At 46.6% G+C, this 143,232-nt stretch overlaps 9 protein-coding genes across 9 annotated transcripts in view; 7 read left to right on the plus strand and 2 right to left on the minus strand.

Annotated features, from left to right (window-relative positions):
- Positions 1-575, plus strand: part of LOC137809890 (uncharacterized) — a 1,212-nt gene extending 637 nt beyond the window's left edge. Inside the window, exon 1 of the mRNA XM_068610951.1 lies at positions 1-575. This exon is cut by the window's left edge and continues 637 nt beyond it. Coding sequence (XP_068467052.1) covers positions 1-575 — 575 coding nt within the window.
- Positions 576-656: 81 nt separating this feature from the next.
- On the plus strand, positions 657-3,991 carry LOC137809891 (uncharacterized). The gene is made up of 7 exons (XM_068610952.1): positions 657-746; positions 847-1,098; positions 1,278-1,673; positions 1,745-1,996; positions 2,176-2,427; positions 2,607-2,757; positions 3,747-3,991. The coding sequence occupies exons 1-7, from the start codon at positions 657-659 to the stop codon at positions 3,989-3,991; spliced, it is 1,638 nt and encodes a 545-aa protein (XP_068467053.1).
- Positions 3,992-16,137: 12,146 nt separating this feature from the next.
- LOC137809892 (uncharacterized) lies at positions 16,138-19,960 on the plus strand. The gene is made up of 8 exons (XM_068610953.1): positions 16,138-16,545; positions 16,784-16,797; positions 16,869-17,092; positions 17,146-17,408; positions 17,852-18,163; positions 18,218-19,358; positions 19,495-19,639; positions 19,711-19,960. The coding sequence occupies exons 1-8, from the start codon at positions 16,138-16,140 to the stop codon at positions 19,958-19,960; spliced, it is 2,757 nt and encodes a 918-aa protein (XP_068467054.1).
- A 1,393-nt stretch (positions 19,961-21,353) lies between these two features.
- Positions 21,354-24,255, plus strand: LOC137809893 (uncharacterized). Its single transcript, XM_068610954.1, has 9 exons — positions 21,354-21,582; positions 21,683-21,863; positions 22,028-22,187; positions 22,366-22,544; positions 22,591-23,131; positions 23,175-23,239; positions 23,311-23,728; positions 23,809-24,103; positions 24,158-24,255. The coding sequence occupies exons 1-9, from the start codon at positions 21,354-21,356 to the stop codon at positions 24,253-24,255; spliced, it is 2,166 nt and encodes a 721-aa protein (XP_068467055.1).
- LOC137809894 (uncharacterized) lies at positions 24,252-39,968 on the plus strand. Its single transcript, XM_068610955.1, has 7 exons — positions 24,252-24,498; positions 24,579-24,645; positions 24,687-24,866; positions 24,947-25,215; positions 25,286-25,501; positions 25,584-25,605; positions 39,647-39,968. The coding sequence occupies exons 1-7, from the start codon at positions 24,252-24,254 to the stop codon at positions 39,966-39,968; spliced, it is 1,323 nt and encodes a 440-aa protein (XP_068467056.1).
- Positions 39,969-40,360: 392 nt separating this feature from the next.
- On the plus strand, positions 40,361-41,183 carry LOC137809895 (nucleoporin NUP100/NSP100-like). Its single transcript, XM_068610956.1, has 3 exons — positions 40,361-40,607; positions 40,787-40,974; positions 41,082-41,183. The coding sequence occupies exons 1-3, from the start codon at positions 40,361-40,363 to the stop codon at positions 41,181-41,183; spliced, it is 537 nt and encodes a 178-aa protein (XP_068467057.1).
- A 479-nt stretch (positions 41,184-41,662) lies between these two features.
- On the plus strand, positions 41,663-43,773 carry LOC137809896 (uncharacterized). The gene is made up of 4 exons (XM_068610957.1): positions 41,663-42,304; positions 42,403-42,508; positions 42,666-42,784; positions 43,717-43,773. Exons 1-4 carry the CDS (start codon positions 41,663-41,665, stop codon positions 43,771-43,773), a joined length of 924 nt encoding a protein of 307 aa, XP_068467058.1.
- Positions 43,774-55,451: 11,678 nt separating this feature from the next.
- Positions 55,452-57,734, minus strand: LOC137809897 (uncharacterized). Its single transcript, XM_068610958.1, has 6 exons — positions 56,987-57,734; positions 56,638-56,885; positions 56,361-56,564; positions 55,769-55,861; positions 55,544-55,664; positions 55,452-55,462 (listed from the first exon to the last, which is right to left on the minus strand). The coding sequence occupies exons 1-6, from the start codon at positions 57,732-57,734 to the stop codon at positions 55,452-55,454; spliced, it is 1,425 nt and encodes a 474-aa protein (XP_068467059.1).
- A 1,778-nt stretch (positions 57,735-59,512) lies between these two features.
- LOC137809898 (uncharacterized) lies at positions 59,513-61,498 on the minus strand. Its single transcript, XM_068610959.1, has one exon. The coding sequence runs from the start codon at positions 61,496-61,498 to the stop codon at positions 59,513-59,515; it is 1,986 nt and encodes a 661-aa protein (XP_068467060.1).
- Positions 61,499-143,232: the final 81,734 nt, after the last annotated feature.

The raw sequence follows: 143,232 nt of genomic DNA on the forward strand, positions 1-143,232 counted from the left end.
ATAATACTAATGATACCATCAGTGTTATGAGTGGCAATAATACTGATGGTACCATTATTGTTATTGGTGGGAATTATACTGATGGAACCTTCAGTGTTATTGGTGGGAATAATACCGATGGGACCATTAGTGTTATTGGTGGGAATAATATTGATGCTACCATCAGTGTTATTGGTGGGAATAATACTGATGGAACCATCACTGTTAATGGTGGGAATAATACTGATGGAACCGTCACTGTTAATGGTGGGAATAATACTGATGGTACCATGAGTGTTATTTGTGGCAATAATACTGATGATATCATCAATGTTATTGGTGGGAATAATACTGATGGTATCATCAACGTTATTCGTGGCAATAATACGGATGGTACCATCGGTGTTATTGGTAGAAATAATACTGATGTAACCATCAATGTTAATGGTGGGAATAATACTGATGGTACCATCTGTTATATTGGTGGGAATAATACTGATGATAGCATGAGTGTTATTTATGGGAATAATACTTTTGGTACCATCAGTGTTATTGGTGGGAATAATACTAATGGTACTATCAGTGTTATTGGTTGAAATAATACTGATGGTACCATCAATGTTGTTCGTGGCAATAATACTAAGGGTTCCATCAGTGTTATGGGTGAAATAATACTGATGGTATCATTGCTATTGGTGGGAATTATACTGATGGAACCTTCAGTGTTATTGGTGGGAATAATACTGATGGAACCATTAGTGTTATTGGTGGGAATAATAGTTATGCAACCATCAGTGTTATTGGTGGGAATAATACTGATGGAACCATCAGTTTTAATGGTGGGAATAAATCTGATTCTACCAATAGTTTATTGGTGGCAGTAATACTGATGGCACCATCAGTGCTATTGGTGGCAGTAATACTGATGGCACCATCAGTGTTATTGGTGGCAAAAATACTGATGTTGCCATCAGTGTTATTGTTGGCAATAATACTGATGTTTCCATCAGTGTTATTGGTGGCAATAATACTGATGTTTCGATCAGTGTTATGGGTGGCAATAATACTGATGCTACCATCAGTGTTATTGGTGGGAATAATACTGATGGAATCTTCAGTGTTATTGGTGGGAATTATACTGATGGAACCATTAGTGTTATTGGTGGGAATAATAGTGATGATACCATCAGTGTTATTGGTGGGAATAATATTGATGGAACCATCACTGTTAATGGTGGGAATAGTACTGATGGAACCATCACTTTTAATGGTGGGAATAATACTGATGCTACCAATAGTTTATTGGTGGCAGTAATACTGATGGCACCATCAGTGCTATTGGTGGCAATAATACTGATGGCACCATCAGTATTATTGGTGGCAAAACTACTGATGTTGCCATCAGTGTTATTGGTGGTAATAATACTGATGTTTCCATCAGTGTTATTGGTGGAAATAATACTGATGTTTCCTTCAGTGTTATGGGTGGCAATAATACTGAGGGTACCATCAGTGTTATTGGTGGGAATAATACTGATGGAACCTTCAGTGTTATTGGTGGGAATCATACTGATGGTACCATCATTGCTATTGGTGGGAATTATACTGATGGAACCTTCAGTGTTATTGGTGGGAATAATACTGATGGAACCATTAGTGTTATTGGTGGGAATAATAGTGATGCAACCATCAGTGTTATTGGTGGGAATAATACTGATGGAACCATCAGTTTTAATGGTGGGAATAATACTGATGCTACCAATAGTTTATTGGTGGCAGTAATACTGATGGCACCATTAGTGCTATTGGTGGCAGTAATACTGATGGCACCATCAGTGTTATTGGTGGCAAAAATACTGATGTTGCCATCAGTGTTATTGGTGGCAATAATACTGATGTTTCCATCAGTGTTATTGGTGGCAATAATACTGATGTTTCGATCAGTGTTATGGGTGGCAATAATACTGATGCTACCATCAGTGTTATTGGTGGGAATAATACTGATGGAACCTTCAGTGTTATTGGTGGGAATTATACTGATGGAACCATTAGTGTTATTGGTGGGAATAATAGTGATGATACCATCAGTGTTATTGGTGGGAATAATATTGATGGAACCATCACTGTTAATGGTGGGAATAGTACTGATGGAACCATCACTTTTAATGGTGGGAATAATACTGATGCTACCAATAGTTTATTGGTGGCAGTAATACTGATGGCACCATCAGTGGTATTGGTGGCAGTAATACTGATGGCACCATCAGTATTATTGGTGGCAAAAATACTGATGTTGCCATCAGTGTTATTGGTGGTAATAATACTGATGTTTCCATCAGTGTTATTGGTGGAAATAATACTGATGTTTCCTTCAGTGTTATGGGTGGCAATAATACTGAGGGTACCATCAGTGTTATTGGTGGGAATAATACTGATGGAACCTTCAGTGTTATTGGTGGGAATCATACTGATGGAACCATTAGTGTTATTGGTGGGAATAATAGTGATGATACCATCAGTGTTATTGGTGGGAATAATACTGGTGGAACCATCACTGTTAATGGTGGGAATAATACTGATGGAACCATCACTTTTAATGGTGGGAATAATACTGATGCTACCATCAGTTTATTGGTGCTAGTAATACTGATGGCACCATCAGAGCTATTGGTGGCAGTAATACTGATGGCACCATCAGTGCTATTGGTGGAAATAATACTGATGGAACCATCAATGTTAATGGTGGGAATAATACTGATTGTACCATCAATGTTATTGGTGGGAATAATATTTATTGTGCCATTAGTGTTATTGGTGGGAATAATACTGATGGTACCATCAGTGTTATTTGTTGCAATAATACTGATGGTACCATCAGTGTTATTGGTGGCAATAATACTGATGTTACCATAAGTGTTATTGGTTGTAATAAAACTTATGGTACCATCAGTGTTATTGGCGGGAATAATACTGATGGTAGTCAATGTTATTGGTGGGAATAATACTGATGGTACCATCAGTGATGGAGGAGGGCCCAAGCTCACCACACGATGAAAGCCAAGCCTCCAAGACTAGACGGTCTAACCTATGATGAGGAGCGTCTAGACTAAAAAAGGAGCGTCTAGCCCATGAAGAGGAGCGTCTAGGCCATGATGAGGAGCGACTACATAAGGAGCGTCTAGGCCATGATGAGGAGCGACTACATAAGGAGCGTCTAGGCCATGATGAGGATTCCTTCTAGACCGTCTAGCTTCACATACACATGGGTCAAAGCTACGGTTTTGGGAAGAGAAGACCTTTGTAATTGTTACATAAAGGCCCATTAGGGGTGCTTAGTAATTATAGTAGTGTAGAAAGCATATTTGTGTGAACATTCTAGAAAGACCATGGAGGGGGGGTGAGCAGAAAAACTAGACACACCCCTCCCCATGTTCTCATTTGTGCACCCATGTGCTTCACATTTACATTTCATTTGGCTAGCATTAGGGTTGCATTATGGTCCTCCTTAGTCCATAAAAGGAGGAGCCTACACCTTGTATTTTCAAGTTTAATTGAGTAAGGTTATGCTGCCATTTTTGTGCACAAGCTGTACTTCTCCTAGAAATCTAGGCTCTAAACTTCAATCCTTTCACCTTCTCCCTTGAGCTGGCCGAACCACTCAAACACCATACTCATCATGCACCTACAAGGCCAACACAACTCCTAGGAGGGTCTTGATCATCTCACCCATTGCTTCCTCACCTTATTTTCTACTTTGATTCAAGAAGAACACATGAATAAAACTGATGTTATCCTTAGTGTTATTGGTGGAAATAAAACTGATTGTACCATCAGTGTTATTGGTGGCAATAATACTAATGGTACTATCAGTGTTATTGGTTGCAATAATACTGATGGTACCATCAATGTTGTTCGTGGCAATAAAACTAATAGTACGATAGGAGTTATTCGTGGCAATAATATTAATGCTACCATAACTGTTATTAGTGGCAATAATACTAATGGTACCTGATCCTGCCTGTTGACCGGAGCGCTGGAGAATGCCTCGTCAAAGGATCGACGTGCGCGCCGCTTCTCACCTCTGTTCCTCCTCTGGATCTATCTCAAGAACCTGCAAAGAAACAATACGGCGCCGCTGCGGCCGATCGCACTCCGACGCTCAAGTCAGTGACGGTATCACCAAATACTAAGAACTGGAACCGTGCAAATCTCTCTCACAAACAGCTCTGTCACTCGCAAGCGTAAAGTGTATGAACTGAACGTGCGTACCTTAGAAAATCTGTTAGGAACTCTTATATACCTGGTGGTTTTCTCTCTCCTGGCAGTTACAGACTTGGACACGTGGCTTGTATCCAACTGTACACGTGCCATCATCTGGAGGCTCCCTGACTTGGCGCTGCTTCTACTCTCATTTTGGCTAAGTTACCTATGCATGGTACTGCCCAGTGCATAGCTAACTCAGGAGTGCGATCTCTACTGAAACTGGCGAGGGAGGACCTTCATACACCTTCCCTGTGGTCTCGCCGGCCGCCTTCATAATCTGCTTCTCCTTTAACTTCGGCGATGTGCTTGTTCTTGGCGATCTCCGACTGCCTAGTCGCCTGAGTCTGCATCTGGCGACTTCGTCCCCAACCTGGCGATCGCCTATTCTGGCAAGCTGGAGATCGGAACACGCCAACTTAACTATCGGCGACTACACGTGCCTCCCGACTTCCTTCCCAACTGTCAACCCGGCGCCTTGTCAACACGCCTATACTGTAGCAGGATGCCACGTCATCGCACCCGACCACCAGGGCGGTACACAAGCCCCTCAGTCTTAAGCGAAGACTTGTCTAGCGAAAAGACTGAAAAAGCCTTCGTTAACACCGGTCTACGTGGCATGGGCGCAGAATTCCAAGCGATAGTACTTTCTGCTGCTCTGACGCTCCACCAAACCCTTCGCGCATCGTTCGACACGTGGCTCTCATCAACGGCTATCTTCATCTGTCGTTAGCGCTTCCCAAAACCGTTTCGAAAAACCCTTAAACCCCTTAGGCTCCTACTGTTCCATCACTTTCTTCACACTTGCATACGCTCTCATTTCCTTCTGCGAAAGCTCTCGACGTTCCTCGACGCTCTAGATCACCACCTCCCTTCAACATTCTCCCGATCATCGAAAGGTAACTACTTTCCTTCATCTGCTGGGTTTCCTTGCATTTTCACCGATTTGCATCATCCTGTAACTGTCTGGTGCATACGCTGTGGGCTGTTTTTCCATTTCTCCTTCTGCGTGACTTAGGGATTTGTCGATCGTCGCAACGAACTCACATTCGTTCGTCTTTCACCTTCCTTTCATGATCGAGTCAGCCTTTGTAACCCTCCTGATTATTTTTTCTTCCTCCTTCGTTTGCAGTTGCTATCATGACTCGCACGAAGATCACCCCGAACCCCCCTCCATCAGCGCGAAACCCTCCTTCACAAGCACACGACTCAACGCAAGTTCGTGGTGCTCCCTCTTCGCAGGCTGTGAGGCCTGCGTCTTCTCAAACCGCTCTGGCCCAGGCGACTCCACCAAACGCTGGAGGAGCCCCCCTCCCACTGCCAGATTTCAAGACGTTATACCCATGGGCTAACTCAACCCTCTTAAAGGAAACGTCGTCGGTGAACACCGCGGGAGCGGTTCTGCGATTGACCAATGGGGACGAGGCCCACCAATCGTTCCACAAGGAGCACGATGAGAGAATGATGGTGCTGCCTTGCCCCGCCAGTCTGCCAGTGTGCGCCGATGATAAAGTGAGCGCCGACGGGCCCTTCTGCTTCGTCTACACCACTTTCTTCAAGAAGGTTAAACTCAGGTTCCCTCTCACTCGATTTGAGAGGGAACTCTTAACCGAGCTCAATATCGCTGCCGCCCAGCTTCACCCCAACAGCTGGGCGTTTGTCCGAGCTTTCGAGATAACGTGCGCCCACCTGGGGTTACCCGCGTCAGTGGACGTGTTTTTATTTTTGTTCGAGGCCAAACACCCAGGAGATCGCCTGTGGGTCAGCCTGAATGCCATTGCTGGGAGGTCCATTTTCACCATCTTCCAGCAGTCGTACAAGGATTGGAAGGGGAAGTTCATTCAGGTTCGCGCAAATGACAAAGACACTTCCCTTCTCGACGGTTTCCCCTTGTACTGGGTGGACAAGGGGAAAAAGGAGTCCAAGAGCTGCTTCAGGAGGCCCAGAAGTCCTGATAGCATGAGAGCTTTGGACAGAGACCTTTGTCTCTTCTGGAAGAGGGTGGCAGATGCCCACATAACATTCTTGACCCCCACCCTGATTTCCTTCGAGTTCTTTGAGGACCAGTTGGAATTCCAAATAGGTTAGGACGCTACATCTTTGTCTTGACATTGCTTCTGATATTGTTTCTGGGCGTCTTGTGCGACACACACAAGACTTTGGTTTTATCTTTTCTGCATATGCCTGCTTTTGCTGTCTCATTGTCTTGTACACTTACCCCTTTCTCCTTTGAGCTAACTTATGCACTTTCATTTCATCCAGACACCATGTTGGGTAAGAACATGCTCGCCGACTTAAAGGCGCTCGCCCGCAACCACGGGTTGGCGACTGGCTCCCAGACGGTTCCCAACTCGGCGGTCGAGAAGGCCATCATCCAGGGGCGATCACCGCCTAAGGCGCCCACCCAACGAAAGAAACTGGTCCTTAAGAGGCCAAAGCGGAAAGCCCCCCAAGTTGTCCAAGAGGATGAGGAAGAGGACGACGAGGTCACAGAGGATGGCCTTGTAACGAAAAGGAAGAGGGTGGCACCATCTTCTCCACCTGCCCCGCCCCCTCTTCCAGCTTCAACACCACCATCAACACCCGCTCCTCCTCCCTCATCACCAGCACCACGAGCCCCTTCACCACCAGTCCAAGCGGTTCCATTGGCCACTGCGCCGCCTGCAACTGAGGCCCCAGAGCCAAACTTCTTGGAGGACCCCCCGAGCGCCTCTACACCACATATATCAGCAGGAGGGGGCCCTCCTTCCAACACTTCAGCTGCAGGAATCGCTCCAATCGGGGACGAGGTTGCTCACACCTCTCCAATCCTAATCACCGAGTCCCCGATCGCGTCGCCACGCCAAGAGGCAACCACTGAAAATATCGCTAAGGAAGGTGGCGACGAGAACCCTCAACAAGCCCCCCTGGCGCCTCTCCAAGCTGCAAATCTTTCCCTCGAGGTCACGAGGATGTGGGAACCTTTGACTGCTAAACTCAAAACCATCGCAGAAGACATCCCATCGATCATAACGAGAGCTGTGGAGAGCTCCACCAGGCGGCTACAGGATGATATCTACAACCTCAAGACCGAGAACAGCACAATGAAGGTTGAGGTGGAGAAGGTGGCCTTCAGCCTAACGCTCGCGGAAATGGAACATTCCCGAGTGGAGGATGCCCTAAACACCGAGCTTAGGCTTGCGCGCAAGGAAGCTGTTGACCTTCGCCGCAAAGTCCATGAACTTGCCCAAGAAAAAGTTGAACTTGAAAGCAGAATCGTGCCTCTACGTACCAAGGCGAGCGACCTGGAGGCTCAAATTCAAGCTAATGCCGATAAGGTACAAAGACTGGAGCAAAGGTCAATCGACCGCGAGAAGCTGCTTGGGCAAGTTGAAAAAGCAAGGGATGACGCCATGGCTGATCTCACCGAGGCGAACAAGGAAAAAGAGAAGATGGCTGCCGAGTTGACCCAAGCTCGAACAGAATCCAAGAAGGTTACTGACGACCTTCTCCATGCTCAAGAGACTAACAAACAACTCCAAAAACAGATTGAAGAGCAGGGGCAGCAGAACAAGGAGCTCAAGAAACAAGCTGAAGAGCTGGGACAGCAGAACGAGGAGCTCAAGAAACAGGTTGAAGAGCTTCAAGGACAATTTGAAGAACTTAAGCTAAATTCTGCTCAGATTCTGACTGCTGGATTCGAAGCCGCTCGGGAGCAATTTGCATGCCTATTCCCTGATCTTGACCTCAGCATGGTGTCATTAAACAATGAAGTAGTAGATGGAAAGGTCGTTCCCGCCGAAGGCTCAACCAATTCCACCCCATCTGCTTCTTTATAAATTCACCTGTATTTACCTTGTAAAAAACTCTTGCACATGTGTTTTGAACAGTTATTCATTTCAATAGCGAGACTTGGATATTTCTTCTGACTTCTTTTGAGCGCTTTACTTTCTTTGTATGTTTAACTCTGCTACGTTTAACTTAGCGATTTTGCAAACATGACCTTTGGCGTAACTGCTTCGAGCCGATTCAAACTTAAGCAATAATCGCTTTAAACAACTTGTACCCCTGAGGCACTAACCTGATCATAAGAAAAGTTCCAAGCAACGAACTGTGATTCAATCATCGGTTCAAACAACGTCCCCCTTGACCCGCTTTATCAAACAAGTCTTTCAACCTTCTCGCCGTGTTTGAACTTTTCGCGATCACCTAGACCTCTTGGTAACACCAGCTTTTCTTAGCCTCAGGCTTTGGCAGTCATTTCTTTATCTGAGGCAGAAATGCCCTTTGGGATCTTCCTTTACCTCCCTGAACTTCAGAGCTAGAGACTGGCTGGCTAGGCGTTCTCTTCGAACCTACCTTAGCCACCTTTCAAGCTTCTTCCACCCTCTTCGCCATACCTGAACTCGTTCAAGACGAGAAGGATTTTATCTTGCCTATATTCGCACACAAGCGAGAAGGTCTTTTAACTCGCCTGAACTCGCTCATCGGCGAGAAGGACTTTTACTCGCCTGAACTCGCTCATCGGCGAGAAGGACTTTAAACGGCCTTAACTCGCTCGACAGCGAGAAGGACTTTGTCTGGTGCCTCAACTTGCCCAGGGTGTACATCTCCTCCCCCCTGGATGCACTGAGGACCTTTTCTTTCTCACGCCTGCACTCGCTCGACGGCAAGGAGGTCTTTGATGGGCCTTAGTTCGCACAACGGCGATAAGGACTTTATCCGGTGCCTCAACTTGCCCAGGGCGTACATCTCCTCCCCCTGGATGCACTGAGGACCTTTCTCGCCTGCGCCCGCACGACGGCGAGGAGGTCTTTAACTTGCCTCTACGTTGCCCCGGGAGTTACATCTTCTCGCTCCCAGAATCACGGAGGACTTTTCCTCTTTCTCGCCTGCACTCGCTCGACGGCGAGGAGGTCTTTCATCTGGTGCCTCCGATCGCCGATAAATGATGAGGACTTAAAAACTTAACTGGTGCCTCTAATCGCCGAGAAACGATGAGGACTTTAAAAACTTAACTGATACCTCTAATCGCCGAAAAACGATGAGGACTTTAAAAACTTAACTGGTGCCTCTAATCGCCGAAAAACGATGAGGACTTTAAAACTTTAGAAAACACGCGACATATCTTTTCGTGCCTTAAATCATGTACGAATGACAAGGTCTTTCTTCGAAACTTTTGGAAATAACACATATGCAATCTGAAAACACCTTATACTTCGAAAACTCTTCTTTTATTGGGTGGCCTCATTAAAAACCCTCCTTAGGGAAAAAAGAGCGCCCCCTTGAAACTGTTTTAACAGAGACATTGTAATGTAATATTTGTGTTTGCCTTTACTTACAAAGCTCTTAGCTATAGTACAACTTCAGGTGTGTGGCGTTCCAGGTACGAGGGATCGCCCCCCCTTCCAGCGTCTCCAAGCGATAGGCTCCGTTCCCGAGTGCCTCGGTTATTCTGAACGGTCCAGTCCACTTGGGTGATAGCTTATTCTCCATCTCGTACTGGTGGGCCTTCCTCATCACCAGATTGCCTTCTCTAGACTGCCTTGGCATCACCTTTGAGTTGTACCTTCGCTCGACCCTTCTCTTCACCGCCTTAGCCTTCAGCCTTGCCTCCTCCCTGACTTCGTCCAGCAGATCCAGGTTCAGCCTTCTCTCTTCATTCGAGTCTTCCTCTACAAAGTTCTGGAATCTCGGCGAGCTCTCCTGAATCTCGACTGGAATCATGGCATCACACCCATAGACCAAGCTAAACGGGGTCTCATGGGTTCCTGACTGCTCGGTGGTGTGGTACGCCCAAACTATACGGGGTATCTCCTCAGCCCAACTTCCCTTGGCTTTCTCGAGCCTTCTCTTCAAACCTCTCAGCAACACCCGATTAGCTGATTCCACCTGGCCATTCGTCTGAGGGTGCTCGACGGATGCAAACACTTGCTGAATTCCAACCCCTTCACAAAGCTTCTTCAACAGGTGGCTTGCAAACTGAGTCCCATTATCTGATACCAGGCGCTTAGGCACTCCAAACCGGCACACAATGTTCTTCCATACGAAGCCTTCGATCTTGTGCGCGGTGATCTGGGCCACTGGTTCTGCTTCAATCCATTTGGTGAAGTACTCAATCGCCACTACCAAGTACTTCATCTGCCTGATCGCCAGTGGAAAAGGTCCTAGGATGTCGATCCCCCAAGTATGAAACGGCCAAGGGCTATAGATCGACTTCAACTCCTCGGGAGGTGCCTTATGCCAATCGGCGTGCTGCTCGCACTGTTTGCAGCATTGGGCATACTTCTTGCAATCTTCTCTCATGGATGGCCAATAGTAGCCTGCACGGAGAGTCCTCGCGGCCAGAGCTCGACCCCCGACGTGACTTCCACATATTCCTTCGTGGAGCTCTGCCATAATTCTCGTGCACTTCTCGCCGTGTATACATTCCAGGAGTGGGTGAGTGAACCCAAACCTGTACAGATCGCCATCAATCAGTGTATACTTGCTGGAATTTTTCTTTACCTTCCTAGCTTCTGTTGGATCTAGCGGGAGGAGGCCATCCGCCAGGCACCGCTTGTACTGTGTTATCCAAGTGTCTGGCTCATGGGTGGCGCAGACCTGCATCACGTCCACCTTCTCTCCTCGACAAGCTCTAACTCTCGGCGATCTCAGAGTTTCTTGCGTCAAAGACTTATGGCTTCTCGCTGCTCTCTCCGTCGACCTGCTTATCTGAAGGACCAGGTGATCTGCTACAAATGCCCTCGGCGTCTTCAAAGTTTCTTGAATCACTGTCCTCTGCCTACCCCCTTGCCTGAGCTGGCGAGCTTAGCAAGCAAGTCAGCTCGGGCATTCTGCTCTCGGGGCACATGCACTACTTCAAAAGAGACAAAGGAACTCTTCAATTCCCGCACATACGCCAAGTAAGCCGCCATTTGTGGATCTTTAGCCTGGAACTCGCCTGTTACTTGTCCTGTGACCAGCAGCGAGTCACTCTTAGCCATCAGCACCCTAGCTCCCATCTCCTTGGCCAGCAGAATCCCGGCGATCAGCGCCTCATACTCTGCTTGATTGTTGCTGGCTTTGAAGGCGAATCTCAACGATTGTTCGATCAGCACGCCGTTGGGTCCTTCCAATATTACTCCAGCACCGCTACCCTGCTGGTTCGATGATCCATCCACCGAGAGTACCCAACGGAAGTCATCTCCTTCCACCCGCATCGCCTCCGATGAGAGCTCGACTACGAAATCTGCAAAGACTTGCCCCTTGATCGGGCCTCGGGGCTCATATTTAATGTCAAATTCTGACAATTCGACTGCCCACTTCACCATTCTTCCTGCAACGTCAGGTTTCTTTAAGACCTTCTGGATGGGCAGGTCAGTCATCACCAGTATCGTGAAGCTGTGGAAGTAGTGGCGCAACCTCCTCGCCGAAAACACCACAGCCAGCGCAGCCTTCTCCAGGGCCTGATATCTCATTTCTGGGCCCTGCAACACCTTGCTCACAAAATAGATAGGCTTCTGAGCCTGATCTTGGTCCTGGGCGAGCACCGCACTCACCGCCCTCTCAGTCACAGCAAAATACAATCTGAGAGGGATTCCCGCCAGTGGTTTGCACAGAACCGGCGGGCTCGCCAGATATTCCTTCAGCTTGACGAAAGCTTCCTCGCATTCTTTCGTCCAAGCGAACCTGTTATTGCGCCGCAGACATTGGAAATAGGGATGTCCCTTTTCTCCGCTCGCTGACACGAAGCGAGATAGGGCTGCCATCCGACCTGTCAGCTGCTGGACCTCTTTCACTATAGCCGGGCTTCTCATTGCTAAGATGGCGGCACACTTGTCCGGATTGGCTTCTATTCCTCTTTCAGTCAAGAGGAAACCCAAAAATTTTCCAGCCTCCACGCCGAAAATGCATTTCTCCGGGTTGAGCTTCAACTTGAACCTGGCGATCGTCGTGAACAATTCTTCCAAGTCTGCAACGTGCTTGCTTTTCTCCTGCGAGGTCACGACCATGTCATCGACGTAAGCTTGCACGTTCCTTCCCAGCATTGGTGCAAGTACTCGGTCCATCAGCCTCTGGTACGTGGCCCCCGCATTCTTCAGCCCAAACGGCATCACCTTATAGCAGTAGCACGACCTCTCCGTCATGAAGGCTGTTTTTTCTTCATCCATGGGATGCATCTTGATCTGATTATAGCCCGAGAAGGCATCCAGGAAACTCAGCAGCTTGCACCCTGCAGCACTATCAACCAGGGCATCAATGCTTGGTAAAGGATACGAATCCTTTGGGCAAGCCTTATTCAGATCGGTGAAATCGACGCACATGCGCCATTTCCCGTTGCTCTTCTTCACCAGCACGACATTTGCCAACCACTCAGGGTACTGGACTTCCCTGATGTGGCCTGCAGCGAGGAGGTTCTGGGTCTCATCCTTGATCGCCTGCCTCCTCTCTTCATTAAATTTCCTCCTTCTTTGCCGCACCGGTCTCACCATGTTGTCCATCGCCAGATGATGGCACAAGAAGTCGGGATCGATTCCGGGCATGTCCGAAGCGGACCAGGCAAACGCGTCCAGATGCCGTTCAATCACCTTGGCGATCTGGTCCTGGAGATCGACCTCCAGAGATCTTCCGAGCTTGAAAACCTTCCCCCCGATCTCCTTCTCGAGCCACTGCTCGACGGGTTTGGGCCTGGATTCTCTGGCGGCCACCGCCTTGGCGATTCCCAGCTCCCTTGCCTCCTCCGGGCGATTCCGCGCCTCTTCTTCCTCCAGGCCAGCATTCCTCTCCCCCAGCTCAGCATCTACCATCTCTACGTCCCTTCCGGCGGCCTCCTCCATCACCGGCGGTCTGGGCTTCACACCGGGAGGTGGGGTGGTTGTAACATAGCTAACTGATCTTTTATTTTTCAGGCTATTTTCATAGCACTTTTTCGCTTCCTTCTGATCAGACTTTATCGTGATCACCACCCCTTCCATGGACGGCAGCTTCACCTTCATGTGCCGAGTCGATGGAATTGCGCCTATCCTGTTAAGAGTGGGCCTTCCCAGCAGGATGTTATATGTTGAAGGGGCGTTTACGATGAGGTACTTGATTTTCTCCGTCCTCGACCCAGCCTCATCGGTAAACGTGGTTCTCAGCTCAATGTACCCCCTGACCTCCACCTGGTCGCCAGCGAACCCATACAAGCACCCTCCATAGGGCCTTAGCTGGTCAAGGGGCAATTCCAACTGTGTGAAAGTCGGCCAGAACATCACGTCTGCCGAACTTCCTTGGTCCACCAGAACTCAGTGGACCTTCCTCCCCGCCGTGATCAACGAAATAACAATGGGATCGTTGTCATGAGGCACAACGTCCCGAAGATCCTGCTTGGTGAACGTAATGTCCACTTCGGGCGAGTGATCTTCAAACATGTCCACTGACATCACCGATCGCGCGTACTTTTTCCTCTGCGACGCGGTGCATCCACCACCTGAGAAACCCCCTGCAATGGTGTGGATCTCCCCATGGATAGGCATCTCGTGTTGCTGGGCTTCTCCACCTGCCGGCTGGGAACTCGACGCTCCTCCGGTCCTTCTGTCCAGCAGATAATCGTTTAGGAACCCGCTCTTAACCAGATCGTCGAGCTGGTATCCTAAAGACAAACACGAGTCTAGGTTGTGGCCAAAGCACTGGTGAAACTCGCACCAGACGTCCGGCTTCGACCCTAGCACCTTGTCGCCCACCTTCTTGGGCGCCTTCAACCTAGCAGATATGTTAGGGATAGCAATCAGGTCCGCTAGTCCCATGACGAATTTGTGCTTAGGTGGGCGATTGTATTCCCGGCGTGCTGGTTGTTGGCGTGCTGGCGGTTGGCGCGCTTGGCTTCTTCCCTTATTTCTCCTATCGTAAGGATAGCGAGTCCTTTGGTCCTTTCTGGCCGCCGCTGCCGTTTCCAGCACCCTCTGTGGCTGGATCCTGGTCTGGGCGCGTGGCCTGGCGGGAGCCACGCTGCCTCTCTTCTCGGCGACTTCACTCTCGTCGGCGATGTGGGCCACCGCAAGTCGCCTGACCTCAGCAAACGTCGCTGGATGAGCCCTGATCAAGGCCTCGCAGAATGGCCCTGGCTGCACGCCCTTCTTGAAGGCATAGACCAGCATTTCTTCATCCTTGGCCGGCGATCTGACCATCTGCGCTCCGAAGCGATTGAGGTAGTCTCTGAGGGACTCCCCATGGTACTGCCTTATATCAAACAGATCATAGGACACTCTGGGCGGTGCCTTGTTCACGATATACTGCTCGACAAAGATCTTCGAGAATTGTTGAAAATTAGTTATGTGGCCATTAGGCAGGCTCACAAACCACTCCATCGCCGTTCCCTGGAGCGTGCTCACGAACATCTTACAATAGACGGCGTCCGACCCTCCTGACAGCATCATCTGTGTGTGGAACGTGGTCAGATGAGCCTCTGGATCCTCCACGCCAGTAAAAACAGCTTTAACCGGGACCACGCTCGTGGGAATTGGCGTGTCGGTAATCGCCTGAATGAAAGGCATTGGGAAAACACGAGGCGGCGTCGACGGTGCCACCTCTTCAGCAGAAGAACGAACCTGCTGCTCCTGAAGAGCTCGACGTAGCTCCTCAGCTACCTTGCTGAGCTCCTCGTTCCTGGCGCGAGAGGCGACCAGGTCTTCATGTATCCTTGCCTGCTCGACGCGCGAGGCTTCTACAGTGGCCTGCAATGAGCGCATCATTTCTGCCATCTGCGCCATGGTCATGGCGGCGTCGCCTTCGGCTGCGACGGGAGCCACGGGACTGGAACGATTGCTTCTCATCTTTCTCATTAACTTCAGCGAACCACAGAAACACAGCAAACAACACTTCAAACACGAACGAATCAGCGATCGATCGGAGAAGATTCAAGAAACCGTGCAAGAATCCAAGAACACCGCAAACCTTCGCAGAAAACCACCAAAGAACTCGAACTTCCACCAGACGGATTGCGCGCAAGCAACAAAAAAACCTCACTCCACCGATTGAAAGACAAGCAAACGGTTTAAAACACAAACTTCACCGAACGAAACTCAAAGAAACCAAGAACGACGGTTGCACCAGCACACAACCGCGCAGAAAACCTCGAAAACCTCCACGAACTCACGCTGTGGATGGGAGCACGTTTTACACGGCCCCACGGTGGGCGCCTGATGATCCTGCCTGTTGACCGGAGCGCTGGAGAATGCCTCGTCAAAGGATCGACGTGCGCGCCGCTTCTCACCTCTGTTCCTCCTCTGGATCTATCTCAAGAACCTGCAAAGAAACAATACGGCGCCGCTGCGGCCGATCGCACTCCGACGCTCAAGTCAGTGACGGTATCACCAAATACTAAGAACTGGAACCGTGCAAATCTCTCTCACAAACAGCTCTGTCACTCGCAAGCGTAAAGTGTATGAACTGAACGTGCGTACCTTAGAAAATCTGTTAGGAACTCTTATATACCTGGTGGTTTTCTCTCTCCTGGCAGTTACAGACTTGGACACGTGGCTTGTATCCAACTGTACACGTGCCATCATCTGGAGGCTCCCTGACTTGGCGCTGCTTCTACTCTCATTTTGGCTAAGTTACCTATGCATGGTACTGCCCAGTGCATAGCTAACTCAGGAGTGCGATCTCTACTGAAACTGGCGAGGGAGGACCTTCATACACCTTCCCTGTGGTCTCGCCGGCCGCCTTCATAATCTGCTTCTCCTTTAACTTCGGCAATGTGCTTGTTCTTGGCGATCTCCGACTGCCTAGTCGCCTGAGTCTGCATCTGGCGACTTCGTCCCCAACCTGGCGATCGCCTATTCTGGCAAGCTGGAGATCGGAACACGCCAACTTAACTATCGGCGACTACACGTGCCTCTCGACTTCCTTCCCAACTGTCAACCCGGCGCCTTGTCAACACGCCTATACTGTAGCAGGATGCCACGTCATCGCACCCGACCACCAGGGCGGTACAGTACCTTCACTGTTATTCGTGGCAATAATATTGATGGTACCATCAGTGTTATTAGTGGCAATAATACTGTTGGAACCATCAGTATTAATGATGGGAATAATATTGAGGGTAACATCTGTGCTATTGGTTGGAATAATAATGATGGTACCATCAGTGTTATTTGTGGGAATAGTACTGATAGAACCATCAATGTTAAAGGTGAGAATAATACTGATGGTACCATTAGTGTTATTGGTGGCAATAATACTAATCATACCATCAATGTTAAGAGTGGCAATAATACTGATGGTACCATTATTGTTATTGGTGGGAATTATACTGATGGATTCTTCAGTGTTATTGGTGGGAATAATACTGATGGGACCATTAGTGTTATTGGTGGGAATAATATTGATGCTACCATCAGTGTTATTGGTGGGAATAATACTGATGGAACCATCACTGTTAATGGTGGGAATAATACTGATGGAACCATCACTGTTAATGGTGGGAATAATACTGATGGTACCATGAGTGTTATTTGTGGCAATAATACTGATGATATCATCAATGTTATTGGTGGGAATAATACTGATGGTATCATCAATGTTATTCGTGGCAATAATACAGATGGTACCATCAGTGTTATTGGTAGAAATAATACTGATGGAACCATCAGTGTTAATGGTTGGAATAATACTGATGGTACCATCAGTGTTAATGGTGGGAATAATACTGATGGTACCATCTGTTATATTGGTGGCAATAATACTGATGATAGCATGAGTGTTATTTATGAGAATAATACTTATGGTACCATCAGTGTTATTCGTGGGAATAATACTAATGGTACTATCAGTGTTATTGGTTGCAATAATACTGATGGTACCATCAATGTTGTTCGTGGCAATAATACTGAGGGTTCCATCAGTGTTATGGGTGAAATAGTACTGATGGTACCATCATTGCTATTGGTGGGAATTATACTGAAGGAACCTTCAGTGTTATTGCTGGGAATAATACTGATGGAACCATTAGTGTTATTGGTGGGAATAATAGTGATGCTACCATCAGTGTTATTGGTTGGAATAATACTGATGGAACCATCACTGTTAATGGTGGGAATAATACTGACAGAACCATCACTGTTAGTGGTGGGAATAATACTAATGGTACCATGAATGTTATTTGTTGCAATAATACTGATGATATCATCAATGTTATTGGTGGCAATAATACTGATGGTATAATCAATGTTATTGGTGGCAATAATACTGATGGTACCATCAGTGTTATTGGTAGAAATAATACTGATGGAACCATCAGTGTTAATGGTGGGAATAATGCTGATGGTAGCATCAGTGTTAATGGTGGGAATAATACTGATGGTACCATCTGTTATATTGGTGGCAATAATACTGATGGTAGCATGAGTGTTATTTGTGGGAATAATACTGATGGTACCATTAGTGTTATTGGTGGTAATAATACTGATGTACCATTAATGCTATTGGTGGGAATAATACTGATGGTACCATCTGAGTTATTGGTGGCAATTAAACTGATGGTACCATCAGTGTTATTAGTGGCAATAAAACTTATTGTACCATCAGTGTTATTTGTGGCAATAATACTGATGGTACGATTAGTGTTATTCATGGCAATAATACTGATGGTACCATCAATGTTAAAGGTTAGAATAAAACTGATGGTACCATTAGTGTTATTGGTGGCAATGATACTAATGATACCATCAGTGTTATTGCTGGCAATAATAGTAATGTTACCGTGAGTGTTATTGGTGGGAATAAGACAGATGGAACCATCAATGTAAATTATGGGAATAATACTAATAGTGACATCAATGTTATTGGTGGGAATAATAGTGATGGTACCATTAGTGTTATTGGTGGGAATAATACTGATGGAACCATTAGTTTTAATGGTGGCAATAACATGGATGGTACCATCAGTGTTATTGGTGGTAATAATACTGATGGTACCATCACTGTTAGTGATCAGAGTAATACTGATGGTAGCATGAGTGTTATTTGTGGGAATTAGAGGGATGGTACCATCAGTGCTATTGGTGGAAATAATACTGATGGCACCATCACTGTTAATGGTGGGAATAATACTGATGCTACAATCAGTGTTAATGGTGGCAATAATACTAATGGTACCTTGAGTGTTATTTGTGGGAATAATACTGATGGTACCATCAGTGTTATTGGTGGGAATAATACTAATGGAACCATCACTGTTATTGGTGGGAATAATACTGATGGTTCCATCAGTGTTAATTGTGGCAATTATACTGATGGTACCATGAGTGTTATGTGTGGCAATAATACTGATGGTACCATGAGTGTTATTGGTGGCAATAATACTGATTGTACCATCAGTGTTATTGCTGGCAATAATACTGATGGTACGATCAGTGTTATTCGTGGCAATAATACTAATGGTACGATAGGAGTTATTCGTGGCAATAATACTAATGCTACCATCACTGTTATTAGGGGCAATAATACTAATGGTACCTTCACTGTTATTCGTGGCAATAATACTGATGGTACCATCAGTGTTATTGGTGGGAATAATACTGTTGGAACCATCAGTATTAATGATGGGAATAATACTGAGGGTAACATCAGTGCTATTGGTTGGAATAATAGTGATGGTACCATCAGTGTTATTTGTGGGAATAGTACTGATAGAACCATCAATGTTAAAGGTGAGAATAATACTGATGGTACCATTAGTGTTATTGGTGGCAATAATACTAATGATACCATCAGTGTTATGGGTGGCAATAATACTGATGGTACCATCATTGTTATTGGTGGGAATTATACTGATGGAACCTTCAGTGTTATTTGCGGGAATAATACTGATGGGACCATTACTGTTATTGGTGGGAATAATATTGATGCTACCATCAGTGTTATGGGTGGGAATAATACTGATGGAACCATCACTGTTAATGGTGGGAATAATACTGATGGAACCATCACTGTTAATGGCGGAAATAATAATGATTGTACCATGAGTGTTATTTGTGGCAATAATACTGATGATATCATCAATGTTATTGGTGGCAATAATACTGATGGTATCATCAATGTTATTAGTGGCAATAATACTGATGGTACCATCAATGTTATTGGTAGAAATAATACTGATGGAACCATCAGTGTTAATGGTGGGAATAATACTGATGGTACCATCAGTGTTAATGGTGAGAATAATACTGATGGTACCATCTGTTATATTGGTGGCAATAATACTGGTGATAGCATGAGTGTTATTTATGGGAATAATACTTATGGTACCATCAGTGTTATTGGTGGGAATAATACTGATGGTACCATCAATGGTATTGGTGGGAATAATACTGATGGTACCATCAGAGTTATTGGTGGCAATTAAACTGATGGTACCATCAGTGTTATTGGTGGCAATAAAACTTATTGTACCATTACTGTTATTTGTGGCAATAATACTGATGGTACGATCAATGTTATTCTTGGCAATAATACTAATGGTACCAACAGTGTTATTGGTGGCAATAATACTAATGGTACCATCAATGCTATTGGTCGGAATAATACTAATGGAACCATCAGTGTTATTGGTGGGAATAATACTGATGGAACCATGAGTGTTATTGGTGGGAATAATAGTGATGATACCGTCAATGTTATTGGTGGGAATAATATTAATGGAATCATCAATGTTAATGGTGGGAATAATACTGATGGAACCATCATTGTTAATTGTGGGAATAATACTGATGGTATCTGATCCTGCCTGTTGACCAAGACGCTTAAGCTTTGCCTCGTCAAATCTAGATCGTCTTCTGCGTCGTGTTAGCATCCGTCCTTCGCTGCGATCCACCTCAAGAATCTGCTAAAGACAGAACGGCGGAAAATGGTTGCACTAGCACACAACCACACAGAAACTGCAGAAACCTCCAAGAACTCACGCTGTGAATGGGAAACAGGTTTTACACGGCTCCACGGTGGGCGCCTGATGATCCTGCCAGTTGACCAAGACGCTGGAGCCTTGCCTCGTCAAATCTAGATCGTCTTCTGCGTCGTGTTAGCATCCGTACTTCGGCGCGATCCACCTCAAGAATCTGCAAAAGACAGAACGGCGGAAAATGGTTGCACCAGCACACAACCACACAGAAACTGCAGAAACCTCCAAGAACTCACGCTGTGGATGGGAAACAGGTTTTACACGGCCCCACGGTGGGCGCCTGATGATCCTGCCTGTTGACCAAGACGCTGGAGCCTTGCCTCGTCAAATCTAGATCAACTTCTGCGCCGTGTTAGCCTCCGTCCTTCGCCGCGATCCACCTCAAGAACCTGCCAAAGACAGAACGGCGCCGCTGCGGCCGATGACGCTCCGACGCCTAAGTCAGCGACTGAACCACCAACTACTAAGAGAAAACTCAAGAACTCTAAGGAACCGTGCAAAATTCTCTCTCAGCGTACTCAAAACTCGCAAGCGTAAAGAAGTAAATCTAAACGTGCATACCTCAGAAGTTCGTTAGAATCTCTTATATACCTCCGCACTTTCTCTCTCCAGACAATTACACATCTGGACACGTGGCTTGTATCCAGCTGTACACGTGTCACCATCTGGAGCATCCTAGACTTGGGCGCCACTTCTTACTCTTCAGGTTTTTCGGCTAAGTTACTCATGCATGACACAACTTAGTGCATAACTGCCTTGGAGCGTGATCTCTTCTGAGTGGCGAGATCGGGTACCTTCGTATAAACCTTCCCTGTGGTCTCGCCGGCCGCCTTCACGATCTACTTTACTTGCTTCAACGTGTATGTTCAGGTAAGCTGTCTCTCGAGCTCACCAGCTGACCAGCTGGGAAATGACTATCTGCCTTCATCTTCGGTGATGTCCTTGTTTCGGCGATCTCTAATCACTTGGCCACCTGGGTTCATATCTGGCGACTTCATCTCAAACCCGGTGACCGCCGATTTATGTATGCTAAAGATCGGAGCACGCCAACTTAAGGACTGGCGACTACACGAGCCCCCCGACTTCCTTCCCTTCTGCAAGCCATGGGCCCTACCCAACACGCCTGCATAATAGCTCGCTGCCACGTCATCACTTCCGACTACCAGGACGGTACAGTACCATCGGTGTTATTGGTGGCAATAATATTAATGGTACCATGAGTGTTATTTGTTGCAATAATGTTGATGGTATCATTAGTGTTATTGGTAGCAATAATACTGATGGTAACATCAGTTTTATTGGTGGCGATAATACTGATGGTACCATCAGTGTTATTGGTGGGAATAAGACTGATAGTACAATCAGTGTTATGGGTGGCAATAATACTGATGGTACAATCAGTGTTATGGGTGGCAATAATACTGATGGTACAATCAGTGTTATTGGTGGGAATAGTACTGATGGAACCATCAGTGTTATTGGTGGGAATAATACTGATGGAACCTTTAGTGTTATTGGTGGTAATAATAGTGATGGTACCATTAGTGTTCTTGGTGGGAATAATAGTGATGGACCCATTAGTGTTATCGGTGGGAATAATACTGAGGGAACCATCACTGTTAATCCTAGGAATAATACTGAGTGTAACATCAGTGCTATTGGTGGGAATAATAGTGATGCTACCATCAGTGTTATTTGTGGGAATAATACTGATGGAACCATCAATGTTAAAGGTGAGAATAATACTGATGGTACCATTAGTCTTATTGGTGACAATAATACTACTGATACCATCAGTGTTAATGGTGGGAATAATACTGATGGTACCATCAGTGTTATTGGTGGGAAAAATACTGATGGAACCATCAATGTTATTGGTGGGAATAATAGTGATGGACCCATTAGTGTTATTGGTGGGAATAATACTGATGGAACCATCACTGTTAATCCTGGGTATAATACTGATGGAACCATCACTGTTAATTGTGGGAAAAATTCTGATGGTACCATCAATGTTATTGGTGGCAATAATACTGATGGTACCATGAGTGTTATTTGTGGCAATAATACTGATGGTATCATGAGTTTATTGGTGGCAATAAGACTGATGGTACCATCAGTGTTATTGGTGGGAATAATACTGATGGAACCATCAGTGTTAATTGTGGCAATAATACTGATGGTACCATCAGTGTTATTGGTGGCAATAATACTGACGGTGCCATCAGTGTACCATCAGTGTTATTGGTGGTAATATTACTGATGGTACTATCAGTGTTAAGGGTCAGAGTAATACTGATGGTAACATCATTGTTATTGGTGGCAATAATACTGATGGTACCATCAGTGTTATTGGTGGGAATAATACTGAAGGTACCATCAATGTTATTACTGGTAATAATACAAGGTACCATCAGTGCTATTGGTGGGAATAACATTCATGGTCCCATCAGTGCTATTGGTGACAATAATACTGATGGTACCATCAATTTTATTGGTGGGAATAATACTTATTGTAGGATCAGTGTTATGTGTGGGAATAATACTGATGGTACCATCAGAGTTATAGGTGGGAATAATACTGATTTTACCATCAGTGTTATTGGTGGCAATGAAACTGATGGTACGATCAGTGTTATTGGTGGCAATAATTTTGATGGTACCATCAATGTTATTAGTTGCAATAATACTGATTGTACCATCAGTGTTATTGGTGGTAATAATACTGATGGTACCATCAGTGTTATTCGTGGCAATAATACTAATGGTACCATCGGTGTTATTCGTGGCAATAATACTAATGCTACCATCACTGTTATTCGTGGCGATAATACTAATGGTACCTTCACTGTTATTCGTGGCAATAATACTGATGGTACCATCAGTGTTATTGGTGGGAATAATACTGATGGAACCATCAGTGTTAATGATGGGAATAATACTGAGTGTAACATTAGTGCTATTGGTGGGAATAATAGTGATGCTACCATCAGTGTTATTTGTGGGAATAATATTGATGGAACCATCAATGTTATAGGTGAGAATAATACTGATGGTACCAGTAATGTTATTGGTGGCAATAATACTAATGATACCATCAGTGTTAATGGTGGGAATAATACTGATGGTACCATCTTTGTTATTGGTGGGAATAATACTGATGGAACCATCAGTGTTATTGGTGGGAATAATAGTGATGGACCCATTAGTGTTATTGGTGGGAATAATACTGATGGAACCATCACTGTTAATCCTGGGAATAATACTGATGGAACCATCACTTTTAATTGTGGGAATAATTCTGATGGTACCATCAATGTTATTGGTGGCAATAATACTGATGGTACCATGAGTGTTATTTGTGGCAATAATACTGATGGTATCATCAGTGTTATTGGTGGCAATAAGACTGATGGTACCATCAGTGTTATTGGTGGGAAGAATACTCATGGAACCATCAGTGTTAATGGTGGCAATAATACTGATGGTACCATCAGTGTTATTGGTGGCAATAAAACTGATGGTACCATCAATGTTATTGATGGCAATAATACTGATGGTACCATCAGTGTACCTTCAGTGTTATTGGTGGTAATATTACTTATGGTACCATCAGTATTAAGGGTGAGAGTAATACTGATGGTAGCAACAGTGTTATTGGTGGGAATTAGACTGATGGTACAATCAGTGCTATTGGTGGAAATAATATTGATGGCACCATCACTATTAATGGTGGGAATAATATTGATGCTACCATTAGTGTTATTGGTGGCAATAATACTGATGGTATCACGAGTGTTATTTGTAGGAATAATACTGATGGTACACTCAGTGTTATTGGTGGGAATAATACTAATGCTACCATCAGTGTTATTGGTGGCAATAAAACCGATGGTACCATAAGTGCTATTTGTGGCAATAATACTGATGGTACTAACAGTGTTATTGGTGGCAATAATATTGATGGTACCATTAGTGTTATTGGTGGCAATAATACTGATGGTACCATCAGTGTTATAGGTGGCAATAATACTGATGGTACCACAGTGTTATTGGTGGGAATAATGCTGATGGAACCATCATTGTTATTGGTGGGAATAATATTGATGGAAACATGAGTGTTATTGGTGGGAATAATAGTAATGGTACCATCGGTGTTATTGGTGGGAATAATACTAATGGAACCACCACTATTAATGGTGGGAATAATACTGATGGAACCATCATTGTTAATGGTGGGAATAATACTGATGGAACCATCATTGTTAATGGTGGCAGTAATACTGATGGTACCATCAGTGTTATTGGTGGCAATAATACTGCTGGTACCATGAATGTTATTTGTGGCAATAATACTGATGGTATCATCAGTGTTATTGGTTGCAATAATACTGATGATACCATCAGTGTTATTGGTGGCATTAACTGATGGTACCATCAGTGTTATTGGTGGGAATAATAGTGATGGTAGTATTAGTATTATTGGTGGCAATAATACTGGTCGTACCGTGAGTGTTATTTGTGGGAATAATACTGAATGTACCATCAGTGTTATTGGTGGGCATAATACTGATGGTACCATCAGCGTTTTTGGTGGCAATAAAACTGATGGTACCCTCAATGTTATTGGTGGGAATAATACTGATGGAACCATCAGTGTTAATGGTGGGAATAATACTGATGGTACCGTCAGTGTTATTGGTGGGAATAATACTGATGGTCCATCTATGTTATTTGTTGGAATAATATTGACGGTACCATCAGTGTTATTGGTGGGAATAATACTGATGGTACCATCAATGTTATTAGTGGCAATAATACTGATGGTACCATCAATGTTATTGGTGGCAATAATACTGATGGTACCATCAATGTTATTGGTCAGAATAATACCGATGGAATCATCAGTATTAATGGTCGGAATAATACTGATGGTACCATCAGTTTTATTGGTGGCAATAATACAGATGGTACCATCAGTGTTATTGATGGCAATAATACTGATGGTACCATCTGTGTTATTCATGGCAATATAACTGATGGTTACATCATTGTTATTGGTGGGAATAATACTGATGGTACCATCAGTGTTATTGGTGGAAATAATACTGATGGTACCATGAATGTTATTTTTGGTAATAATACAAGGTACCATCAGTGTTATTGGTGGGAATAATACTGATGGTACCATTAGTGCTATTGGTGACAATAATACTGATGGTACCATCACTGTTATTGGTGGGAATAATACTAATGGTAACATAAGAGTTATTGGTGGGAATAATACTGATTTTACCATCATTGTTATTGGTGGCAATAAAACTGATGGTACCATCAGTGTTATTGGTGGCAATAAAACTGATGGTACCATCAGTGTTATTGGTGGCAATAACACTGATGGTACCATCAGTGTTATTGATGGCAATAATACTGATGGTACCATCAGTGTACCTTCAGTGTTATTGGTGGTAATATTACTGATGGTACCATCAGTTGTACGTGTTCGTGCGCTACCTCAACCGTCAGCTAGGGACACCTTCCCACTGGTTGCCTATGGATTCCTGCAAAAAAGAGGACAAAGAGGCGCCCTAGCGGCCGTGTGCACTCCGACGCTCAAGTCAGCCAGCAAGAAACACCAAAAAACTGTCCACCTACGTGTCTGAGCACCGCATGTGGCACTCTGAAGGTGGTAAAATAACTGTGTATATGTGTGTGTTGTCTCCTTCAGGCAAAAATATTCCCAGTCACTTGTACGTAACCTTGAAGCACGAGCAAGCAACTAGAGAGTTCTCTGGTAAGTTTGCCGAAAGTTCCAACCCTTTTTCCAACATTCCCCGCGCTATTTAAACTACCCAAGCATTTAAAGCGTCTTAAAGCGCTTTTAATCACAAACGTAACGCACTCATTAAAGCGCTTAATTAGAAAACGTAGCGCATTTAAGACGTTGAAACGCTCGGGAGCCATTATAGTACCTGAATGATAAAAAGGGAAACTGTATTGAATGACTTTTAATTACCTGGCACCTGACTGAAAGGTGTTTCTATTCTGGCATGGCTGTCGTACACGTGGAGGGCCTCACGACGCCATGACCCCATCCGGGGGCGCTCCTGCCCACCTGGGGACGTTTCTACGTGTGAGTCCTCCTGCTGGGAGTGCTACTGCGCTAGGGGTGACTTTTTGGGTGCCAACTCATGCCCCCAAGTATCTAGTCACTTACTTTGAGAGCGTATCTGCCTTCCTTTTGTACTCTGCACCCGGTTGCCCTGGGCGTGACTTTCCTCTTGAGTCGTATCTGCCCCACAGGCGTCTCTGGGGCGGCAGGAGCACTTCACGAGTCAGGCTGCCCTTCACTGGTACTATTACTATGGCCTTGAAGCCACCTTTTCCTTCTCTTTACTACTGCCCCGTGCTATTGGGACCTGAGGCCTTCCCACGGCGTCGCTCCCTCCATGGTCTTTCCTACCCATGGGTATCGGGGAACCACACCGCGATTGCCTTACTTTAGCGCTGTTTGATCTGGCGACACCTTGGTTGGGCGACGCATTTACTTAGGCGACGCCCTGCCTTGGCGACGCTTCCTCTTGGCGTCTCTCCAGCGAGGCGACGCCTTCACCTAGGCGACGCCTTCCCCTGGCGACGCCTTGCCTTGGCGACGCTTCCTCTTGGCGTCTCTACACCTAGGCGACGCCTTGCATTGACTTTGACCTTCCAGTCGTTGACTTTGACCTTGACTTAGTCAGCGCCCGGATACGGGACGGTACACAAGCCCCCAGTCTTAAGCCGAAGACTTGTCTTCAGCGCAAAGACTAAAGCCTCGCCCACGCCGTCCACGTGCCTTCCTGATGACGTGTCGTTTTCTGCTGACTCAGCAATTTTTTCGAATTACTGACGTGACACTTTCTGAACCAGAGGTATTCTTAATGGCTGATTGGACATCCCTGAAATGGGAAAAATGATGTCTTTTGAAGTTGCGCTTAATCGCGTGCCACGTGGTTCATCGTGCGGTCGTCTTCAAGAACCTCTTGCGCTCCCCTTGAGCGCTTAATCTTGCAACACGTGGCGTCATCACACGGTTATCCTTTGTTGCCCCTCGCGCTTCTTGTAACGTTTAAGTTACCAAACCCCTCGCTTGCCACTACTGTTACATCCACTTTCTCTGCCCTCTGTCACTGTTCATCTTCTCTAAATCCCTTCTCTTGCGACCCCTGTTCGTTCGTGTTTCCGCTCTCCACGCCCTTCAGCCCCTAAAGGTACGGTTTTTCTCTCCTTGATGATTCTCTTTACTGTATGAACTGCCTGGGACTGTCCATATTACCGCATTTTTCTGGATATTGTTTGTATGCTTCTTTATTCCTCTCGTTTCCCTTCGTTCTCTTGTGGGTAGGGCGCTCCTAGGGTTCTTCCATTTTTCCCTTTTCTTCTCCCCAACCCCTTTTCTCTGAACCCTTTCTTTCTCTTTTGATCTTCAGCATTGGCATTGATGGCGAAAACTAAGACCACCGCGCCTCCCCCGCTCCCTAAGTCTTATTATAAGGGCGAATATGACTGGGTCCCCGACGAACTTCTGGACGAATGTTCCCTCCTGAACTCTGTTGAGGACGTGGAGGCTCACAGGGGGGACCCTGCTCTCTATAACTTCAATGCTTTCCACAAAAATCACGACTCCCAAGTCCTGGTAAGCCGGGTGCGACCTGGGATGCCCGTTTGTGCGGACTCACGGGATACTGGGGGATGTCCTTTCTTCTTCCTCTATCAAATGGTTCTCAAGAGGGTGGGCCTGCGTCTGCCCCTCACTCCCTTCGAAAAAGAGCTACTGACAGAGATAAACACTGCTCCCGCCCAACTCCATCCCAACAGTTGGGCTTTCGTGAGGGGGTTCCAAATTCTCTGCGGCTATCTAGGTGTTCCCTCCTCTGTGGACGTTTTTCTTCATTTCTTCGAGGTAAAGAAGCAAGGGAAGAGCCTTTGGATGAGCTTTTCTGGCATCGCCGGGCGCATCATCCTTACGCTCTTCCAGAATTCGTTCAAAGGATGGAAGGGGAAATTCTTCAAGGTACGCGCGACTAAGCGCGATCCTACCATCCTAGAGGGCTTCCCCCTGTACTGGACAGACAAACCCATAACCATGAAGCCCTTGGCTCTGGACGAGCTTGCCCCGCCTGACCGGGATGTATGCAAAGCCTTGGCGGGACTGGGAATAGTCTTCGATACCGCCAAACTCATCGCGAACGAATTCAATGCCCATGGGCTTTCTACCTACTTCGGTATCTGCCCTTGGTGATTTATGATGCATTAGTTGTTGTGGTTATCTGCATATATTTGGCCATAGAATCTTCCTTCTGATTCATCTGAATCAAACTTATGCTACCATTTTTCGCTGTACAATGTTACTTGCATTTCACATCTCTTCATGTATTGTGAATTCGCATAACTGCTCTGGTACTAATCCTTGCTGTTTGGCCTGTCTTGATGTAGGATCGGTGATGGGCGCTTCCAAAAGAGTGATGTTGGCGAAAGCACTGAAGGAGGCTCGTGCCGCCAAGGCAGGCGCCTCCTCCAGCCCTGCTGCCAACCCGGTTCTCCCACCGGCTCTGTCACCGCCACCTCCAGTCACCGCTGAAGCTCCTTCTAGCCCATCTCCGACATCTCCACCTGGCTCCAAAGTGCTTCCAACTCCCAATTCTCCTCCGCCTATCGCCGCCGTTCCCCTAGCTGCGGCCTCGTCACCGGCTTTCACCCCCCTTGACAAAGGGAAAAGGGTTTTGGAGATTCTGTCAGATGATGAGGATTCGGAAGGGGTGGCACCCTTCAGAAGGAGAAAATCCGCGCGGGTTCCTCTTCTGGTAGAGACGTCGCCGCAGGGAGGGAACCCCTTTATGGACAACCCTCCAAGCGCAACCTCACTCCCTCCTATGATACTCCAAGAGGAAAGGGGCGAAGGCGCCGAATCTGCCCCGCCTCCGCCGCCGCCAGAAACCACTGCTTCCCCGGCTCCCGACGCTGCCGCTCCCGACTTCATCGCCATCCCTCCTCCAATCATGCATCTGATGAGGGGTTTTAGTGGTGGGACTATGCCAGAAGGTACCGACAGGAGGGAAGGCATGCCTTTCTACTTGGGGGCCTTCTTGGCGGTGGCTCTCGAATGGCGCTCCCAGGCCAGAAACGCGGTCTTGCAAGCTCAAACCCTCCAAGCCTTGGAAACAAAAGCATCTACCCTGGAAGAGGAAATGAGGACCCTGGGACGCCAGAACGAAGCCTATCAATCTTTTCTGAAACAAATACAAGAGTCCAAGGCAGAAACAGAGAGGCAACTGGCGGAGGCATTGGAGCTCCAGGCAGGCTTCTACACTCGGGAAGTTGCTCTTCAAGTGCAGGTAGCGGGTCTTCAGGAAGTGGTCAAAGCGGATGCAGAAACCCAAAAGGACCTGAAGGACCGTTGCTGCGAACAGGCTGCCAAGGTGGAGCGGATGGAGGAGGAAATGGCCACCCAGACCAAAGCTATGGACCTTCTCCGAGTTGACTACGACAAACTACGGGTCGAGGTTAGCCGGCTTCGCGTGGAAAACGAGGCTCTGGAGAAGCAGGTGACCTCTGGAGACGCCGCCATTGAGGAACTGGAGAAGGAGAAAAAGTCCCTTATCCAGGAGATGGCGGGTACCTTCGAGGAGGGGTTCCAAGAGGCCCTGACCCAGGCGTCCTGCGAGAATCCTGGCGTCAACCTTTCGAACTGCGACCCCACACACCACGTCGTCGACGGGAAGGTCGTGCCCATGGATTTGGATGACTGAACCGCTGCCTCTCATCCGCCGCCTTCCTCTTCAAGCTTAACTCTTTTATTCTTTACCTTCGTTTTTTTTTATTTTATTTGTCAAAACTTGTAATTCTTTGAACTATCCATACTCTTGTTACTGATTTGGGACGTTCGTATGGTTGCCTTTATTTCTTTGCCACATACGATTCTGCCTATGCGATCTTATTCTCATCTTTTCCCTTCACGCGCTTCACTTATTTTATCTGGGTTCTACCCATTTCTTTCACTTCGTTGGGCGGTTTGGTATGATCGGGAAAGGTTGCACGCCAACCCTCACGCCCATGGAGAGGCTCACTTAGTGACGCCGTATCGTCCACGGGACGTCTCTGATACTGAAAGGCCCTTTCTCTGATCCTTAACGCCCGGCGCCCACGCCTAAGGAGAGGCCTGCTAACAGCAACACTGTATCGTCCCCGGGTGTCTAAAACGCTGAGCGCTCTGGAGAGGGTCTGTTCCCTCCATGGTCTTTCCTTCCCATAGGTATCGGGGAACGCCCTGCCAGCGATTCGCTGGCGTTTGGCGATCTCATCTCCCTCCACAGTCTTTCCTACCTGTGGGTATCGGGGAGGTGACGCCTGTGACTAACTTTGCCTTTCTTTGATTTCTTCTCCCTCCACAGTCTTTCCTACCTGTGGGTATCGGGGAGGTGACGCCAGTTGGTATTTGGGTTGGCGACGCCCGCGACATCTCGCGCTGTCGTCGCCCTTTACGTCCTTCCTGGAAACGCCTCGGGCGTTACCTTTACTTCGACATTGACCTTAATTCTTGCCTTGGTCAACGCCTGATAACAGCGAAGAGCCCAAGGCTTTGTCTGTGCCATCCACGTGGCGCTCCTTGTATAGCTGATGGGACCTTCTGTCATTCGACTTGATCCACGTGGCGCTGCTTGTATGGTTGATGGGGTATCTAGTCATTCCATTTTCTGACTCCTGCTGTACCCCTGGCTCACTTTCGACGGCGCATCGTACCACTGGATATTCTGCTGATACGACGTTTTCTGATTTAAACCAGTGGTGCCAACGTCATCCTTTCATCTTCTGCCACGTGTATCAATCGTGCGGCGCATCCATTCACGTCGTTTGGCGCTCTAACCGCTTTATTTAACTCTTCAACCTCTGGAACTGTCTTCATCATTTTCTCACTCTTCATAACCTACTTGCGTTCTTTCTTCTTGCATCCTTCCTTCTTGCACCCTTTCTTCTTGCACCCTTTCTTCTCTGTCGAAGGGTTGTTCTAGTATTCGCTCCCCTCACTCAACTCTTGCATTTCTGGCAGTCCTAATCTTGTTAAAGAATGTCATCTCACGCTGCTTCTTCCAGAGTTCGTCCCAAAGACTTGTACCCTTGGGCTTCGAATGAACTTCTTGACGAGTGTTCATGCTTACTCTCTACCAGGGCCATACGGGAGCACAAAGGAGAGTCATGTTCCTATGACCACCGGGCCTTTGCGAGGAGGCATGATGACGACATCGCTGTGCTCCCTTGCGCTCTAGGGGAGCCAATATGTGGAGACGAACGGGCTAACGAAGGGGTCCCTTTCTTTTACTTTTACCAGGCGGTGTCAAGACCATCGGAGTGCGCTTACCCTTTTCTTGGTTTGAGAAGGAACTGCTGACAGAGATCAACGTGGCTCCGGCCCAGTTGTATCCCAACAGCTGGGCCTTTATCAAAGCCTTCGACATTCTCTTTGGGTTTCTGGGTTGTGCACCCTCGGTTGACCTCTTTCTTCATTTCTTTGAGGTGAAGAGGCAGAGACACAACCTCTGGGTAACTCTCAGTAATGTACCCGGGAGGGTTCTCTTCACACCCTTCCAGAGCTCGTTCACCGGGTGGAAAGGCCGATTCTTCAAGATCTGTCGTACTGACCTTGTCCCCGACGCTCTGGATGGGTTTCCGTTGTACTGGGTGAGAGAGGAAAAGGTCCTCAAAGCCAAACCCCTCAAGAATCTAGCTCCAAGTGATCAAATAGCTTGCCGGATTCTTGCTGAGGCGGGAGGTTTTGACTCTGCCACGGTGATCAGCCTGGAGTCTAACGCTGGGACTCTTGAGAAGTACATATGTAAGAACCGCTGCCTTAGAAACTTCGGCCTTCATTGCTTTCTAACTGTGTATGTCTTGCTTCATGGTGTCTCTGACACGTTAATCTCCCTTGGCGCAGGTTCGAAAATAAACCAAGAAAAAAGGGCACGACTTATTCGAGCTCTGCGGGCCGGAAAAGAGGCTTCGTCTTCCTCTAGCGATGACTCTGATGACCACTGAGGAATGGCTTGTTAGCATTTTTGTATGATTTGTAGCGTTTGCTCCGTTTGTCACTCCCATTGTATTGAACATTGCTTGTAACAACAACTTTCAATATCATACTTGATTTTTTGCAACGCCACTTTACTTTGCATGTGCCTCATATACTGCGCGCTCTCCTTTCGTCTCGTTCTGCCAACGATGCATGCCTTCACTTTGGGCGATGCCCTCTTTCTGGGCGACGCCATGACCTAGGCGACGCCTTCTTCCTTGGCGACACCATGGCCTAGGCGGCGCATCACATTACTTCTAACACGGAAAGATAAAGGCTGGAAACCAAGGCACTTCTTTTTCTCAACTGGGTTTTCCATTTATTAGGGTGACCTCATTAAAAAACCCCCGAAAGGGAAAAAGAGCGTCCCCTTCGACTAAATTGTTACATACTGCTTACATAAGTCAACTGAAATAAAATTTTAAGTTGGCTGCATTCCAACTGCGCGGGATAGGGCCTCCATCTAAAGTCTCCAGGTTGTACGAACCATTGCCCTTAGCCTCAGTAACTCTGAAGGGCCCGGTCCATTTGGGAGACAGCTTATTTTCCAACTCGTACGGGTGGGCTTTCCTCATCACTAGGTCGCCCACCTGAAACTGTCGCGGCTTTACCTTAGAGCTATATTGCCGCTCTACTCTTCTCTTCATCGCTTCAGCTCTTATATTCTAGCTTCTTCCCTGGCCTCTTCTAGCAGATCCAGGTTCACCCGCCTCTCTTCATTAGATTCCTCTACCACAAAGTTTTGAAAACGCGGTGAGCTTTCGTGTATTTCTACTGGAATCATCGCGTCCGACCCGTACACCAGACTGAAAGGCGTCTCCATAGTAGAGGATTGGGGCGTGGTGTGATATGCCCATATAATCCTTGGCACCTCTTCCGCCCACGCCCCTTTGGCCTTCTCTAACCTTCTTTTTAACCCCCTCAGAAGGACTCTGTTTGCTGACTCTACTTGTCCATTGGTCTGGGGGTGTTCAACCGACGCGAACACTTGTTTGATTCCCACTTCAGCACACAGATTTCTCAACTGCTGACTGGCAAACTGGGTCCCGTTGTCAGATATCAGGCGCCTGGGTACCCCAAAGCGACACACGATGTTTCTCCACACAAAATGCTGTACCTTATGCGCGGTGATTTGTGCCACAGGCTTCGCCTCTATCCACTTAGTGAAGTACTCTATGGTGACGATCAGATACTTCATCTGCCTGATTGCCAGTGGGAGAGGGCCCAGGATGTCAATTCCCCATGTGTGGAAAGGCCACGGGCTGTATATAGACCTTAACTCTTCTGGCGGCGCCTTGTGCCAGTCGGCGTGCTTTTGGCATTGCCTACACCGCTGGGCGTGCCATGCGTAATCCTCTTTCACTTTTGGCCAGAAAAAACCTGCGCGTATTACCTTGGAGGCTAAGGATCTTCCCCCTACATGGCTTCCGCAGATGCCTTCGTGTAGCTCCGCCATTATCCTGGTGCACTCATCGCCACTGACGCATGTTAGGATAGGGTGAGTGAAGCCGTGCCTGAACAGCACCCCATCCACCAAAGTATATCTGGCGGCATTTCTTTTGACTTTTTTGCCCTCTTCAGGGTCCACTGGAAGAGCCCCGTCCACCAGGTATCGTTTACAGGGCGTCATCCAGGTGTCTCCCTTGGACAAAACACAGACCTGCATCTGCTCCTCCTCAGGCACACCCGCGTATATGCTGATGCGGGGCGCCTTCTGCGTATCTTGGGTTAAAGAGGAATGGCTCCTCGGCCTTCCCCTTGATGTATAAATCTGGAGGACATCCACCCTGTTGTCTTCCACGAATCGACGCGGAGCTTTGAGAGTCTCTTGGATCACTGTCCTCTGTCTACCCCCCTTGCCTGAGCTGGCCAGCTTTGCAAGCAGGTCAGCTCTGGCATTTTGCTCCCTCGGGACATGTATCAGCTCAAGAGCGTTGAACGCCCCCTTCAATAACTGGACGTATCTAAGATACGCCGCCATTTATGGGTCCTTCGCCTTGAATTCACCCGACACCTGCCCCGTAATCAACTGAGAGTCGCTCTTCACCAGGAGGTTCTGTGCGCCCCTCTCCTTGGCCAAGAGCATTCCTGCTATCAGGGCTTCATACTCTGCCTGGTTGTTACTTGCCTTGAAGGCAAAACGCAAGGCCTGCTCGATCAGTATGCCGTCGGGTCCCTCCAACACTATTCCCGCACCGCTCCCTTGTTGGTTTGAAGAGCCATCAACCGAGAGCAGCCACTGCGAACTAGGTTCCACCTCTTGCTCACCTCCGGGCGAAAGTTCTGCTACAAAATCCGCGTACACCTGCCCTTTGATGGACCCTCTAGGCTCGTACTGGATGTCGAATTCTGACAGCTCCACTGCCCAGCGTACCATTCTTCCTGCCACATCGGGTTTCTGCAGCACTTTCTGTATGGGGAGATTGGTCATCACCACCACCGTAAAACTGTGGAAGTAATGACGGAGCCTCCTAGCAGAGAACACTACCGCCAGCGCCGCCTTTTCTAGTGCTTGGTACCTCGTCTCAGCCCCCTGTAAGGCCTTGCTCATGAAGTAGATGGGCTTCTGACTCTGGTCCTGCTCTTGGACCAACACAGAACTGATGGCCCGCTCCGTTACAGTAAAATACAAACGGAGGGGCACGCCCGTTACCGGCTTGCAGAGGACCGGTGGCGTCGCCAGGTACTCCTTCAGCTTAATGAAAGCCGCTTCGCACTCATCAGTCCATGCAAAGCGACTGTTTCTCTTGAGGCACTGGAAGTACGGGTGCCCCTTTTCTCCTCCAGCGGAAACAAACCTCGAGAGCGCCGCCATCTGCCCTGTCAACTGTTGCACCTCCTTTACCGATGTCGGACTCCGCATGGCGATAATAGCCGCACATTTGTCGGGGTTTGCCTCTATCCCCCTCTCGGTGAGCAAAAAACCCAAGAACTTACCGGCCTCTACCCCGAAAACACACTTTTCGGGGTTCAACTTGAGGCGGTATTTGGATATTGTGTTGAACAACTCCTCCAGGTCTGCCATGTGCTGCACCCTACTCTGCGACGCCACCACCATGTCGTCGACATAAGCGTACACATTCCTCCCAAGCATTGGCGCCAGGACCTTATCCATTAGCCTCTGGTACGTGGCGCCCGCATTTTTCAGCCCGAAGGGCATCACCTTATAACAGTAACTGCATGTCTCCGTCATGAATGCAGTCTTGCTCTCGTCTCTTGGGTGCATCTTGATTTGGTTGTACCCTGAGAAGGCGTCCAGGAAACTTAACACCTTGCTGCCGGACGCGCTGTCTACCAAGGCGTCGATGCTGGGCAACGGATAGGAATCCTTTGGGCACGCCTTGTTCAGGTCCGTGAAGTCAACGCACATTCTCCACTTTCCGTTCGCCTTTTTAACCAAAACGACATTGGCGAGCCACTCAGGGTACTGAATCTCCCTAATGTGGCCAGCACTCAGCAGCTTCTGCGTTTCGTCTTTCACCACCTGTTGTCGTTCCTCATTGAACATCCTCCTTCTCTGGCGCACGGGGCGGACCGTGGCGTCCATGCTGAGGTGGTGACACAGGAAATCAGGGTCGATGCCTGGCATATCCGAGGCGGACCATGCGAAGGCATCCAGGTGGCGCGAAATCACTTATGCCACCCCTTCCTGTTCTTCTGGGTTTAGCGAACTTCCTAACTTGAAAGCTTTGCCGCCAATCTCCCTTTCTATGGCGTTAGCTGCAGGCTGCTCCCTGCTATCCTCTTCGACGGGCGCCGCCTCTTCGATGGGCGCCGCCTCTTCTACGGGCGCCGCGTCGTCAGGGCCTTCCTCCATCGGCACATCTGCTTCGGGCATCGCCCTGTCTGCTATGGCCTCTTCAGGCGTCAGCCCAGCGGGCGTCGCCTCAATCATCGTCGCGTCCGCGCTCGGCGGACGTTCATACACCATGAATATGCCTCTCTTCGTCTTCAGGCTGTTTTCATAGCATTTCCTCGCCTCCTCCTGGTCTGACCTGATGACTATCACCCGGCCACTGAGGTCTGGTAGCTTCATCTTCATGTGACGGGTGGAGGACACTGCGCTCAGACGGTTTAACGCCGGTCTGCCCAACAAAATATTGTAGGCAGAATTAGCGTTCACGACGAGGTACCGGATGCTCTCGGTACGGGAGGCCTCTCCGTCTGTGAATGTAGTCCTCAACTCCAGGTACCCCCGGACTTCTACCTGGTTATCCCCAAACCCATACAAACATCCCGTATAGGGACTCAGCAGATCGGGGGACAACCGTAACTTATTAAAGGTCGACAGAAACATGACGTCTGCCGAGCTTCCTTGATCAACAAGCACTCTGTGGACCTTCCTTCTAGCTGTGACGACTGAGATGACAACGGGATCGTTGTCGTGGGGCACCACATCTCGGAGGTCTCTTCTTGTGAACACAATATCTGACTCCCAGGGCTCCCCCGAGAGCCTCTCCTCGATTGAATTCACCCCCCTCGCGTATTTCTTCCGTTGGGAGGCGGTGGGTCCTCCGCCGGAAAAACCTCCAGCAATGGTGTGGACCTCGCCAAGCACAGGCATCTCGTGTGCTGGCTCATCTGCCGGCGGCGGCAAGGTGGCGGTCGTTGCGGAATCTGCGACATAATCTTTCAAAAACCCAGTCCTCACCAGCTCATCTAGCTGGTAGCCCAACGACAGGCAATTATCAATTTGGTGCCTGAAAGCCTCGTGGAATTCGCACCAAGAGTCTTTACGGGGCCCTAACACCTTGTCGGTCTTCGCCGGTCGCCTCAGCCTCTCGGCTATGTTGGGTACGGCGATCAAATCCTTCAACTCAACCACGAAGTTGTACCTCGCCGGTCTTGCTGTTTCTCTGGCGGGGCGTTCGCCTCCTGCTGGGCCCCGGGGCTGGGGCTTTCTGACCTCGTAGGGGCGTCTCACCTCTGGCTTCTTTCTCCCCGTTGTGGTCTCATTGACTCTGACGGGTTGAACTCGTGCCGGTCCCCTCGGGCGTGAGGGCACGGCGCTGGTGCGCTTCACACATACCTCCCCTTCCGAAGCAATATGCTCTACTGCCTTGCGCCGTAATTCAGCGAAAGTCCTAGGGCGATTACGGATAATGGATTCTCCGAAGGGGCCGGGGCATACGCCTTTCACAAATGCGTGCACGATCATAGGCTCTTCTGTTGTGCCAACCTTCACGACCTGGGCCCCGAAGCGATTGATATACTCCTTCAGGGTCTCCCCCTGATATTGCTTCACGTCGACCAGGTCGTAGGAGACCGGCGGCGGGGCCTTGTTGGCTAAGTACTGTTCTCGGAATAACCGCGACAATTGGCGGAAGGATGTGATATGACCTTCTGGGAGGCTAATGAACCAATCCATAGCCATCCCGGTCAGGGTGCTCATGAAGAGCTTGCATTTGGCAGCATCAGAACCGCCTATCAGGACCATCTGCGTGTGAAATGCAGCCAGGTGCGTCTCTGGGTCCTCCATCCCGGTGAAGATCACCTTGGGTCCTGCGAACGTGTTCGGGATCGCTGCGTCTAGGATCTCCTGTGAGAAAGGAGTGGAAAACTCCCTTGGTTGGGAATGGTTCTCCGTCTCGTCCTGTCCAGGCCGCCTCCGATCGTTTCTCAGGCCCTGGCGCAACTCCTCATTCACACGGTGGAGCTCTTCGTTCCGCTCGTGCGAGGTATCGAGGTCTGCCTGCATGCGTTCTTGCTCCAGTTTCGAATCCGCCATGTCTTGCTGCAGCCCCCTCATTATCTCCAAGACCTGCTGCATGGATAGGTCTGCTGGGCTGCGCGCGTTGCTCTTCGTCTGGTGGGGGCCATTGTCGCTCCAAACTCCTTCAATGTTACTGTAACTTGATAAACCTTCTCGAACTTGTGATGGGACTGATGTTTTATATCGGCCCCACGGTGGGCGCCAAATGTTCCGTCCGGTTGACCGGGACGTCTTCGTGCGCTACCTCAACCGTCAGCTAGGGACACCTTCCCACTGGTTGCCTATGGATTCCTGCAAAAAAGAGGACAAAGAGGCGCCCTAGCGGCCGTGTGCACTCCGACGCTCAAGTCAGCCAGCAAGAAACACCAAAAAACTGTCCACCTACGTGTCTGAGCACCGCATGTGGCACTCTGAAGGTGGTAAAATAACTGTGTATATGTGTGTGTTGTCTCCTTCAGGCAAAAATATTCCCAGTCACTTGTACGTAACCTTGAAGCACGAGCAAGCAACTAGAGAGTTCTCTGGTAAGTTTACCGAAAGTTCCAACCCTTTTTCCAACATTCCCCGCGCTATTTAAACTACCCAAGCATTTAAAGCGTCTTAAAGCGCTTTTAATCACAAACGTAACGCACTCATTAAAGCGCTTAATTAGAAAACGTAGCGCATTTAAGACGTTGAAACGCTCGGGAGCCATTATAGTACCTGAATGATAAAAAGGGAAACTGTATTGAATGACTTTTAATTACCTGGCACCTGACTGAAAGGTGTTTCTATTCTGGCATGGCTGTCGTACACGTGGAGGGCCTCACGACGCCATGACCCCATTCGGGGGCGCTCCTGCCCACCTGGGGACGTTTCTACGTGTGAGTCCTCCTGCTGGGAGTGCTACTGCGCTAGGGGTGACTTTTTGGGTGCCAACTCATGCCCCCAAGTATCTAGTCACTTACTTTGAGAGCGTATCTGCCTTCCTTTTGTACTCTGCACCCGGTTGCCCTGGGCGTGACTTTCCTCTTGAGTCGTATCTGCCCCACAGGTGTCTCTGGGGCAGCAGGAGCACTTCACGAGTCAGGCTGCCCTTCACTGGTACTATTACTATGGCCTTGAAGCCACCTTTTCCTTCTCTTTACTACTGCCCCGTGCTATTGGGACCTGAGGCCTTCCCACGGCGTCGCTCCCTCCATGGTCTTTCCTACCCATGGGTATCGGTGAACCACACCGCGATTGCCTTACTTTAGCGCTGTTTGATCTGGCGACACCTTGGTTGGGCGACGCCTTTAATTAGGCGACGCCCTGTCTTGGCGACGCTTCCTCATGGCGTCTCTCCAGCGAGGCGACGCCTTCACCTAGGCGACGCCTTGCCTTGGCGACGCTTCCTCTTGGCGTCTCTACACCTAGGCGACACCTTGCGTTGACTTTGACCTTCCAGTCGTTGACTTTGACCTTGACTTAGTCAGCGCCCGGATACGGGACGGTACATCAGTATTAAGGGTGAGAGTAATACTGATGGTAGCATCAGTGTTATTGGTGGGAATTAGACTGATGCAACAATCAGTGCTATTGGTGGAAATAATATTGATGGCACCATCACTGTTAATGGTGGGAATAATATTGATGCTACCATTAGTGTTATTGGTGGCAATAATACTGATGGTACCATGAGTGTTATTTGTAGGAATAATACTGATGGTACACTCAGTGTTATTGGTGGGAATAATACTAATGGTACCATCAGTGTTATTGGTGGCAATAAAACCGATGATACCATAAATGCTATTGGTGGCAATAAAACTGATTCTACCATCAGTGTTATTGGTGGCAATAATACTGATGGTACTAACAGTGTTATTGGTGGCAATAATATTGATGGTACCATTAGTGTTATTGGTGGCAATAATACTGATGGTACCATCAGTGTTATGGGTGGCAATAATAGTGATGGTACCACAGTGTTATTGGTGGGAAAAATGCTGATGGAACCATCATTGTTATTGGTAGGAATAATATTGATGGAACCATGAGTGTTATTGGTGGGAATAATAGTGATGGTACCATCGGTGTTATTGGTGGGAATAATACTAATGGAACCACCACTATTAATGGTGGGAATAATACTGATGGAACCATCATTGTTAATGGTGGGAATAATACTGATGGAACCATCATTGTTAATGGTGGGAATAATACTGATGGTACCATCAGTGTTATTGGTGGCAATAATATTACTGGTACCATGAATGTTATTTGTGGCAATAATACTGATGGTATCATCAGTGTTATTCATTGCAATAATACTGATGATACCATCAGTGTTATTGGTGGCATTAATACTGATGGTACCATCAGTGTTATTAGTGGGAATAATAGTGATGGTAGCATCAGTATTATTGGTGGCAATAATACTGGTCGTACCATGAGTGTTATTTGTGGGAATAATACTGAATGTACCGTCAATGTTATTGGTGGGCATAATAATGATGGTACCATCAGCGTTTTTGGAGGCAATAAAACTGATGGTACCATCAATGTTATTGGTGGGAATAATACTGATGGAACCATCAGTCTTAATGGTGGGAATAATACTGATGGTACCATCAATATTATTGGTGGCATAAATACTGATGGTACCATCATTGTTATTGGTGGGAATGATACTGATGGTCCATCTATGTTATTTGTTGGAATAATATTGACGGTACCATCAGTGTTATTGGTCGGAATAATACTGATGGTACCATCAATGTTATTAGTGGCAATAATACTGATGGTACCATCTGTGTTATTCATGGCAATAACACTGATGGTAACATCATTGTTATTGGTGGGAATAATACTGAAGGTACCATCAGTGTTATTGGTGGAAATAATACTGATTGCACAATGAATGTTATTTTTGATATAATACAAGGTACCATCAGTGTTATTGGTGGGAATAATACTAATGGTACCATTAGTGCTATTGGTGACAATAATACTGATGGTACCATAACTGTTATTGGTGGGAATAATACTAATGGTACCATGAGAGTTATTGGTGGGAATAATACTGATTTTACCATCAGTGTTAATGGTGGCAATAAAACTGATGGTACCATAAGTGTTATTGGTGGCAATAATACTGATGGTACCATCAGTGTACCTTCAGTGTTATTGGTGGTAATATAACTGATGGTACCATCAGTATTAAGGGTGAGAGTAATACTGATGGTAGCATCAGTGTTATTGGTGGGAATTAGACTGATGGTACAATCAGTGCTATTGGTGGAAATAATATTGATGGCACCATCACTGTTAATGGTGGGAATAATATTGATAATACCATTAGTGTTATTGGTGGCAATAATACTGATGGTACCATGAGTGTTATTTGTAGGAATAATACTGATGGTACACTCAGTGTTATTGGTGGGAATAATACTAATGGTACCATTAGTGTTATTGGTGGCAATAAAACGGATGGTACCATAAGTGCTATTGGTGGCAATAAAACTGATTCTACCATCAGTGTTATTGGTGGCAATAATACTGATGGTACTAACAGTGTTATTGGTGGCAATAATATTGATGGTACCATTTGTGTTATTGGTGGCAATAATACTGATGGTACCATCAGTGTTATGGGTGGCAATAATAGTGATGGTACCACAGTGTTATTGGTGTGAATAATGCTGATGGAACCATCATTGTTATTGGTGGGAATAATATTGATCGAACCATGAGTGTTATTGGTGGGAATAATAGTGATGGTACCATCGGTGTTATTGGTGGGAATAATACTGATGGAACCATCATTGTTAATGGTGGGAATAAAACTGATGGAACCATCATTGTTAATAGTGGCAATAATACTGATGGTACCATCAGTGTTATTGGTGGCAATAATACTGCTGGTACCATGAATGTTATTTGTGGCAATAATACTGATGGTACCATCAGTGTTATTGGTTGCAATAATACTGATGATACCATCAGTGTTATTGGTGGCATTAAAACTGATGGTACCATCAGTGTTATTGGTGGGAATAATAGTGATGGTAGCATCAGTATTATTGGTGGCAATCATACTGGTCGTACCATGAGTGTTATTTGTGGGAATAATACTGAATGTACCATTAGTGTTATTGGTGGGGATAATACTGATGGTACCATCAGCGTTTTTGGTGGCAATAAAACTGATGGTACCATCAATGTTATTGGTGGGAATAATACTGATGGAACCATCAGTGTTAATGGTGGGAATAATACTGATGGTACCATCTGTATTATTGGTGGCATAAATACTGATGGTACCATCAGTGTTATTGGTGGGAATAATAGTGATGGTCCATCTATGTTATTTGTTGGAATAATATTGACGGTACCATCAGTGTTATTGGTGGGAATAATACTTATGGTACCATCAATGTTATTTGTGGCAATAATACTGATGGTACCATCAGTAATGTTATTGGTCAGAATAATACTGATGGAATCATCAGTATTAATGGTCGGAATAATACTGATGGTACCATCAGTTTTATTGGTGGCAATAATACAGATGGTACCATCAGTGTTATTGATGGCAATAATACTGATGGTACCATCTGTGTTATTCATGGCAATAATACTGATGGTAACATCATTGTTATTGGTGGGAATAAGACTGATGGTACCATCAGTGTTATTGGTGGAAATAATACTGATGGTACCATGAATGTTATTTTTGGTAATAATACAAGGTACCATCAGTGCTATTGGTGGGAATAATACTGATGGTACCATTAGTGCTATTGGTGACAATAATACTGATGGTACCATCACTGTTATTGGTGGGAATAATACTAATGGTACCATAAGAGTTATTGGTGGGAATAATACTTATTTTACCATCAGTGTTATTGGTGGCAATAAAACTGATGGTACCATCAGTGTTATTGGTGGCAATAATACTGATGGTACCATCAGTGCTAGTGGAATCACATCATGTGGTATCATGAGTTTAGGTGTGTTCTTGTTTTATTTTTGAGTTGTGTAGCACTTTAATTTCAAGAGCTCTTTAATTTCTTGCAATTTAAGTTTCTTTTTTAGGCTTATTTGAGTTTGCTTGCTGTTTTAGTTCTTTTGCCTATCATATGTTTGTGTATTTTCCTTTTTGAATCCTTACAAGTTTTGTCTTAGTCTTGTTTTTCCATAATTGTCATCACTTCTTGTAGTACTTTTATTGCTTTTGTTGTTTCTTGCTTTAGTGTCATATAATTTTTCTGAATTTGATCTTGATCCTTTGTGCATTTTCTGTTTTAGATTGAGTTCATACTTGTATTTTAGACCTATACAAGTTCCTATACATCATTTTCCATTATGTCTTTGCTAGTTCATAATTCTGTTTTTCATTCCTATTAGGATTCCTCTGTTTTCTGAAAACGTGCTTACTGTTTTTCCTTATTGCAATTTGATCCTGCCGGCAACTCGAACGCGGAGGAATCGCTTCGTAGAACTCTTTGCCCCGTCTACGCGACTGCGTCTTCTGCAGAATCACCCTCAGAACCTTCTCTTGGATCTCCAAACGTGACCTGCAAAACACACAGACGGCGCCTCTAGCGGCCGTTTGCACTCCGACGATCAAGTTAGTCCACAGAACCACCAAAGATGAGAAAACTAGCAGTGTGTGTGAAAAACTCTTGCTCTCTTTTTTCTCGTATCTCCTCATCTCCCCCTGATTCCCTCTTTTATGTCTCTCTCTCTGTTTCTGGGCATAACAGAATTCTGTTATGCTTTTCTGGCATGTGTTAGAACCCTGTTATGCTTTTCAGAGACAGTGTACCTGCAGAATCAGTAGTGAGAGCGTGAGAGTCTGTGCATGTCTGCACGTCTTTGCGCCTGTCTGTACCCTTAGTGGTACGGAGTGCACTTTTTGTCTGGACCGCACCCCTCTCAGATGATGACACGTGGAGGCCTGCAACTCACATCTAACCACACACGTGTCACTTACTGGAAGGGCTCTAGCGCTTCTCTTTGTGTGCCTAACGCCTTTGCGGAGTAACTTAGGATATTTCTCTCACCCGGGTAAACCGCATACTCTTAGGAGAACGTCAGCTGTGGCTGGTCTAGGCACACTCACCAAACGTTGCTCCCTGCGTATATAGCTTACCCTTCACGGTGCCACGCACGTAATAGGTTGAGGGAATCACCGATCACTGACTGGTTTACTAGTTCCCTCAGGCCACTCTCGTGCATGATTCCCTGAGATGTGCTCATGCGAGGTCTATGCGTAACGCTCTCGCTGGGAACCTCAGTCCCAGTTTAACTGCGTGTAACACGAGACCCCGATGACAATGCACCCGATGACTGATCAGTGCTTATTTGTTTCTCGCGTTCTGCCCCCAGGCGTTAGTCTGAGAACTAGTCTGTTGGTGGCCATTTGGCTGCTGACCACCGATCACCATTCTGGATGATCTGTCCCCTGACCTCTCTGCCGCCTGATCTGCCGATGGTCCCCTGGTTACTGACCCCGATCACCGCTCTTGGCGATCGCGTCCCTGGTCTCTCTGTCACCTGGTCCACGTATCACCCTACGAGTGGTCCATGTGGTTCTCTGCTGCTGACGTCATCTACGACCGATGACCGATCGGATCACAATTGATTTACTCACTGGAAAATTCTGAAATTCTGGATTTGTGATATTCAAAGTGTTAGAAAAGATTAGAAAAAAGAAGTACTAAAAAATTCAAAGTACACAAAAAATGATAAATAAAATACAAAAAGTGTACAATTCTGCCGAAAAAAATACGGTAATCTGGCAGCGATTTTGAAAAATTTATCTCAATTAATTGGCTTATTGTTTTTGCATAATTCTTGACATTCCTAAGAATGTCAAGAATCATTCTAATTGTGCTAGTGCAATCACATCATAAGGAAGCGGGCGTCAAAATCAAAGCAAGTAACGGGAGCACATGCTCATGCGCAGAGATCAAGGTACGCTCAGTATAAGTTAAAATCCGGGTGTTTAGTTCCTGAGCAGGGGTTAAGGGATTCCTTCGGGACGTCCCCTCCTCAGGTAGGAATAAGCTAGCCCCCGTGTCTGATGTTTAGACACCTCGTAAGGAAGTAGCGGGGGGGTTTCCTTCGAGCGTGGGCATCAGACAGTAAGAAGTTCGGAGCAGTGGAGAACCAGGTCACTTGGTGCAGATACACGCACATAAGGAGGGGCTCCATCCTTCGGGAAACCTCCTCCTTAGGCGTAATCACCAAAATCCCTGGTCATCTTTGTGTTTAGACACACCAGGGACGATACGACGATGTTTCCAACATGCCTCTCCCTGGGCGTGGGCGCCAAGAACACTGATCGCCTTGGTGTTATCAGACACTCCGGGAACGAAACGACGTCGTCTTCGGGCAGGCCTCTCCTCGGGCGTGGGCACCAAACACGCAGTTATAATGGGTTAAGTTTCCTTTGGCGTTTAGACACTCCGTGAACGATACGACGTTGTTGTAGTAGGCCTCTCCCCGGACGTGGGCACCAAAGGGTGATTTAGTCCCAAGTGTTTAGACATACTGAGGACGATACGACCTCGCGTTCAGCGAGTCTCTCCTCGAGTGTGGACACCCAGTACAGGAAAAGATAAGTCCTCCCTCGCCCTCGAGCGCTGGCGAGGGTATAGAAGGGCAATGAAAGAACAATTTGAAGAGGCAAAAGAAAATTGATCCTGCCGGTTGACCAGAACGCAAGAGTCTTGCCACGTCAAAGGTATCTTCCTCTGGATTGGCTTTGCACCACGCTAGCTTCCGTCCTTCACACCTCGATTCACCTAAAGAACCTGCAAAAGACAGAGTGGCGCCGCTGCGGCCGATCGCGCTCCGACGCTCAATCAGTGACGAAACCACCAAAACTCTAAGAGAGAAAAGCTAGAAACTCAAGGAACCGTACAAAAACTCTCTCAGCGTACTCAAGTATTCTCAAAGCATAAAGAAGTGTTCTAAACGCGCGTACCTCAAAATCTGTTAAGAGTTCCTTATATACCTGTGCATTTTCTCTCTCCTGACGGTTACACCTCTGGACATGTGGCTCGCATCCAGCTGTACACGTGTCACCATCTGGAACATCTTCCGCTTGAGCGCCACTTCTACTCTTCAGGCTGTTCGACTAAGTTACTCAGGTGAGGAGCAACTCGGTGCATAGCTGCCTTGGAGCGCGATCTCTTCTAATGGTGAGCACGGGTGCCACCATGCACACCTTCTCTGTGGTCTCGCCTGCCGCTATCACGATCTGCATTACTTGCTCATCGCGCATGTTCTGGTAAACTGTTCCCTGGCCTCAACCTCTGGCTAGGGAATGATCATCTGATAACTTCATCCTTCATGCTCGTGCCCTTTGAAGGCCTTGAACAAGCTTTCCTGATCTTTCAGCGATGTCCCCCTCTCGGCGATCTCTGATCACTTGGTCGCCTAAGCTCATATACGGCGACTACAACACAAGCCTGGTGACCGCCGGTTTAGATATGCTAGAGATCGGAGCACGCCAACTTAACGATTGGCGACTACACGAACTTCCCGATGTCCTTCCCTTCCGTCAGTTAGGTGTTCCGTTCAACAAGCCTATATTACCACTTGCTGCCACGTCATCACTCCCGACTACCTGCTCGGTACACAATCCCCTTAGTCTTAAGCGGAGACTTGTCCAGCGAAAAGACTAAGAGGTCACATCACCGTCGATCTACGTGGCGCTAGCACGGAATTCCAAACGTTCGTACCCTCTGCTTTTCTAACGCTCCACCAAACCCCTTTTTCCAATCGCTCGACACGTGGCTTCATCAACGGTCATCTTCAGCTGTCGTTTGCGCTTCCGAAAACGTTCAAAAAACCCTTAAACCCCTTGCACTTCCACTGTTCCATCATCTTTCTGCATTCTCAAACGCTCTAAGCTTTCCTCTGCGAACCTACGAAGCTTTTCAACTCTCTTCAACGCTCATCCGATCACAAAAGGTACCTCTTTTACTTCTTCTGTTGATATTTGCTGCATTTTAATCGATTCGCATCATCCATTACCTGTCTGGTGCATACGTTGTGGGCTGTTTCTTCCCTTTCTCCCCTCTCGTAACTTAGGGCTTCGTCTTCCATCACGTTCATCCCAACGAACTCTTGTTCGTTCGTTCTTCTTTCTTCGTCCTCAATCGAGTCGTTCTCTGTAACCTTTGTTCATCCCTTTCCTTTTTCCTTTGCAGTTCCTGCGATGGCTCACGCGAAATCCACCGCGAACCCTCCTCCTTCGTCACGAAACCCTCCACCCCAAGCGCGTAGGGTTGCCGCTGGGGCGAATCCTCCACCAGCGCGTAACCCGCCACGAGCCTCCGGCGCTCCTTCCGCACAGGCTGAGAGGCCTGCTCGTTCTCACGCCAATCCCACTCCAGCAACTCCACCATTCGCCGGAGGAGCCTCCATTACTACACAAGACTATAAGAAACTCTACCCGTGGGCCACCCCAACTTTGCTTAAGGAGACCTCTTCAGTAAACTCTGCGTTGGCGGTGCTACGGTTGAAGAAAGGGGACGAACCCAACCTCTCGTTCCATAAGGAGCACGACGACAAGTTAATGGTGCTGCCTTGCCTTCCCGACGTGCCAATCTGCGCGGATAACAAGGGGAACAACAGCGAGTTGTTCTGCTTCGTTTACACCACTTTATTCAAGAAGGTGAAACTCAGGTTTCCCTTCACCCGCTTTGAACGAGAGCTACTAACCGAGCTTAACATTGCCGCTGCCCAGCTCCATCCCAACAGCTGGGCATTCGTGAGGGCATTTCAAATCATGTGCGCGCACTTGGGACTACCGGCCTCGGTAGATGTTTTCCTTTTCTTGTTCGAGGCCAAGAATCCCGGAGACCGCCCCTAGGTGAGCTTAAACGGGATTGCTGGGAGATCGATCCTCTCAATCTTCCAGCAATCCTACAAAGACTGAAAAAGAAAGTTTGTCCAAGTGCTCCAAACGATCAAGACCCCTCGCTGCTTGATGGCTTCCCCTTGTATTGGGTAAACAAGGGGAGCAAGGACTCCAAAGAAAACTTCAGAAGGCTAAGAAGTCCTGACAACATGGGTGAGTTGGACAAGGACCTCTTCCTTTTCTGGAAGAGGGTGGCTGATGCCCACATTAACTTTCCTACTTCCTCAATAATCACGTTCGAATTCCTCGAGGGCCAACTCGAAGCCCACATCGGTAAGCCCCACCTCACCATCAAATTTAACACCAACTTGGCATTTTTTCCGTTCTACTTTGGCATTTCGTTATTAACCTATGTGCTGCTTGTGTTATCCCTGTACAGACATGCTTGTATTTTCTGCTTCTGTTTTAATTGCTCACCTATTCTTTACCTTGTGCAGATAACATGCTGGGAAAAGGTAAACTGGCTGAATTGAGGGCGATCGCCCGAACTCACAAACTGGCGGCGGGCTCCCAAACCGTGCCCAACTCGGTGGTGGAGATCGCCGTTGCTCAGGGCAAAACTCCCCCCCGAGGTGCAACCTCTTCCGGGGTACTACCCGCCCCTCAACGAAAAAAACTGATCTTGAGGAAGCCAAAAAGAAAAACTCCCCAAGTGGTACAAGAGGATGAAGAGGATGAAGAGACCACCGAGGATGGCCTCGTTACCAAGAGGACAAGGGTGGCTCCCTCTTCGCCATCTGCACTCCCAACTCCAACACCGCCTTCACCCCCAGCTCCAACACTGCCCTCACCTCCAGCTCCAACACAACCAGTCCAAGCAACACCCTTGGCTGTCGCACCCCCTGTGGTTGAAAGCAACGACTCTAATTTCATAGAGAATCCTCCAAGCGCCTCCACGCTGTTCGTATCTGCTGGAGAGGGTCCTCCTTCAACCACCTCTATTGCTGGGGCCGCACCAGGTGGAGATGAGGGTGCTCACAACTCTCCAATACTCATAACCGAATTTCCCACTTCACCACAACACCAAGAAGCCCCCCTTGCTCTATAGACTCAAGAGGGTGGTGGTGAAAGTCAGCACCAAGCTCCTCCAGCGCCTTCACCAGCAACAACTGCAAGCCTCCCATCCTCTATCGAATAGATCTTGGGGCCCTTCGTCGCTAAGCTAAAGATGATGGCAGAGGATCTCCCCTCTATTGTATCGAAGGCTGTGAAGGACTCCAACAAGAAGCTCCAAGATGAGAACTCAGCGCTCCAGGAGGCAAACCGCTTGATAAGGATGGAGGCAGAAAAACTCTCTTGCACTCTGATGGTGGCAGAGATCGATCATTCAAGATTGGAGGACGCCATGAGCGCTGAGCTAAGGGGCGCGCGCAAGGAGGCTTCCGATCTGCGCCAAAAACTGCACCTCCAAGCCCAAGAAAAAATCGAGCTGGAGAGCAAGCTTGTACCTTACAGGCTCAAGGTGGCCAACTTGGAGGCTGCAATGAAAGCATATGCAACCAAGGTGGAAAACCTTGAAAAAGGGTCGGCAGATCGGGAAGTCCTCCTTGGGAAGGTCGAGAAGGAGCGGGACGACACCATGGTTGAGCTTGCCAAAGCTCAAGAGGAAAACAAGAATATTGCTGCAGAGCTGGCCCAAGCGCGGGACGAAGGCAAAAAGGTTGCTGAAGACCTTGCTCAAGCTCACGGGGAAACTGAAGAGCTGAAGAAACGAACTGACGAGCTGAAGAAACAAACCGAAGAGCTCGAGCAAAGCTCCGCCCAAGTCCTTGTCGCCGGGTTCGACGCCGCCCTGGAGCAAGTCGCTTGCCAATACCCCGAGCTTGATCTGACCATGGTGTCCATTTGCAACGAGGTGGTGGATGGGAAGATCGTACCCTCCGAAGACTAGCTGCCTCTCCTCATCACCTCGTTTTTGAAAACTGCTGCTTATCTTTCAATTGTAATAGTGGCTTATGTGTAAACTTGTACTGACATTGCTTTTATATAACTTCTTCTGCTTTTTGCACCTCGTCTTTCCGTTTACTTCGCATTCTTTAACCTTCATCTGCTTTCTTACTCGCTGTATGGTTGATCAACTTATCTGGTGAAACTTGCTTAAACAAATCAACCCAACGATACTCCGGGCTCAACTATTCACTCACCGCTTTGAACTTGAGCAAACCGTTAATCTTATAACAATTTATTGAACTGTTAACTCGAAGTAAAACTTGAGCAACTTATTAACCTTCAAGCGATGACATTTAAGACAACTTGCAAACTTAAAAAATAAGTTACTTACCAGGCAGCAGGTTTTAACTTAAGCTAGTATCAAAATACAGTTTACCTGATCTGCCCAGCAAGGTGACCCTTATCCCTGTCATCGCCTGGAACTCTTCTGATCGCCGTAGGGTTCTGGCGATGTAAACTTTCTTTGCCTCCATATCCTGACTATTGTTCCCTCATCTGGGGGGCAGAGACGCCTTTCGGATCCTTCTCTACCTCCCTGAACTTCAGAACAAGGAGCTGGATAGCGAGGTGTTCTTTGTGAACTTATCTTAGCCATCTTTTAAACTTCTTTCACTCTTCACGTCATACATGAACTCGTTCAGGACGAGAAGGATTTTATCTGCTTCACACCGCCTACAAGCGTGGAAGCTTCTTCTGGTCGTACTAAGTCAATATTGATGTTTCACCTAAAGGGGGTAAGGCGTTTTCCTTCCCTTCCCGCCGTTTAAGGTCACGAACACCCCTGACCTTTCAGTTCATCTTGCCTGAACTCACTCTGAGGTGAGAAGGACTTTCTCTGGTGCCTCAACTTACCCAAAGGCAAGGAGGACTTCTTCTTGCCTGCACTTGCTCAAAGGCAAGGAGGACTTCTCTTTTTCTCGCCTGCGCTCGCTCAAAGGCGAGGAGGTCTTCTTCTACTCTCGCCTGCGCTCGCTCAAAGTCGAGGAGGACTTCATCTTGCCTGAACTCACTCATCGGCGAGAAGGACTTTCTCTTGCCTGAACTCGCTCAACGGCGAGAAGGACTTTCTCTTGCCTGAACTCGCTCAACGGCGAGAAGGACTTTCTCTTGCCTGAACTCGCTCAACGGGGAGAAGGACTTTATCTTGCCTGAACTCGCTCAACGACGAGAAGGACTTTATCTTGCCTGAACTCGCTCAATGGCGAGAAGGACTTTCTCTTGCCTGAACTCGCTCAACGGCGAGAAGGACTTTCTCTTGCGCCTCAACTTGCCCAAGGTGTACATCTCCTCCCCCCTGGATGCACTGAGGACTTTTTCTCTTTCTCGCCTGCACTCGCTCGACGGCGAGGAGGTCTTTATCTTTCTCGCCTCAAGACGCACGAGAGCGTTGAGGTCTTTAATCATCACTAGTGCTCCGATCGCCGTAAGACGATGAGGACTTTAAAACTTTAACTAATGCCGCCAATCGCCAAAGAACGATGGGGGCTTTAAAACTTTATCTGATGCCGCTCATCGCCGAAAAATGAGGGGGACTTTAAAACTTTATCTGAGAGCATGCAACATAACTTTGAACTCGCCTTTAATCACGTACGAGTGATAAGGTCTTTTTTCTAAAATTTTCGAAACAACAAGCATGCAATCTTGGAAGCGTTAAACTTGAAAACCCTTCTTTATTGGGTGACCTCATTAAAAACCCTCCTTAGGGAAAAAAGAGTGCCCCCTTCAAACTGTTTTATCAGAAAGCTTGTAAATCACTTCATGTTCGTTTTTACTTACAAAGCTTTAACTGGAATATAACTTGAGGTGTGTGGCGTTCCAAGTGCGAGGAATTGCCCCTCCTTCCAATGTCTCTAAGCGGTAGGCTTTGCTCCCGAGCGCCTCGGTTATTCTGAACGGTCTTGTCCACTTAGGCAATAACTTGTTTTCCATCTCGTACTGGTGAGCCTTCCTCATCACCAGGTCGCCCTCTCTAAATTGCCTTGGCATTACCTTCGAGTTGTACCTTCGCTCAATCCTCCTTTTCACTGCCTCAGCCTTTACCCTTGCCTCCTCCCTGACCTCATCCAGCAAATCCAGATTCAACCTTCTTTCTTCATTCGAGTCTTCCGCTACAAAGTTCTGGAATCTCGGCGAGCTCTCCTGGATTTCAACTGGAATCACTACACCATTTTTTACCTTAGACAACACCTAAAAAGCGTTGCCTAAAGTAGTTAAAGCGTTGTCTTAACTTTAGGCAACGCTTTGACAACGCTTTTCCAATCGTGGAATATGCAGCCGTGGGCTTAGGTTTAGGCAACACTTTTTTGCAGCCGTTGCCTTATATTGGTAGAATAGACAACGTTTTTTGGGATAACTTTTAGGCAACGTTTTTTCTCATAATGTTTAGGCAACACATTTTCAATGTTGCCTATTGTTTAGGCAACGTTTTGTAAAATGTTGTCATTCGTAAAGACAACACTTATTTAAATGTACTATATGTTTTTTGGAGAGAATATTTAGGCAACGTTTTTCTTGATAATGTTTAGACAACACTTTTTAAATGTTGCAATTTTGTTTAAACAATATTTATTTGAATGGAACAATTGCGTTTAAATAATTATGGTAAAATTATTTAAAATATTTCTGAATAAACTGTGAATGCATTAAGTCACTAATGTATTTATTATTTTAAAGTAAAAATATAATAAGTCAAACTATTTATTTAATTTTTACAAAATAAATTAATTAATCTATTGAAGACAATTGATAACAAATAAAATTTATAATATTTAGAAATATAATTAAATATGCAACTAACATATAATGTATATCTGAAAACATAATTAGATAGATGAAAACATTAAAAAATATGATTTAACGTCGTCTAGTACACTTTTAAAATTAAAAGAAATTACAACTTATATCAAACAAAAGTGTTTGATTTATTTCTACATTTTGTGAATTCTCTCCGTATGATCTTCAACTTCATCCTGAATAAAGAAACAAGAAAAAAAATATCAAGTAGACAAAAAAACAAAATAATCACTACATTAAACTTATTAAACTACTGACCAAAGGCCTTTTTCTAAAATATGCCCAAGAAATTACAAGAAGCATTTGCTTCAAATTAAAAATAACTCCGTCGCCAAAGGAAGTGAAACAATGAAGAAGGGAATAAAAAAATGTAAAAAAAAATAGTACAAGTGGAAATCCACTATTGAATTGGTCTGACTACCGCTTATGTTCCATCTTTGCTTTAATTAAGAAAAAATAATCATCTTATATCTCCAATGTACACAATCATACTAAAATAAAAGTTAAAATAAAAAATGGTTTTCCATGCCAAAGATACGAATCAAAAGAAAAAAATGAAAAGAAAAAAAAGAGTAGAACACAGAAAAAGGTAACCCAAATATATATTCTAACTTTAATTATGATCAGCAGTTTCTTGTTTTCTACAAACAATATTATATTTGTCTACAAATGCCTATTATTAATTATAAATATGGTTCAGAAAACTATCCTCCAATTTAGTGGATGTAATAATTAGTTAAAAACCCAGTTAAGTTTCAAGTTTATTGAGTTTGTTTACAGACAGTAACACGTTATTGGCTTCAGTGTGTTTTCTATATTTGAAAGTTGACGTTTTTCAATTTAGTCCCTAGTTAAATTTAATTAATGATTAGTCCTAAATTTAACAAAAAAGAGTGTGTCTTTAATTCCTCACTTGAGACAAAAAGGCATGTGGTTTTATAATTTTCAACGACTAAAAATGAATAAAAATCAAAAGGTATTAATTTAAAATATTGTCATGTTTACAGATAAAAATATATTAGGGGACACGAACAAATTAAGGGAAACTTACAAGACTAGGTAGGGTTATAAATTTTAACTGAAACACAACTAAAACAAGTGTTCCAGGTTGCTAAATGTTTCACTTTGTTGTATCCATTACCTTGCCCTCTGTAATAACTCCCAATGTACTGGTCCAGTTATCATGTTAAATGCCTTGGGATAAGAGTAAGTGAGCACCTGAAGTCAAAAGCTAACTGATACTGTAAGTTTGCCAAATCTTAGAACAAGAAAATAATAACAATAGTTTTGTTCATCTGTTTTCAAATCAACACAACTTGACAATTAATCTCAATTGATCCTTGAAAGTGTATAAAAAAAAGGAAAAATTGACAGATAACATAATAAAGGGAATGAAATTCCATACCAAGAACTATGGATTTGAAATTTCTTTTAGTATATCCTTGAAATAAGAAATACACCTGAAGTGTTGCCTAATGCATGTGAACCAATCTCTCCTATCCATCCCCAAAAATATGAAAATTGGTACTATATGATGCTAATAGCATGACACTTAGGAGGCATAGATAAAAACAATTTGGAGAAATCAAATCATAGGCAACCAATCAAAACTAGAGAGATTAATTGTTTCCAAATATATTAAATACGGAAAAGACAAACCTCTAGCAGCATATACCATTGCTAGTTCTGGAAACCGAATGTCATAACAGATGCCTATGCCAATGCGTCCAACCTCTACATGAATAAACTCACATCAATTTGTTTACTCAAACACAGAACTTTTTACTGCAAGAAAAAAATAGTCTGATAGCGCAAAAAATATTAAATCACTCCTTGACATGATAGTCAAAATACGCGTTCTGTTCTATAAATAAGGATTGGATGGGAAGACTTTATAGGGTGCTTTCTTCTATCTTCAGTATCATTAGGCTAAAACTACACCACAAACATAACTAGTTAAAAGCACACCTACACATTATCCTCTCCTTCTGAAATAACCTCCAGAATTCTATATAACTGTTTCGTCTTTCACATCTACACATATACTCACATTCGAGAAACCAGAAATACGTAAAAACATTTAGTCTGAACAAGTGATATAATTCACAAAAATTCCTCCATAGAGACATACAATGGTTGATTGTGCATAAGATATGGTAGAGTAGCATGTAATTTATAAAATGACGCAATATGAAACATTTTCAAACTACTTTAAAATGTAATTTCATTGTATACCAAAATATTTCAAATGTGCAAGTTGCATTTTCCATGGTATACCAAAATAGTAGAAGTTGTAATCATTACAACTAATTAGAGTTAGGAAATCTCTCAAAATTTCTACATTTCTTCAATCATCAAAAATCTTTCTCATGTCCAGTATCAGTATTATCTTGACGTTCATCCTGAAACAATTAAACAAAATGTACAAACTTTTTAAAATATTATCAAGTTTATAAATAAAAAAAGATAAATACAAATTGAATGCAAATTATATGTCTATACCTGGTCCAAATAAGGATCATGAGTGGAAGTAGATGAACCTGGAGCAACTACACTATTTTCTTTCCTTAAAACCCGTGACATCATATGTTCTATATCCCCCTCATTCAAATCTGGGTTTTGTTGCTTAAGCACAAATTTCACAATTGCTTCTAAACCTTCAACCTTTTGAGTTAGGGAGTTCACTTCAATAGCATACCCTTTATGGATAGCGGCAATTTCTTGATTCCTTTTTAATACTGATGGTGTCACAGTCCTTCCATAGCAACGAACTCGACCAGGCCTTTCTTTTCCAAACATTGATTAAAATGTTTTTTCCATAGTTTCACTTGATGCGTTTTCCATAGAATCTTCAAGCATAGACTGAAATATATGTACATATATCGTAGTTAATGATTAAAAAAAAGAAGCATATAGACACGTTTTGTAAATTAAAAAATAAACTTGCAATGGCATCTAGTGTTTCTTCATCCACTGCTTTTCCTTTCCGAGTAGGACGACCTTGACGTGTTTTTATAAACATTTCAGCTCTAGTGACCTCTTCACCATCCTTTTTTGTAGCACTCTTTAAGAATGAAAAGTTAATAGTCAGTATTTGAAATTTTAAGCTGCAAGAAATAATGATACAACTAGATTTATACGATGAGAGAGAAACAATTAAAATAATACCAATTGAGCTCGAACTCTAGCAAAGTTTATTGGTCCCATTCGGTGCATATACTTTTGTGTTTTCCTATTGCTTGCATTTTTTTCACTAATGCTCTATATTTTGGGACAAGAAAAATTATTAGTATACTAAACAATAGTTCTAAACAGAAACAAAAACAAAATTGAAAAAAGAAAATAGAAACAAAAACAGAAACAGCTATAGCAACAACAACAAAAACAGCAGCAACAACAACAGCAACAGCAGCAACAACAGCAACAACAGCAACAACAGCAGCAACAGCAGCAACAGCAGCAACAGCAACCAGCAACAGCAACAGCAACAACAACAACAACAACCAGCAACCAACAACCAGCAACCAGCAACCAGCAAACAGCAAACAACAACCAGCAACCAAACAGAAACAGTAAACAACAAACAACAAACAGCAAACAGCAAACAACAAACAAAAAACAGAAATAAAAATAGAAGAAAACAAAAACAGAAACAAACGAAAACATAAATAGAAAACAAAAACAGTACCAAAAACATAAACAAAAACTAAATAAAGAAAATAGAAAACAAAACATTTATGTGATAACAACATTAACACACCTGGATAACAACATTTTTCCAATATGCAATCAAATTCTTGAAATGATGTTCAGGAACGGATTGTGGTCGATGTTTCAGTCGTTCCTTCATGGTGGGATATTTTATAAAATATTGTCTCTTGATATGACATTTGTACCGTCTCCATGCATCATTTATGCGACAAAATATTGCTTTCTCTCCATTCTTAGAAATAATAAATTTTTCCTGAATATAAACACATGTCATTAATATCTCATACATATTATATCATTACACACAAAAAAAATGATTCAAATACCATGACGTATTTCCATATGCGATCCTTGTAATCCTTAAGCAAAGCCTTGAAGTTTGTATAAATCAATGGACAAAAGTCTGAATTCCTAGCTATGGTCCCAAGAAAGTAACTTAAATCAGACACCACTTTGTCATTGGGACCAACAAGCTCTCCATGTTCATCCAAGATAACTTCTGGACGCTCTTCAATATTTCTTGCATGTATTTTCAAGCATTGAGTCGATCCTCGAGTTTTTTTCTTGCTAGTGGCTAATTGAACATGAAAATTGTTTAAGTTGTAATTTATATATATATAAGTGATGGAATGCAAAAATAACAAGCATTAAACTTGCCAAATAAAGTATTATTACCTTCTTCAACAATTATTTCATGGTCTTCTCCTTCATTCAAGTTTTCTTCTTCATGTCCTTCATCTTCTATTTCTTTTTGAAATTCTGCATCTTGGTGGTCCTTTTCTTCTTGAACCACTTGATTAACTGTTTCTCCATTTTGATCAAGAAACTCACCAATCAACATTGATCCACATACTTTGGTTGGTTGTTTCTTCTTAGGAGCAATTTCCATCTCAATCATTGAGTGATAATCTTCTATTAATACCTTTTTCTTCTTTTGATTTACCCTTGAGCTATCATGTTCCCCTCTTACCCTCTTTATAGATTTTGATTTGTCCTTGGATTTATCAATTGTATTTGATCCTTCTCCCATAACATTATCAATCCTCTTATAACTAATCTCTCTTTGTATCCTCTCTTTGGATAGTTGTTTGGCATTTGAATTGGCAAGTTCAAGTAAGGCAACTTCAATGTTTTCAAGCCTTGATTTACCTGTTTCTTCTTTTGTTGTCACCTTTTTTTTTCCTTGATTTTTGGCACGAACTTGAATAAAAGATCGTGCAATGGCTTGTATCTTGGCTCTTGAATCATTAATGGCTTGTATTGGGGTCTTATTATTTTGGCATCCCACTTGATAATTGGACAAATTAAATTGTCCATTAGAAACAATCATAGGTTCCCTAGTTGTCTCAACAATGCTTCCTTTTTCACGTTTGACATGGAACCTCCTAAGCAATTCCTTACTTGAATCTACTTCCTTTCCCATTGACTAAAACAAGAACACAAAATTGTGAGTGATGGGTCAATGATAGATACTGAAAGTGACAAATATAACCTTCATTGTAACTTGTGTATCATAAATAACTCATAACTCAAAGATATGTTAAAGCAGAAGTTCACCTCTGAATAGTGAATATGAGATATTCTCCCTTGTTGTTTGAATAATTGAAGCCAACAGATGATTAAGCAAAGAATTGATACAAGCCTGCCAAGAAATAATACTATAAGTTTGTTGCAAATAGAAAAATGGCTAGATAACACTAGATAGCAAGAATTCTAAAATGTATGCAAAAGTGTAATGATGTGTCCACATTTAGTATTGGAAAAACAAATATATAAGACAATAGTAGTAGTAGTAAGTAGTTAAAGGTAACAAAATTATTACCTATTTTAAGTATCTAGTCCATGAAGTCAAATAAAGTTTCATCAATATCATCTTCATTAAAAACATTTCTCTGCCCTACACTAGAAGATTTTTCAAATATTGTGACAGGCATGTCTTCCCTAACCCAATTTAGTTCACCATCATTGTTTGCAACATTTAGTTCAACACCATTTGATTGGTCACCCATGTTAAATAAATCTCTTGGAACCTTTTTCAAAACATAATGCCTATTTGCATCTAAAGGGTCTTCGATATAAAAGCATTGATGGACTTGAGAAGCTAGCACAAAAGGATCATTTTGGTAAAGCTTTTTGTTGAAATATACACAAGTAAGTCCATATTTATCTTCTTCGACCTTAAACCAATCACATTTGAACATCACAAACTTGAAACTACCATAATAATCTAACTCAAATATATCTTTGATTGCACCATAATATGTTATGGGTTCAATTTTTGGATTGTCATCCTTTGTGCTTGCAAAACTTGAAGTCAATGAAACCAATGTTACACCAGAATTTTGAGTTTTGTGTTTGGCATCCCGCTTCATAGTATGAAATCTATATCCATTAATGAGGTAACCTGAAAACCTCTTTGCAACATTATTTGGCCCTCTAGAAAACTCTTTAATTTGAGAAGACACGTCATCTTTCAAGGCTCGAGTTTTGAACCATTCACTAAATTCTCGACTTTGGGTTTTGGCCTTCACCCACTTTCCTCTTTTAGTGCCCCTATTAACACTCTCATCAAACTCTCTGCAAAGGCATCGATATATTATTGGTTAAAACTACATAATAAGTTTATATGACAAGATATAAAGGATAGGAAATTATTATCATACTTGATGTATATGTCAATTGCATCACAATTGAATAAGAGGTATCGATGAGCTTGAGCTTTCGATGTGAAATCTATAGAAAATGGTTTACCATTACTTTTCCCTCCTATAGGGCGACCAAGACTTGAGAAATAATCAATTGCATCTATTTCACATACATCATTGTGATCATAATTGCGACGTTCTCTGTTTAACCTTGTTTCTACACCTCCATGCAAATATCTTGAGCAAAAAGTCAAAGCCTCTTCTGCCAAATACCCTTCAGCAATAGAACCTTCTGGGTAAGCTTTATTTCGAACATAATTCTTCAGTTTGCATAAATATCTTTCAATGGGGTACATCCATCGAAATTGAACGGGGCCACCTAATCTCACTTCATTCGGCAAATGAATAGGTAAGTGAAGCATTATGTCAAAAAAACTAGGTGGAAAAATCATCTCTGATTGACAAAGTATTTGTACTACTTCTGCTTCCAAGTAATCCATATCTTGCACTTGTATAACCTTTTGACATATAGAGTGAAAGAATGACCCAAATCGAATTAGAGGATCAGCCATGGTATCAGGCATAATGGTAGTAAGTAATGCAACATGAAATGTGCATCGTGACTCTTATAACCAGATATTTTCTTGTTATTAACATGCACACACTTTGAAATATTTGATGCACTTCCATCTGGTAATTTGGCAGCCTTAAAAACACCACAAAAGATAGATTTCTCATTAGCATTCATTGAAAAACAGGCTGCTGAAAATTGTACTCGGCCTTTATCAATCTCCCTTGGATGAAGATCCTTTCTTATTCCCATATTTTGCAAATCATAACGAGCATTAACATGATCTTTTGTCTTCCCTTGAATATCCAAAAGAGTGCCCAAAATACTATCACATATGTTTTTCTCAATATGCATGACGTCCAAATTGTGACGTAATTTATTTGTTGCCCAATAAGGCAACTCAAAAAAGATTGATCTCTTTTTCCATGGACCATCACTTGTCTTTTTTGCATTCTTTCCGAATTCATTGATGAAATCTTTTAACATTTCTACGATTTCTGGCCCTTCTAACATGTGTGGTGTAGATCCAAATTCTTTTTTTCCATTAAAAGACTTCTTATTAAATCTCCAAGGATGGCTCATTCGTAAAAAGACACGATGGTTCATATAGCACATTTTATGGCTATGTTTCAAGTAGCATGAATTAGTGTCATAATTACAATATGCACAAGCTAATCTTCCTTTGGTGCTCCAACCTGACAACATCGCATACCCAGGGTAGTCACTGATAGTCCATAGAAGAGCGGCACGCATTAAAAATGTTTCATTTTCTGAAGCATCATATGTTTCTACTCCAAACTCCCATAAATCTTTTAACTCCTGAATCAACGGTTGAAGGTACACATCAATATCATTTCCTGGTGATTGTGGTCCCGGAATCAACAATGATAACATTGTATATTCAGGTTTCATGCACAACCAAGGTGGAAAGTTGTACACCACCATCATCACAGGCCACGTGCTATGTGATATGCTCATGGTCCTAAATGGATTAAAGCCATCACTAGCCAGACCAAGTCTTACATTGCGCGAATCAGTAGAAAAATCTTCATGAAGACTATCAAAGTTCTTCCAAGCTTCACCATCAGTGGGGTGTCTCATTTTCCCATCCTTCGATCGTTCTTCTTCATGCCATCTCATGGACTCAGTAGTCTTTGAACACATAAATAGTCTTTGAAGTCTAGGAATCAATGGAAAGTGTCGCAATACTTTGGCAGGAACTTTATGCTCATATTTTGGCTGTTCAACCTCAGAATTGGCATTTGGAAATTCCTTCCATCGTGAAGATTTACATATACTGCAAACATCTAGACCCTCATTCTCTTGCCAAAATAACATACAATCTTTCGGACACGCATGAATCTTTTTATAATCAAGGCCTAGATCACCAATCATAGTCTTTGTTTTGTTAAAAGAATCAGGAATATTCAAACTAGGCATAACCTCTTTTAGTAATTGTAGGAGATCAGTGAATGAAGAATTGCTCCAACCATGAAGACATTTCAATAAATACAGTCGAATGATGAAAGATAAAGTGGAGAAGTGTTTACTCCCAGGGTAGAGTTCTTGATTTGCATCATTAATCAAATGGTAGAACTTTCTAGCTTCATCATTAGGACCCTCTTTGCCTCCTTTTGCTTCTACCACATTTCTATGTGTGTTATACAATAAGCCATAAATATCATCTTGTGAATCTTCATTATCTATCATGTCATCATCACTTTTTGTAGTCGAAGATATTTCTTCTCCATGGTGAATCCAAACCTTATATCCTTTTAAAAAGCCCGTGGCTATTAAATGATCATAAACCACATGTCTTCTTGCCCAAACACAGTTTCTACAATCAGCGCATGGACATAAAATCTCACGTCCTTGAGGTCTTCCTCTAGTGTAAGCAAAATCTAAAAATGACTCAAGACCATCTATATATTCTCTGCTAAACCTTGGGAATTTTGCCCACTCTTTCTCCATCACCTTTAATGTAAAATATAAACAAATTATATGCAAGAAATTCTTCTAATTAGTTGCCTAAGAATTAACTATTAATTATGTACACAAATTATATGCAAGAAATATTATATAAATTGGGATTGTAATTACAAAATATGCAGCTGACACATAGGACACATAGGAGATAATTCTGCAATTTAAAATTATAATTCTTAATTCTTTTATATAAAAACTATTTTAATACTTTATATATATATATATATATATATATATATAAAGTATTAAAATAGTCAGGGAAGAAATAAAAAGGGATATTAAATATAGAAAATAAAATCCATCAGAATAAAAAGGGCATATTAAATATAGAAAATAAAAGATAAACCTGGAGGGTATTCTTCTCCCTCTATCTTCCTTTTATAAAGGGAAGTGGTCCAGCCTTTCACACGTGTAAACTATAAATAAAATTTATTTTTATTAAAATAACATTAAAATAAATTTTATCCTTTTAGGAGTAGTACAATATTTTAGTACATAGTTTATGGGATTAAAAATATACATATATATAATTATTGAAGTAAAAGTTAAAAGTAATCTTACTAGACTTAAAAATTATAATCTATTGAAGTAAAAATAAAATAACAATAGCTACGATTGTTGAAGATAAGAGTAGACTTACTAAACTTAAAAATTATAATCTATAAAAAATAAAATGGGATGAATAGGAATTTATTAGACAGAATATATGGAACAACAATCACATAATAAACAATAAATTATTAATGGGATGGGAGAGATTATAGAAGAGTATAAGATATTATATGCAAAATGAAAGGCTGAAATTAGCATAGTAGAATGTGAATTGAGCTAGTTACATTAGTCTTTGATTTGGAGATTATGATGGGTGTTCAAAAATTTGATTCCAAATTAATGCCTTCCTAATGCTCATCAATCAATATAAAAAACTATTATTAGACTAATATATGCAAGAATCTGTCATTTATGTTGGAACTAATATATGTGTTGTCATTTACGTTGATAATTCCAATAATTAGATACAATAAATTCTCCTAAACAAAATTATAAAAAAAAAAACTATCATATACTTAATTATGGTTCTTAATTCTCTTATAAAAAACTATTATAATACTTAATAATATATATGTCTACTTGTTAAGGAATTCAAAATTCAAAATTATTGGGTATCTGAGTTTTCACATTACAATATGATAACATTCAACAGACAAAAGTGCTAGGAATAGATGGATTTTTCATAAGCTGCAAAATGACTACCTTATTTATGGGCATGCTTATACAGTGCTCTTGTTTTTTCATTCTCTCTCATTTTTAATAACAAGAAAGTTGATACAGTTTCTCTGCTACTAAGAAATTACAACTTAGCTACAACACTGTATGATTATCAATTTTAGTGATCTTATTGTCTCTTTGCCTTTAAAAAACACAATACTTGATGCACATCATCCATAATTGTTTTGGTGTGAAAAGCAGATACAATAGTAAGTATAGATTAATCTTTAAACAATTGATTGGGAAAAAAGAAAATTTCTACTAAGTCCACAGAATATAATGGGCATGTAAATTTTCCTCTTATGCATTTCTACTAAGTTTATACCTTTGCAGCACCAATTGCAAAATAACAAATACCAACCAACTGATTAAATTCTGATAAATTTGAATATTCACAATTGATTAGCTTATACTATTCACCTTGATTGAATGTGTTCAATTGAGGTCCAATTAACAAGTCCAAGCAACAATTATAATTAAAAAGAAATACACTCGAAAAAGTAAATAAATCCTAAAATCTGAGTCCATGAAATACTAAAGAAAGAAAACAAAGAATTATTTTGAGTGCAGAGGTTATTGTTTCTCATCATGTTTCTTCTAATTCTCCTAAAATCCATCTTGTTCCTTTTCTTGTTGATTTATGCACTAATCAAGTTGACTAGTCTCCATTTTAAAAACAGAGAAGCTGAGCTACTACTTGGACTTTAACCAAACTGAATGATGTTACTGGGAAACTATTCTGCAATATTATAAGCCACTTAGGTTGTCTGCGTCCTTTTAGTTTGATACAAATGCTTTAGTAAGTTATAAACTAAAAGTTCTTTTCCTTAACTATAGTCCAAGAATCCTTCACTTAACTGTAACAATATAGGAATTTATGGAATTTTGAAACAAGGATTTTATTAGTCAAATTGTGAAATTGCCAAACTAAAGATTCAAGAAATGGTAAAAGAAGAAAGCAATGTGCTGAACCTAAAATTAAAACTAGGAAATCCAACAGAGAACCTAAAATGCAGAAAATGCAGAAAATCCAACAGAGAACCTAAATGCAGGAAATCCACCAGAGAACCTAAAAGCTAGGAAATCCAACAGAGAACAAACAATACAGAAAATATCCAACAGATAACCTAAAATGCAAGAAATCCAACAGAGAACCTAAAATGCAGGAAATCCAATAGAGAACAAACAATGCAGGAAATTCAACAGAGAAGCAAAACAGAGCACAATGAAGAACGAACAGATGTGAAAATGGAAGGAAGAAAACTTAAACCTGTCTCTTCACATCATTTTGCTTCCGACAACGTCATTGTGGTTGAATTTGAAGAACGAACAGCTTACATTACTACTCGCACAATGCCACTCCTGCTTCGTAGCGAACAACTTAGGGTTTCTGTTGGCACAAGGTTTCGGCTTCGACTTAGAGTCTTCGTTCGTGATGGCACAAGGTTCACTCACTCAATGCCAACTCAATGACGACCACTCAATGCCAACTCAATAACAAGGTAAGTTCGTGACGAAGCTGAATCTTAATTATCACAATTTAAAAACTTAATTAATCACAATTTAAAAACTTAATTATCACAATTTAAAAACTAAGCCTATATGTTATTTAATCACTTTAAAAATGTTATCTAAAATATTAGTTAAACACCACATTTTAAAAAATGTTGCCTAAAATACTATTTAACATGTCTACAATTTTAAAAGCATTCTTTGAAGTACTCACAATCTGGTCCACATTTTATAAAATGTTGCTTAAAATAAATAGGCAACACTTTTTCTAAATATTTGAGATAAAGGTAAATAAATCTTACTAAGTGGGCAACAATAAAAAAGTGTTGCTTATACTCACTTTAGGCAACACTTTTCTACCCGTTGATATGTCAGCGTTGCCTAAAGTAAAAAATGGTGTAGTGAATCATTGCATCACATCCATAGACCAAGCTGAACGGGGTCTCATGGGTTCCTGACTGCTCGGTGGTATGGTACGCCCAAACTATGCGGGGTACCTCCTCAGCCCACGACCCCTTAGCTTTCTCCAGCCTTCTCTTCAAACCTCCCAGCAACACCCGATTGGCAGATACCACTTGGCCATTTGTCTGTGGGTGCTCGATGGATGCAAACACCTGCTGTATTCCCACCTCTTCGCACAACTTCTTCAGTAGGTGACTTGCAAATGAGTCCCGTTGTCTGACACCAGGTGCTTAGGCACACCAAACCGGCACACGATGTTCTTCCATACAAAACTCTCGATCTTGTGTGCGGTGATCTGGGCTACTGGCTCCGCTTCGATCCACTTGGTGAAGTATTCAATTGCCACCACCAAGTACTTCATCTTCCTGACCGCCAATGGAAAAGGTCCCAGAATGTCAATTCCCCAAGTATGAAACGGCCATGGGCTGTAAATTGACTTTAACTCTTCTGGAGGCGCCCTATGCCAATCGGCGTGCTGCTGGCATTGCTTGCAACCCTGTGCATACTTCATGCAGTCCTCCCTCATCGTTGGCCAGTAATAACCTGCACGGAGAGTTCTTGCAGCCAGGGCTCGACCCCCAACGTGACTCCCACATATGCCCTCATGGAGCTCGACCATGATTCTTGTACATTTTTCTCTGTGCACACATTCCAGGAGTGGGTGTGTGAACCGAAACCTGTACAACTCGCCATCAATCATGGTGAACTTGCTGGAGTTCTTCTTTATCTTTCTAGCCTCCGTCGGATCCAGCGGGAGAAGGCCATCTGCCAGGCAGCGCTGGTACTGTGTTATCCATGTGTCTGGCTCGTGCGTAGCGCAGACCTGCGTCATGTTCACCCTCTCCCCCCGACATGCTCTTATTCCTCGCCGCTTTCAAGGTCTCCTGAGTCAAGGATCTGTGACTCCTCGCCGCTTTCTCCGTCGACTTTGCTTATCTGAAGAACCAGGTGGTCTGCCATAAATGCTCTAGGTGTCTTCAGAGTTTCTTGGATCACTGTCCTCTGCCTAACCCCCTTGCCCGAACTGGCGAGCTTAGCTAGCAAGTCTGCTCGGGCATTCTGCTCTCTGGGCACATGCACCACTTCAAATGAGACAAAGGAACTCTTCAACTCCTGCACATACTCCAAGTAAGCCGCCATTTGTGGATCCTTGGCTTGGAACTCGCCTGTTACTTGTCCCGTGACTAATAACGAGTCACTCTTAGCCATCAGCACCCTAGCCCCCATCTCCTTGGCCAGCAAGATTCCGGCGATCAACGCTTCATACTCTGCTTGATTGTTGTTGGCTTTGAAGGCAAACCTCAGGGACTGTTCTATCAGCACGCCGTTGGGCCCTTCTAGAATGACTCCAGCATCGCTACCCTGCTGGTTTGACGATCCGTCCACCGAGAGCACCCAACGAAAATCATCCCCTTCAAGTCGTGCTGCTTCTGACGAGAGCTCGACCACAAAATCAGCGAAAATCTGCCCCTTGATCGGACCTCGGGGCTCATATTTGATGTCAAACTCCGACAGCTCCACCGCCCACTTCACCATTCTCCCAGCTACATCAGGCTTCTTCAGGACTTTCTGGATGGGCAAGTCGGTCATCACCAGCACTGTAAAACTGTGAAAATAGTGGCGCAACCTCCTCGCCGAAAATACTACAGCCAGTGCAGCTTTTTCCAAGGCCTGATACCTCACCTCCGGGCCTTGCAACACCTTGCTGACGAAATAAATAGGCTTCTGAGCCTGGTCTTGATCTTGGGCGAGCACCGCACTCACCGCCCTCTCAGTCACAACAAAATACAACCTGAGAGGGGTTCCTACTAGGGGTTTGCACAAAACCGGCGGGCTCGCCAAGTATTCTTTAAGCTTCACGAAGGCTTCTTCACACTCCTTCAACCAGACAAACTTGTTGTTTCGCCTCAAACATTGGAAATATGGATGGCCTTTCTCTCCGCTAGCTGATACGAAACGAGACAGGGCAGCCATCCGACCTGTAAGTTGCTGCACCTCCTTCACGGTAGCCGGGCTCCTCATCGCCAATATGGCAGCACACTTATCAGGATTTGCCTCTATTCCTCTTTCAGTTAAGAGGAATCCCAAGAACTTCCCTGCCTCCACGCCAAAAATGCACTTTTCGGGGTTCAGCTTTAATCTGAACTTGGCGATTGTGGTGAACAACTCCTCCAGATCCGAGACGTGCTTGCTCTTTTCTGGTGAGATCACGACCATATCATCTACGTACGCTTGCACATTCCTTCCCAGCATTGGTGCAAGTACCTTATCCATCAATCTTTGGTACGTGGCCCCCGCATTCTTCAGCCCAAAGGGCATCACCTTGTAACAGTAGCACGACCTCTCAGTCATGAAGGCAGTTTTCTCTTCATCCATATGATGCATCTTTATCTGATTATACCCCGAGAAGGCGTCCAAAAAGCTCAGCAACTTGCACCCTGCTGCACTGTCAACCAGGGCATCTATGCTTGGCAAAGGATACGAATCCTTTGGGCAGGCCTTGTTCAGGTCAGTGAAGTCGACGCACATGCGCCACTTCCCATTGCTCTTCTTCACCAGTTCGACATTAGCCAACCACTCAGGGTACTGGACCTCCCTGATATGGCCTACGGCGAGGACTGATATGGCCTACGGCGAGGAGCTTCTGTGTTTCATCCCTGATCGCCTGCCTCCTCTCCTCGTTAAACTTCCTTCTTCTCTGCCGCACTGGTCTAACTTGTGTGTCCATTGCCAAATGGTGACTGATCCTGCCTGTTGACCAGAACGTTGGAACTTGCCTCGTCAAACTTGGATCGACGTGCGCACCGCTTCAACCTCCGTCCTTCGTCACGATCCACCTCAAGAACCTGCAAAAGAACAGAGCGGCGCCGCTGCGGCCGATCGCACTCCAACGCCCAAGTCAGTGACTGAACCACCAAATACTTCAAGAGCAAACACTCAAGAACTCTCAAGGAACCGTGCAATGTTCTCTCTCACAGTATGCTCAAGAACTCGCAAGCGTAAAGAATACAATCTGAACGTGCGTACCTCAAAAGTTCGTTGGGAAACCCTTAAATACCTGGTCACTTTCTCTCTCCTGGCAGTTACGCAGCTGGACACGTGGCTCGCATCCAGTCGTACACGTGCCATCATCTGGAGCCTCCTTGACTTGGGCGCTGCTTCTGACTCTCTTTTGGCTAAGTTACTTATGCATGGTACTGCCCAGTGCATAGCTAACTTGGGAGCGCGATCTCTGCTAGAATTGGCGAGTTAGGGTGCCTTCGTACACCTTCCCTGTGGTCTTGCCGGCCGCCTTCATAATCTGCACCACCTTCATCTTCGGCGATGTGCTTGCTCTAGCGATCTCCAATCCCTTGGTCGCCTGAGTTTACATCTGGCGACTTCATCTTTAACCCGGTGATCGCCGGTTCTGGTATGTTGGAGATCGGAGCACGCCAACTACATAACTGGCGACTACACGAGCCCCCCGACTTCCTTTCCTTCTGCCAATCTGGCGTCTTGTCAACACGCCTATACTGTAGCTTGATGCCACGTCATCACTTCCGACTACCAGGGCGGTACACAAGCCCCCCAGTCTTAAGCAAAGACTTGTCCTGCGAAAAGACTAAAAGAGTCACGTCAATACCGATCTACGTGGCACTGGCGCATAATTTCAAGCGGTTGTACTTTCTGCTTCTCTGACGCTCCACCAAACACCTCACCCATCGCTCGACACGTGGCTTCATCAACGGTTACCTTCAGTTAACGTTTGCGCTTCCCAAACCCATTTCGAAATACCCTTAAACCCATTTCGCTCCACTGTTCCATCACTTTCTTCGTATTCTCAAACGCTCCAACTCTCTTCTGCAAAAAAGCTCTCAACGTTCTTCAACTTCCTGAATCACCAACTTCCTGAATCACTCTTCTGATCACAAAAAGGTACTTCCTTTCCTTCTTCTGCTGGTTTCTCCTGCATTTTAACCGATTCGCATCATCCTTTAACTGTCTGGTGCATACGTTGTGGGTTGTTTTTACTATTTCTCCTTCTTCGTAACTTAGGGCTTCGTCAACGTCACAACGAACCTACGTTCGTTCGTTTTTCACCCTTCTTCCATGATCGAGTCAGCCTCTGCGAACCCTGATCATTTTTCCTTTTCTTTTTCCTCTGCAGCTTCCGCAATGACTCGCTCAAAGATCACCCCAAACCCTCCTCCTTCATCACGAAACCCCTCCTCACAAGCACATGACCCACCGCGAGCACGTGGTGCTTCGTCTTCTCAGGCTGAGAGGCCTGCTGATGGAAGAGGCCCAAGCACAAGCCCACATGCAAGCCCACCAAAGGGTAGATTTGGGCCAACCATAGAGTTATGGCCAATAGGATCCAAGAAGACGTTCTTTTACATGTTCAAATGCCATAAACTCTAGTGTAGAGTAGACTTTAATTTCTTGTCAAAATTAGCATAGGAACTTTATTTGTAATTTTCTTAGAATTAATTTTGGCACCTAAAACACCAACCTAGTAAACTTAGAGTTTCTAAAAAAACCTCTAAATTTACCAAGGCCGGTCTAGAAAGCCCATGGAGGGGGTGAGCATAAAAACTAGACACACCCCTCCCCATGTGCTCATTTGTGCACCCTTGTGCTTCACATTTACATTTCATTTGGCTAGCATTAGGGTTGCATTATGGTCCTCCTTAGCCTATAAAAGGAGGAGCCTACACCTTGTATTTTCAAGTTTATTGTGAGTAAAGTTATGCTGCCAATTTGTGCTCAACTTTGCTTCTCCCTAGAATCCTAGGCTCTAAACTTCAATTCCTTCATCTTTTCCCTTGAACTGGCCGAACCACTCAATACCCACACTTATCATGCACCTACAAGATCAACACCACTCTTAGGAGGATCTTGCTCACTCTCATTCATTGCTTCCGCCCCATACTCTACTTTGATTCAAGAAGAACTTCATGAAAATGCCATCACCTGCACCCTCCCGCCCCAACTTGGCTCAGGCCACTCCACCCGTTGCCGGAGGAGCCTCTGTTCCCTCCCCAGACTTCAAAAAACTGTACCCCTGGGCCACCTCGATTTTGTTGAGGGAAACGTCTTCTGTAAACTTTGCTGGGGCAGTTCTGCGACTAAAGAAAGGGGACGAGCCTCACCAATCATTCCATAAGGAGCACGACGAACAGATGACGGTGCTACCTTGCCCCCCCGACCTGCCAGTTTGCGCCGACGACAAGGGGAACAACGGTGGACCCTTCTGCTTCGTTTACACAATCCTGTCCAAGAAGGTGAAACTTAGGTTTCCCTTCACTCGCTTTGAGAGGGAGCTTCTTACCGAGCTCAACATCGTCGCCGCCCAGCTCCATCCCAACAGCTGGGCGTTCGTGCGGACGTTCCAGGTCATGTGCGACCATCTGGGGTTGCCAGCATCAGTGGATGTTTTCTTATTTCTCTTTGAAGCCTAGCACCCAGGAGATCGCCTATGGGTAAGCTTGAACGGGATTGCTGGGAGGTCAATCCTCTCTATCTTCCAGCAATCCTACAAAGACTGGAAAGGCAAATTCGTCCAGGTGCGCCCCAATGACAAGGACGCTTCGTTGCTCGACGGTTTCCCCTTGTATTGGGTAAACAAGGGGAACAAAGAGTCCAAGAGTAGCTTCAGGAGACCAAGAAGTCCTGATAGCATGGGTGCCTTGGACAGAGACCTCTGCTTCTTCTGGAAGAGCGTGGCAGATGCCAACATCACCTTCCTCACCACCACGCTCATCTGCTTCGAGTTCTTCGAGGACCAACTCGAAATTTGCATAGGTCGGAACGTCTAAGTCTTTATTCTAACATTACCTCTGTTAACTATTTCTGGGCGTCTTGCGCGTTGTGCGCAAGACTTTGGTTTTATTTTTCTGCACCATTTATCTGCTTTGCTGCATACTGCCTTATGCATTTATTTTCTCTCTGAGCTAACCCATGCATTTTTGCTCTATGCAGATAATATGTTGGGGCAGGGCAAGCTCGCCGAACTGAGGGCGCTCGCCGAATTGAGGGCGCTCGCTCGAACCCACGGGTTGGCATCGGGTTCACAAACCGTGCCAAACTCGGTGGTGGAGATCGCCGCCGCACAGGGCCGATCGCCACCCAAAGGCCCAACTCCTCCCGATGTCCAACCCGCCAACCAACGCAAAAAGCTTGTCCTCAGGAAACCCAAGAGGAAAGCCCCCCAAGTAGTCCACGAGGAGGAAGAGGAAGACGACGAAGCAACTGAAGATGGCCTCGTCACGAAGAGGAAGAGGGTGGCACCTTCTTCTCCATCTGCTCCACCCCCTCTTCCAACATCAACACCACCATCTACACCTGCTCCGCCCCCAACATTGCCACCCCCACTAGCTCCTGCCTCACCAGTCCAAGCAATCCCATTGGCGTCTGCGCCACCTGTGGTTGAGGCCCCCGAGCCAAACTTCATGGAGGACCCCCCGAGCGCCTCCACGCCGTATGTATCAGCTGGAGGGGGTCCTCCTTCAAATGCCTCAACCGCAAACGTTGCTCCAATCGGGGATGAGGTTGCCCACAACTCTCCGATTCTGATTACTGAATCCCCGACGTCGCCACCACGCCAAGAAGCACCTGCTGAGCAACCAACTAAAGAAGGTGGCGGCGAGAGCCAACAACGAGCCCACCCGGTGCCTCCACAAGCAAACCTCTCTCTCGAGGTCACGAGGATGTGGGAGCCTTTCTCGGCCAAACTGAAGATGATGGCAGAGGACTTCCCCACCATTATCTCTAGAGCTGTGGAGAGCTCCACCAGGAAGCTCCAGGACGACCTCTACGCCCTTCGAACTGAGAACAGCACTATAAGGATTGAGGCGGAGAAGTTGTCCTGCAATCTGACACTCGCGGAGATTGAACACTCCCGAGTAGAAGATGCAATGAGCACCGAGCTTCGGGTGGCGCGCAAGGAGGCCACCGATCTCCGCCATAAGGTACAGCTCTTGGCTCAAGAGAAGATTGAGCTAGAGAGCAAACTGGTGCCTTATCGCGTGAAAGTGGCTGACCTGGAGGCCTTGATCAAAGCTGATGCCGCCAAGGTGAAGAAACTGGAGCAAAGGTCAGCCGATCGGGAGGTCTTCTTGGGGACGGTGGAAAAAGAAAGGGACGACACCATGGCGAAGCTTGCTGAAGCCAACAAAGAAAAGGGGGAGATCGCTGCTGAATTGGGCCAGGTGCAGGCAGAATCCAAGAAGGTTGCTGAAGACCTTCTTCTAGCTCAAGAAACCATCGAAAAACTCAAGAAGCAAGCTGAAGAGCTGGAGCAGCAGAACAAGGGGCTGAAGGAACAAACTGAAGAACTCAAGAAACAGATTGAAGAACTTAATCTGAGTTCTGCCCAAATTCTGGCTGCTGGATTCGAGGCCGCACGGGAACAGTTCGCCTGCTTGTTCCCCAATCTAGATCTCAGCATGGTGTCCCTCAACAACGAGGTGGTGGATGGGAAGGTGGTTCCCGCTGAAGACTGATCAATTCCCTCCATCCACTACCTTTACGCTTTCCCTTTGCATATAATTGTAATGAACTTTTTCTTTTTCTGTATATGTGCCCCGAACTGATATTTACTTAATGACAAGACCTTTGTATTTCTTCTTGTAACTTCTTTGTCTGCTTTAACTTTCCTTGCGCGATTTACTTCAAAGAAATGACTTAGTAATTTCGTAAGCACAATCGTGTACTTAACTGCTTCGAAACACTGATCTTCGGACAATAACGCTTTAACAACTTGTAATCTCAAGGCCATGAACCTTAACGTAAAATCACTCTTCAAGCAACGAACTTTAACTCAACTACTGGCTTAAAACATCACTTCACCCGATCTGCTTCATCAAAAACGGGTCTTTAACTTTCTCGCCACTGCTTGAACTTTTCCTGGTCGCCATAGACTCACTTGGCGATATCAGCTTCTTTCTGGCTTCATACCTTGGCCATTGTTCTTTTATCTGGGGATAGAGGCGCCTTTCGGATCCTTCTCTACCTCCTTGAGCTTCAGAACAAGAGACCGGGTGGCTAGGCGCTCTCTTCGAACCTACCTTAGCCACCCTCCAAACTTCTTCCACCCTTTACACCATACCTGAACTCGTTCGAGACGAGAAGGATTTTCTCTTGCCTGAACTCGCTCATAGGCGAGAAGATCTTTAACTCGCCTGAACTCGCTCATAGGCGAGAAGGTCTTTTAACTCGCCTGAACTCGCACATAGGCGAGAAGGTCTTTTAACTCACCTGAACTCGCTCATAGGCGAGAAGGTCTTTAAATCGTGCCTCTACATTGCCCCAGGGGTTACATCTCCTCCCCCCCAGAAAACTGAGGACTTTCCCTGGTGCCTCTACATTGCCCCAGGGGTTACATCTTCTCGCCCCCAGAAACACTGAGGACTTTTCACTGGTGCCTCTACATTGCCCCAGGGGTTACATCTTCTCGCCCCCAGAAACACTGAGGACTTTTCACTCTCCCTCGCCTGCACTCGCTCGACGGCGAGGAGGTCTTTATCTCGCCTCAGAACGCGCGAGGGCGTTGAGGTCTTTTAACTCGTGCCTCCGATCGCCGAAAGACGATGAGGACTTTAACTTTAACTGATGCCTCCGATCGCCGAAAGACGATGAGGACTTTAACTTTAACTGATGCCTCCGATCGCCGAAAGACGATGAGGACTTAAAACTTTAACTGATGCCTCCGATCGCCGAAAGACGATGAGGACTTAAAACTTTATAGAAAGCATGCAATATATCTTTAACTCGCCTTAAGTCACATATAAGTGACAAGGTCTTTCTTCGAAACTTTCTGAAAACAACAGGCATGCAATCTGAAACAACTTAAACTTTTGAAAACTTCTCTTTATTGGGTGGCCTCATTAAAAACCCTCCTTAGGGAAAAAAGAGTGCCCCTTTCAAACTGTTTGACAGAGACATTGTAATATAACTTCATGTTTGTCTTTACTTACAAAGCTTCTTAACTGTAATACAACTTGAGGTGCGTGGCGTTCCAGGTGCGAGGAATCGTCCCTCCTTCCAATGTCTCTAAGCGATAGGCGCCGTTCCCGAGCGCCTCGGTTATTCTAAACGGTCCCGTCCACTTGGGCGACAGTTTATTCTCCATCTCGTACTGGTGGGCTTTCCTCATCACCAGGTCGCCTTCTCTAAACTGCCTCGGCATCACCTTCGAGTTATATCTTCGTTCAATCCTTCTCTTCACCGCTTCAGCCTTCAATCTCGCCTCTTCCCTGACCTCATCCAGTAGATCCAGGTTTAACCTTCTTTCCTCATTCGAGTCTTCCTCTACGAAGTTCTGGAATCTCGGCAAGCTCTCCTGGATTTCTACTGGAATCATTGCGTCGCATCCGTAGACCAAGCTGAACGGGGTCTCGTGGGTTCCTGACTGCTCGGTGGTGTGGTACGCCCAAACTATGCGGGGTACCTCCTCAACCCAGCTTCCTTTGGCTTTCTCCAGCCTTCTCTTCAAACCTCTCAGCAACACCCGATTAGCTGACTCTACTTGGCCATTTGTCTGAGGGTGCTCGACGGATGCAAACACTTGTTGAATTCCCACCCCTTCGCACAGTTTCTTCAACAGGTGGCTTGCAAACTGAGTCCCATTGTCCGACACCAGGCGCTTGGGCACACCAAACCGGCACACAATGTTCTTCCACACAAAACCTTCGATCTTGTGTGCGGTGATCTGGGCCACTGGTTCGGCTTCGATCCACTTGGTGAAATACTCAATCGCCACCACCAAGTACTTCATCTGCCTGATCGCCAGGGGGAATGGCCCCAGGATGTCGATTCCCCAAGTATGAAACGGCCAAGGGCTGTAGATTGACTTCAACTCCTCGGGAGGCGCCTTGTGCCAATCGGCGTGCTGTTGGCATTGTTTGCAACACTGCGCGTACTTCTTGCAGTCTTCTCTCATCGATGGCCAGTAGTACCCTGCACGGAGAGTCCTTGCGGCCAGAGCTCGACCCCCGACGTGGCTTCCGCATATCCCTTCGTGGAGCTCTGCCATGATTCTCGTGCACTTCTCGCCATGCACACATTCCAGGAGTGGGTGAGTGAACCCAAACCTGTACAACTCGCCATCAATCAATGTGAACTTGCTAGAATTCTTCTTTATCTTCCTAGCCTCTATCGGATCCAGCGGGAGAAGGCCATCTGCCAGGCACCGCTTGTACTGTGTTATCCAGATGTCTGGCTCATGGGTAGCACAGACCTGCGTCATGTTTACCTTCTCTCCTCGACATGCTCTAATTCTCGGCGATCTCAATGTTTCTTGCGTTAAAGACTTGTGACTTCTTACCGCTTTTTCCGTCGACCTGCTTATCTGAAGAACCAGGTGATCTGCCACAAATGCTCTCGGCGTCTTCAGAGTTTCTTGAATCACCGTCCTCTGTCTACCCCCCTTGCCTGAACTGGCGAGCTTAGCTAGCAAGTCAGCTCGGGCATTCTGCTCTCTGGGCACATGCGCCACTTCAAAGGAGGCAAAGGAACTCTTCAATTCCTGCACATACTCCAAGTAAGCCGCCATTTGTGGATCTTTAGCCTGGAACTCGCCTGTTACTTGCCCTGTGACTAGCAGCGAGTCACTCTTAGCCATCAACACCCTCGCTCCCATCTCTTTTGCCAGCAAGATCCCGACGATCCGCGCCTCATATTCTGCTTGATTGTTGCTGGCTTTGAAGGCAAACCTCAAAGATTGTTCGATCAACACGCCGTTGGGTCCTTCCAAAATGACTCCAGCACCGCTACCCTGCTGGTTCGACGATCCATCCACCGAGAGTACCCAACGGAAGTCGTCCCCTTCGACTCGTGTCGCCTCAGACGAGAGCTTGACCACGAAATCTGCGAAGATTTGCCCCTTAATCGGGCCTCGGGGTTCGTACTTGATATCAAACTCTGACAGCTCTACTGCCCACTTCACCATCCTTCCCGCAACGTCGGGCTTCTTCAAGACCTTCTGGATGGGCAGGTCAGTCATCACCAGAATCGTGAAGCTATGGAAGTAGTGGCGCAACCTCCTCGCCGAAAACACCACAGCCAGCGCAGCCTTCTCCAGGGCCTGATATCTCGTTTTGGGGCCTTGCAGCACCTTACTAACAAAATAAATAGGCTTTTGAACCTGATCTTGGTCCTGGGCGAGCACCGCACTCACCGCTCTCTCAGTTACAGCAAAATACAACCTGAGAGGGGTTCCCACCAGCGGTTTGCACAAAACCGGCAGGCTCGCCAGATACTCCTTCAGCTTGACGAAGGCTTCCTCGCACTCCTTCGTCCAAGCAAACTTGTTATTGCGCCTTAAGCACTGGAAGTAGGGATGTCCCTTCTCTTCGCTAGCCGACACGAAGCGAGACAGGGCGGCCATCCGACCTGTTAATTGTTGTACATCCTTCACGGTAGCTGGGCTCCTCATCGCCAGGATGGTGGCACAATTATCCGGGTTGGCTTCCGTATCGTCCCGTATCCGGGCGCTGACTAAGTCAAGGTCAAAGTCAACGACTGGAAGGTCAAAGTCAACGCAAGGCGTCGCCTAGGTGTAGAAACGCCAAGAGGAAGCGTCGCCAAGGCAAGGCGTCGCCAAGGCAAGGCGTCGCCAGGGCAAGGCGTCGCCAAGGCAAAGCGTCGCCCAGATGGAGGCATCGCCTCACTAGGGCGTCGCCAGATCAAACAGTGTAAAAAAACAAGGCAATCACGGTGTGGTTCCCCGATACCCATGGGTAGGAAAGACCATGGAGGGAGTGACGCCGTGGGAAGGCCTCAGGTCCCAATAGCATGGGGCAGCAATAAAGAGAAAGAAAAGGTGGCTTCAAGGCCATAGTAATAGTACTAGTGAAGGGCAGCCTGACTCGTGAAGTGCTCCTGCCGCCCCAGAGACGCCTGTGGGGCATATACGACTCAAGAGGAAAGTCACGCCCAGGGCAACCGGGTGCAGAGTACAAAAGGAAGGCAGATACGCTCTCAAAGTAAGTGACTAGATACTTGGGGGCATGAGTTGGCACCCCAAAAAGTCACCCCTAGCGCAGTAGCACTCCCAGCAGGAGGACTCACACGTAGAAACGTCCCCAGGTGGGCCGAAGCGCCCCTAGATGGGGTCATGGCGTCGTGAGGCCCTCCACGTGTACGACAGCCATGCCAGAATAGAAACACCCTTTAGTCAGGTGCCAGGTAATTAAGAGTTATTCAATACAGTTTCCCTTTCGAACATTCAGGTACTATAATGGCTCCCGAGCGTTTCAAACGTCTTAAATGCGCTACGTTTTCTAATTAAGCGCTTTAATGAGTGTGTTACGTTTGTGATTAAAAGCGCTTTAAGGCGCTTTAAATGCTTGGATAGTTTAAATAGCGCAGAGAATGTTGGAAAAAGGGTTGGAACTTTCGGCAAATTTACCAGAGAACTCTCTAGTTGTTTGCTCGTGCTTCAAGGTTACGTACAAGTGACTGGGGAATATTTTTGCCTGAAGGAGACAACACACACATATACACAGTTCTTTTACCACCTTCAGAGTGCCATACGCGGTGCTCAGTCACGTAGGTGGATAGTTTTTGGTGTTTCTTGCTGGCTGACTTGAGCGTCGGAGTGCACACGGCCGCTAGGGCGCCTTTTTGTCCTCTTTTTTGCAGGAATCCACGGGCAACCAGTGGGAAGGAGTCCCTAGCTGACGGTTGAGGTCGCGCACGAAGACGTCCCGGTCAACCGGACGGAACATTTGGCGCCCACCGTGGGGCAGATATAAAACATCAGTCCCATCACAAGTTCGAGAAGGTTTATCAAGTTACAGTAACGTTGAAGGAGTTTGGAGCGACAATGGCCCCCACCAGACGAAGAGCAGCGCGCGCAGCCCCAGCAGACCTATCCATGCAGCAGGTCCTGGAAATAATGAGGGGGCTGCAACAGGACATGGCGGATTCGAAAATGGAGCAGGAACGCATGCAGGCAGACCTTGACGCCTCGCATGAGCGGAACGAAGAGCTCCACCGTGTGAATGAGGAGTTGCGCCAGGGCCTGAGAAACGATAGGAGGCGGCCTGGGCATGACGAGACGGAGAACCATTCCCCACCAAGGGAGTTTTCCACTCCTTTCTCACAGGAGATCCTAGACGCAGCGATCCCGAACACGTTCGCGGGACCCAAGGTGATCTTCACCGGGATGGAGGACCCAGAGACGCACCTGGCTGCATTTCACACGCAGATGGTCCTGATAGGCGGTTCTGATGCTGCCAAGTGCAAGATCTTCATGAGCACCCTGACCGGGATGGCTATGGACTGGTTCATTAGCCTCCCAGAAGGTCATATCACATCCTTCCGCCAATTGTCGCGGTTATTCCGAGAACAGTACTTAGCCAACAAGGCCTCGCCGCTGGTCTCCTACGACCTGTTCGACGTGAAGCAATATCAGGGGGAGACCCTGAAGGAGTATATCAATCGCTTCGGGGCCCAGGTCGTGAAGGTTGGCACAACAGAAGAGCCTATGATCGTGTACGCATTTGTGAAAGGCGTATGCCCCGGCCCCTTCGGAGAATCCATTATCCGTAATCGCCCTAGGACTTTCGCTGAATTACGGCGCAGGGCAGTAGAGCATATTGCTTCGGAAGGGGAGGTATGTGTGAAGCGCACCAGCGCCGTGCCCACACGCCCGAGGGGACCGGCGCGAGTTCAACCCGTCAGAGTCAATGAGACCACGACGGGGAGAAAGAAGCCAGAGGCGAGACGCCCCTACGAGGCCAGAAAGCCCCAGCCCCGGGGCCCAGCAGGAGGCGAACGCCCCGCCAGAGAAAGAGCAAGACCGGCGAGGTACAACTTCGTGGTTGAGTTGAAGGATTTGATCGCCGTACCCAACATAGCCGAGAGGCTGAGGCGACCGGCGAAGACCGACAAGGTGTTAGGGCCCCGTAAAGACTCTTGGTGCGAATTCCACGAGGCTTTCGGGCACCAAATTGATAATTGCCTGTCGTTGGGCTACCAGCTAGACGAGCTGGTGAGGACTGGGTTTTTGAAAGATTATGTCGCAGATTCCACAACGACCGCCACCTTGCCGCCGCCGGCAGATGAGCCAGCACACGAGATGCCTGTGCTTGGCGAGGTCCACACCATTGCTGGAGGTTTTTCCGGCGGAGGACCCACCGCCTCCCAGCGGAAGAAATACGCGAGGGGGGTGAATTCAATCGAGGAGAGGCTCTCGGGGGAGCCCTAGGAGTCAGATATTGTGTTCACAAGAAGAGACCTCCGAGATGTGGTGCCCCACGACAACGATCCCGTTGTCATCTCAGTCGTCACAGCTGGAAGGAAGGTCCACAGAGTGCTTGTTGATCAAGGAAGCTCGACAGACGTCATGTTTCTGTCGACCTTTAATAAGTTACGGTTGTCCCCCGATCTGCTGAGTCCCTATACGAGATGTTTGTATGGGTTCGGGGAAAACCAGGTAGAAGTCCGGGGGTACCTGGAGTTGAGGACTACGTTCACAGACGGAGAGGCCTCCCGTACCGAGAGCATCCGGTACCTCGTCGTGAACGCTAATTTTGCCTACAATATTTTGCTGGGCAGACCGGCGTTAAACCGTCTGAGCGCAGTGTCCTCCACCCGTCACATGAAGATGAAGCTACCGGACCTCAGTGGCCGGGTGATAGTCATCAGGTCAGACCAGGAGGAGGCGAGGAAATGCTATGAAAACAGCCTGAAGACGAAGAGAGGCGTATTCATGGTGTATGAACGTCCGCCGAGCGCGGACGCGACGATGATTGAGGCGACGCCCGCTGGGCTGATGCCTGAAGAGGCCATAGCAGACAGGGCGATGCCCGAAGCAGATGTGCCGATGGAGGAAGGCCCTGACGACATGGCGCCCGTCGAAGAGGCGGCACCCGTCGAAGAGGATAGCAGGGAGCAGCCTGCAGCTAACGCCATAGAAAGGGAGATTGGCGGCAAAGCTTTCAAGTTAGGAAGTTCGCTAAGCCCAGAAGAACAGGAAGGGGTGGCAGAAGTGATTTCGCGCCACATGGATGCCTTCGCATGGTCCGCCTCGGATATGCCAGGCATTGACCCTGATTTCCTGTGTCACCACCTCAGCATGGACGCCACGGTCCGCCCCGTGCGCCAGAGAAGGAGGATGTTCAATGAGGAACGACAACAGGTGGTGAAAGACGAAACGCAGAAGCTGCTGAGTGCTGGCCACATTAGGGAGATTCAGTACCCTGAGTGGCTCGCCAATGTCGTTTTGGTGAAAAAGGCGAACGGAAAGTGGAGAATGTGCGTTGACTTCATGGACCTGAACAAGGCGTGCCCAAAGGATTCCTATCCGTTGCCCAGCATCGACGCCTTGGTAGACAGCGCGTCCGGCAGCAAGGTGTTAAGTTTCCTGGACGCCTTCTCAGGGTACAACCAAATCAAGATGCACCCAAGAGACGAGAGCAAGACTGCATTCATGACGGAGACATGCAGTTACTGTTATAAGGTGATGCCCTTCGGGCTGAAAAACGCGGGCGCCACGTACCAGAGGCTAATGGATAAGGTCCTGGCACCAATGCTTGGGAGGAATGTGTACGCTTATGTCGACGACATGGTGGTGGCGTCGCAGAATAGGGTGCAGCACATGGCAGACCTGGAGGAGTTGTTCAACACAATATCCAAATACCGCCTCAAGTTGAACCCCGAAAAGTGTGTTTTTGGGGTAGAGGCCGGTAAGTTCTTGGGTTTTTTGCTCACCGAGAGGGGGATAGAGGCGAACCCCGACAAATGTGCGGCTATTATCGCCATACAGAGTCCGACATCGGTAAAGGAGGTGCAACAGTTGACAGGGCGGATGGCGGCGCTCTCGAGGTTTGTTTCCGCCGGAGGAGAAAAGGGGCACCCGTACTTCCAGTGCCTCAAGAGAAACAGTCGCTTTGCATGGACTGATGAGTGCGAAGCGGCTTTCATTAAGCTGAAGGAGTACCTGGCGACGCCACCGGTCCTCTGCAAGCCGGTAACGGGCGTGCCCCTCCGTTTGTATTTTACTGTAACGGAGCGGGCCATTAGTTCTGTGTTGGTCCAAGAGCAGGACCAGAGTCAGAAGCCCATCTACTTCGTGAGCAAGGCCTTACAGGGGGCTGAGACGAGGTACCAAGCACTAGAAAAGGCGGCGCTGGCGGTAGTGTTCTCTGCTAGGAGGCTCCGTCATTACTTCCACAGTTTTACGGTGGTGGTGATGACCAATCTCCCCATACAGAAAGTGCTGCAGAAACCCGATGTGGCAGGAAGAATGGTACGTTGGGCAGTGGAGCTGTCAGAATTCGACATCCAGTACGAGCCTAGAGGGTCCATCAAAGGGCAGGTGTACGCGGATTTTGTAGCAGAACTTTCGCCCGGAGGTGAGCAAGAGGTGGAACCTAGTTCGCAGTGGCTACTCTTGGTTGATGGCTCTTCAAACTAACAAGGGAGCGGTGCGGGAATAGTGTTGGAGGGACCCGACGGCATACTGATCGAGCAGGCCTTGCGTTTTGCCTTCAAGGCAAGTAACGATCAGGCAGAGTATGAAGCCCTGATAGCAGGAATGCTCTTGGCCAAGGAGATGGGCGCACAGAACCTCCTGGTGAAGAGCGACTCTCAGTTGATTACGGGGCAGGTGTCGGGTGAATTCCAGGCGAAGGACCCACAGATGGCGGCGTATCTTAGATACGTCCAATTATTGAAGGGGGCGTTCAACGCTCTTGAGCTGATACATGTCCCGAGGGAGCAGAATGCCAGAGCTGACCTGCTTGCAAAGCTGGCCAGCTCAGGCAAGGGGGGTAGACAGAGGACAGTGATCCAGGAGACTCTCAAAGCTCCGCGTCGATTCGTGGAAGACAACAGGGTGGATGTCCTCCAGATTTATACATCAAGGGGAAGGCCGAGGAGCCATTCCTCTTTAACCCAAGATACGTAGAAGGCGCCCCGCATCAGCATATACGCGGGTGTGCCTGAGGAAGAGCAGATGCAGGTCTGTGTTTTGTCCAAGGGAGACACCTGGATGACGCCCTATAAACGGTACCTGGCGGAGGGGGCTCTTCCAGTGGACCCTGAGGAGGGCAAGAAAGTCAAAAGAAATGCCGCCAGATATACTTTGGTGGATGGGGTGCTGTTCAGGCACGGCTTCACTCACCATATCCTAACATGCGTCAGTGGCGATGAGTGCACCAGGATAATGGCGGAGCTACACGAAGGCATCTGCGGAAGCCATGTAGGAGGAAGATCCTTAGCCTCCAAGGTAATACGCGCAGGTTTTTTCTGGCCAACAGTGAAAGAGGATTGCGCACGGCACGCCCAGCGGTGTAGGCAATGCCAAAAGCACGTCGACTGGCACAAGGCGCCGCCAGAAGAGTTAAGGTCTATATACAGCCCGTGGCCTTTCCACACATGGGGAATTGACATCCTGGGCCCTTTCCCACTGGCTATCAGGCAGATGAAGTATCTGATCGTCGCCAACCCAAATACCGACTGGCGTCGCTACCCCGATACCCATAGGTAGGAGAGACTGTGGAGGGAGACGAAAGTGAAGGAAGCAGAGTTGATGGCTGGCGTCGCCTCCCCGATACCCACAGGTAGGAAAGACTGTGGAGGGAGACGAAATCCCAGAAAGCAAAGTTAGTCACAGGCATCGCCTCCCCGATACCCACAGGTAAGAAAGACTGTGGAGGGAGACGAAATCCCAGAAAGCAAAGTTAGTCACAGGCATCGCCTCCCCGATACCCACAGGTAGGAAAGACTGTGGAGGGAGACGAAATCCCAGAAGGCAAAGTTAGTCACAGGCGTCGCCTCCCCGATACCCACAGGTAGGAAAGACTGCGGAGGGAGACGAGATCGCCAAACGCCAGCGAATCACTGGCAGGGCGTTCCCCGATACCTATGGGAAGGAAAGACCATGGAGGGAACAGACCCTCTCCAGAGCGCTCAGCGTTTTAGACACCCGGGGACGATACGGTGCTGCTGTAGCAGGCCTCTCCTTAGGCGTGGGCGCCGAGCGTTAAGGATCAAAGAAAGGGCCTTTCGGTATCAGAGACGTCCCGTGGACGATACGGCGTCACTAAGTGAGCCTCTCCATGGGCGTGAGGGTTGGCGTGCAACCTTACCCGATCATACCAAACCGCCCAACGAAGTGAAAGAAATGGGCAGAACCCAGATAAAATAAGTGAAGCGCGTGAAGGGAAAAGATGAGAATGAGATCGCATAGGCAGAATCGTATGTGGCAAAGAAATAAAGGCAACCATACGAACATCCCAAATCAGTAACAAGAGTACGGATAGTTCAAAGAATTACAAGTTTTGACAGATAAAATCAAAAAACGAAGGTAAAGAATAAAAGAGTTAAGCTTGAAGAGGAAGGTGGCGGATGAGAGGCAGCGGTTCAGTCATTCAAGTCCATGGGCACGACCTTCCCGTCGACGACGTGGTGTGTGGGGTCGCAGTTCGAAAGGTTGACGCCAGGATTCTCGCAGGACGCCTGGGTTAGGCCTCTTGGAACCCCTCCTCGGAGGTACCCGCCATCTCCTGGATAAGGGACTTTTTCTCCTTCTCCAGTTCCTCAATGGTGGCGTCTCCAGAGGTCACCTGCTTCTCCAGAGCCTCTTTCTCGACGCGAAGCCGGCTAACCTCGACCCGTAGTTTGTCGTAGTCAACTCGGAGAAGGTCCATAGCTTTGGTCTGGGTGGCCATTTCCTCCTCCATCCGCTCCACCTTGGCAGCCTGTTCGCAGCAACGGTCCTTCAGGTCCTTTTGGGTTTCTGCATCCGCTTTGACCACTTCCTGAAGACCCGCTACCTGCACTTGAAGAGCAACTTCCCGAGTGTAGAAGCCTGCCTGGAGCTCCAATGCCTCCGCCAGTTGCCTCTCTGTTTCTGCCTTGGACTCTTGTATTTGTTTCAGAGAAGTTTGATAGGCTTCGTTCTGGCGTCCCAGGGTCCTCATTTCCTCTCCAGGGTAGATGCTTTTGTTTCCAAGGCTTGGAGGGTTTGAGCTTGCAAGACCGCGTTTCTGGCCTGGGAGCACCATTCGAGAGCCACCACCAAAAAGGCCCCCAAGTAGAAAGGCATGCCTTCCCTCCTGTCGGTACCTTCTGGCATAGCCCCGCCACTGAAACCCCTCATCAGATGCATGATTGGAGGAGGGATGGCGATGAAGTCGGGGGCGGCAGCGTCGAGAGCCGGGGAAGCAGTGGTTTCTGGCGGCGGCGGAGGCGGTGCAGATTCGGCGCCTTCGCCCCTTTCCTCTTGGAGTATCCTAGGAGGGAGTGAGGTTGCGCTTGGAGGGTTGTCCATAAAGGGGTTCCCTCCCTGCGGCGACGTCTCTACCAGAAGAGGAACCCGCGCGGATTTTCTCCTTCTGAAGGGTGCCACCCCTTCCGAATCCTCATCATCTGACAGAATCTCCAAAACCCTTTTCCCTTTGTCAAGGGGGGTTGGAGCCGGTGACGAGGCCGCAGCTAGGGGAACGGCGGCGATAGGCGGAGGAGAATTGGGAGTTGGAAGCACTTTGGAGCCAGGTGAAGATGTCGGAGATGGGCTAGAAGGAGCTTCAGCGGTGACTGGAGGTGGCAGTGACAGAGCCGGTGGGAGAACCGGATTGGCAGCAGGGCTGGAGGAGGCGCCTGCCTTGGCGGCACGAGCCTCCTTCAGTGCTTTCGCCAACATCATTCTTTTGGAAGCGCCCATCACCGATCCTACATCAAGACAGGCCAAACAGCAAGGATTAGTACTAGAGCAGTTATGCGAATTCACAATACATGAAGAGACGTGAAATGCAAGTAACATTGTACAGCGAAAAATGGTAGCATAAGTTTGATTCAGATGAATCAGAAGGAAGATTCTATGGCCAAATATATGCAGATAGCCACAACAACTAATGCATCATAAATCACCAAGGGCAGATACCGAAGTAGGTAGAAAGCCCAAGGGCATTGAATTCGTTCGCGATGAGTTTGGCGGTATCGAAGACTATTCCCAGTCCCGCCAAGGCTTTGCATACATCCCGGTCAGGCGGGGCAAGCTCGTCCAGAGCCAAGGGCTTCATGGTTATGGGTTTGTCTGTCCAGTACAGGGGAAAGCCCTCTAGGATGGTAGGATCGCGCTTGGTCGCGCGTACCTTGAAGAATTTCCCCTTCCATCCTTTGAACGAATTCTGGAATAGCGTAAGGATGATGCGCCCGGCGATGCCAGAAAAGCTCATCCAAAGGCTCTTCCCTTGCTTCTTTACCTCGAAGAAGTGAAGAAAAACGTCCACAGAGGAGGGAACACCTAGACAGCCGCAGAGAATTTGGAACCCCCTCACGAAAGCCCAACTGTTGGGATGGAGTTGGGCGGGAGCAGTGTTTATCTCTGTCAGTAGCTCTTTTTCGAAGGGAGTGAGGGGCAGACGCAGGCCCACCCTCTTGAGCACCATTTGATAGAGGAAGAAGAAAGGGCATCCCCCAGTATCCCGTGAGTCCGCACAAACGGGCATCCCAGGTCGCACCCGGCTTACCAGGACTTGGGAGTCGTGATTTTTGTGGAAAGCATTGAAGTTATAGAGAGCAGGGTCCCCCCTGTGAGCCTCCACGTCCTCAACAGAGTTCAGGAGGGAACATTCGTCCAGAAGTTCGTCGGGGGCCCAGTCATATTCGCCCTTATAATAAGACTTAGGGAGCGGGGGAGGCGCGGTGGTCTTAGTTTTCACCATCAATGCCAATGCTGAAGATCAAAAGAGAAAGAAAGGGTTCAGAGAAAAGGGGTTGGGGAGAAGAAAAGGGAAAAATGGAAGAACCCTAGGAGCGCCCTACCCACAAGAGAACGAAGGGAAACGAGAGGAACAAAGAAGCATACAAACAATATCCAGAGAAATGCGGTAATATGGACAGTCCTAGGCAGTTCATACAGTAAAGAGAATCATCAAGGAGGGAAAAACCGTACCTTTGGGGGCTGAAGGGCGTGGAGAGCGGAAGCGCGAACGAACAGGGGTCGCAAGAGAAGGGATTTGGAGAAGATGAACAGTGACAGAGGGCAGAGAAAGTGGATGTAACAGTAGTGGCAAGCGCGGGGTTTGGTAACTTAAACGTTACGAGAAGCGCGAGGGGCAACAAAGGATAACTGTGTGATGACGCCACGTGTTGCAAGATTAAGCGCTCAAGGGGAGCGCAAGAGGTTCTCGAAGACGACCGCACGATGAACCACGTGGCACGCGATTAAGCGCAACTTCAAAAGACATCATTTTTCCCATTTCAGGGATGTCCAATCAGCCATTAAGAATACCTCTGTGGTTCAGAAAGTGTCACGTCAGTAATTCGAAAAATTGCTGAGTCAGCAGAGAAGGACACGTCATCAGGAAGCCACGTGGACGGCGTGGGCGAGGCTTTAGTCTTTGCGCTGAAGACAAGTCTTCGGCTTAAGACTGGGGGGCTTGTGTACCGTCCCGTATCCGGGCCCTGACTAAGTCAAGGTTCTATGCCTCTCTCAGTCAAGAGGAAACCCAAAAACTTTCCAGCCTCCACGCCGAAAATGCATTTCTCTCGATTCAGCTTCAATTTGAACTTGGCGATCGTCGTGAACAATTCCTCCAAGTCTGCAACGTGCTTGCTTTTCTCTGGCGAGGTCACGACCATGTCATCGACGTACGCTTGCACATTCCTTCCCAGCATCGGTGCAAGTACTTGATCCATCAACCTCTGGTACGTGGCCCCCGCGTTCTTCAGCCCAAATGGCATCACCTTATAGCAGTAGCACGATCTCTCGGTCATGAAGGCAGTCTTCTCTTCATCCATGGGATGCATCTTGATCTGATTATACCCCGAGAAGGCATCCAGGAAGCTCAACAACTTACACCCTGCAGCACTATCCACCAGGGCGTCTATGCTTGGTAAAGGATATGAATCCTTTGGGCAAGCCTTGTTCAGATCAGTGAAATCGACGCACATGCGCCATTTCCCATTACTCTTCTTCACCAGCACGACATTTGCCAACCATTCAGGGTACTGGACTTCCCTGATGTGGCCTGCAGCGAGGAGTTTCTGTGTTTCGTCCCTAATCGCCTGCCTCCTCTCCTCGTTGAACTTTCTTCTTCTTTGTCGTACTGGTCTCACCAAGTTGTCCATCGCCAGATGATGGCACAAGAAGTCGGGATCGATCCCGGGCATGTCCGAAGCGGACCATGCAAACGCATCCAGATGCCGTTCTATCACCTTGGCGATCTGGTCCTGGAGCTCAACCTCCAAGGATCTTCCCAGCTTGAAGATTTTTCCCCCGATCTCTCTCTCGAGCCACTGCTCGACGGGTTTTGGTCTGGTTTCTCTGGCGATCACCGCCCTGGCGATTCCCAGTTCTCTCGCTTCCTCAGGGCGATTCCTTGCCTCTTCTTCCTCCAGACCGGCATTCCCCTCCCCTAGCTCAGCATCCACCATCTCCACGTCTCTTCCGGCGGTCTCTTCTATTACCGTCGACCTGGGCTTCACACCGGGAGGCGGGGTGGTTGTTACATAACTCACCGATCTTTTGTTTTTCAGGCTATTCTCATAGCACTTCTTTGCTTCTTTCTGATCGGATTTGATGGTGATCACCACCCCCTCCATAGACGGCAACTTCACCTTCATGTGCCGAGTCGACGGTATGGCACCTATCCTGTTGAGCGTGGGCCTTCCCAACAGGATGTTGTAGGCTGAAGGAGCGTTTACAACAAGGTATTTGATTTTCTCCGTTCTCGAACCCGCCTCGTCTGTAAACGTAGTCCTCAACTCTATGTACCCCCTGACCTCCACCTGGTCACTAGCGAAACCATACAAACACCCTCCATAGGGCCTCAGCTGGTCAAGGGGTAGCTCCAACTGCGTGAAAGTCGGCCAGAACATCACGTCTGCCGAGCTTCCCTGGTCCACCAGAACCCTGTGGACCTTTCTTCCCGCTGTGATCAACGAGATGACTATGGGATCGTTGTCATGAGGCACAACGTCCCGAAGATCCTGCTTGGTGAATGTAATGTCCACTTCCGGCGAGTGGTCTTCAAACATATCCACCGTCATCACAGACCTCGCGTACCTCTTCCTCTGTGATGCGGTGCATCCACCTCTTGAGAAACCCCCTGCAATGGTGTGGATTTCCCCGTGCGTAGGCATCTCGTGCTGCTGGGCTTCTCCACCTGCTGGTTGGGAGCTCGATGCGCCCCCCGTCCTTCTGTCCAGCAAATAGTCATTTAGGAACCCGCTCTTTACCAGATCGTCGAGCTGGTATCCTAAAGCTAAACACGAATCCACTGTATGGCCAAAGCCTTGGTGAAACTCACACCAGGCGTCTGGCTTTAGTCCCAGCACCTTGTCGCCCACCTTCTCTGGCGCTTTCAACCTAGCAGATATATTGGGAATGGCGATCAGGTCCGCCAATCCCATGACAAACTTGTGCTTAAGCGGGCGATTGTATTCCCGGCGTGTTGGTTGCTGGCGCCCTTGGCCCCTGCCCTTGTTCTTCCTTGGATCATAAGGATGGTGAGTCCTCTGATCCCTTCTGGCCGCCGCCGTCTCCAGCACCCTCTGTGGCTGGATCCTGGTCTAGGCGCGTGGCCTAGCGGGAGCCACGCTTCCTCTCTTCTCGGCGACTTCACTCTCGTCGGCGATGTGGGCCACCGCAAGTCGCTTAACCTCAGCAAACGTGGCGGGGTGAGCCCTGATTAATGCCTCGCAGAATGGTCCCGGTAGCACGCCCTTCTTAAATGCGTAGACTAGCATTTCTTCATCTTTAGCCGGCGATCTGACCATCTGCGCCCCAAAGCGATTCAAGTAGTCCCTGAGGGACTCTCCCTGATATTGCCTTATATCAAACAAATCGTAAGACACCCTGGGCGGTGCCTTATTCACGATGTACTGCTCGACGAAAATCTTCGAGAACTGTTGGAAATTGGTTATGTGACCGTTAGGCAGGCTCACAAACCACTCCAACGCCGTTCCCTGGAGCGTGCTCATGAACATCTTGCAGTATACGGCGTCTGATCCTCCTGACAGCATCATCTGCGTATGGAACGTGGTGAGATGAGCCTCAGGATCCTCCACGCCGGTAAAAACAGCCTTGACAGGTACCACACTCGCAGGAATAGGCGTGTCAGTAATCACCTGAGCGAAAGGCATGGGAAAAACACGAGGCGGCGTTGACGGCGCGACCTCTTCAGCAATAGGACGCCCTTGCTGCTCCTGAAGAGCTTGACGCAGCTCTTCAGTCACCTTGCTAAGCTCATCATTCCTGGCCCGAGAGGCGGCCAGGTCCTCATGCATTCTCGCCTGTTCTATGCGCGAGGCTTCCACAGTGGCCTGCAACGAGCGCATAATCTCTACCATCTGCGCCATGGTCATGGCGGCGGCGCCTTCAGCAGCAACGGGTGCAACTGGACTTGAACGGTTGCTTCTCATTTTTCTCATGAAAACTCAGCAAATCACAGAGAGTAACAAACAACACTTCCTTCAGCGACGATTGATTCAGCGATCAATCGGTCAAAACTGCGCGAAACTCCGCAAGAAAACTCAAGAACACAGCGAACCTCCACAGAGACCTGCAACTCCACCAGAAACCACCGCTTCTCCCACGACAAACCAAACGAGCCAAAGAACTCAAACTACACCGAACGAATCTCGCGTAAACAGCAGAAAACTTCACTTCACCGAACAAAAACCCAAACGATCGGTGGAAAACGCGAAATCACCGAACAAATCTCAAACGAACAGCGAACGATGGTTGCACCAGCACACAACCACGCAGGAAACTACGAAAACCTCCAAGAACTCACGCTGTGGATGGGAACAAGTTTTACACGGCCCCACGGTGGGCGCCTGATGATCCTGCCTGTTGACCAGAACGTTGGAACTTGCCTCGTCAAACTTGGATCGACGTGCGCACCGCTTCAACCTCCGTCCTTCGTCACGATCCACCTCAAGAACCTGCAAAAGAACAGAGCGGCGCCGCTGGGGCCGATCGCACTCCAACGCCCAAGTCAGTGACTGAACCACCAAATACTTCAAGAGCAAACACTCAAGAACTCTCAAGGAACCGTGCAATGTTCTCTCTCACAGTATGCTCAAGAACTTGCAAGCGTAAAGAATACAATCTGAACGTGCGTACCTCAAAAGTTCGTTGGGAAACCCTTATATACCTGGTCACTTTCTCTCTCCTGGCAATTACGCAGCTGGACACGTGGCTCGCATCCAGTCGTACACGTGCCATCATCTGGAGCCTCCTTGACTTGGGCGCTGCTTCTGACTCTCTTTTGGCTAAGTTACTTATGCATGGTACTGCCCAGTGCATAGCTAACTTGGGAGTGCGATCTCTACTAGAATTGGCGAGTTAGGGTGCCTTCGTACACCTTCCCTGTGGTCTCGCCGGCCGCCTTCATAATCTGCACCACCTTCATCTTCGGCGATGTGCTTGCTCTGGCGATCTCCAATCCCTTGGTTGCCTGAGTTTACATCTGGCAACTTCATCTTTAACCCGGTGATCGCCGCCACTCTGCTGGCTTGGGTTCCACACCGGGAGGCGGCGTCGTGGTGATGTAACTTATTGACCTCTTGTTCTTGAGGCTATTCTCATAGCATTTCTTCGCCTCCTTTTGGTCAGATCTGATGGTGATCACCACCCCCTCCATCGATGGTAACTTAACCTTCATGGGCCTAGTTGAGGGCACAACTCTTATTCTGTTGAGGGTTGGTCTTCCCAACAGAATGTTATATGCTGAGGGGGCATTCACAACGAGGTACTTGATTTTCTCCGTCCTCGAGGCCACCTCATTCGTGAATGTTGTTCTTAGCTCGATGTACCCCCTGACCTCCACCTGATCGCCAGCGAACCCATACAAACACCCTCCATAGGGTCTTAGCTGGTCAAGGGGTAGCTGCAACTGTGTGAAAGTCGGCCAGAACATTACATCCGCCGAGCTTCCTTGGTCCACCAATACCCGGTGAACCTTCCTCCCCGCCGTGACAAGCGAGATAACTATGGGATCGTTGTCGTGAGGCAGAACGTCCCGAAGATCCTCCTTTGTGAACGTGATGCCCACATCTGGCCATTGATCCTCAAACATATCCACCGTCATCACAGACCTTGCGTATTTCTTCCTCTGTGACGCAGTGCATCCACCACCCGAGAATCCTCCAGCGATGGTGTGAATCTCGCCATGAGTGGGCATCTCATGCTGCTGAGCCTCTCCACCCGCCGGCTGGGAGCTCGACGCACCTCCCGTCCTCTTGTCCAGCAGGTAATCGTTCAAAAAACCGCTCTTGACCAGATCGTCGAGCTGGTATCCCAGGGCCAAACACGAATCAACAGTGTGACCAAAACTCTGGTGGAACTAACACCAGGCGTTTGGTTTTGGTCCTAACACCTTGTCGCCCCCTTTCTCAGGCGCCTTAAGCATGGTTGCTATGTTGGGAATGGCAATCAGATCCGCCAACCCCATGACAAACTTGTACTTTGGTGGGCGATTATATTCCCTGGGGCGTCCTGGGCCCCTTCCCTTGTTTTTTCGTGGATCATAAGGATGGCGAGTCCTTTGATCCTTCTTGGCCGCCATCGTCTCCAGCACCCTCTGTGGCTGGATTCTAGTCTAGGCACGTGGCCTAGCAGGGGCCACGCTCCCTCTTTTCTCGGCGACCTCACTCTCGTCGGCGATGTGGGCCACCATAAGTCGCCTAACTTCAGCATACGTGGCAGGGTGAGCCCTAATCAGCGCCTCACAGAAAGGTCCCGACAGCACGCCCTTTTTGAAGGCGTATACCAACATCTCCTCGTCTTTAGCAGGTGAGCGGACCATCTGTGCTCCAAAACGATTCAAATAGTCCCTGAGGGACTCTCCCTGGTATTGCCTGATGTCGAACAGGTCATAAGACACCCTAGGTGGCGCCTTGTTCACAATGTACTGCTCGACGAAAAGCTTCGAAAACTGCTGGAAATTGGTTATGTGACCTGTAGGAAAGCTCACAAACCATTCCAGCGCTGTTCCCTGGAGCGTGCTCACAAACATCTTGTAATATACAACATCCAAGCCTCCTGAAAGCATCATCTGCGTGTGGAACGTGGTGAGATGTGCCTCAGGGTCCTCCACGCCGGTGAAAGAAGCTTTCACAGGTACTACGCTCGCAGGGATAAGTGTGTCTGTGATCGCCTGTGCAAACGGCATAGGGAAAACGCGCGGTGGTGACGACGGCGCGACCTCTTCAACAACGGGGCATCCTCTCTACTCCTGAAGAGCTTGACGCAGCTCCTCAGTCACTTTGCTGAGCTCTTCATTCCTAGCCTGAGAGGCGACCAGGTCTTCATGCATCTTCGCTTGCTCTATGCGCGATGCCTCCACATTCGCTTGCAGCGCACGCATGAGTCTTTGAGTCTTTGAGTCTTTTAATGCTGAATCCATATATGTTTTGTCAAGTCATGTTCATCCACAATGTCATCAACTCATAGTAGTCCTTTGTTTGGCTTGATTGTTTCTTGATTTTGGGTAATTTTGCTTGATTTGAAACTGTTGTGATATTGATCTTTTGGTGCCTTTTGTTTTTAGCTTGAGTTCATATTTGTGTTTAGATCTACACAAATTCCTTTTCATCAATTCCATTGAGTTTATATTTTGGTCTCTTGCTGTTTTTTCCAATTTTTACAGAATCCCCTGTTTTACATACTCTGTGTTGGCTGTTTTGTTTCAGAAAATTATTTTCCCTCATAGGAAATTTTCGATTCTCTGGATTATGCAAGATTGAGGTGTTACAGAAAAGACAAAAAAAGAATCAGCTCAAAAGATTCAATAGAAAAAAAATGATAAATATTTTAAAAACAGTGTGCAAATCTGGGTGCTACAGTTGGCGTAACTGAACACTGAATTTGAAATTTATTAAAAAAAAATGGCTCATGCGTTTGGAGTGAAACCAACGCCAGATTTTAGTTAAGATCTTGAATATTTTGCATATAAAATTTCAGAATCAAATCTTAAAAGGGCAGCTCAGCATAAATTGGTGAAAAACACGTTCTCTGGCCCACAATAATTTTCCAGTGGTGTTGTTTTTTTTATTTTGAAATCTATTCTAGTGCTATTCTTAGGATTCATTTTGTGTGCCTACCTTTATTTGAGTACCTTTATTTGCTTGTCTAATATTCTTGGAACTCTTTCTAGTTGTCACAATCTAACTCCATTTGTGTGGTACTGTTTTTCCAATTAAATTGTTTCTTGCTTTAATTCTTTGGCCTCTAAATTTGGTGCTGGAATTTATTCTCAATTGGTGCTTATGTGAGTGGAAATTTGACTTGAGTAAGGTCTAGTCTTCTTGATAGGTGCTGGAATTGGAGAATTAAGACCCTAATTCTAAGAGGAACAAAGGCAAAGGCAGAATCAAATACTTATCAAAAACACCACAAACACTTGGAGGGCCCAACAAGAAAAGACAACCAAGGAAGTGCCAATAGCAAAAAAAAGATCAACAAAGGGAGTTTTCTTAATTTTCTTTGCAACTTAACTTGTGTTAATTACTTCTTAATTACGTGATTAGACGGTGAGTGTGTCTTCAAGGGCTCCAACTGTCCAAGAAGCCTCACCTAGGACCGACTAGTGTAGAACTATCTAGTTTAGCAATTGTTAATTGTTTTTTTAATTGCATCTCTTGCTTAATTAGTTTCGTTTTTTTCAATTGTGTTGCTTTGTTTAAGCTTTGTTAATCTTTGCTTGGTTAATTAGTTAGCTTGCATTGTTTTCTTGCATTAAAATCTGATTTCTCAACTTATTTGTGTTCTAAGTGGTTTACTAAGAGAAAGCTTTGTGTGAAGACATTGAGGGATAGTTTTTGGCTAAGGCAAAGGCTTGGTATTTAAGTAGTCCATTGTGACTCACCTCCCTTACCTGGAAAACTACCTTCTTTGACTTTCCTAAATTTTCTCAAGGTAAAATACTTGTATACACAAAGCTTTAGTCATGTTTTCTCACTCCTCTAAATCTCTTAAAAGTGAGGTGAAATCCTTGAAATCTCTTCTAAAACAACTTTCCAAGGATATGCAATCAATTTCATCTAAACAATTGGAGAATGAGGCTAAAACTAATGAATTGACTAAAGCAAAGGATGAGAAGTCTCACATTTTAAAAAAATTACCTTCTCATGCATCTATCTCTAAAGATCATGATTGTTTTGGGGAGGGAAGCCATAGAATAAATGATTATTATCAAGCACCCCTTAGAAGACATAGAAGAGATAGAAAAGAACAAGAAAACCCAAGAGAGGTTAGGGTAGACCAACCCCATTTCCTTGGAAAAGAAAATATAGAAGCTTGCCTAGATTGGGAAATGAGGGTAGAAAAATTGTTTGCTTCACATAAAGAAAGAAAGGAAAGAAAAATACAAAAGAAAAGAGAGGAAGTTGAAAGGGAAGCTATAGAAAAAGAAAAAGAAAAAGAAAAGCATGAGAAGACCCTTGAGAAACAAAAGGCGTGGGAGAAGAGTGTTCCTTCCCACAAGGCCATTCAACAAGACAAAAGATTTAAAAATACCTTCGAAAATATGTGTCTTGTTGAACAACCTCAAAGCCTTACCTTTTGTAAAGGAACACTTGCAAGCATAAGCAAAAAAAAAGAGTCTTTAAAAGAAGCTTGCATAGATAAAGATAAAGTAGATTATTTCTCATATGTGCTAGGATATCACCAATTGAATGTCAAGTTATCTATAAGCATTTACACAAACAAATTTTTATGTGAGGTAGTGCCTAAAGAAACTTGTCATGTCTTATTGAGACAACCATTTCCAAGTGTACAAATTCTCATAAACAATGGTTGTAACAACGAGACTATCTTTACACATAAGAGAGAAAGTTTTCATGAAAGAGAACTCATGGGTCAAATTAGAGTTGTTCCGGCCGATTGACCTGGGTCGTCTTTACGAGTGGCTTGTACTCACGAGCTAGAGCACCTTCGTTCTCTCTTGTATATGAGTACCTAAAAAAGAAGAACAAAGGGGCACCCTCACGGCCGTTTGCACTCCGACTCTCAAGTCAGCTAACGAGAAACACCAAAGTGACTGAAAATTGTATGATTATCTCAATAACTGGAACTGTGTGGCTAAACTGTGTTGCCCTAATTGCCTTGTGCTCACAGCTGGGTGTGCCGTCAAGAACAACTAGGGTTTAGTGCTCTGTATAACTATGAAAGCGTCTATCTGAGAACTAGGTGAAAACTCGTGTAACTGTGAAAGCGTACCTCACTAGGGTCCTTCGTGCCCTTTATATAGGTGAAAACTAGGGTTTACCTTTGTGTTGCTGCTATTATCTAGGGTTCCTTGGAGAAGGTCCTTGCGCCGCTATCCTTAGGATCTTAGCGCATTTGGCCCATGGACTTCCCTTATCTGAAGTGCAATGAATAACCTTGCGGCCACTTGGGCTCTAACTTAGGCACTGTATTTCTCGCGCCATTATACTATTTGGGTGCCCTAATTAATCACGTGTCATGCGTGCAGCCTTCCTCGGAGATCTTTAATGAGCACGTGGACATTGTCACGTGCCCCTTTGACTTGATCGTTTATTCTGTGCGGAGGGACCCACAGCGCCACCACCCAACTTAGGGTTATTCCATCGTGTGAGCCCTCTTCTCTGCGAAATGCTTCCGTCACGCATGTTGACTCTTCGGGCGATGTCTTACTTGGGCGACGTCTTGCTTAGGCGATGTCCTTCTCTTGGGCGATGACACATCTCGACGATAACCGATTATGTATACTGCAGAACGCTGCTTCTACATACGGCGACTATGTTGACTTCTTGACCACCTACCTTTCTCTTGTCCACGTCATCACACCTGATGACCTGGTCGGTACACAAGCCCCCCAGTCTTGAGCTGATAACTTGTTTTCAGCAAAAAGACTAAGAAGTTCACTGTTCCATTTTCTTCTTCAACACATATAAATGTGCGCATGGTTTCGCTTTTATCTGTTGTGTAATCATCTGATATAACTGACTAACTCTTGCTTTAAAGAAATCGACTTAGCGCCAACTGGTGCTTAGCTCTGTGAAAATCAACTTAACTAGACAAACTATTAATTTATAACAATAACATTTAACACAAAATCACTTACTGGGCAGTAGGCGTGGGTCAGTCTTAGTATCTGAAATCTAGCTCGCCTGATCTGCCAAGTGACATGCGCACTTCTATGTCATCGCCTCAAACTCTGCTAACTTAGTTCTCGCCGCGTACTTCTTCTTTCGAGCTTCAATCACAAAGTCGTGGGCTTCTTTGGATGCTATTTTCCTTTTTATCTGCTAAGACGTCCTCTGGGGAGCGGCCTCATACCTTGAGCTATCAATTCTGCTCATTCTGGGAGGAGAGCTGCCTTTAACGGACCCCCCTCTGCCTTCCCTGAGCCTTTAATCTGAAACAACTTGATCTCAGTAGTGAGGTGTCTTTTACGAACCTACCTCAGCTGATGTGATTCCACTAGCCATATAGAGAAAGGTTCTTGACCTTCTTAGGAATCACCTTGAGTTGGACATTATAGAGGCACTTTTCTTAGAGTTAGATCATTTGTTCTAAGACAAGAACTCACCAAAAACTAGTACCAAATCCCAAACTCATTTGGATGAACCAATTTTAGTCAAATTGAACCAAAAAAGAGGAGAAACTAAAAGGAACCGAACAGAATTGAAATTAAAAGGCAAGAACAGAACATAGGTGCTGGAAAAACAGAAAAACCGAACCAAAAAAACTCAAGAACACAAGACAACATGAACAATTGAAAGAGAAGAAAGGAAGGAGAAGAGAGTGCTCATGAAGATGGAAGAATGTTGGATGATCTCGCCACTAGAAGTGTGGAATGCTCCTAGATAAGAGTGATGCCGCCACTTGAGGACTCCATTGATCCATCAAGATAAGACTAGAGAAGAAGGCTCCAAAAGCTCTCCAAAGTTCACTCAAAATTTGAGTAGAGTTTTCTTAGATTAATTCCAATCTGAATTTTACAAAGGAAGCACCTCTATTTATAGCCTAAGGTGCTGAAAAATAGGTGGGAAATTTCAAATAAACTCATTTGAAATTCCCACCAAAAACAAGTCACATGGGAGGTGTGACCTTTTTCTACTATGACACCTCCCAAAAACTACACCTACACCTATCTACTAATACACCCCCCCTAAGACTCTTAACTAAAGACTAAAAGATGCTTTAACAATAGAGGTTTCTAATGTTTCCCTCTAAGCACCTTTCTAAACAATATTTATTTAAAACTTGGCTTTGCCCTTCATGGGATGGTCTTTGGGCTTTTGTGGGCTTTGGCCTTCTTGGGCTTGGGCTTGGGCTTTATCGTTTGCAAAGATTAACAAGAAAAACTTTAAATGTGAAGGCGAATGATCTTGTTCTTTATTATAAAAAGCCACCTTTAGTTGATTCTCATCATCAGCCACCCTGTGACTTCTTCCACCCTGATAACTTATCTGTTGTGCGATCACCTGATAACTTGGTTGGTTTTTACTCAACCCAATTAAATTAGCATAAACTGATGCTTAATTTCCTGGAAATCAACTTATCTTGAACAAACGGTTAGTCTATAGCAATAACATCTGACACGAAATTACTTACTGAGCACCAGGCGGGAGTCATTTTTAGTATCTGAAATCTCGCTTGCCTGAACTCACTCGAGGGTGAGGAGGAATTTCTCTGGTGCACCTTTAATCTTATCTTGCCTGAACTCACTCGAGGGTGAGGAGGACTTTCTCTGGTTCCTCAACATTGCCCAGGGGTTACCTTTTCCCTGGATGCACTGAGGGCTTTTAATCTCATCTTGCCTGAACTCACTCGAGGGTGAGGAGGACTTTCTCTGGTACCGGGGCTAGCTATTCATACTTGAGGAGGGGGCGTCCTGAAGGAATCCCTTAACCCCTACTCAAGGACTAGGCGCCCGGATTTTAACTGTTATCTGGTACCGGGGCTAGCTATTCATACTTGTGGAAGGGGCGTCCCGAAGGAATCCCTTAACCCCTGCTCAAGGACTAGGCGCCCGGATTTTAACTCATACTGGACATATCTGTCATCTTGCTCTGAACTCTCGCCTATACTCGTTCTTGGCGAGTAGGACTTCTTAATCTGTTCTCGCCTAAACTCGTTCTAGGCGAGTAGGACTTCTGATCTGTTCTCGCCTATACTCGCTCTAGGCGAGTAGGATTTTTTATTCTGTTCTCACCTATACTCGCTCTAGGCGAGTAGGACCTTTTATTCTGTTCTCGCCTATACTCGTTCTAGGCGAGTAGGACTTTTTTATTCTGTTCTCGCCTATACCCGTTCTAGGCGAGTAGGACTTAAAACTTAACTTTCACCTCCGATTGCCAGGTGGCGACAAGGACTTTAAAACTCTATACTTGTGCCTCTGATCGCTAGGTGGCGATGAGGACTTAAAAACTTTATACTTGTGCCTCCGATTGCTAGGTGGCGATGAGGACTTAAAAACTTAATTTGTGCCTCCAATCGCCAAGCAGCGATGAGGACTTAAAACTTAACCTTTACCTCCGATCGCCAACTGGCGATGAGGGCTTAAAACTTTATACTTTTGCCTCCGATCGCGAGGTGGCGATGAGGTCTTAAAACTTTGGACTGAATGCATGCGATCTGAATTTGCCCTAAATTACACAAGGACGACAAAGTCTTTTCTTCAAAAACTTAAAATGACAATCATGCAAACTCAATAACTGGGAAACTTCGATAAATAGGATTTTAACTTATGATGAACATACCTGTTATCTTACTCTAAACTTGACTTCAGATTGATTATCTGGCTGCAACGCCTACTTCTGGCGATGCTTTGTTCTAGTGATACCTGTTCTTGGTATCGCTATCTCGGCGACACCTTGTCTTGGCAATGCCTTGTTCTGGCGACGCCATCTTGGTCTTCTTCTTTGATCTTTGATTTTACATGGAAGGGAAAAACTAAGGCAAATGTATCTTGATCTCTTCTCGCCTACACCCGCTCGCGGCGAGGAAGGTCTTTTTAAACTCTTCTCGCCTACACTCGCTTATGGTGAGGAAGGTCTTCTTTAAACTCTTCTCGCCTACACTCGCTTACGGCGAGGAAGGTCTTCTTTAAACTCTTCTCGCCTACACTCGCTTACGGCGAGGAAGGTCTTCTTTAAACTCTTCTCGCCTACACTCGCTTACGGCGAGGAAGGTCTTTCCAAACTCTTCTCGCCTGCGCTCGCTCACGGCGAGGAGGACTTAAAAACTTCACACTTGTGCCTCCGATCGCCATATGGTGATGAGGACTTAAAACATTATGCTTTAAAACCTTGTACTGAATGCATGCCATAATCTTTAAACTGTTGCCTTAAATCTCATAAAAGCGATAAGGTCTTTTTTCTGAAAACTTAAAACGGTAAGCATGCGAACTTAAATAACTTGGAAACTTTGATAAAACTGTTTTAACTGAAACTACTTCTTAAAAAAGTGCCCCCTTGAAAAACTGCTTTAAATGAAACTACTTCTTAAAGAGTGCCCCCTTGAAAAACTGCTTTAACTGAAATTACTTCTAATTATTACCTTGGCGATCTAGTCTTGTGTTTCGCCGTTTAAAGTTTCCCCAACTTAAAACGTCTTGCCGTTGATCTCCTTCTCAAGCCACTCCTCGACTGGCCGAGGCCTCTTCTTGCTGGTTGACTCTAACGGTAGACTTTTGCCCTTCTATCTCCGTATGAGAATCGTATTTCCTTGATCAAGAAACCTCTCACCTGCAAAGACAAAGGGGCAAACCAAAACGGTGGCGAGCGGCGACTTGAGAGTCGCTACGGACCTGTTCAAAGGCTCGAACCACAACGGTGGCGAGATGCGATCTAGGGTGCCCATGTCCAAATTGTCTTTGAGCCAAGGGTCAGTGCACATGAGTCGCAATGTACCTGTTAGAGGAGTTGTTCTGATGGCTTGACTTTTCACCGACAGGCTTTGTCGTCCAACACTTCTATGACCCTACACGGTGTAAAAGTTTGATGTTGTACTGCCCTTTACCGTCGAGCTACGGTAGGACATAATAATTTGTCATTCTCGACACACGAGTTCTGCAAAATTTGTCAAAGTTGATCTTTTTTGCATGTTGTAGATCGTGAACTAGTACACCAGGTAAGTTCCCAGGAAAGAGAGGTGGGTCACCAACGGACATGCTTAAATACCAAGTCTTTCCTCGCCAGAACTTTCCTAAACATGTACTTTTTCACTACTATGCTCTATGACCAGCAACAAGAATAACTTCTCTACTGTGAGAGATCATGATCATGATAACAATATCACAACAAATTTGAATGATAATTAATTGTTCACGTCATCTTCAGAATAACATGATAAAAATAATAATCATTTATCTTTGGGAATAACATTACAACAGATAAAATATTTATTTATCTTTTATCTCCAGAATAATATCACAATATCTTCATAATAATATCACAACAGATAAAATATCTTTTTATCTTTTATCTCCAAAATAATATTCAACAAATAAAATATCTTTTTATCTCTTATCTCCAGCATAATATCACAACAGATAAAATATCCTTTTATCTCTTATCTCCAAAATAATATTCAACAAATAAAATATTTTTTTATCTCTTATCTCCAGCATAATATCACAACAGATAAAATATCCTTTTATCTCTTATCTCCAAAATAATATTCAACAAATAAAATATTTATTTATCTTTTATCTCCAAAATAATATCTCAACAGATAAAATATTTCCTTATCTTTTATCTCTAGAATAATATATTTCTTTATCTTTTATCTCTAGAATAATATATTTCTTTATCATTTATCTCTAGAATAATATATTTCTTTATCTTTTATCTCTAGAATAATATATTTCTTTATCTTTTATCTCTAGAATAATATATTTCTTTATCTTTTATCTCTAGAATAATATCACAACAGATAAAATATTTCTTTATCTTTTATCTCCAAAATAATATCTCAACAGATAAAATATCTCTTTATCTTCTAAAATAATATATTTCTTTATCTTTTATTTCTAGAATAATATCTCAACAGGTAAAATATCTCTTTATCTTTGTTACCTTTTCTGGGCTGACCAACATCTGAGTTGAGCTCACGACTCACCTCTTGTGCCCAATCACCGATGACCTCCCCCGAACCCTTGGGTCGAGCTGACGGGCTCTCCTGCATGGTACTCATGCCCCTATCTTACCTGGCACTAGGTAACCATTTACTCGCGGGGCGCCTATACTCGAGTGGCAGTACTGACACCAAGCTAGGTTGACTTACCTGTGCTGTGCTTAAACAAATCAACAAACAGATCAATTCCACAAAGCGCCTATGCTCGTACTTATACCGAGCTAGGTCAACTTACCATGTGCCAATTCAGATAAATCAACAAAGTTAAATGCATCATCTTCCAAGAACAGATTTATCACATATTGTTCAAAGAGAAAGCATTAAGCACGAATGTCTTAGCTGAAATACAACTTGAGGTTTGCCACATTCCACGCTCAAGGAATGGCCTTAACTGGTCAGCCTTGACTTCTTCATTCACTGATTGGAGGGCTTCTCCACGATTTGTTGTATGGTCATCTCTTCGCTCCTAGTGCGTGCGGGTCTCATGTTCGTGGTTTCTAGAAGCCCCCCTTGACTATCTGTGATTTGAGGGCTGGAATTAGGCTGGAAACTGCAACTAGAACTGAAAAACTTGTGTGGTGGGACTGATGTTTTATATCGAGCCCTACGGTGGGCGCCAAATGTTCCGGCCGGTTGACCTGGGTCGTCTTTACGAGTGGCTTGTACTCACGAGCTAGAGCACCTTCGTTCTCTCTTGTATTTGAGTACCTGAAAAAGAAGAACAAAGGGGCGCCCTCACGGCCGTTTGCACTCCGACGCTCAAGTCAGCTAGCGAGAAACACCAAAGTGACTGAAAATTGTATGATTATCTCAATAACTGGAACTGTGTGGCTAAACTGTGTTGCCCTAATTGCCTTGTGCTCACAACTGGGTGTGCCGTCAGGAACAACTAGGGTTTAGTGCTCTGTATAACTATGAAAGCGTCTATCTGAGAACTAGGTGAAAACCCGTGTAACTGTGAAAGCGTACCTCACTAGGGTCCTTCGTGCCCTTTATATAGGTGAAAACTAGGGTTTACCTTTGTGTTGCTGCTATTATCTAGGGTTCCTTGGAGAAGGTCCTTGCGCCGCTATCCTTAGGATCTTAGCGTATCTGGCCCATGGACTTCCCTTATCTGAAGTGCAATGAATAACCTTGCGGCCACTTGGGCTCTAACTTAGGCACTGTATTTCTCGCGCCATCATACTATTTGGGTGCCCTAATTAATCACGTGTCATGCGTGCAGCCTTCCTTGGAGATCTTTAATGAGCACGTGGACATTGTCATGTGCCCCTTTGACTTGATCGTTTATTCTGTGCGGAGGGACCCATAGCGCCACCACCCAACTTAGGGTTATTCCATCGTGTGAGCCCTCTTCTCTGCGAAATGCTTCCGTCACGCATGTTGACTCTTCGGGCGATGTCTTACTTGGGCGACGTCTTGCTTAGGCGATGTCCTTCTCTTGGGCGATGACTCATCTTGGCGGTGACACATCTCAGCGATAACCGATTATGTATACTGCAGAACGCCGCTTCTACATACAGCGACTATGTTGACTTCTTGACCACCTACCTTTCTCTTGTCCACGTCATCACACCTGATGACCTGGTCGGTACAAGAGTTGATTAAACTCTAGCGCTTTTAAAAGGAAAACTTTTGTCCCCAATGATAAAAGAGGTTCAAAGACATTACCTTAGGTACAATTCTTGTTTTCAAACTAAACCTAAGGCAATGTCTCAAGAACTCTATACTCCTTCACCTTTTGCAAATGATCCTTGGGAAGACACAAATTTCATATTAGAGCTTCCTAGGACAACAAAAGGTTTTGATTTCATTTTCATGGATATGGATAAACTCTTCTCTAGAGAAGTGATGCATCCTCATGGTTTATCTTCAAGCCTAGTGTTGGATAGAGCTCCAAATTTCGCAAACCATGATTTGAGGATTCTCTTGGGAAAACTTGCAACTAAGTTGTACACTTTAAATTCTTATCATCCTCAAAAGCATGGTCAAAATACATTTGAAAATCTAGCTCTTTCTACTATGCCTAGAATAATCATAAAGGACAAACACAACTCTAGAGATGAGCATACATACCATAGTGTAGTTCACAAAACTACCAACATTTTCCCATTTGAAGTTGTATATGGACTTAATCCTCTTTCTCCTTTAGATTTATTACCCTTTCCTAATCCACATACCTTTGTGCATAAGGAAGGAGTTACAAAAGATGATTTTGTTAAGAAAATGCATGAGAGGATTCAAGAACAAATACAACAACAAATAGAGAAATATTATGAGAAGTTGCCAAAAACAATAGAAAAACAAAAGGAATGGCAACTTCCTAAAATTAATGTTTACACAAGTGCTCAAACTAACACATTTGATTTGTTTGATGACTCACAGAGATGGACATTTGATCCTGGAGGATGAGCCTAGTTTTCAAAATAGGAATAAGGTTGTTGTTCGAGATCAAACCTGTAGATCTGAGGACAGATCCTCTCAAGAAGGAGGGGATGATGGAAACCATCCAGCCACATACATCCACATAATGATGATGAAGAAGAAGCATTGGATTTGAGGACAAATCCTTTTCAAGAGGGAGGGGGTGATGGAAGAGGCACAAGCCCATGATAGAAAAAGCCCAAGCCCAAGCCCAAATACAAGTTCAAGCTTCAACTCAAGCCCAACAAATAGAAGATATGGGCAAACTAAGCATCATTGGATGTCTTTCTTTTGTAATTAATTTTGAGTATTTTTAGTAGAACATAAAGGGAGGTGTAGATATAAATATAAGAGGTGCAAATGTATAAAGCTAAGTCACACCTTCCATGTGACACAAAAGAAGGTGTAGGTATAGATTTAGGAGGTGCCAAAAATAGAAACCAAGTCACACTTCCCTTGTGACTAGGAATTGGCTCCAAATTCAAATGCTTCTCATTTGAATTTCCCTCCACTTTCTTTTTAATTTCCAGCCCCCTAAACACTATAAATAAGAGGGCTTGGCTCATGTATTTTCAAGATTAATTGAATAGTGAAATGCTGCCAAAATTGTGCCATTCTCACTCATTGCCTAAACTCTCTTAGGAATAGGCTTTTAATCTTCAAACCTTTCACCACCTTCAAAGGGGCTGGCTGAACCTCCCCATTTCCACACTCTTCATACACCTTCAAGGTCACCATAGCTCCTAGGAGGATCTTGCACATCTCAATCCATAGCTTCCGCACCATTTTTCACAACATCCAAGAAGAGCTCCATGAATTTGCCATCAAGAAAGGTGGCTCCAAGGCCATGGTTTAGTACCAGTAGGGAGTAACCTGACTCGTGAAGTACCTACACCACCTTTGGGAGATCCCCGGGATAGATACGACCCATGAGAGGGCCACGCCCAGGGGCGAACCATGTGCGTAGTACGAGAGGAGGGTAGGTACACTCCCAAGGCGAGTGACTAGAGGCTGGGGCGCATGAGTTGGCACCCAGAAAGTCACCCCTTGCGCCGGATGCACTTCAAGGAAGGAGGACTTATGCGATGGAATATCCCTAAGCTGGGTTACGGTGTTGTAAGGCCTTCCACGTTGAATAGCGATCAAGTCAGAAGAACACATGGCCGTAAGTACTGAAACATCAAGGTGTATAAGTTTCCCTGAAAGTTTGCTAAGGTACGTTTTTATTAAGTTTACGTTTTGAACGCTTTAAAGCACTTTAAACGCTTTAAATGCTTTGAACGATTTAAACGCGTTGAACGTTTTTTAAATGCTTTAAATGCGCTTTAAGACGCTTTAAATGCTTTAGACGTTTAAAAGGGGCTTTGGACGTTTGATCAAGGATCAGTTTTTCCACACACACTCTAGTTGCTTGCTCGCAGACCCACTGTACGCATAGGCAATTAGAGAGAAATTAGTTGTTTGCTCGCTTGCTAACTTGATCCTTGGAGTGCAAACGGCCGTGAGGGCACCCCTTTGTTCACTTCTTTTCAGGTGCTCACTGCGGAGGAAGGCGAAGATCTGAGTTGAAGACGAAGATGCCCTAGCTCGCGAGTAGAAGCCACGCACGAAGACGTTCCCGGTCAACCGGCGGGAACATACCATCAATGTTATTGGTGGGAATAAGACTGATGGTACCATCAGTGTTATTGGTGGGAATAATACTGATGGTAGCATCAGTGTTATTTGTGGGAATAATACTGATGGTAGCATCAGTGTTATTTGTGGGAATAATACTGATGGTACCATCAGTGTTATTGGTGGCAATAATACTGATGGTACCATCAGTGTTAATGGTGGGAGTAATACTGATGGTAGCATCAGTGTTATTGGTGGGAATTAGACTGATGGTACCATCAGTGTTATTGGTGGAAATAATATTGAAGGTACCATCAGTGTTATTGGTGGCAATAATACTGATGGTACCATTAGTGTTATTGATAAGAATAATACTGATGGTAACATCAATGTTATTTGTGGGAATAATACTAATGGTACCATCAGTGTTATTGGTGGGAATAATACTGATGGTACCATCAGTGTTATTGGTGGCAATAAAACTGATGGTACCATCAGTGTTATTGGTGGCAATAAAACTGATGGTACCATCAGTGTTATTGGTGGCAATATTACTCATGGTACCATCAGTGTTCTTGGTGGCAATAATACTGATGGTACCATGAGTGTTATTAGTGGCAATAATACTGATGGTACCATCAGTGTTATTGGTTGCAATAATACTTGATGAGAATCAAATAAAGGAGGCTTTTATTAATGGAGGAAGAGGACATCCACCCTCACATTTGAAGTTCTTCCTTCTAGTCTTCTCAAAATTAAAAGAAGACATAAAATAAAGATGAGGCCCAAGCCCAAGCCCAAGAAGGCCAAAGCCCAAGCCCAAGCCCAAGTCCATCCCATGAGGGGCAATGCCAAGCTTTGAAATTATCTTGTATAGTTTTAGGAGGTGTGGTTATTAAATAAAGGAGTGTGAAAATGTAAAATAAAGTCACATTACCCATGTGACTTAGGAGAGTGGTGTAGGTGTAGTTTTTGAGAGGTGTCATAGTAGAAAAAGGTCACACCTCCCATGTGACTTGTTTTTGGTGGGAATTTCAAATGAGTTTATTTGAAATTTCCCACCTATTTTTCAGCACCTTAGGCTATAAATAGAGGTGCTCTCCTTGTAAAATTCAGATTGGAATTAATCTAAGAAAACTCTACTCAAATTTTGAGTGAACTTTGGAGAGCTTTTGGAGCCTTCTTCTCTAGTCATATCTTGATGGATCATTGGAGTCCTCAAGTGGCGGCATCACTCTCATCTAGGAGCATTCCACACTTCTAGTGGCGAGATCATCCAACATTCTTCCATCTTCATGAGCACTCTCTTCTCCTTCCTTCCTTCTCTTTCAATTGTTCATGTTGTCTTGTGTTCTTGAGTTGTTTGGTTCGGCTTTTCTATTTTTTTCCAGCACCTATGTTCTGTTCCTGTCTTTTAATTACACTTTTGTTCGGTTCATATGTTTCCTAATTCAATTCTGTTCGGTCCTTTCAATTTTACCTCTCTTTGTTGATTGAATTTGACAATATGTGGAGCATCCAAATGAGTTTGGGATTTGGTACTAGTTTTTGGTGAGTTTTTATCTTAGAACAATGATCCAACTCTAAGAAAAGTGCCTCTATAATGTCCAGCTCAAGGTGATTCCTAAGAATGTCAAGAATCATTCTCTATATGGCTAGTGGAATCACATCAATACTGATGGTACCATCAGTGTTATTGGTGGAAATAATACTGATGGAACCATCAATGTTAATGGTGGGAATAATACTAATGGTAATATCAGTGTTTGTGGGAATAATAGTGATGGTACCATCAGTGTTATTGGTGGGAATAATACTGATGGAACAATAATTTTTAATGGTGGGAATAATACTGATGGTACCATGAGTGTTATTGGTGGCAATAATACTTGTTCCGTCCGGTTGACCGGGACGTCTTCGTGCGCGACCTCAACCGTCAGCTAGGGACTCCTTCCCACTAGTAACCTTTGGATTCCTGCAAAAAAGAGGACAAAGAGGCGCCCTAGTGGCCGTTTGCACTCCGACGCTCAAGTCAGCCAGCCAGAAACACCAAAATTGTTCACCTCCGTCTCTGAGCACCGCGTATGGCACTCTGAAGGTGGTAAAAAGAACTGCGTATTGTGTGTGTGTTTTTCTCCCTCAGGCAAAGATCTTTTCCCAGTCCCTTGTTCGTAACCTCAAAGCACGAGCAAGCAACTAGAGAGTTCTAGTAAATTTGCCAAAAGTTCGAACCCTGTTTCCAACATTCTCAGCGCTATTTAAACTACCCAAGCATTTAAAGCGCCTTAAAGCGCCTTTAATTACAAATGTAACGCACTCAATCAGCGTATCTAATTAGAAAACGTAGCGCATTTAAGACGTTGAAACGCTTGGGAGCCATTATAGTACCTGAACGCTCGAAACGGAAACTGTATTGAATGACTTTAATTACCTGGCACCTGACTAAAGGGTGTTTCTATTCTGACATGGCTGTCGTACACGTGGAGGGCCTCACGACGCCGTGACCCCATCTGGGGGCGTTTTTGCCCATCTGGGGACGTTTCTACGTGAGTCCCCCTGCTTGGGAGTGCTACTGCGCTAGGGGTGACTTTTTGGGTGCCAACTCACGCCCCCAATCATCTAGTCACTTACTTTGAGAGCGTATCTGCCTTCCTCTCGTACCCTGCACCCGGCTACCCTGGGCGTGACCTTCCTCTTGAGTCGTATCAGTCCCAAAGGCGTCTCTGGGGCGGCAGGGGTACTTCACGAGTCAGGCTGCCCTACACTGGTGCTATCACTATGGCCTTGAAGCCACCTTTTCCTTCTCTTTATCGCTGCCCCGGGCTATCGAGACCTGAGGCCTTTCCACGACGTTGCTCCCTCCATGGTCTTTCCTACCCATGGGTATCGGGGAACCACACTGTGATTGCCTTGCTTTAGCACTGTTTGATCTGGCGACGCCCTGGCTGGGCGACGCCTTCCCCTAGGCGACGCCTTGTCTTGGCGACGCCCTGGTTGACGATGCTGGCACTTAGCGTCTCTTCACCTAGGCAACGCCTTGCGTTGACTTTGACCCCTGATGTTGACTTTGACCTTGATTTAGTCAACGCCTGGGTACGGGACGGTACACAAGCCCCCCAGTCTTAAGCCGAAGACTTGTCTTCAGCATAAAGACTAAGGCCTCGCCCACGCCGTCCACGTGCCACCCTGATGACGTGTCGCTCCCTGCGGACTCAACAATTCTCGAATTATTGACGTGACACTCTCTGAACCATAGGAGCGCTCTTAATGACTGATTGGACATCCTCTGAAACGGGGAGAATAACACCTTTTGGGGCTACCTGATGGAAGAGACCCAAGCACAAGTGTGACATTTAATTGAATAAAACAGTACCACCAAAAGGATTTAGATTGTGACAACTAGAAAGAGAGTCAATTAAGTAAAGCAAACAAATAAAGGTACTCAATTAAAGGTTGGCACACAAAAGAATTCCTAAAGAAAAGCACTAGATTAGATGACCAAATAAAAAAACAGCACCACTGGAAAATGTTTTGGGCCAGAAAACGTGTTTGTTCCCCGATTTATGCTGAGCTGTATTTTTAGAATTTGGCTCTGAAATTTGTTATGAAAGATATTCAGGATCTTATCTAAAATCTGGCTTTGGAATCACTCAAAACGCATGCACCATTTTTTTTTAATAAATTTTGCAATTTTGGTGTTCGGTTAGGCCAACTGGAGCGCTTCAGATTTGCACTCTGATTTTAAAAGATTTATCATTTTTTTTCTGTTGCTTCTTTTGACCTAATTCTTCTTTGGTGCTTATGTGAATGGGAACTTGATTTGGTTAAGGTTTAGCCCTTTGCTAGGTGCTGGAAATTGGAGGATTAAAGGCCATCATTCTAAGGAGAAGACAAGGCCAAAGCCGAAAAAAGCATTCTTGAGAAAACACTACAAACACTTGGAAGATCAACAAGCAAAGACAACAAGGAAGTGCACTAACCAAAAGAGGATCAACAAAGGGAGTTCTCTTATTTCCTTTGCAACTTGGTTTATTGTTAATTACCTTGTTAATTACGTTTAGACGGTGAGTGTGTCTTCAAGGGCTCAAAGTGTCCAAGAAGCCTCACCTAGGGCCAAATAGTATAGCATTCTTGATTAGTAATTGTTACTTGTTTGTAATTGCCTTTTCTTTTGCTTAGTTAGTGACGCTTTGCATGGTTATTTTGTTAAGTTTGTGTTAAACCGACTAGCTTTGTTGATTAGTAGCTTGCATTGTTTTCTTTCATTGAAAATTTGATTTCTCAACTTAATTGTGTTCTAAGTGGTTTACTAAGAGAAAGTTTTGTGTGAAGACATTGAGGGATAGTTTTTGGCTAAGGCAAAGGCTTGGTATTTAAGTAGTCCTTTGTGACTCACCTCCCTTACCTGGAAAACTACCTTCTTTGACTTTCCTAAGTTTTCTCAAGGTAAAATACTTGTATACACAAAGCTTTAGCCATGTCTTCTTCTTCTCATTCTACAAAGTCTATTGGAAGTGAATTAAAATCTTTAAAAACTCTTTTGAAAGAAGTTTCACAAACTGTGCAATCAATTGCTTATAGACAATTGGAGAGTGAGACTAAACTTAATGTTTTGACTAAAGCAAAGGATGAGAAGTCTCACATTCTAAAAAAATTACCTTCTCATGCATATATCTCTAAAGATCATGATTCTTTTGGGGAGGGAAGCATTAGAGTAAATGATTATTATCAAGCACCCCCTAGAAGACATAGAAGATATAGAAAAGAACAAGAAAACCCAAGAGGGGTTAGGGTAGACCAACCCCATTTCCATGGAAAAGAAAATATAGAAGCATGCCTAGATTGGGAAATGAGGGTAGAAAAATTGTTTGCTTCCCATAAAGAAAGAAAGGAAAGAAAAACACAAAAGAAGAGAGGGGAAGTCGAAAGGGAAGCTAAAGAAAAAGAAGAAAAAGAAAAGCATGAGAAGACCCTTGAAGAACAAAAGGCGTGGGAGAAGAGTGTTCCTTCCCACAAGGTCATTCAACAAGACCAAAGATTTAAAAATACCTTTGAAAATATGTGTCTTGTTGAACAACCTCAAAGCCTTACCTTTTGTAAAGGAACACTTGCAAGCCTAAGTGAAAAAGAAGAGTCTTTAAAAGAAGCTTGCATAGATAAAAATGAAATAGATTATTTCTCATATGTGCTAGGATATCACCAAGTGAATGTCAAGTTTTTTATAAGCATCTACAAAAACAATTTTTTATGTGAAGTAGTGCCTAAAGAAACTTGTCATGTCTTATTGAGACAACCATTGCAAAGTGTACAAATCCTTATAAACAATGGTTGTCACAACGAGACTATCCTTACACATAAGAGAAAAAGTCTTCATGAAGGAGAACTCATGGGACAAATTAGAGTTGATAAAACTCTAGAGCTTTTAAAAGGAAAACTTTTGTCCCCCATGAGAAAAGAAGTTCAAAGACATTACCTTAGGTACAATTCTTGTTTTCAAACTACGCCCAAGGCAATGTCTCATAAACTATATACTCCTTCACCTTTTGCAAATGATCCTTGGGAAGATATAAATTTCATATTAAAACTCCCTAGGACAACAAAAGGTTGTGATTCAATCTTCATGGTTATGGATAAACTCTTCTCTAGAGAAGTGATACATCTTCATGGTTTATCTTCAAGCATAGTGTTGAATAGAGTTCCAAATTACGCAAACCATGATTTGAGGATTTCCTTTGGAAAACTTGCAACTAAATTGCACACTTTAAATTCTTATCATCCTCAAACGCATGGTCAAAATATATTTGAAAATCTAGCTCTTTCTACTATGCCTAGAATAATCATGAAGTGCACACACAACTCTAGAGGTGAGCAAACATACCATAAAGTAGTTCACAAAACTACTTATATTTCTACTTTTAAAGTTATGTGTGGGTTCAATCATCTTTCTCCTTTTAAGTTGTTACCATCTTCTATAGGATTTATGCCTAAAGAGAAAGTAACCACAAATGAACATTTTAAAATACATAAGATGATTAGAGACCACACACAACCATTAAAAGAGAAACTTTGTCCAAGGTTGCCAAAACCAAAAGAAAAACAAAAATGGCAACCTAGTAAAATTAATTTGCAAACTAACACCTATGCCTTATTTGATTATTTCTATAGGTGGACGTTTGATCCAGGAGGACAAGCTTTGGCGAAGCAAAAGGTTGCTATCCGAGATCAAGTCTGTAGATCTGAGGATAGATCTTCTCAAGAAGGAGGAGATGATGGACACCGTCCAGCCACATCCATTCCCCTAGCCATGAAGAAGAAGAAGCAATGGATTTGAGGACAAATCCTTTTCAAGAGGGAGGGGATGATGGAAGAGGCCCAAGCACAAGCCCACATGCAAGCCCACCAAAGGGTAGATTTGGGCCAACCATAGAGTTATGGCCAAGAGGATCCAAGAAGACGTTCTTTTACATGTTCAAATGCCATAAACTCTAGTGTAGAGTAGACTTTAATTTCTTGTCAAAATTAGCATAGGAACTTTATTTGTAATTTTCTTAGAATTAATTTTGGCACCTAAAACACCAACCTAGGTAAACTTAGAGTTTCTAAAAAAACCTCTAAATTTACCAAGGCCGATCTAGAAAGCCCATAGAGGGGGTGAGCATAAAAACTAGACACACCCCTCCCCATGTGCTCATTTGTGCACCCATGTGCCATGTGCACCCATGTGCTTCACATTTACATTTCATTTGGCTAGCATTAGGGTTGCATTATGGTCCTCCTTAGCCTATAAAAGGAGGAGCCTACACCTTGTATTTTCAAGTTTATTGTGAGTAAAGTTATGCTGCCAATTTGTGCTCAACTTTGCTTCTCCCTAGAATCCTAGGCTCTAAACTTCAATTCCTTCATCTTTTCCCTTGAGCTGGCCGAACCACTCAATACCCACACTTATCATGCACCTACAAGATCAACACCACTCTTAGGAGGATCTTGCTCACTCTCATTCATTGCTTCCACCCCATACTCTACATTGATTCAAGAAGAACTTCATGAAAATGCCATCACTACCCTTGATCGCGCGCCACGTAGCCCATCGCACGGCTAGCCTCTGGAGACCCTTGCGTTTCCCTTGGGCGATTGATCTTTTGACACGTGGCACGATCTCACGGCTCTTAGTTAGCGCCTCTTGGGTTGCAAAATGTAACGTTTAAGTTACCCCCAAACCCCGTGCTCACCCCACTGTTACATTCATTCCCTCTGCGTCTTTGCACTATTCGTCGTCTTCAAACCCCTTTTCTCTGCAATTGCTGTTCTCTCCTTCCTGTGCCCTTCTTCCGCCTTCACTTTGACAGCAAAGGTATGGTTTCGAATCCTCACGACTCTTCCCTCCCGTCGCATTGTATGATTTATTGAACTGCCTGGACTGTTGACATTCATGTATTACTACGTTCTTCCGCTTCTCCTTCCTTCTCTGTTCCGTACTCCTTCTTTCTGGGTTTTCTCGTGTGGGTGATGTTTCCTGGGGTTCAGTCCCCTTCCTGTCATGGCTACACTTGCTAAAACCTTTTTCCTCTCTTCTTTCTCCAGCTATTTATTTACACCATGACGCGCACGAACGCGGAGCCTGATTCCTCCCCCAAGACCCCCAAGTCCAACTACAAAGCCTATTACCCATGGGCCCCCGACGAGCTTTTGAACGAGTGTACCAGCCTGACTACCTTCCAGGACCTGGAAGCTCACCGTGGGGATCCCCATTTGCATAACTTTAACGCTTTCTGCCGCACTCATGACGCCCACATATCCGTCCGTCCCGGCAGGCCTGGAGAACCTGTTTGTTTGGACGACAGACCTAGAAAGGGGAAACCCTTCTTCTTCATGTACCAGACCGTGTTCAAACGCGTAGGAGTGCGTCTCCCATTCACCCCTTTTGAACGGGAACTCCTCACCGAAATCAATACCGCCCCCGCCCAGCTCCATCCCAACAGCTGGGCATTCGTGAGGGGCTTTCAAATTCTTTGCGGACACCTGGGCATCCTCCCTTCCGTAGACGTTTTCCTGCATTTCTTTGAGGTGAAAAAGCAGGGGAAAAGCTTCTGGGTAAGCTTTTCCGGGATCGCGGGCAGGATCCTCCTCTCCCTCTTCCAAAACTCTTACAAGAACTGGAAAGGGAAGTTCTTTAGAGTGTGCAGCGCCAAGTACGACCCCACAGCCTTGGACGGCTTTCCCCTCTATTGGATGGAGCGCCCTAAGCTGCTTAGGGACAAAGCCCTGGAAGAGCTATCTCCTGCTGACAGGGAGGTAAGCAAGGCTTTGGCTGGGCTGGGGATCGTTTTCGATACCTTGAAGCTTGTTGCTAGCGAGTACAACGCTCACGCCCTGACAACATACTTTGGTAAGGAGACTCTTCCCTCGTCCCCTTTGCTGAACACCCTGCTACCGGATGTTTGTTCCCACTGCTTCCTCCCCTGTTTCTCATGGTGCCCTGTTACTTGCATCTCACGCTTCTATGCGCTTTGTAATTTTGTATAGTTGCTTTGGCCCTAATTTTTGCTGTTTGGTATGTTTTGATGTAGGATCGGTGATGGACGCCTCTAAAAGAATGATGCTAGCGAAAGCAATGAAGGAGGCTTGCGCCGCCAAGGCGGGCGCCTCCTCCGCCCCTGCTGCTGATCCAGTCCCCCCACCAACTCTGTCACCGCCACCTCCGATCACTGCCGAAGCTCCCCTAAGCTCATCTCCGTCATCTCCACATAGCCCCGAAGCACTTCAGGCTCCCCGCTCTCCTCCACCCATCGCCGCCGTTCCCCTAGCCGCAGCCTCATCTCCGGTTCCAACACCCCTTGATAAAGGGAAACGGGTCTTGGAAATTTTATCGGATGATGAGGACTCGGAAGGTGTGGCACCCTTCAAGAGGAGAAAATCTGCGTGGGTTCCTCTTCTGCTAGAGGCGTCGCCCCAGGGAGGGAATCCCTTCATGGATGACCCTCCAAGCGCGACCTCACTTCCACCCACAACAGTCCAAGAGGAAGGGGGCAAAGGTGCCGAGTCTGCCCCGCCCCCGCCACCGGTAGAAGTCTCCGCTTCCCCCGCTCCCGTCGTTGCCGCTGCCGCCCCCGATCTCATCGCCATCCCTCCTCCAATCATGCATCTGATGAGGGGCTTCAGGGGCGGGACTATGCCAGAGGGCACCGACAGGAAGGAAGGCATGCCTTTCTACTTGGGGGCCTTCTTGGCGGTGGCCCTTGAATGGCGCGCCCAGGTCAGGAACGCTGTCCTGCAAACTCAAACTCTCCAGGCCTTGGAAACAAAGGTAACTGCTCTGGAGGAGGAGAAGAAAACCCTGGGATGTCAGAATGAAACCTACCAAACCTCCCTGAAGCAGGCGCAAGAGTCCAAAGCAGAAGCTGAGAGACAACTGGCAGAGGCATTGGAGCTCCAGACTGACTTTTATACTCGGGAAGTCGCCCTCCAAGTTCAGTTAACGGGCCTTCAAGAATTGGTCCAAGCTGATGCAGAAGTTCAAAAGGACTTGAAGGACCGTTGCTGTGAGCAGGCTGACAAGATGGAGCGGATGGAGGGGGAAATGGCCACCCGGGCCAAGGCTATGGGCCTCCTCCAGGCTGACTATGACAAACTACAGGTCGAGGTCAGTCGCTTCGCGTGGAAAAGGAGGCTTTGGAGAAGCAGGTAGCCTCTGGGGACGTCGCCATTGAGGAGCTAGAGAAGGACAAAAAGGCCCTCATCCAGGAGATGGCGGGTACTTTCGAGGAGGGGTTCCAAGAAGCTTTGGCTCAAGTAGTCTGCACGAATCTGGGGATTGACATTTCCAGCTGCGATTCCATTCACCACATTGTTGATGGAAAGGTCGTGCCCTTGGAGTTAGACGATTGAGCCGCCACCCTCGATCATCAGCCCATTCCTTTATACTTGTTTTAACCTTCTCTGACAAATTTGTAATTCTTTGAATCATATGCACTCTTGATACAACTCTGGAATTTTGTTATGATTACTTTCGTGTCCTCGCGACATAGACATCTGCCTGTGTGATTTTATTCTCATCCTTTGCTTTCTTGTGCCTTGATTGTTTGGCTTGCACTATACACGCTTCTTTCACTTCGTCGGGCGGCCTTGTAGGCCTGGGAAAGGTCACGCGTCGATGCCCACGCCCACGGAGAGGCTCACCTAATGGAGCTGTATCGTCCACGGGGTGCGTCTAACACCCAAACGGTCCTTCCCTTGACCCCTAACGCCCGACGCCCACGCCTAAGGAGAGGCCTGCTACAGCAGCGCCGTATCGTCCTCGGGTGTCTGAAACGCCGGGTGTTTTGAGAGGGGGTCGTTCCCTCCATGGTCTTTCCTTCCCATAGGTATCGGGGAACGCCCTGCCAGTGATTCGCTGGCGTTTTGGCGGTCTCGCCTCCCTCCACAGTCTTTCCTACCTGTGGGTCTCGGGGATGCGACGCCAGTAACTAACTTTGCCTTCTTCGATTTCGTCTCCCTCCACAGTCTTTCCTACCTGTGAGTATCGGGGAGGCGAGGCTGCCGATATTCCGGTTGGCGATGCCCGCGACGTCTCACGCTGGCGTCGTCCTTTATGCTTTTCCAGGCGACGCCTCGGGCGTCTCATGCTAGCGTCACCTTGGGCGTCGCCCTTTCCTTGGTATTGGCTTTGGTCGACGCCTGGGACAGCGAAGAGCTCAAGGTTTGCCCGTACCATTCACGTGGCGCTCCTTGTGTGGCTGATGGGACGTTCAGTCATTCGACTTGATCCACGTGGCGCTTCTTGTCTGGCCGATGGGACATTCAGTCATTCGACTGAGTTCTGACTCCTTCTGTGCCCCTGATCCACTTTCGACGGCGCGTCGTACCACTGGATATTATGTTGATAAGACGTTTTCTGAGTTTAACCAGCGGTGCCAGGGCCACCCTTCCATCTGCTGCCACGTGGCTCGATCGTGCGGTGCATCCATTCGCGTCGTTTGGCGCTCTAACCGCTTTATTTAATTCTTCAAACTCTGAAACTGCTCTCATCATTTCTGCATTCTTCATCACCTACTTACGCTCTCTCTTCTTGCACCCTTTCTTCTTGCACCCTTTCTTTTCTCACGAAGGGTTCTTCCAACGTTCGCTCCCATCGCTCGACTCTTGCATTTCCGGCGGGCCATACGCCTTTGACGATCCCGGACCTTGTTAGAGAATGTCCTCTCATGCTGCCTCCCCCAGGGTCAGTCCTAGGGACCTGTACCCTTGGGCTTCGAGTGAACTTCTTGACGAATGTTCATGCTTACTCGCTACCAGGGCCATAAGGGAACACAAAGGGGATTCATGTTCCTATGATCACCGGGCCTTCGCGAGGAGGCATGACGACGACATTGCTGTGTTCCCTTGTACTCTAGGGGAGCCAGTATGCGGAGACGAACAGGCCAACAAAGGGGTCCCCTTCTTTTACTTTTACCAGGTGGTTTTCAAGACCATCGGAGTGCGCCTACCCTTCTCCTGGTTCGAGAAGGAACTGCTGACGGAGATCAATGTCGCTCCGGCCTAGTTATACCCCAACAGCTGGGACTTTGTCAAAGCCTTCGATATTCTCTTCGGGTTTCTAGGTTGTGCACCCTCGGTTGACCTCTTTCTTCACTTCTTTGAGGTGAAGAGACAGAGGCACAACCTCTGGGTAACTCTCAGTAACGTACCCGGGAGAGTTCTCCTCACACCCTTCCAAAACTCGTTCACCGGGTGGAAAGGCCAGTTCCTCAAGATCTTCTGCACTGACCTTGTTCCCGACGCTCTGGATGGGTTTCCGCTGTACTGGGTGAGAGAGGCGAGGGCCCTCAAAACCAAATCCTTCAAGAAGCTGGCTCCAAGTGATCAAATAGCTTGCCAGATTCTTGCTGAGGCGGGAGGTTTTGACTCTGCCACTTTGATCAGCCTGGAGTTCAACGCTGGGACTCTCGAAAAGTACATATGTAAGAGTCACTGCCCTAGAAACTTCGGCCTTTATTGCTTTCTAACCGTGCATATCTTGCTTCATGGTGTCTCTGACACATTTATCTCCTTTGGTGCAGGTTCGAAAATAAACCAAGAGAGGAGGACACGACTTACTCGAGCTCTGCGGGCTGGGATCAGGGCTTCGTCTTCCTCCAGTGCTGACTCCGACGGCCACTGAGAAGCGGCTCTTTTGTGATTTGCATGAGTTGTAATATTTGCCCCATTTGCGCTACTCCCATTGTATCGAACATTGCTTGTAACATCAACTTTTCTATATCATGCTTGATTTTTGCAACGTCACTTTACTCTGCATACGTTTCGCATATTGTGCGCCTTTCCTTCGTCATGTTCCTCAACGGCGCCTGCCTTCATCCAGGCGACGTCTTCTTTCTTGGCGACGCCTTCTTTCTTGGCGACGCCTTGACCTAGGCGACGCCTCCGCTCTTGGCGACGCCTTGACCTAGGCGACGCCTTCTCTCTTGGCGACGCCTTACATTACTTCAAACGGAGAAAGATAAAGGCTGAAAGCCAAAGCACTTCGTTTTCTCAAACTGGTTTTACCTTTTATTTGGGTGACCTCATTAAAAAACCCCCGAGAGGGAAAAAGAGCGTCCCCTTCAACTAAAGTGTTACATAATTGCTTACATAAGTCAACTGAAATAAAATTTTAAGTTGGCTGCATTCCAACTGCGTGGGATGGGACCCCCCTCCAAGGTCTCTAGGTTGTATGAACCGTTGCCCTTAGCCTCAGTAACTCTGAAGGGTCCGGTCCACTTAGGAGACAGCTTATTCTCCAACTCGTATGGGTGAGCCTTTCTCATAACCAGGTCGCCAATCTGAAACTGCCGCGACTTTACCTTAGAGCTGTATTGTCGCTCTACTCTTCTCTTCACTGCTTCCGCTTTGATTTTGGCTTCTTCTCTGGCCTCATCTAGTAGATCCAGGTTTACCCGCCTTTCTTCATTGGATTCCTCCACCACAAAGTTTTGAAAACGTGGTGAGCTCTCATGTATTTCTACCGGAATCATCGCGTCCGACCCGTACACCAAACTGAAAGGCGTCTCCATAGTAGAGGATTGGGGCGTGGTGTGATATGCCCATACGATCCTTGGTACCTCTTCCGCCCACGCCCCTTTGGCTTTCTCTAACCTTCTTTTTAACCCCCTCAGCAGAACTCAGTTTGCCGACTCCACTTGTCCGTTAGTCTGGGGGTGTTCAACCGATGCGAACACTTGTTTGATTCCTACCTCAGCGCACAGATTTCTCAGTTGTTGACTGGCAAACTGGGTCCCGTTATCGGATATCAGGCACCTAGGTACGCCAAAGCGGCACACAATGTTCTTCCACACAAAATGTTGTACCTTGTGCGCAGTGATCTGTGCTACAGGCTCTGCCTCTATCCACTTGGTGAAGTATTCGATGGCGACGATCAAATACTTCATCTGCCTGATTGCCAGTGGGAACGGGCCCAGGATGTCGATTCCCCATGTATGGAAAGGCCACGGGCTGTATATGGATCGCAATTCTTCTGGCGGCGCCTTGTGCCAGTCGGCGTGCTTTTGGCATTGCCTGCACCGCTGGGCGTGTCGTGCGCAGTCCTCTTTCACTGTTGGCCAGAAGAAACCTGCGCGTATTACCTTGGAGGCTAGGGATCTTCCCCCTACGTGGCTCCCGCAGATGCCTTCGTGTAGCTCCGCCATTATCCTGGTGCACTCGTCGCCACTGACGCATGTTAGGATAGGGTAAGTGAAACCGTGCCAGAACAGCACCCCATCCACCAAAGTATATCTTGCGGCATTTCTTTTGACCATTTTACCCTCTTCAGGCTCCACTGGGAGAGCCCCATCCGCCAGGTATCGCTTGTAGGGCGTCATCCAGGTGTCTCCCTTGGCCAAAACGCATACCTGCATCTGCTCTCCCTCGGGCACGTCCGCATACGTGCTGATGCGGGGCGCCCTCTGCGTATCTTGGGTCAAAGAGAAATGACTCCTCGGCCTTCCCCTTGTTGTATAAATCTGGAGGACATCCACCCTGTTGTCTTCGACGAATCTACGCGGAGCTTTAAGAGTCTCTTGGATCACCGTCCTCTGTCTACCCCCCTTGCCTGAGCTGGCCAGCTTTGCAAGGAGGTCAGCTCTGGCATTCTACTCCCTCGGGACATGTATCAGCTCAAGAGCGTTGAATGCTCCTTTTAACAACTGGACGTACTTCAGGTACGCCGCCATCTTCGGGTCCTTGGCCTGAAACTCACCCGACACCTGCCCCGTAATCAGCTGGGAGTCGCTTTTCACCAGGAGGTTTTGCGCGCCCATCTCCTTGGCCAGGAGCATTCCTGCTATCAGGGCTTCATATTCTGCCTGATTGTTACTTGCCTTCAAGGCGAAGCGCAAGGCCTGCTCAATCAGCACGCCGTTGGGTCCCTCCAAGACTATTCCCACACCACTCCCCTGTTGGTTGGAAGAGCCATCAACCGAGAGCAGCCACTGCGATCCCACTTCCACCTCTTGCTCACCTCCGGGCGAAAGTTCCGCTATAAAATCTGCGTATACCTGCCCTTTGATGGATCCTCTAGGCTCGTACCGGATATCGAATTCTGACAATTCCAACGCTCAGCGTACCATTCTCCCGGCCACATCAGGCTTCTGCAGCACCTTCTGTATAGGGAGGTTTGTCATCACCACCACCGTGAAGCTGTGGAAGTAATGACGGAGCCTCCTGGCAGAAAATACTACCGCTAGCGCTGCCTTCTCCAGCGCTTGGTATCTCGTCTCAGCTCCTTGTAATGCCTTGCTTACAAAATAGATGGGCTTCTGACTCTGGTCCTGCTCTTGGACTAACACAGAACTGATGGCCCGCTCCGTTACAGTAAAATATAACCGGAGGGGCACGCCCGTTACCGGTTTGCAGAGGACCGGCGGCGTCGCCAGGTACTCCTTTAGCTTAATGAAAGCCGCTTCGCATTCATCAGTCCATGCAAAGCGACTGTTCCTCTTGAGGCACTGGAAATATGGATGCCCCTTCTCTCCCCCGGCGGAAACAAACCTCGAGAGCGCCGTCATCCGCCCTGTCAGCTGTTGCACCTCTTTTACCGACGTCGGGCTTCGCATGGCGATAATCGCCGCGCATTTGTCGGGCTTCGCCTCTATCCCCTTCTCTGTGAGCATAAAACCCAAGAACTTACCGGCCTCTACCCCGAAAACACACTTCTCAGGGTTTAACTTGAGGCGGTACTTGGATATCGTGACGAACAATTCCTCCAGATCCGCCATGTGCTGCGCCCTATCCTGCGACGCCACCACCATGTCGTCTACATAGGCGTACACATTCCTCCCGAGCATGGGCGCCAGGACCTTGTCCATTAACCTCTGGTACGTGGCGCCCGCGTTTTTCAGCCCAAAAGGCATCACCTTATAGCAGTAACTGCAAGTCTCAGTCATGAATGCAGTTTTGTTCTCATCTCTTGGGTGCATCTTGATCTGGTTGTACCCCAAGAAGGCGTCCAAGAAACTCAGCACCTTGCTGCCGGACGCACTATCTACCAAAGCGTCGATGCTGGGCAGGGGGTACGAGTCCTTTGGGCACGCCTTATTCAGGTCCGTGAAGTCCACGCACATCCTCCATTTTCCGTTCGCCTTTTTCACCAAGACGACGTTGGCAAGCCCTGATGTGGCCAGCACTTAACAGCTTCTGCGTTTCGTCTTTCACCACCTGTTGTCGTTCCTCATTGAACTTTCTCCTTCTCTGGCGCACGGGGCGGACCGTGGCGTCCAAGCTGAGGCGGTGACACAGGAAATCGGGGTCGATGCCGGGCATATCCGAGGCGGACCATGCGAAGGCATCCAGGTGGCGTGAAATCACTTCTGCCACCCCTTCCTATTGTTCTCGGCTCAGCAAACTTCCTAGCTTGAATGTCTTGCCGCCAATCTCCCTTTCTACGGCGTTAGCCGCGGGCTGTTCCCTGCTATCATCCTCGACGGGCGCCGCCTCTTCCGCGGGCGCCGCGTCGTCAGGGCCTTCCTCCATAGGTGCATCTGCTTCGGGCATCGCCCTCGCCGGTATGGCCTCATTGGGCGTCGACCCAGCGGGCGTCGCCTCAATCATCGTCGTGTCCGCGCTCGGTGGACGTTCATATACCACGAACACGCCTCTCTTCGTTTTCAGGCTGTTCTCATAGCATTTCCTCGCCTCCTCCTGGTCTGACTTAATGACTATCACCTTGCCACTGAGGTCCGGCAGCTTCATCTTCATGTGGCGTGTGGAGGACACCGCGTTCAAACGGTTTAACGCCGGCCTGCCCAGCAAAATATTGTAGGCGGAGTTGGCATTCACGACCAGGTACCGGATGCTTTCGGTACGGGAGGCCTCTCCGTCCGCGAACGTAGTCCTCAACTCCAGGTAACCCCGGACTTCCACCTGGTTTTCCCCGAACCCATACAGGCACCCCGTGTAGGGACTCAGCAGGTCGGGGGACAACCGTAACTTATTGAAGGTTGACAAGAGCATGACGTCTGCCGAACTTCCTTGGTCGACAAGCACTCTGTGCACCTTCCTTCCGGCTGTGACGACTGAGATGACAACGGGGTCGTTGTCGTGGGGTACCACATCTCGGAGGTCTCCTCTCGTGAACACGAGATCCGACTCCCATGGCTCCCCCGAGAGTCTCTCTTCGATTGAATTGACCCCCCTCGTGTATTTCTTCCGCTGGGAGGCGGTGGGTCCCCCGCCGGAAAAACCTCCAGCAATGGTGTGGACCTCGCCAAGCACAGGCATCTCGTGTGCTGGTTCTTCCGCCGGCGGCGGCAAGGTGGCGGTCGTTGCGGGCTCTGCGACAAAAACCCAGTTCTCACCAGCTCATCTAGCTGGTAACCCAACGACAGGCAATTATCAATGTGGTGCCCGAAAGCCTCGTGGAACTCGCACCAAGAGTCTTTGCGAGGGCCTAACACCTTGTCAGTCTTCGCCGGTCGCCTCAGCCTCTTGGCTATATTAGGCACGGCGATCAGGTCCTTCAGCTCTACCACAAAATTGTACCTCGCTGGTCTCGCTCTTTCTCTGGCCGGGCGTTCGCCTCCTGCTGGACCCCGGGGCTGGGGCTTTCTGGCCTCATAGGGGCGTGTCGCCTCTGATTTCTTTCTTCCCGTCGTGGTCTCATTGACCCTGACGGGTTGAGCTCGCGCCGGTCCCCTCGGGCGTGAGGGTACGACGCTGGTGCGCTTCACACACACCTCCCCTTCAGAAGCAATATGTTCTACTGCCCTACGCCGTAGTTCAGCGAAAGTCCTAGGGCGGTTGCGAATGATGGATTCTCCAAAAGGACCGGGGCATACGCCCTTCACGAACGCGTACACAATCATAGGCTCCTCTGTCCTACCAACCTTTACGACCTGGGCCCCGAAGCGATTGATATACTCCTTCAGGGTCTCCCCTTGATACTGCTTCACATCAAACAGATCGTAAAAGACCGGCGGCGGGGCCTTGTTTGCTAAGTATTGTTCCCTGAACAATCGTGACAATTGGCGGAAAGATGTGATATGACCATCCGGAAGGCTGATGAACCAGTCCATAGCCATCCCGGTCAGGGTGCTCATAAAGAGCTTGCACTTGGCAGCGTCAGAACCGCCTACCAGGACCATCTGTGTGTGAAATGCAGCAAGGTGCGTCTCCGGGTCCTCCATCCCGGTGAAGATCACCTTGGGCCCCGCGAACGTGTTTGGGATCACGACATCTAGGATCTCCTGCGAGAAGGGAGTGGAAAATTCCCTTGGGGGGGAATGGTTCTCCATCTCGTCATGTCCATGCCGCCTTCGATCATTTCTCAGGCCCTGGCGCAACTCCTCATTTACGCGGTGGAGCTCTTCATTCCGCTCATGCGAGGCATCGAGATCTGCCTGCATGCGTTCCTGTTCCAGTTTCGACTCCGCCATGTCCTGCTACAGCCCCCTCATTATCTCCAGGACCTGTTGCATGGATAGTTCTGCTGGGGCTGCGCGTGCTGTACTTCGTCTGGTGGGGGCCATTGTCACTCCAACCTCCTCCAACGTTACTGCGACTTAGTAGATTTCCTCGAACTTGTGATGGGACTGATGTTTTATATCGGCCCCACGGTGGGCGCCAAATGTTCCGCCCGGTTGACCGGGACATCTTCGTGCGCGACCTCAACCGTCAGCTAGGGACTCCTTCCCACTAGTTACCAGTGGATTCCCGCAAAAAAGAGGACAAAGAGGCGCCCTAGCGACCGTTTGCACTCCGACGCTCAAGTCAGCCAGCCAGAAACACCAAAACTGTTCACCTCCGTCTCTGAGCATCGCGTATGGCACTCTGAAGGTGGTAAAAAGAACTGTGTATTGTGTGTGTGAGCATCGCGTAGTCAATAGATCTCTTGGAACTATGCTTAGGGCTATCATGAAGGGCAGCCACAAATCTTGGGATGAGTATCTTCCCCACATTGAATTTGCTTACAATCGAGTGGTTCACAAGACTACTAATGCTTCTCCTTTTGAAGTAGTATATGGTTTTAATCCTCTCACACCCATAGATTTGGTACCTCTTCCTAATCCACAAGATTTTGTGCATAAGGAAGGAGTAATCAAAGCTGACTTTGTAAAGAAAATGCATGAGAAGATTAAACTCCAAATACAACACCAAAATGAGAAGTACACAAAATACAACAATAAAGGGAAGAGAGAAATAATTTTTGAGGAAGGAGACTTAGTGATGGAAGAGGCCCAAGCACAAGCCCACATACAAGCCCACCAAAGGGTAGATTTGGGCCAACCATAGAGTTATGGCCAAGAGGATCCAAGAAGACATTCTTTTACATGTTCAAATGCCATAAACTCTAGTGTAGAGTAGACTTTAATTTCTTGTCAAAATTAGCATAGGAACTTTATTTGTAATTTTTTTAGAATTAATTTTGGCACCTAAAACACCAACCTAGGTAAACTTAGAGTTTCTAAAAAAACCTCTAAATTTACCAAGGCCGGTCTAGAAAGCCCATGGAGGGGGTGAGCATAAAAACTAGACACACCCCTCCCCATGTGCTCATTTGTGCACCCATGTGCCATGTGCACCCATGTGCTTCACATTTACATTTCATTTGGCTAGCATTAGGGTTGCATTATGGTCCTCCTTAGCCTATAAAAGGAGGAGCCTACACCTTGTATTTTCAAGTTTATTGTGAGTAAAGTTATGCTGCCCATTTGTGCTCAACTTTGCTTCTCCCTAGAATCCTAGGCTCTAAACTTCAATTCCTTCATCTTTTCCCTTGGGCTGGCCGAACCACCCAATACCCACACTTATCATGCACCTACAAGATCAACACCACTCTTAGGAGGATCTTGCTCACTCTCATTCATTGCTTCCGCCCCATACTCTACATTGATTCAAGAAGAACTTCATGAAAATGCCATCATTTGGTATCATGAGCTTTGGTTCTTCAAGATGAGTAGCTCCTTGTCTTTTAAATTTTAGTTCTTCTTTATTTCATATTGTCATTTACTTTCCTTACTTGTCTTGCTGTTTTTTTTACATTTTAATTTTGTTCTTGGTGTGCTTTGTGGAAGATCCAACCGAAGCACTCTTGTTCATTTGATCTTGAACAAGTTCTTGTGCAATTTGTGATAGGATTCCATACACCTTTGTGTTGCTATTTTGTTTTAGGCTTTGAGTCTTTATTGCTTTCTTTATTTTGGTTCATATTATGCTTTGAGTCTTTAATTTTCTGAATCTATACATGTTTTGTCAAGTCATGTTCATCCATATTGTCAACAATTCATAGTAGTCCTTTTATTTGGCTTAATTGTTTCTTGATTTTGGGTCTCTTTATTTGCCTGAATCTGCTGTTCTTTGCTCCTTTGGTGCCTTTTTAATTTTTAGTTTGAGTTCATATTGTGTTTAGATTCTACACAATTCTATTTCACAAATTTCCTTTGTGTCTAAACTTTGGTATCTTGCTGTTTTTGTTTCCAGTTTTCAGATTCCCCTGTTTTCACCTTCTCTGTTTTGGCTGTTTTAACCCAGAAAAATATTTCCACCCATAGGAAAATTTTGATTCTCTGGAAAATGCAAGTTTAAAGTGTTATAGAAAGGACAAAAAAAGAATTAGGTCAAAAGAAGCAACAGAAAAAAAAATGATAAATCTTTTAAAATCAGAGTGCAAATCTGAAGCGCTCCAGCTGGCCTAACCGAACACCAAATTTGCAAAATTTATTAAAAAAAAATGGTGCATCCGTTTTGAGTGATTCCAAAGCCAGATTTTAGATAAGATCCTTAATATCTTGCATAACAAATTTCAGAGCCAAATTCTAAAAATACAGCTCAGCATCAATCGGGGAACAAACACGTTTTCTGGCCCACAACATTTTCCAGTGGTGCTGTTTTTTTTTATTTGGTCATCTAATCTAGTGCTTTTCTTTAGGAATTCTTTTGTGTGCCAACCTTTAATTGAGTACCTTTATTTGTTTGCTTTACTTAATTGACTCTTGTACCGTCCCGTATCCGGGCGTTGACTGAGTCAAGGTCAAAGTCAACTGCTGGAGAGTCAAAGTCAACGCAAGGCGTCGCCTAGGTGGAGGAATGCCAAGAGGAGGCGTCACCTGGTGAAGGCGTCGCCCCCACCAGGGCGTCGCTAGTTCAAACAGCCAGGCAGAAGCGTCGCCAAGGCAAGGCGTCGCCTAGGTGAAGGCGTCGCCCAATCAGGGCATCGCCAGATCAAACAGTGCTAAAGTAAGGCAATCACGGTGTGGTTCCCCGATACCCATGGGTAGGAAAGACCATGGAGGGAGCGACGCCGTGGGAAGGCCTCAGGTCCCAATAGCACGGGGCAGCGATAAAGAGAAGGAAAAGGTGGCTTCAAGGCCATAGTAATAGTACTAGTGAAGGGCAGCCTGACTCGTGACGTGCTCCTGCCGCCCCAGAGACGCCCGTAGGGCAGATACGACTCAAGAGGAAAGTCACGCCCAGGGCAACCGGGTGCAGAGTACAAAAGGAAGGCAGATACGCTCTCAAAGTAAGTGACTAGATACTTGGGGGCATGAGTTGGCACCCAAAAAGTCACCCCTAGCGCAGTAGCACTCTCAGCAGGAGGACTCACACGTAGAAACGTCCCCAGATGGGCAGAAGCGTCCCCGGATGGGGCCATGGCGTCGTGAGGCCCTCCACGTGTAGGACAGCCATGCCAGAATAGAAACACCCTTTAGTCAGGTGCCAGGTAATTAAAGGTTATTCAATACAGTTTCCCTTTCGAGCATTCAGGTACTATAATGGCTCCCGAGCGTTTCAACGTCTTAAATGCGCTACGTTTTCTAATTAAGCGCTTTAATGAGTGCGTTATGTTTGTGATTAAAAGCGCTTTAAGACGCTTTAAATGCTTGGGCAGTTTAAATAGCGCAGAGAATGTTGGAAAAAGGGTTGGAACTTTCGGCAAATTTACCAGAGAACTCTCTAGTTGCTTGCTCGTACTTCAAAGTTACACACAAGTGACTGGAGAATATTTTTTCCTGAAAGAGACAGCACACACATATACACAATTCTTTTGCCACCTTCAGAGTGCCATACGCGGTGCTCAGACACGTAGGTGGACAGTTTTTGGTGTTTCTTGCTGGCTGACTTGAGCGTCGGAGTGCACACGGCCGCTAGGGCGCCTCTTTGTCCTCTTTTTTGCAGGAATCCACAGACAACCAGTGGGAAGGAGTCCCTAGCTGACGGTTGAGGTCGTGCACGAAGACGTCCCGGTCAACCGGACGGAACAACTCTCTTTCTAGTTGTCACAATCTAAATCCTTTTGGTGGTACTGTTTTATTCAATTAAATTTGTTTCTTGTTTTTGTTCTTTGACCTCTAATTTGGGTGCTGGAATTTAATTCTTCTTTGGTGCTTATGTGAATGAGAACTTGATTTGGTTAAGGTTTAGCTCTTTGCTAGGTGCTGGAAATTGGAGAATTAAAGGCCATCATTCTAAGGAGAAGACAAGGCCAAAGCCGAAACAAGCATTCTTGAGAAAACACTACAAACACTTGGAAGATCAACAAGCAAAGACACAAGGAAGTGCACTAACCAAAAAGAGGATCAACAAAGGGAGTTCTCTTGTTTCCTTTGCAACTTGGTTTATTGTTAATTACCTTATTAATTACGTTTAGACGGTGTGTGTGTCTTCAAGGGCTCAAAGTGTCCAAGAAGCCTCACCTAGGGCCGAATAGTATAGCATTCTTGATTAGTAATTGTTACTTGTTTGTAATTGCTTTTCTATTGCTTTAGTAGTAACGCTTTGCATGGTTAGTTTTGTTTAAATTTGTGTTAAACCAACTAGTTTTGTTGAATAGATAGCTTACATTGTTTTCTTGCATTTATTTCTCAACTTAATTGTGTTCTAAGTGGTTTACTAAGAGAAAGCTTTGTGTGAAGACATTGGGGGATAGTTTTTGGCTAAGGCAAAGGCTTGGTATTTAAGTAGTCCTTTGTGACTCACCTCCCTTACCTGGAAAACTACCTTCTTTGACTTTCCTAAGTTTTCTCAAGGTAAAATACTTGTATAACACAAAGCTTTAGCCATGTCTTCTTCTTCTCATTCTACAAAGTCTATTGGAAGTGAATTAAAATCTTTAAAAACTCTTTTGAAAGAAGTTTCACAAACTGTGCAATCAATTGCATATAGACAATTGGAGAGTGAGACTAAACTTAATGTTTTGACTAAAGCAAAGAATGAGAAGTCTCACATTCTAAAAAAATTACCTTATCATGCATATATCTCTAAAGATCATGATTCTTTTGGGGAGGGAAGCATTAGAGTAAATGATTATTATCAAGCACCCCCTAGAAGACATAGAAGAGATAGAAAAGAACAAGAAAACCCAAGAGAGGTTAGGGTAGAACAACCCCATTTCCATGGAAAAGAAAATATAGAAGCTTGCCTAGATTGGGAAATGAGGGTAGAAAAATTGTTTGCTTCCCATAAAGAAAGAAAGGAAAGAAAAATACAAAAGAAGATAGGGGAAGTCGAAAGGGAAGCTAAAGAAAAAGAAGAAAAAGAAAAGCATGAGAAGACCCTTGAAGAACAAAAGGCGTGGGAGAAGAGTGTTCCTTCCCACAAGGTCATTCAACAAGACCAAAGATTTAAAAATACCTTTGAAAATATGTGTCTTGTTGAACAACCTCAAAGCCTTACCTTTTGTAAAGGAACACTTGCAAGCCTAAGTGAAAAAGAAGAGTCTTTAAAAGAAGCTTGCATAGATAAAAATGAAATAGATTATTTCTCATATGTGCTAGGATATCACCAAGTGAATGTCAAGTTTTTTATAAGCATCTACAAAAACAAATTTTTATGTGAAGTAGGGCCTAAAGAAACTTGTCATGTCTTATTGAGACAACCATTGCAAAGTTTACAAATCCTTATAAACAATGGTTGTCACAACGAGACTATCCTTACACATAAGAGAAAAAGTCTTCATGAAGGAGAACTCATGGGACAAATTAGGGTTGATAAAACTCTAGAGCTTTTAAAAGGAAAACTTTTTTCCCCCATGAGAAAAGAAGTTCAAAGACATTACCTTAGGTACAATTCTTGTTTTCAAACTACACCCAAGGCAATGTCTCATGAACTCTATACTCCTTCACCTTTTGCAAATGATCCTTGGGAAGATACAAATTTCATATTAAAACTCCCTAGGACAACAAAAGGTTTTGATTCAATCTTCATGGTTATGGATAAACTCTTCTCTAGAGAAGTGATACATCTTCATGGTTTATCCTCAAGCATAGTGTTGAATAGAGCTCCAAATTTCGCAAACCATGATTTGAGGATTTCCTTTGGAAAACTTGCAACTAAGTTGCACACTTTAAATTCTTATCATCCTAAAACGCATGGTCAAAATACATTTGACAATCTAGCTCTTTCTACTATGCCTAGAATAATCATGATGTGCACACACAGCTCTAGAGATGAGCAAACATACCATCAAGTAGTTCACAAAACTACTTATATTTCTACTTTTAAAGTTATGTGTGTGCTAAATCATCTTTCTCCTTTTAAGTTGTTACCATCTCCTATAGGATTTATGCCTAAAGAGAAGGTAACCACAAATAAACATTTTAAAATACATAAGATGATTAGAGACCACACACAACCATTAAAAGAGAAACTTTGTCCAAGGTTGCCAAAACCAAAAGACAAACAAAAATGGCAACCTAGTAAAATTAATTTGCAAACTAACACCTATGCCTTATTTGATTATTTCTATAGGTGGACGTTTGATCCAGGAGGACAAGCTTTGCCGAAGCAAGAGGCTGCTATCCGAGATCAAGCCTGAAGATCTGAGGATAGATCTGGCAGTTACAGACTTGGACACGTGGCTCGTATCCGACTGTACACGTGCCATCATCTGGAGGCTCCCTGACTTGGCGCTGCTTCTACTCTCATTTTTGGCTAAGTTACTTATGCATGGTACTGCCCAGTGCATAGCTAACTTAGGAGTGCGATCTCTACTGGAACTGGCGAGTTAGGGCCTTCATACACCTTCCCTGTGGTCTCGCCGGCCGCCTTCATAATCTGCTTCTCCTCCATCTTCGGCGATGTGCTTGTTCTGGCGATCTCCGACTGCTTGGTCGCCTGGGTCTTCATTTGGCGACTTGATCTTTAACCTGGCGATCGCCTATTCTGGGAAACTGGAAGTCGGAACACGCCAGCTTAACAACTGGCGACTACGCGTGCCCCCCCGACTTCCTTCCCTTCTTGCCAACCTGGCGCCTTGTCAACACGCCTACACTGTAGCAGGATGCCACGTCATCATACCCGACTACCAGGGCGGTACACAAGCCCCCCAGTCTTAAGCGAAGACTTGTCTAGCGAAAAGACTGAAAGAGCCTTTGTTAACACCGATCTACGTGGCACCGACGCAGAATTCCAAGCGATTGTACTTTCTGCTGCTCTGACGCTCCACCAAACCCTTCACTCATCGTTCGACACGTGGCTTCATCAACGGCTCTCTTCATCTGCCGTTAGCGCTTCCTAAAATCATTTCGAAAACCCTTAAACCCATTACGCTCCACTGTTCCATCACTTTCTTCGTGCTTGCAAACGCTCTAACTTCCCTCTACGAAAACTCTCAACGCTCTTCAACACTCCAGATCACCATCTTCCTCCATCGTCTTCCCGATCATCGAAAGGTAATTACTTTCCTTCATCTGTTGGGTTTCCTTGCATTTTCACCGATTTGCATCATCCTGTAACTGCCTGGTGCATACGCTGTGGGTTGTTTTTCCATTTCTCCTTCTGCGCAACTTAGGGCTTTGTCGATCGTCGCAACGAACATACACTCGTTCGTTTTTTCACCTTCCTTCTGTGATCGAGTCAGCCTCTGTAATCCCCTGATCGTTTCTTCTTTCTTCTTCCTTTGCAGTTGCTATCATGACTCGCACAAAGATTACCCCGAACCCCCCTCCTTCAGCACGAAACCTTCCTTCACAAGCACACGACCCAACACAAGTTCGTGGCGCTCCGTCTTTGCAGGCTGTGAGGCCTGCGTCTTCCCAAACTGTCCCGGCTCAGGCGACTCCATCTAACGCTGGAGGAGCCCCCGTCCCTATGCCAGACTTCAAAACTCTATACCCCTGGGCTAATCCAACCCTTCTGAAGGAGACCTCGTCGGTGAACACTGCGGGAGCAGTTTTGCGGTTGACAAAGGGGGACGAGGCCTATCAATCGTTTCACAAGGAGCACGACGAGAGGATGATGGTGCTGCCTTGCCCCGCCGCTCTGCCAGTGTGTGCTGATGACAAAGTAAGCGCCGACGGGCCCTTCTGCTTTGTTTACACAACTTTCTTCAAGAAGGTCAAGCTCAGGTTTCCCCTCACCCGATTCGAGAGGGAACTTTTGACCGAGCTCAATATTGCTGCCGCCCAGCTTCACCCCAACAGCTGGGCGTTTGTTCGAGCCTTTCAAATAACATGCGACCACCTGGGGTTGCCCGCGTCGGTGGACGTGTTTTTGTTCCTTTTTGAGGCCAAGCACCCAGGAGACCGCCTGTGGGTCAGCCTGAATGCAATTGCTGGGAGATCCATTTTTACCATCTTCCAGCAATCGTACAAGGACTGGAAGGGGAAGTTCATCCAAGTACGTGCAAACGATAAAGACACCTCCCTTCTTGATGGCTTCCCCTTGTACTGGGTGGACAAGGGGAAGAAGGAGTCCAAGAGCTGCTTCAGAAGGCCCAGAAGTCTTGATAGCATGGGAGCATTGGACCGAGACCTCTGTCTATTCTGGAAGAGGGTGGCGGATGCCAACATAACATTCCTGACCCCCACCTTGATCTCCTTCGAATTCTTTGAGGACCAGCTAGAATTCCAAATAGGTCAGGACATCCAAACTGTTGCTTTGACATTACTTCTGATACTGCTTCTGATACTGCTTCTGGGCGTCTTGTGCGATACGCACAAGACTTTGGTTTTACCTTTTCTGCATATACTACCTGTTTTGCTATTTTATTACCTCATACACTTGTCGTTTTCTTCTCTGAGCTAACTCATGCATTTTCGTTTCATGCAGACAACATGTTGGGTAAAAACATGCTCGCCGACTTAAAGGCGCTCGCCCGAAACCACGGGTTGGCGACCGGTTCCCAAACGGTGCCCAACTCGGCGGTCGAGAAGGCCATCGTTCATGGGCGATCACCGCCCAAGGAACCCACCCAGCGCAAGAAACTGGTCCTTAAGAGGCCTAAGCGAAAAGCCCCCCAAATCGTCCAAGAGGAGGAAGAAGAGGACGACGAGGTCACGGAGGATGGCCTTGTCACGAAAAGGAAGAGGGTGGCACCATCTTCTCCACCTGCTCCACCCCCTCTTCCAACCTCGACACCACCATCAACGCCTGCTCCTCCTCCCTCATCGCCAACACCACAAGCCCCTTCATCACCAGTCCAAGCAGTTCCACTGGCCACTGCGCCACCTGCAGCTGAGGCTCAAGAGCCAAATTTCTTGGAGGACCCCCCAAGCGCCTCTACGCCGTACGTGTCAGCAGGAGGGGGCCCCCCTTCAAACACTTCAGCTGCAGAAAACGTTCCAATCGGGGATGAGGTTGCTCACACCTCTCCAATCCTGATTACCGAATCCCCGATTGCGTCGCCACACCATGAAGCAACCACTGAAGATATTGCTAAGGAAGGTGGCGGCGAGAACCCTCAACAAGCCCCCCTGGCGCCTCTCCAAGCAGCGAACCTTTCCCTCGAAGTCACAAGGATGTGGGAACCTCTGACTGCCAAACTCAAAACCATAGCAGAGGATATCCCATCGATCATAACGAGGGCTGTGGAGAGCTCCACCAGGAGGCTTCAAGACGATCTCTACAACCTCAAGACTGAAAATAGCACTATGAAGGTCGAGGTGGAGAAAATGTCATTCAGCCTGACGCTCGCAGAACTTGATCACTCCCGAGTAGAGGATGCCCTGAATACCGAGCTCAGGCTGGCGCGCAAGGAAGCTGCTGACCTTCGCCGCAAAGTTCATGATCTTGCCCAAGAGAAAGTTGAGCTAGAAAGCAAAATCGTGCCTCTGCGCACCAAGGCGAGCGACCTGGAGGCTCACATTCAAGCTGACGCCGCCAGGGTGCAAAAACTGGAGCAGAGGTCGATCGACCGCGAGAAGCTACTTGGGCAAGTAGAAAAAGCGAGGGACGACGCCATGGCTGATCTCGCCGAGGCCAACAAGGAAAAAGGAAAGATGGCTGCCGAGTTGACCCAGGCTCAAACGGAATCCAAGAAGGTTACTGACGACCTTCTTCATGCTCGAGAGACCAACGAACAACTCCGAAAACAGGTCGAAGAGCTGGAGCAGCAGAACTAGGAGCTCAAAAAACAGGTTGAAGAACTTCAAGGGCAAATTGAAGAACTTAGGCTAAGCTCTGCTCAGATTCTGGTTGCTGGATTCGAAGCCGCTCGGGAACAATTCGCATGCCTATTCCCCGATCTCGACCTCAGCATGGTGTCGTTGAACAACGAAGTAGTAGATGGAAAGGTCGTTCCCGCCGAAGGCTCAACCAACTCCACCCCGTCTGCTACTTTATAATTTCGCTTGTATATACCTTGTAATAAAAACTCGTGCATATGTGTTTTGAACAGATACTTATTTCAATCACAGAACTTGGATATTCTATCCCCTGACTCCTTTTAAGCACTTTAGCCTTCTTTGTATGTTTAACTTTGTCGGATTTAACTTAACAATTTTGCGAATACGACTTTTGACGTAACTGCCTCGAGCCAATTCAGACTTAAGCAATAATCACTTTAAACAATTTGTATTCTTAAGGCAACTAACCTTATCGCAAGAATACCCTTCGAACAGCGAACTGTAACTCAATCATTGGCTCAAACAACGTCCCACTCGACCTGTTTATCAAACAAGTCTTTCAACCTTCTCGCCGTGTTTGAACTTTTCCCGATCGCCAAGACCCCTTGGTAACATCAGCTTTTTCTAGCCTCATGCTTTGGCAATCGTTTCTTTATCTGGGGTAGAAGCGCCCTTTGGAATCTTCCTTTGCCCTCCTGAACTTCAGAGCAAAAGACCGGCTGGCTAGGCGTTCTCTTCGAACCTACCTTAGCCACCTTTCAAGCTTCTTCCACCCTCTTCGCCATACCTGAACTCGTTCGAGACGAGAAGGATTTTATCTTGCCTATGCTCGCACGTAAGCGAGAAGGTCTTTTAACTCGCCTGAACTCGCTCATCGGCGAGAAGGACTTTTACTCGCCTGAACTCGCTCATCGGCGAGAAGGACTTTATATGGCCTTAACTCGCTCGACGGCGAGAAGGACTTTGTCTGGTGCCTCAACTTGCCCAGGGTGTACATCTCCTCCCCCCTGGATGCACTGAGGACCTTTCTCTTTCTCGCCTGCACTCGCTCGACGGCGAGGAAGTCTTTAACTGGCCTTAGCTCGCTCAACGGCGATAAGGACTTTATCTGGTGCCTCAACTTGCCCAGGGTGTACATCTCCTCCCCCCTGGATGCACTGAGGACCTTTCCTTTTTTCTCGCCTGCACTCGCTCGCCGGCGAGGAGGTCTTTAACTTGCCTCTACATTGCCCCAGGAGTTACATCTTCTCGCTCCCAGAAACACGGAGGACTTTTTCTCTTTCTCGCCTGCACTCGCTCGACGGCGAGGAGGACTTTATCTTGCCTCAAAACGCGCGAGGGCGTTGAGGTCTTTCATCTAGTGCCTCCGATCGCCGAAAGACGATGAGGACTTTAAAACTTAACTGGTGCCTCCAATCGCCGAAAAACGATGAGGACTTAAAACTTAACTGGTGCCTCCGATCGCCGAAAAACGATGAGGACTTAAAACTTTTTAGAAAGCACGCAATATATCTTTTCTTGCCTTAAATCATGTACAAATGACAAGGTCTTTCTTCAAAACTTTTGAAAATAGCACACACGCAATCTGAAAACCCCTTATACTTCGAAAACTCTTCTTTTATTGGGTGGCCTCATTAAAAACCCTCCTTAGGGAAAAAAAGAGTGCCCCCTTCAAACTGTTTTAACAGAGACATTGTAATACAACATTGTGTTTGTCTTTACTTACAAAGCTCTTAACTATAGTACAACTTCAGGTGTGTGGCGTTCCAGGTACGAGGGATCGCCCCTCCTTCCAGCGTCTCTAAGCGGTAGGCCCCGTTCCCGAGCGCCTCGGTTATTCTGAACGGTCCAGTCCACTTGGGTGACAATTTATTCTCCATCTCGTACTGGTGGGCCTTCCTCATCACCAGGTCGCCCTCTCTAAACTGCCTTGGCATCACCTTTGAGTTGTATCTTCGCTCGATCCTCCTCTTCACCGCCTCAGCCTTCAGCCTCGCCTCTTCCCTGACCTCATCCAGCAGATCCAGGTTCAGCCTTCTCTCTTCATTCGAGTCTTCCTCTACGAAGTTCTGGAATCTCGGCGAGCTCTCCTGGATCTCCACCGGAATCATGGCGTCACACCCATAGACTAAGCTAAACGGGGTCTCATGGGTGCCTGACTGCTCGGTGGTGTGGTACGCCTAGACTATACGGGGCACCTCCTCAGCCCAACTTCCCTTGGCTTTCTCAAGCCTTCTCTTCAAACCTCTCAACAACACCCGATTAGCTGATTCCACCTGGCCATTTGTTTGAGGGAGCTCGACGGATGCAAACACTTGTTGAATTCCAACCCCTTCGCAAAGCTTCTTCAACAGGTGGCTTGCAAACTGCGTCCCATTATCTGACACCAGGCGCTTAGGCACTCCAAACCGGCACACAATGTTCTTCCACACAAAACCTTCGATCTTGTGTGCGGTGATCTGGGCCACTGGTTCTGCTTCAATCCACTTGGTGAAATACTCAATCGCCACCACCAAGTACTTCATTTGCCTGATCGCCAGCGGGAAAGGTCCCAGGATGTCGATTCCCCAAGTATGAAACGGCCAAGGGCTATAGATCGACTTCAACTCCTCGGGAGGTGCCTTATGCCAATCGGCGTGCTGCTGGCATTGTTTACAACATTGGGCATATTTCTTGCAATCTTCTCTCATGGATGGCCAGTAGTAGCCTGCACGGAGAGTCCTCGCGGCCAGAGCTCGACCCCCGACGTGGCTTCCACATACACCTTCGTGGAGCTCTGCCATAATTCTCGTGCACTTCTCGCCGTGTATACATTCCAGGAGTGGGTGAGTGAACCCAAACCTGTACAGATCGCCATCAATCAATGTGTACTTGCTGGAATTTTTCTTTACCTTCCTAGCTTCTGTTGGATCCAGCGGGAGGAGGCCATCTTCCAAGCACCGCTTGTACTGTGTTATCCAAGTGTCTGGCTCATGGGCGGCGCAAACCTGCATCACATCCACCTTCTCTCCTCGACATGCTCTAATTCTCGGCGATCTCAGAGTTTCTTGCGTCAAAGACTTATGGCTTCTCGCTGCTCTCTCCGTCGACTTGCTTATCTGAAGGACCAGGTGATCTGCTACAAATGCCCTCGGCGTCTTCAGAGTTTCTTGAATCACCGTCCTCTGCCTACCCCCCTTGCCTGAGATGGCGAGCTTAGCCAGCAAGTCAGCTCGGGCATTCTGCTCTCGGGGCACATGTATTACTTCAAAAGAGGCAAAGGAACTCTTCAATTCCTGCACATACGCCAAGTAAGCCGCCATTTGTGGATCTTTAGCCTGGAACTCGCCTGTTACTTGCCCTGTGACCAGCAGCGAGTCACTCTTAGCCATCAGCACCCTAGCTCCCATCTCCTTGGCCAGCAAAATCCCGGCGATCAGCGCCTCATACTCTGCTTGATTGTTGCTGGCTTTAAAGGCAAACCTCAAAGATTGCTCGATCAGCACGCCGTTGGGCCCTTCCAATATGACTCCAGCACCGCTACCCTGCTGGTTCGACGATCCATCCACCGAGTGTACCCAACGGAAATCGTCTCCTTCAACCTGCGTCGCCTCTGATGAGAGCTCGACCACAAAATCTGCAAAGATTTGCCCCTTGATCGGGCCTCGGGGCTCATATTTAATGTCAAACTCTGACAACTCCACTGCCCACTTCACCATTCTTCCCGCAACGTCAGGTTTCTTCAAGACCTTCTGGATGGGCAGGTCAGTCATCACCAGTATTGTGAAACTGTGGAAGTAGTGGCGCAACCTCCTCGCCGAAAACACCACAGCCAGCGCAGCCTTCTCCAGGGCCTGATATCTCGTTTCTGGGCCCTGCAACACTTTGCTCACAAAATAAATAGGCTTCTGAGCCTGATCTTGATCCTGGGCGAGCACCGCACTCACCGCCCTCTCAGTCACAGCGAAATACAACCTGAGAGGGATTCCCGCCAGCGGTTTGCACAGAACCGGCGGGCTCGCCAGATACTCCTTCAGCTTGATGAAAGCTTCCTCACACTCTTTCGTCCAAGCAAACTTATTATTGCGCCGCAGACATTGAAAATAGGGATGCCCCTTTTCTCCGCTAGCTGACACGAAGCGAGATAGGGCTGCCATCCGACCTGTTAGCTGCTGGACTTCTTTCACCGTAGCCGGGCTTCTCATCGCCAAGATGGCGGCACACTTGTCCGGGTTAGCTTCTATTCCTCTTTCAGTCAAGAGAAAACCCAAAAATTTTCCCGCCTCCACGCCGAAAATGCATTTCTCCGAGTTGAGCTTTAACTTGAACTTGGCGATCGTCGTGAACAATTCTTCCAAGTCTGCAACGTGCTGGCTTTTCTCCTGCGAGGTCACGACCATGTCATCGACGTAAGCTTGCACGTTCCTTCCCAGCATCGGTGCAAGTACTCGATCCATCAACCTCTGGTACGTGGCCCCCGCGTTCTTCAGCCCAAACGGCATCACCTTATAGCAGTAGCACGACCTCTCCGTCATGAAGGCTGTCTTTTCTTCATCCATGGGATGCATCTTGATCTGATTATAGCCCGAGAAGGCATCCAGGAAACTCAGCAGCTTGCACCCTGCAGCACTATCAACCAGGGCATCAATGCTTGGTAAAGGATACGAATCCTTTGGGCAAGCTTTATTCAGATCGGTGAAATCGACGCACATGCGCCATTTCCCGTTACTCTTCTTCACCAGTACGACATTTGCCAACCATTCAGGGTACTGGACTTCCCTGATGTGGCCTGCAGCGAGGAGTTTCTGGGTTTCGTCCCTGATCGCCTGCCTCCTCTCCTCGTTGAATTTTCTTCTCCTTTGTCGCACCGGTCTCACCATGTTGTCCATCGCCAGATGATGGCACAAGAAGTCGGGATCGATCCCGGGCATGTCCGAAGCGGACCAAGCAAACGCGTCCAGATGCCGCTCAATCACCTTGGCGATCTGGTCCTGGAGATCAACCTCCAGAGATCTTCCGAGCTTGAAAACTTTCCCTCCGATCTCCTTCTCGAGCCACTGCTCGACGGGTTTGGGCCTGGATTCTCTGGCGATCACCGCCCTGGCGATTCCCTGTTCCCTTGCTTCCTCGGGGCGATTCCGCGCCTCTTCCTCCTCCAGGCCAGCATTCCTCCCCCCCAGCTCAGCGTCTACCATCTCTACATCCTTTGCGGCGGCCTCCTCTGTGACCGGCGGTCTGGGCTTGACACCGGGAGGTGGGGTGGTTGTTACATAACTCACTGATCTTTTGTTTTTCAGGCTATTCTCATAGCACCTTTTCGCTTCTTTCTGATCAGACTTGATCGTGATCACCACCCCTTCCATGGACGGCAACTTCACCTTCATGTGCCGCGTCGACGGAATGGCGCCTATCCTGTTAAGAGCGGGCCTTCCCAACAGGATGTTATATGCTGAAGGGGCGTTTACGATGAGGTACTTGATTTTCTCCGTCCTTGACCCAGCCTCATCTGTAAACGTGGTTCTCAGCTCAATGTACCCCCTGACCTCCACCTGGTCACCAGCGAACCCATATAAGCACCCTCCATAGGGCCTTAGCTGGTCAAGGGGCAATTCCAGCTGCGTGAAAGTCGGCCAGAACATCACGTCTGCCGAGCTTCCTTGGTCCACCAGAACTCTGTGGACCTTCCTCCCTGCTGTGATCAACGAAATAACTATGGGATCGTTGTCATGAGGCACAACGTCCCGAAGATCCTACTTTGTGAACGTGATGTCCACTTCCGGCGAGTGATCTTCAAACATGTCCACTGCCATCACCGATCGCGCGTACTTTTTCCTCTACGATGCGGTGCATCCACCACCTGAGAAACCCCCCGCAATGGTGTGGATCTCCCCATGGATAGGCATCTCGTGTTGCTGGGCTTCCCCACCTGCTGGCTGGGAACTCGACGCTACCCCCGTCCTTCTATCCAACAGATAGTCATTTAGGAACCCGCTCTTAACCAGATCGTCGAGCTGGTATCCTAAAGACAGACACGAGTCCAGGTTGTGGCCAAAACACTGGTGGAACTCGCACCAGGCGTCCGGCTTTGACCCCAGCACCTTCTCGCCTACCTTCTCAGGCGCCTTCAACCTAGCAGATATGTTAGGGATAGCGATCAGGTCCGCTAGTCCCATGACGAATTTGTGCTTAGGCGGGCGATTGTACTCCCGGCGTGCTGGTTGTTGGCGTGCTGGTTGTGGCGCGCTTGGCTTCTTCCCTTATTTCTCCTATCATAAGGATAGCGAGTCCTTTGGTCTTTTCTGGCCGCCGCCGCCGTTTCCAGCACCCTCTGTGGCTGGATCCTGGTCTGGGCGCGTGGCCTGGCGGGAGCCACGCTGCCTCTCTTCTCGGCGACTTCACTCTCGTCGACGATGTGGGCCACCGCAAGTCGCCTGACTTCAGCAAACGTTGCTGGATGAGCCCTGATCAAGGCCTCGCAGAATGGCCCTGGCTGCACGCCCTTCTTGAAGGCATAGACCAGCATTTCTTCATCCTTGGCCGGCGATCTGACCATTTGCGCTCCGAAGCGATTGAGGTAGTCTCTGAGGGACTCCCCATGGTACTGCCTTATATCAAACAGATCATAGGACACCCTGGGCGGTGCCTTATTCACAATGTACTGCTCGACAAAGATTTTCGAGAATTGTTGAAAATTGGTTATGTGGCCATTAGGCAGGCTCACAAACCACTCCATCGTCGTTCCCTGGAGCGTACTCACGAACATCTTGCAGTAGACGGCGTCTGACCCTCCCGACAGCATCATCTGCGTGTGGAACGTGGTCAGATGAGCCTCTGGATCCTCCACGCCGGTAAAAACAGCCTTAACCGGAACCACGCTCGTGGGAATTGGCGTGTCGGTAATCGCCTGAACGAAAGGCATTGGGAACACACGAGGTGGCGTCGACGGTGCCACCTCTTCAGTAGAAGAACGTCCCTGCTGCTCCTGAAGAGCTCGACGCAGCTCCTCAGCTACCTTGCTGAGCTCCTCGTTCCTGGCGCGAGAGGCGACCAGGTCCTCATGTATCCTTGCCTGCTCTACGCGCGAGGCTTCCACAGTTGCCTGCAACGAGCGCATCATCTCTGCCATCTGCGCCATGGTCATGGCGGCGTCGCCTTCAGCAGCGACAGGCGCCACGGGACTGGAACGATTGCTTCTCATTTTTCTCGTTAACTTCAGCGAACCACAGGAATACAGCAAACAACACTTCAACCACGATCGAATCGGCAATCAATCGGAGAAAACTCAAGAAACTGCGCAAGAACTCAAGAACACCGAAAACCTTCGCAGAAAACCACAAAAGAACTCGAACTTCCACCAAACAGATTGCGCGCAAGCAACAAAAGACCTCACTCCACCGATTGGAAACCGAACAAACGGTACAAAACGCAAACTCACCGAACGAAACTCAAAGAAACTGCGAACGACGGTTGCACCAGCACGCAACCACGTAGAAAACCTCGAAAGCTTCCACGAACTCACGCTGTGGATGGGAGCAAGTTTTACACGGCCCCACGGTGGGCGCCTGATGATCCTGCCTGTTGACCGGAACGCTGGAGAATGCCTCGTCAAAGGATCGACGTGCGCACCGCTTCTCACCTTCGTTCCTCTCTGGGATCTACTTCAAGAACCTGCAAAGAAACGACACGGCGCCGCTGCGGCCGATCGCACTCCGACGCTCAAGTCAGTGACGGTATCACCAAATACTAAGAACGAGAACCGAGCAAATCCTCTCTCACAATCAGCTCTATCACTCGCAAGCGTAAAGTGTATGAACTGAACGTGCGTACCTCAGAAAGTCTATTAAGAACTCTTATATACCTGGTGGCTTTCTCTCTCCTAGCAGTTACAGACTTGGACACGTAGCTCGTATCCGACTGTACACGTGCCATCATCTGGAGGCTCCCTGACTTGGCGCTGCTTCTACTCTCATTTTTGGCTAAGTTACTTATGCATGGTACTGCCCAGTGCATAGCTAACTTAGGAGTGCGATCTCTACTGGAACTGGCGAGTTAGGGCCTTCATACACCTTCCCTGTGGTCTCGCCGGCCGCCTTCATAATCTGCTTCTCCTCCATCTTCGGCGATGTGCTTGTTCTGGCGATCTCCGACTGCTTGGTCGCCTGGGTCTTCATCTGGCGACTTGATCTTTAACCTGGCGATCGCCTATTCTGGGAAACTGGAAGTCGGAACACGCCAACTTAACAACTGGCGACTACGCGTGCCCCCCCGACTTCCTTCCCTTCTTGCCAACCTGGCGCCTTGTCAACACGCCTACACTGTAGCAGGATGCCACGTCATCATACCCGACTACCAGGGCGGTACAGGTACTATCAGTGTTATTGGTAGAAATAATACTGATGGTACCACCAGTGTTATTTGTGGCAATAATACTTATGGTACCATCAGTGTTATTGGTGGGAATAATACTGATGGTACCATCAGTGTTATTGGTGGGAATAATAAAGATGGAACTATCAGTGTTAATGGAGGGAATAATAGTGATGGTACCATCAATGTTATTGGTGGAAATAATACTGATGGTACCATCAGTGTTATTGGTGGGAATAGTACTTATGGTACCATCAGTGTTATTCGTGGGAATAATACTGATGGTACCATCAGTGTTATTCGTGGGAATAATACTGTACCGTCTCGTCCTCGAGCGTTGACCAAAGTCAAAATCAACAGGTTGACTGCTTAAGGCGTCGCCAGAATGAGGCGTCGCCCGACGTAGGCGTCTCGAGGATAAGGCATCGCCAAGATAAGGCATCGTCAGGTGCAAGCGTCGCCAGGTTCAGACGTCGCCAGGTTGAGGCGTCGCCAGGATGAGGCGTCGCTAGGATAAGGCATTGACGGTGTCACCCCCCGATACCCATGGGTAGGAAAGACCGTGGAGGGGGCGACACCACGAGAAGCCTCAGTACCTCAGAACAGTAATAAAGAGAAGAGGCAGGTGGCTTCAAGGCCATAGTTCTAGTACCAGTGAGGAGTAACCTGACTTGTGAAGTACCCACGCCACCTCTGAGAGACCCTTTGGACAGATACGACCCATGAGAGGGCCACGCCCAGGGGCGAACCCTCTGCATGGTACGAGAGGAAGGTAGATACACTCCCAGAGCGAGTGACTAGAGGTTGGGGTGCATGAGTTGGCACCCAGAAAGTCACCCCTTGCGCCAGAAGCACTTCGAGGAAGGAGGACTTACACGATGGATTATCCCTGAGTTGGGTTACAACGCTGTAAGGCCCTCCACGTAGAGTAGCGATCAAGTCAGAAGAACACGTGGCAGTAAGCATTGAAACATCAAGGTATATCAGTTTCCCTGAAAGTTTGCTAAGGTACGCGTTTATTCAGTTTACGTTTCGAACACGTTAAAGCACTTTAAACGCTTTAAATGCTTTAAACGTTTTAAACGCGTTGAACATTTTTATACCCTTTAAATGCGCTTTAAATGATTTGGACGTTTAAAAGGGGCTTTAGACGTTTGAGACAAGAGGGAAGTTTCAGTTTACACACACAACCTAGTTTTTTTGCTCGCGTACTCACTGTACGCACAGGCAATTAGGGAGAAAACCCGTCACTCAGTTATTTGACCACCTTTAGAGCATCCATTCGTGGTGTTCTGTACGGAGGTTTGTCACCTTTGATGTTTCTCGCTAGCTGACTTGATCGTCGGAGTGCAAACGGTCGCGAGGGCGCCCCTTTGTTCACTTCTTTTCAGGTATTCACAGAGACGGGAGTCTAGGTTGAAGACGAAGGTGCCCTAGCTCGCGAGTTTAAGCCACGCACGAAGGCGCACCTGGTCAACCGGCGGGAACATTTGGCGCCCACCGTGGGGCCGATTTAAAACTTCAGCCCCACCGTAAGAATTCAGTTCTATCACGTCTTTCGCACAGCTTTCGCAGTTATTCAGAGAGCAGTATCTAGCCAACAGAGCTCCACCACCAGTTTCATACGACCTGTTCGACGTGAAGCAGTATCAAGGCGAGACCTTAAAGGAATACATAAATCGTTTCGGGGCGCAAGTGGTGAAGGTTGGGACCACATAAGAGCCCATGATCGTATACGCATTCAGAAAGGGGGTGTGCCCTGGGCCTTTCTGCGAATCAATCATCGGCAACCGCCCCAAAACTTTCGCTGAGATAAGGCGTCGTGCGGTGGAACACATCACCTCTGAGGGGGAAGTGTACGAGAAACGCACAAGTGTTGCGCCCACGCGCCCAAGAATGCAGACGCGTGCGCAACCCGCAAGGGTCAACGAGGCCACGATGGGAAGGAAGAACCAGGAGAGGAGACGCCCTTACGAGGCAAGGAGGCCCCAGCCCAGGGGTCAAGCGGAGGGAAACAGGCCAGCGAGGAAAGGAAATAGACCGCTGAGGCACAATTTTGTGGTGGAGCTAAAAGACCTCATTGTTGTGCCCAACATAGCTGACAGGCTGATGCCACCGGTGAAGTCTGACAAGGTGCTGGGACCTCACAAAGAGTCGTGGTGCGAGTTCCATGAGGCGTTCGGGCACCATATCAAGAACTGCTTGGCGCTAGGCTATCAGTT

Source organism: Phaseolus vulgaris, chromosome 2, assembly GCF_000499845.2.
Source record: "Phaseolus vulgaris cultivar G19833 chromosome 2, P. vulgaris v2.0, whole genome shotgun sequence".
NCBI lineage: Eukaryota > Viridiplantae > Streptophyta > Magnoliopsida > Fabales > Fabaceae > Phaseolus > Phaseolus vulgaris.

Bases quoted from the DNA above. Each gene is read 5' to 3' on its own strand.
- LOC137809891 (XM_068610952.1), top strand. From the start codon at position 657: ATGGTATCATTGCTATTGGTGGGAATTATACTGATGGAACCTTCAGTG. The intron at 1,099-1,277 runs GTTATTGGTGGG...TGCTACCAATAG, and splicing joins ATACTGATGGAATCTTCAGT to TTTATTGGTGGCAGTAATAC. The intron at 1,674-1,744 runs GTTATTGGTGGG...TGCTACCAATAG, and splicing joins ATAGTGATGCAACCATCAGT to TTTATTGGTGGCAGTAATAC.
- LOC137809892 (XM_068610953.1), top strand. From the start codon at position 16,138: ATGCCACGTCATCGCACCCGACCACCAGGGCGGTACAGTACCTTCACT. The intron at 17,093-17,145 runs GTGAAATAGTAC...ATTATACTGAAG, and splicing joins GGGTTCCATCAGTGTTATGG to GAACCTTCAGTGTTATTGCT. The intron at 19,359-19,494 runs GTGGGAATAATA...TGGTACCATCAG, and splicing joins TGGAACCATCAGTGTTAATG to TGTTATTGGTGGGAATAATA.
- LOC137809893 (XM_068610954.1), top strand. From the start codon at position 21,354: ATGAGTGTTATTTGTTGCAATAATGTTGATGGTATCATTAGTGTTATT. The intron at 21,583-21,682 runs GTGGGAATAGTA...TGGTACCATTAG, and splicing joins TGGTACAATCAGTGTTATTG to TGTTCTTGGTGGGAATAATA. The intron at 22,545-22,590 runs GTACCATCAGTG...TGGTCCCATCAG, and splicing joins ATTACTGGTAATAATACAAG to TGCTATTGGTGACAATAATA.
- LOC137809894 (XM_068610955.1), top strand. From the start codon at position 24,252: ATGAGTGTTATTGGTGGGAATAATAGTAATGGTACCATCGGTGTTATT. The intron at 24,867-24,946 runs GTTATTTGTTGG...CAATGTTATTAG, and splicing joins AATACTGATGGTCCATCTAT to TGGCAATAATACTGATGGTA. The intron at 25,606-39,646 runs GTAATATTACTG...TGGTACACTCAG, and splicing joins TACCTTCAGTGTTATTGGTG to TGTTATTGGTGGGAATAATA.
- LOC137809895 (XM_068610956.1), top strand. From the start codon at position 40,361: ATGAGTGTTATTTGTGGGAATAATACTGAATGTACCGTCAATGTTATT. The intron at 40,608-40,786 runs GTCCATCTATGT...ATAATACTGAAG, and splicing joins TGGTGGGAATGATACTGATG to GTACCATCAGTGTTATTGGT. The intron at 40,975-41,081 runs GTTATTGGTGGG...TGGTACCATCAG, and splicing joins ATACTAATGGTACCATGAGA to TGTACCTTCAGTGTTATTGG.
- LOC137809896 (XM_068610957.1), top strand. From the start codon at position 41,663: ATGAGTGTTATTGGTGGGAATAATAGTGATGGTACCATCGGTGTTATT. The intron at 42,305-42,402 runs GTACCATCAGTG...GTTATTGGTCAG, and splicing joins TTGTTGGAATAATATTGACG to AATAATACTGATGGAATCAT. The intron at 42,785-43,716 runs GTTATTGGTGGG...GGCATGTGTTAG, and splicing joins ATACTAATGGTACCATAAGA to AACCCTGTTATGCTTTTCAG.
- LOC137809897 (XM_068610958.1), bottom strand. From the start codon at position 57,734: ATGGGAAAGGAAGTAGATTCAAGTAAGGAATTGCTTAGGAGGTTCCAT. The intron at 56,886-56,986 runs GTAATAATACTT...ATGTTCAATTAG, and splicing joins TGAAATAATTGTTGAAGAAG to CCACTAGCAAGAAAAAAACT. The intron at 55,665-55,768 runs GTATTATTTTAA...TCATTCTTAAAG, and splicing joins CTAGAGTTCGAGCTCAATTG to AGTGCTACAAAAAAGGATGG.
- LOC137809898 (XM_068610959.1), bottom strand. From the start codon at position 61,498: ATGGAGAAAGAGTGGGCAAAATTCCCAAGGTTTAGCAGAGAATATATA.